This window comes from Oncorhynchus masou, chromosome 13, assembly GCF_036934945.1.
Source record: "Oncorhynchus masou masou isolate Uvic2021 chromosome 13, UVic_Omas_1.1, whole genome shotgun sequence".
NCBI lineage: Eukaryota > Metazoa > Chordata > Actinopteri > Salmoniformes > Salmonidae > Oncorhynchus > Oncorhynchus masou.
Window position 1 is genome coordinate 76,492,230 of NC_088224.1, and position 144,179 is coordinate 76,636,408.

The 144,179-nt window shown below is 45.6% G+C and overlaps 2 protein-coding genes across 2 annotated transcripts; both read right to left on the reverse strand.

The window, feature by feature from the left end:
- Positions 1–30,749: 30,749 nt before the first annotated feature.
- On the reverse strand, positions 30,750–88,395 carry LOC135553085 (solute carrier family 12 member 9-like). Its single transcript, XM_064985178.1, has 13 exons — positions 87,790–88,395; positions 76,615–76,749; positions 76,130–76,267; positions 75,236–75,553; positions 72,443–72,550; positions 72,248–72,359; positions 65,647–65,804; positions 63,751–63,833; positions 62,148–62,272; positions 44,418–44,610; positions 34,567–34,741; positions 33,601–33,747; positions 30,750–33,475 (listed from the first exon to the last, which is right to left on the reverse strand). Exons 1-13 carry the CDS (start codon positions 88,013–88,015, stop codon positions 32,541–32,543), a joined length of 2,853 nt encoding a protein of 950 aa, XP_064841250.1. The 5' UTR covers positions 88,016–88,395; the 3' UTR covers positions 30,750–32,540.
- Positions 88,396–96,553: 8,158 nt separating this feature from the next.
- Positions 96,554–104,928, reverse strand: LOC135551543 (cis-aconitate decarboxylase-like). The gene is made up of 6 exons (XM_064982748.1): positions 104,844–104,928; positions 104,248–104,305; positions 103,438–103,625; positions 102,548–102,640; positions 99,762–99,967; positions 96,554–98,908 (listed from the first exon to the last, which is right to left on the reverse strand). The coding sequence occupies exons 1-6, from the start codon at positions 104,859–104,861 to the stop codon at positions 97,963–97,965; spliced, it is 1,509 nt and encodes a 502-aa protein (XP_064838820.1). The 5' UTR covers positions 104,862–104,928; the 3' UTR covers positions 96,554–97,962.
- Positions 104,929–144,179: the final 39,251 nt, after the last annotated feature.

A 144,179-nucleotide genomic window follows, 5' to 3' on the forward strand; every position in this document is an offset into this window, starting at 1 on the left:
CACTCTCATCCTCACACACACACTGTCTCTCTACCACTCTCATCCTCACACACACACTGTCTCTCTACCACTCCCCATCCACACACACTGTCCACTCCCACACACTGTCTCTCCCACTCCCATACCACTCCTCCCATCCTCACACACACACTGTCTCCCATCTACCACTCCCATCCATCCCACACACACACTGTCTCTCTACCACTCCCATCCTCACACACACATCCTCTCCACACACACTGTCTACCACTCCCATCCTCCCACACACACTGTCTCTCTACCACTCCCATCCTCACACACACACTGTCTCTCTACCACTCCCATCCTCTCTACACACACACTGTCTCTCTACCACTCCCATCCTCCCACACACACTGTCTCTCTACCACTCCCATCCTCCCACACACACTGTCTCTCTACCACATCCCATCCTCTACCACACACACACACACTGTCTCTCTACCACTCCCATCCTCCCACACACACTGTCTCTCTACCACTCCCATCCTCCACACACACTGTCTCTCTACCACTCCCATCCTCCCACACACACTGTCTCTCTACCACTCCCATCCTACCACTCCCACACACACTGTCTCTCTACCACTCCCATCCTCACACTGTCTCTCTACCACTCCCATCCTCACACACACACTGTCCTCTACCACTCCCATCCTCCCCACACACACTGTCTCTCTACCACTCCCATCCTCCCACACACACTGTCTCTCTACCACTCCCATCCTCCACACACACTGTCTCTCTACCACCCCATCCTCCCATCCTCCACACACACACTGTCTCTCTACCACTCCCATCCTCCACACACACACTGTCTCTCTACCACTCCCATCCTCCACACACACTGTCTCTCTACCACTCCCATCCTCCTCTACCACACACACTGTCTCTCTACCACTCCCATCCTCCACACACACTGTCTCTCTACCACTCCCATCCTCCACACACACACTGTCTCTCTACCACTCCCATCCTCCACACACTGTCTCTCTACCACTCCCATCCTCCCACACACTGTCTCTCTACCACTCCCATCCTCCCACACACACTGTCTCTCTACCACTCCCATCCCCATCCTCACCACACACTGTCTCTCTACCACTCCCATCCTCCCCATCCACACACTGTCTCTCTACCACTCCCATCCTCCACACACACACTGTCTCTCTACCACTCCCACTGTCTCTCTATCACTCCCACACACACTGTCTCTCTACCACTCCCATCCTCCACACACACTGTCTCTCTACCACTCCCATCCTCCACACACACTGTCTCTCTACCACTCCCATCCTCCCACTGTCTCTCTACCACTCCCACACACTGTCTCCCATCTACACACTCCCATCCTCCCCACACACACTGTCTCTCTACCACTCCCATCCTCACACTGTCTCTCTACCACTCTCATCCTCACACACACACCGTCTCTCTACCACTCTCATCCTCACACACACACTGTCTCTCTACCACTCTCATCCTCACACACACACTGTCTCTCTACCACTCTCATCCTCACACACACACTGTCTCTCTACCACTCTCATCCTCACACACACACTGTCTCTCTACCACTCCCATCCTCACACACACTGTCTCTCTACCACTCCCATCCTCACACACACACCGTCTCTCTACCACTCCCATCCTCCACACACTGTCTCTCTACCACTCCCATCCTCCCACACACACTGTCTCTCTACCACTCCCATCCTCCCACACACACTGTCTCTCTACCACTCCCATCCTCCACACACACTGTCTCTCTACCACTCCCATCCTCACACACACATCTCCCATCCTCACACACACACTGTCTCTACCACTCCCATCTCCACACACACTGTCTCTCTACCACTCCCATCCTCCCCACACACTGTCTCTCTACCACATCCCATCACTCCCATCCTCCACACACTGTCTCTCTACCACTCCCATCCACACCACACACACTGTCTCTCTCTACCACTCCCATCCTCCACACACTGTCTCTCTACCACTCCCATCCTCACACACACTGTCTCTCTACCACTCCCATCCTCCTCTACACACACTGTCTCTCTACCACTCCCATCCTCCACACACACTGTCTCTCTACCACTCCCATCCCCATCCTCCCACACACACTGTCTCTCTACCACTCCCATCCCATCCTCCACACACACTGTCTCTCTACCACTCCCATCCTCCACACACACTGTCTCTCTACCACTCCCATCCTCACACACACACTGTCTCTCTCCCACCACTCCCATCCTCCCACACACACTGTCTCTCTACCACTCCCATCCTCACACACACTGTCTCTCTACCACTCCCATCCTCCACACACACTGTCTCTCTACCACTCCCATCCTCCCACACACTGTCTCTCTACCACTCCCATCCTCACACACACACTGTCTCTCTACCACTCCCATCCTCCACACACACTGTCTCTCTACCACTCCCATCCTCCCATCCTCACACACACTGTCTCTACCACTCCCATCATCCTCACACTGTCTCTCTACCACTCCCATCCTCTCTTCCACACACACTGTCTCTCTACCACTCTCATCCTCACACACACACCGTCTCTCTACCACTCTCATCCTCACACACACACTGTCTCTCTACCACTCTCATCCTCACACACACACTGTCTCTCTACCACTCCCATCCTCCACACACACTGTCTCTCTACCACTCCCATCCTCCCACACACTGTCTCTCTACCACTCCCACCACTCTACCACTCCCATCCCACACACACTGTCTCTCTACCACTCCCATCCTCCACACACACTGTCTCTCTACCACTCCCATCCTCACTGTGTCTCTCTACCACTCCCATCCTCACACATGTCTCTCTACCACTCCCATCCTCCCACACACACTGTCTCTCTACCACTCCCATCCTCCCACACACACTGTCTCTCTACCACTCCCATCCTCCACACACTGTCTCTCTACCACTCCCATCCTCCCACACACACTGTCTCTCTACCACTCCCATCCTCACACACACACTGTCTCTCTACCACTCCCATCCTCCCACACACACTGTCTCTCTACCACTCCCATCCTCCACACACACTGTCTCTCTACCACTCCCATCCTCCCACACACACTGTCTCTCTACCACTCCCATCCTCCACACACACTGTCTCTCTACCACTCCCATCCTCCCATCCTCCCACACACACTGTCTCTCTACCACTCCCATCCTCCACACACACACTGTCTCTCTACCACTCCCATCCTCACACACACACTGTCTCTCTACCACTCCCATCCTCCCACACACACTGTCTCTATCCCACTCCCATCCTCCCACACACACTGTCTCTCTACCACTCCCATCCTCACATCCTCACACTGTCTCTCTACCACTCCCATCCTCCCACACACACTGTCTCTCTACCACTCCCATCCTCCACACACACTGTCTCTCTACCACTCCTGTCTCTCTACCACTCCCATCCTCACACACACACTGTCTCTCTACCACTCCCATCCCTCACACACACACTGTCTCTCTACCACTCCCATCCTCCTGTCACACACACTGTCTCTCTACCACTCCCATCCTCCATCCTCCACACACACTGTCTCTCTACCACTCCCATCCTCCCACACACACTGTCTCTCTACCACTCCCATCCTCACACTGTCTCTCTACCACTCCCATCCTCCACACACACACTGTCTCTCTCTCCCACCACTCCCATCCCATCCTCACACACACTGTCTCTCTACCACTCCCATCCTCACACACACACTGTCTCTCTACCACTCCCATCCTCCACACACACTGTCTCTCTACCACTCCCATCCTCCATCCTCACACACTGTCTCTCTACCACTCCCATCCTCCCACACACACTGTCTCTCTACCACTCCCATCCTCACACACACACTGTCTCTCTACCACTCCCATCCTCCCACACACACTGTCTCTCTACCACTCCCATCCTCACACACACACTGTCTCTCACCACTCCCATCCCATCTCCACACACACTGTCTCTCTACCACTCCCATCCTCACACTGTCTCTCCTCCCATCCACACACTGTCTCTCTACCACTCCCATCCTCTACCACTCCCCACACACACTGTCTCTCTACCACTCCCATCCTCCACACACACTGTCTCTCTACCACTCCCATCCTCCACACACACACTGTCTCTCTCTACCACTCCCATCCTCCCCACACACACTGTCTCTACCACTCCCACCACTGTCCCATCCTCCCACACACACACTGTCTCTCTACCACTCCCATCCCCATCCTCTACCACTCCCACACACTGTCTCTCTACCACCACTCCCATCCTCCCACACACACTGTCTCTCTACCACTCCCATCCTCCCACACACACTGTCTCTCTACCACTCCCATCCTCACACACACATTGTCTCTCTAACACTCCCATCCTCCCACACACACTGTCTCTCTACCACTCCCATCCTCCCACACACACTGTCTCTCTACCACTCCCATCCTCCACACACACTGTCTCTCTACCACTCCCATCCTCCCACACACACTGTCTCTCTACCACTCATCCTCCCACACACACTGTCTCTCTACCACTCCCATCCTCCCACACCCACTGTCTCTCTACCACTCCCATCCTCCACACACACTGTCTCTCTACCACTCCCATCCTCCACACACACTGTCTCTCTACCACTCCCATCCTCCACACACACACTGTCTCTCTACCACTCCCATCCTCCCACACACACTGTCTCTCTACCACTCCCATCCTCCACACACACACTGTCTCTCTACCACTCCCATCCTCCCACACACACTGTCTCTCTACCACTCCCATCCTCCACACACACTGTCTCTCTACCACTCCCATCCTCCCACACACACACTGTCTCTCTACCACTCCCATCCTCCCACACACACTGTCTCTCTACCACTCCCATCCTCCACACACACTGTCTCTCTACCACTCCCATCCTCACACACTCCCACACTGTCTCTCTACCACTCCCATCCTCACACACACTGTCTCTCTACTCACTCCCATCCTCACACACTGTCTCTCTACCACTCCCCTCCACACACACTGTCTCTCTACCACTCCCATCCTCCACACACACTGTCTCTCTACCACTCCCATCCTCCACACACACACTGTCTCTCTACCACTCCCATCCTCCCCACACTGTCTCTACCACTCCCACACACTGTCTCTCTACCACTCCCATCCTCCCACACACACTGTCTCTCTACCACTCCCATCCTCACACACACACTGTCTCTACCACTCCCATCCTCCCACCACACACTGTCTCTCTACCACTCCCATCCTCCACACACACTGTCTCTCTACCACTCCCATCCTCCCACACACACTGTCTCTCTACCACTCCCATCCTCACACTGTCTCTCTACCACTCCCATCCTCACTGTCTCTCTACCACTCCCATCCTCCCACACACTGTCTCTCTACCACTCCCATCCTCCACACACACTGTCTCTCTACCACTCCCACTCCCATCCTCTACCACTCCCATCCTCCACACACACTGTCTCTCTACCACTCTCATCCTCACACACACACTGTCTCTCTACCACTCCCATCCTCACACACACTGTCTCTCTACCACTCCCATCCTCACACACACTGTCTCTCTACCACTCCCATCCTCCCACACACTGTCTCTCTACCACTCCCATCCTCCACACACACTGTCTCTCTACCACTCCCATCCTCACACACACTGTCTCTCTACCACTCCCATCCTCCACACACACTGTCTCTCTACCACTCCCATCCTCCCACACACACTGTCTCTCTACTGTCTCTCTACCACTCCCATCCTCCACACACTGTCTCTCTACCACTCCCATCCTCCCACACACACTGTCTCTCTACCACTCCCATCCTCCCACACACACTGTCTCTCTACCACTCCCATCCTCACACTGTCTCTCTACCACTCCCATCCTCCCACACACACTGTCTCTCTACCACTCCCATCCTCCCACACACACTGTCTCTCTACCACTCCCATCCTCACACTGTCTCTCTACCACTCCCATCCTCCCACACACACTGTCTCTCTACCACTCCCATCCTCCCACACACACTGTCTCTCTACCACTCCCATCCTCCCACACACACTGTCTCTCTACCACTCCCATCCTCACTGTCTCTTTTCCACTCCCATCCTCACTGTCTCTCTACCACTCCCATCCTCACACTGTCTCTCTACCACCCCCATCCTCCCACACACACTCTCTCTACCACTCCCATCCTCCCCCACACACTGTCTCTCTACCACTCCCATCTCTCCCACACACACTGTCTCTCTACCACTCCCATCCTCACACACACACTGTCTCTCTACCACTCCCATCCTCCCACACACACTGTCTCTCTACCACTCCCATCCTCCCACACACACTGTCTCTCTACCACTCCCATCCTCACACACACACTGTCTCTCTACCACTCCCATCCTCCACACACACTGTCTCTCTACCACTCCCATCCCACACACACACTGTCTCTCTACCACTCCCATCCTCCACACACACTGTCTCTCTACCACTCCCATCCTCCACACACACTGTCTCTACCACTCCCATCCTCACACACACTGTCTCTACCACTCCCATCCCATCCTCACACTGTCTCTCTACCACTCCCATCCTCACACACACACTGTCTCTCTACCACTCCCATCCTCACACACACACTGTCTCTCTACCACTCTCATCCTCACACACACACTGTCTCTCTACCACTCCCATCCTCACACACACTGTCTCTCTACCACTCCCATCCTCCACACACACTGTCTCTCTACCACTCCCATCCTCCACACACACTGTCTCTCTACCACTCCCCATACCACTCCCATCCTCCACACACTGTCTCTCTACCACTCCCATCCTCCCACACACACTGTCTCTCTACTCTCCCACCACACTGTCTCTCTACCACTCATCCCATCACCTCCCATCCTCACACACACACTGTCTCTCTACCACTCCCATCCTCACACACACTGTCTCTCTACCACTCCCATCCTCACACACACACTGTCTCTCTACCACTCCCATCCTCACACTGTCTCTCTACCACTCCCATCCTCACACTGTCTCTCTACCACTCCCATCCTCACACTGTCTCTCTACCACTCCCATCCTCACACTGTCTCTCTACCACTCCCATCCTCCCACACACACTGTCTCTCTACCACTCCCATCCTCCCACACACACTGTCTCTCTACCACTCCCATCCTCACACTGTCTCTCTACCACTCCCATCCTCACACTGTCTCTCTACCACTCCCATCCTCACACACACTGTCTCTCTACCACTCCCATCCTCACACTGTCTCTCTACCACTCCCATCCTCCACACACACACTGTCTCTCTACCACTCCCATCCTCCCACACACACACTGTCTCTCTACCACTCCCATCCTCCCACACACACTGTCTCTCTACCACTCCCATCCTCACACACACTGTCTCTCTACCACTCCCATCCTCACACTGTCTCTCTACCACTCCCATCCCATCTCTCTACCACTCCCATCCTCACACTGTCTCTCTCCCACACACTGTCCCATCCATCCTCCCACACACACACACTGTCTCTCTACCACTCCCATCCTCACACACACACTGTCTCTCTACCACTCCCATCCTCACACTGTCTCTCTACCACTCCCATACTCTCTCCCTTCTCCCTCCTGCCTCTCTCGCTCTGGCCTGTCTCCTATTCCCTCACACACACTCTCTCTCTTTTTCAAGTGTTCCACCATCACACTTTCAACCACACAGACACTCATACATGCACAAAGGATATAACATGATGCAATCCTTGGATCAGAGGTGGCGTACCATGCAGTTAACACAATGGGACCAGTCTGTGTCCTGCCTTTGACTCCCATGGGCTGTCCACACATCAACTCTACCACATCACAACTGACCTCACACTAGTCCTGCACTCTCAACCAATCCTGAAAGAGTAAGGAAGAGCTGAAAATCCCACTGACAGCTTTTTACAGTGGATGAAATGTGAAGTATGTTGTCTGAACACGTGAATTTGGAATAATAGTTTGTTGATAGTAAAGGTCTTCAAGAACAAGCAATCTCCTAAATCATCATCCCACTCCTTTCTTTTACAACTGTCATTTATCAGACTATTTTATCCAGAGCAACCAGGGTTAAGTGCCTTGCTCAAGGGCACAGACAGATTTTTCTCTAGGCCACTGGGGATTCAACCAGTGATCTTTCAGTTACCACTCCCAACGCTCGTAACCACAGGCTTTCTCTCCCTGCCACCATCACTCATCCATTGCTTACCTACTCCCTCTATCCATTTCTCCTTCTCCATCCTTTCTACCCATTCCACCTCTTCCCAAACCCCTATCTTGCATCATCTTGTCTCTCTTCCTGTAGCTTAATAGTTTCCTGGATCAGTCTCTCTCCCCCACTCTCTCTCCCATCTTTCAAAGTCTCAGAAAGATTACCTTTCACCATCTCCTTCTCCCCACTGTCTCTCCCCCCACTCCCTCCTCTCACTGTCTCTCTACCACTCCCTTCTCTCTCTCGTCCCCACTCTCTCTTTCCCACTCTCTCTCCCTCCCAAAGTCCCACAAACATGTCTCTCTCACCATCTCCCTCTCCCCCACTCTCTCTCCCCCACTCCCATCTCCACTGTCTTTCCACCACTCCCATTACCGGTCTCTACCACTCCTCTCCACATCCTCTCTCTCTCTACCACTCCCATCACACAGTTCAGAAAGATTCTCTCTACCACCATCTCCCATCTCCACACACACTGTCTCTCTCCCCCACTCTCCCATCCTCACACTGTCTCTCTACCACTCCCATCCCCACTCTGTCTCACCCACTGTCTCTCTCTACTGTTCATACTACCTTCCCATCTCCACACTGTCTCTCTACCACTCCCATCTCTCTCCCCTTCTCCCCTCTCCCTGTCTCCTATTCCCCTTTCTCTCTCTCTTGCCAAGTGTTCCACCATCACACTTTCCACCACACAGACACTCATACATGCACCTCCATAGAAAGATTATGCAGTTCTTTGGGACCAGTCTGTCTCTCTACCACTCCCATCCTTGATGTCAGTTGGGCTGTCCACTCCCATCATAGTTCACACACACATCACAACTGACCTCACCATCCTCACTGCTCTCTCCCCCACTCTCTAAGGAAGAGCTGAAAATCCCACTGGACAGTTCAGAAAGATTACCTCACCACTCCTTCTCTCTATGTCCACTCTCTCTCTCCACAAGGATATCTCCCAAATCAAGGCAATTTGGAAAGATTAGTTAACACAATAGTACCAGTCTCCAAGCTCTCTAAATCCCCCACTCCTCACCCCCCTTTCTCTTACAACTGTCATTTATCCCCACTATTTTCTCCCCCAGTAAGGGTCTCTCTCCCTCTTTCAAAGTTCAGAAAGATTACCTTTCACCACCTGGGGATCTCTCCCCCTTCTCTCTCCCCCACTCTCTCTCTTTCCCCACTTTCTCTTCCACCACTCTCATTCATTCTTATCCCCCCCCTCTATCCTTTCTCCTTCTCCCCCTCTCTTTCTCCCCCACTCTCTCCCAAACCTCTCCTCTTGCTTTCATAGTTCAGAAACCAACTCTTAGCTTCCATGTATCCATCTTCTCTCTTCTCCCCCACTCTCTCTCTCCCCCACTCTCTCTCCCCCACCTCTCTCCCTCTCTTTCAAAGTTCAGAAAGATTACCTTTCACCATCTCCTTTCCTCTCCCCACTCTCTCTCTCCCCCACTCTCTCTCTCTCTTCCCATCTCCCCCATTACCTTTCACCTCTCTCTTTCACTCCCTCCTCTCTCTCCATAAGTTCTCTCTCTCTCCTCCCTCTTTCAAGAGAAAGATTACCTTTCACCATCTCCTTCTCTCTCCCCCCCTCTCTCCCCCTCTCCCCCCACTCTCTCTCCCTCTTTCAAAGTTCAGAAAGATTACTCTTTCCCTTCTCTCCCTCTCTCTCCCCCCACTCTCTCTCCCCACTCTCTCTTCCTCCTCTCTTTCATCTCAGAAAGATTCCCCCTTCTCTCTCCCCCCACTCTCTCTCCCCACTCTCTCTCCCTCTTTCAAAGTTCAGAAAGATTACCTTTCACCATCTCCTTCTCTCTCTCCCCCCTCTCTCTCTCTCCTCTCTTTCATAGTTCTCACTCCCCCACTCTCTCTCCCCCACTCTCTCTCCCCCCACTCTCTCCTCTCTCTCTCCCTCTCTTTCATAGTTCAGAAAGATTACCTACCACCATCTTCTTCTCTCTCTCCCACTCTCTCTCCCCCACTCTCTCTCTCCCTCTTTCAAAGTTCAGAAAGATTACCTTTCACCATCTCCCCTTCTCTCTCCCCCACTCTCTCTCTCCCCCACTCTCTCTCTCTCTCCCTCTCTTTCATAGTTCAGAAAGATTACCTTTCACCATCTCCTTCTCTCTCCCCCACTCTCTCCCCTCACTCTCTCTCCACTCTTTCAAAGTTCAGAAAGATTACCTTTCACCATCTCCTTCTCTCCCACTCTCTCTCCCCCACTCTCTCTCCCTCTCTTTCATAGTTCAGAAAGATTACCTTTCACCATCTCCTTCTCTCTCCCCCACTCTCTCTCCCCCCCCACTCTCTCCCCCCCCACTCTCTCCCCCACTCTCTCTCCCTCTTTCAAAGTTCAGAAAGATTACCTTTCACCATCTCCTTCTCTCTCCCCCCACTCTCTCTCCCCCCACTCTCTCTCCCTCTCTTTCATAGTTCAGAAAGATTACCTTTCACCATCTCCTTCTCTCTCCCCCCACTCTCTCTCCCTCTCTTTCATAGTTCAGAAAGATTACCTTTCACCATCTCCTTCTCTCTCCCCCACTCCTCTCCCCCCACTCTCTCTCCCCCCACTCTCTCTCCCTCTCTTTCATAGTTCAGAAAGATTACCTTTCACCATCTCCTTCTCTCTCCCCCCACTCTCTCTCCCCCCACTCTCTCTTCTCTCCTCTCTCTCCCCCACACTCTCTCCCCCCCCACTCTCTCCCCACTCTCTCTCCCCCACTCTCTCTCCCTCTCTTTCATAGTTCAGAAAGATTACCTTTCACCATCTCCTTCTCTCTCCCCCCACTCTCTCTCCCTCCACTCTCTCTCATAGTTCAGATGGATCACAAAGTCTCTGCAGCCACCTATTAATGTTCACTGTGGAGTCTGAGGCCGATAAATCGTGTCCATAAAAGGGAGAGAACACACTCAGTCACTTAATCACAGAAAACTACGAAACACATGAGCCGAGTCTCACACACACACAAACAAAATGCCCTATTCATTAGATTCATTGTGTGTGTGTGTGTGTGTGTGTGTGTGTGTGTGTGTGTGTGTGTGTGTGTGTGTGTGTGTGTGTGTGTGTGTGTGTGTGTGTGTGTGTGTGTGTGTGTGTGTGTGTATGTGTGTGTGCCCATGGAAATTGAGATTTTAGTTTCCTCATGGCCATGTCTGCCCTCCTCTTATAAGAGAAATAAGGACTATTCGGCTAAACTGATGTTTTTACTCATCTATGAATGAACTAACAACATTAGGGACAATGATTCAGTACTCTATGAATGAACTAACAACATTAGGGACAATGATTCAGTACTCTATGAATGCCTCTTATCTAACTAGCTGTGATTCATTTCTCTAACATGGATGTCAGGCATCAGGCAACTCACACAGCATGAGACCAACTCTTCACCAGGAAACATGAGCACTGACAAACACAGCAACATCAACAAAGACATAATCTGTAACTGCAGTAATGCTCCGGTCGTTGGGTCTCTGACTGTGCTCCAATGTGTTTGTGTGTGGGTTGTGTTTTTGTGAGTGAGTGAGTGTGCACACGTGCACTTGTACGTGAGGTGCGTGCGTGTGTCTATGTGCAAGTGTTTGTACGTGCGCAGTGTTTGGTGTATGTACAGGGACTTTGGGGGGTAGGATAAGGGAATGTCTGGCAGAGGGCCAGGGTCCCTAAGAGGAGAACACTGGGCTTATCAGAACAGGCACATGGCCCCAGCTCTACTCCCCTCACTCACTGTCAAAGCTACCATGCCCATACACTATCCTCTGAAAGAGAGGGGGAGAAAGTATAGTGGAGGGTGGAGGATGAAAGGATATGGGGTCGGAGAGATAGAGGGGGAGAGTACGAATGAGAGGGTGGAGGGATATGGGGTCTGAGAGATAGAGGGGGAGAGTACGATGGAGAGGGTGGAGGGATATGGGGTCTGAGAGATAGAGGGGGAGAGTACGAAGGAGAGGGTGGAGGGATATGGGGTCTGAGAGATAGAGGGGGAGAGTACGATGGAGAGGGTGGAGGGATATGGGGTCTGAGAGATAGAGGGGGAGAGTACGATGGAGAGGGTGGAGGGATATGGGTCTGAGAGATAGAGGGGGAGAGTACGATGGAGAGGGTGGAGGGATATGGGGTCTGAGGGATAGAGGGGGAGAGTACGATGGAGAGGGTGGAGGGATATGGGGTCTGAGAGATAGAGGGGGAGAGTACGAAGGAGAGGGTGGAGGGATATGGGGTCTGAGAGATAGAGGGGGAGAGTACGATGGAGAGGGTGGAGGGATATGGGGTCTGAGAGATAGAGGGGGAGAGGGATATGGGGTCTGAGAGAAGGGGGAGAGAGATGGAGAGGGTGGAGGGATATGGGGCCTGAGAGATAGAGGGGGAGAGTACGAAGGAGAGGGTGGAGGGATATGGGGTCTGAGAGATAGAGGGGGAGAGTACGATGGAGAGGGTGGAGGGATATGGGGTCTGAGAGATAGAGGGGGAGAGTATGATGGAGAGGGTGGAGGGATATGGGGTCTGAGAGATAGAGGGGGAGAGTACGATGGAGAGGGTGGAGGGATATGGGGTCTGAGAGATAGAGGGGGAGAGTACGATGGAGAGGGTGGAGGGATATGGGGTCTGAGAGATAGAGGGGGAGAGTACGATGGAGAGGGTGGAGGGATATGGGGTCTGAGAGATAGAGGGGGAGAGTACGATGGAGAGGGTGGAGGGATATGGGGTCTGAGAGATAGAGGGGGAGAGTACGATGGAGAGGGTGGAGGGATATGGGGTCTGAGAGATAGAGGGGGAGAGTACGATGGAGAGGGTGGAGGGATATGGGGTCTGAGAGATAGAGGGGGAGAGTACGATGGAGAGGGTGGAGGGATATGGGGTCTGAGAAATAGAGGGGGAGAGTACGATGGAGAGGGTGGAGGGATATGGGGTCTGAGAGATAGAGGGGGAGAGTACGATGGAGAGGGTGGAGGGATATCCAGAGAAAGAGGGAGAAGGAAGAGGGATAGAGGACAGAGAAAGAGGAGAGGGAGAGGTATGATGGATAGAGAAAAAGAGGGGAAGGGGAGCAAAATGAAAGAAGTCAAGTTAGAGAAAATATTAACAGCAAAAGAGAGAAACACAGAAGGAGAGAAATTAAATAAAAAGTCCTTCAGTCTGTAAAAGAATGAGGTGACTACAAAGACCAAGAGCATCAAGGAGAGAAAGAGAGTGAGAGAGAGGGGGGAGAGAGAGAGAGAGAGAGAGAGAGAGAGAGAGAGAGAGAGAGAGAGAGAGAGAGAGAGAGAGAGAGAGAGAGAGAGAGAGAGAGAGAGAGAGAGAGAGAGAATAAGTGATGAGAGGTCAGGTTTGGTAATGTGTGGCGTAGGGAGTGTCAGCATGTTTCTGTATAATGAGAAGCCAGGTCAGTGGAGTGTGGAGGTCAGCATGAACTTCCCTAGAGGAGCTTGGACTCTGTGCTAAAGTCCCCCGATTACCTTACTATTCACTCTGTCTCCACCATAACTGTCAAGGAGCCAGGGAGGGAGGGAGTGTCTGTATGTGTCCTCGTAGAAGTGTGTTTGCGTGCGTACAACCTTGCGTGTCCTCTGAAGTGGTGTGTATGAATGAGTCGAACCTGTGTGTTTATGTGCGCTCAGCCATTGTAAATATTCTGTCTAGATGAGAACAGCTGTCCCAGTCTAACAGATGAAGTCTAGCCGGAGCCACAAACCCAATCTCCAATATTTATACCTGTTCATTTGCAAGTCCCAATGCAGGTAGCTGCTGTTACTATAGCGACAACGGAAGAGGAGAGTTTGGATTTCTAAAGTCAACTGTCAGCAGGATAAAGGTAGAAAGGTAGGCTGTTGGTGTCAATTTCTATAGCTGTAAAGATACACTGAACAACACCTCACTGGGCACAGAAGTCAGTTCAACGTGTACTTTTTATTATTGAATATTTAAAAAACATACAATATACTTGCAGTGAAGCCGCTCAACAACTACATCACAGTGCAGAGGGAACACCCCCCTATCCACATCGATGGAACAGTAGTGGAGAGAGTAGCAAGTTTTAAGTTCCTCGGCATACACATCTCAGACAAACTGAATTGGTCCACTCACACAGACACCATCGTGAACATTTACATTTAAGTCATTTAGCAGACGCTCTTATCCAGAGCGACTTAGAAGGCGCAGCAGCGCCTCTTCAACCTCAGGAGGCTGAAGAAATTCGGCTTGTCACCAAAAGCACTCACAAACTTCTACAGAGGCACAATCGAGAGCATCCTGGCGGGCTGTATCACCGCCTGGTAGGGCAACTGCTCCGCCCTCAACCGTAAGGCTCTCCAGAGGGTAGTGAGGTCTGCACAACGCATCACCGGGGGCAAACTACCTGCCCTCCAGGACACCTACACCACCCGATGTTACAGGAAGGCCATAAAGATCATCAAGGACATCAACCACCCGAGCCACTGCCTGTTCACCCCGCTATCATCCAGAAGGCGAGGTCAGTACAGGTGCATCAAAGCTGGGACCGAGAGACTGAAAAACAGCTTCTATCTCAAGGCCATCAGACTGTTAAACAGCCACCACTAACATTGAGTGGCTGCTGCCAACACTGACACTGACTCAACTCCAGCCACTTTAATAATGGGAATTGATGGGAAATGATGTAAATATATCACTAGCCACTTTAAACAATGCTACCTTATATAATGTTACTTACCCTACATTATTCATCTCATATGCATACGTATATACTGTACTCTATATCATCGACTGCATCCTTATGTAATACATGTATCACTAGCCACTTTAACTATGCCACTTTGTTTACATACTCATCTCATATGTATATACTGTACTCGATACCATCTACTGTATCTTGCCTATGCTGCTCTGTACCATCACTCATTCATATATCCTTATGTACATATTCTTTATCCCCTTACACTGTGTATAAGACAGTAGTTTAGGAATTGTTAGTTAGATTACTTGTTGGTTATTACTGCATTGTCGGAACTAGAAGCACAAGCATTTCGCTACACTCGCATTAAAATCTGCTAATCATGTGTATGTGACAAATAAAATTTGATTTGATTTGATTTGATTAGTCATCCAACAGCGTCCCATTCAGAGCGACACACAGAAGCAACCAGAGTCAACGCCCTGCTCAAGGGCACGTCAACAGATCTCCCACAAGGTACAACAAAAAAACGGGGAACTGAACCAGCAATCCATCAGCCACCTGCCCTAGTTCCCAACCACCAGGCCACCAGCCCTCCAAGATCCCCCCCCCCCCACAGTTCCCCAAGAGCTGCCCCTCGACCATCCAAGACCCCTCCCACAGCCCCCCCCCCAAGAAAATATATATATTTTTAAATCCATTCCCCACTCCCCAAATAACCAATAAAATGAACAAAAGAGGAAAACACAAAGACAAAGGAAAACAGAAAATAACAATATGCAAAAAAACAAAAGACATCATGGACAACAAAAATCATAACAGCAAGGCCAACGGAATATGTTTGAGTGCATTATTGGCACTTTTTACCTGTGTGTGTATTTGACTGAGAGTGTGTGTATATGCATGTGTATAAACACCTGCAAAGCATCAGCCACAGGCAACCTGGCATTAGCTGCAAAAACACTGCCCCTCAGTGTCATTCAAACTTACTCTTTGTTGTTTTATTTTGGCTTTATTTTTTATGCTTTTATCTCTGACTGTCTAGTTTTGATTTACATTTGGTTGAGTTGTCAACTAATTTGAATAAAATGTGAAATCAACATTCAACATTCAATATGTCAAATCAAATCACATTTTATTTATCACATATACATGTTTAGCAGATGTTATCGCAGGTGTAGCGAAATGCTTGTGTTTCTAGCTCTAACAGTGCAGTAATATCTAACAGTAATATCTAACATTTTCAAAACAATAAATACAAATCTAAAGTAAAGGAATGGAATAAAGAATAAATAAATATTTGGGCGGGCAGTCAGAGCGGCAAAGTCTAAGATACATTAGAATAGGATAGAAAACAGTATACATATGAGATGAATAATGCAAAATATGTAAATATTATTAAAGTGACTAGTGTTCCATTATTAAAGTGGCCAGTGATTCCAAGTCTATGTATATAGGGCAGCAGCCTATAATGTGCTAGTAATGCCTATTTATCAGTATTTAACAGTCTGAACGCCTAGAGATAGAAGCTGTTTTTCAGTCTCTCGGTCCCAGCTTTGATGCATCTGTACTGACTTCACGTTCTGGATGATAGCAGGGTGAACAGGCAGTGGCTCAGGTGATTGTTGTCCTTGATAATCTTTTTTGCCTTACTATGACATCGGGTGCAGTAGGTGTCCTGGAGGGCAGGTAGATTGCCCTTGGTGATGCGTTGGGCAGACCGCACCACCCTCTGGAGAGCCATGTGGTTGAGGGCAGTGCAGTTGCCCTACCAGGCGGTGATACAGCCAGACAGGATGCTCATAATTAGGCATCTGTAAAAATGTCTGAGGATTTTAGGTGCCAAAACAAATTTCCTCAGCCTCCTGAGGTTGAAGAGGTAACTTGAAGCTTTCCACCTTCGACACTGCTGTCCCGTCAACCTGGATGGGGGGTGTTCCCTCTGCCGTTTCCTGAAGTCAACGATCAGCTCCTTTGTTTTGTTGATGTTGGGTGAGAGGTTGTTTTCCTGGCACCACACTCCCAGGGCCCTCACATCCTCCCTGTAGGCTCTCTCGTTATTGTTGGCGGTAAGCAAATTTAAGTGGGTCTAGTGTGTCAGGTAAGGTAGAGGTGATATGATCCCTGACTAGTCATTTAGTTCAGTTACCTTTACTTTCTTGGGTACAGGAACAATGGTGGCCATCTTGAAGCATGTGGGGACAGCAGACTGGGATAGGGAGAGATTGAATATGTCCGTAAACCCTCCAGCCAGCTGGTCTGCGCCTGCTCTGCGGACGCGGTTAGAGATAACACCCGCAAGGCTGCCGGCCCAGATGGTAACACACGTACATGTCTTACTCACATCAGCCACGGAGAAGGAGAGCCCACAATACTTGGTAGCCAGCCGAGTCAGTGGCACTGTGTTATCCTCAAAGTGGGCAAAGGTGTTTAGCTTGTCCAGAAGCAAGATGTTGGTGTTCATGACGTGGCTGGTTTTCCTTTTGTAGTCCGTGATTGTCTGTAGTCCCTGCCACATGTCTCGTGTCTGAGCCGTTGAATTGTGATATACCCATTCACCTTGCCATGGTTAAATGTGGGGGTTCGCGCTTTCAGTTTTGCGTGAATGCTGCCATCTATCCATGGTTTCTGTTTAGGGAAGGTTTTAATAGACACAGTGGATACAACATCTCCTATACACTTCCTAAAGAATGCTGCCATCTATCCACGGTTTCTGTTTAGGGAAGGTTTTAATAGTCACAGTGGATACAACATCTCCTATACACCTAAAGAATTGCCATAGGTTTTAATAGTCACAGTGGATACAACATCTCCTATACACTTCCTAAAGAATGCTGCCATCTATCCATGGTTTCTGTTTAGGGAAGGTTTTAATAGTCACAGTGGATACAACATCTCCTATACACTTCTAAAGAATGCTGCCATCTATCCACGGTTTCTGTTTAGGGTAGGTTTTAATAGTCACAGTGGATACAACATCTCCTATACACTTCTAAAGAATATGCCATCTATCCATGGTTTCTGTTTAGGGAAGGTTTTAATAGACACAGTGGATACAACATCTCCTATACACTTCCTAAAGAATGCTGCCATCTATCCATGGTTTCTGTTTAGGGAAGGTTTTAATAGACACAGTGGATAAATCTCCTATACACTTCCTGATAAACTCAGTCACTGTATCAGTGTATTCGTCGATATTATTTCTGAGGCTACCCGGAACCTGTCCCAGTCCTCGTGCCATTGAATTTAGCTTAAAGTTGGGTGAAACAATTATCTAATGCCCTTACGGTGATGTCTTTTTGCAAAACCATCAGTTTTCCATGTTGATTCATCTTCATCACATTGATTTTTTGGGTTGAAATGACTTATAAACAACGTTGATACAACCAGTTTTTGCCCAAAGGGATCATGACCCAAAATTGTCAAAGCACAGGGAATGGTGTGGTAATGTTTTTTAGATGTTGTATGGATGTTTGGTTGGGGTTGAAGCAATGGGCTGGGATCCCTTGCAGACTTCAGTATTGTCTTTTAGTACAGAAAAACATTTCCCAGGCCTTTTATTTATCGCTACAGGGATATGCATTTTACCTAGAGAGTGGGAGAGATGGAGGAAGGAGGGGAAGAAGGGAAGAGGATGGCAGAGAGGAAAAACAGAGTGGAGAGGGGGAAGAGAAGGGTCCAGAGATGGCTGCTATAAACATAAGGGTTTCTTTCATCAAAATGAGTTGCAGCTTCATAAGGCTAGACCAACTTTAATCTTATTCACTCACACCACCCTCCTCTCGAACTTCCTGCTATGTAGAAAACATATTTTATTAACTCTTTACTCTCTCCCACCCACCCACCAACCAACCACCCACCCACCATCTTCCTCTCTTATTTTTGCCCCATCTCTCTCTTCCTGCTCCCTCCCTCCCTCCTGACCCACTCTCTCTACACTCTCCCTCCTGCCACACTCTCTCGCACCCCTTCTCCGTCTCTACCTCTCCCTCCCTCCTGCCCCAGTCTCTCCCTCCCCCTTCTCTCTCCCCAGTGTCTCTGGTTTTATGAGTCCTGGGGATATGAGGTGGGTTGATCCTTGATGGCTCCACCATGTGTGAATGGGCTATAAATCTATCATCCCAAGCCTTACCACTAGTTCATAAAAGCCCAGGCAACAACACCCTCACAGGTAACCACATATGCCCTGAAGGATACAGACAGAGGGAAAGAGGGATGAAAAGAGGAGGAGAGGGTTGGAAAGAGAGAGGAGGTATGTGTTGAGGAGTAGAGCTAAGGGAGTGTATGTTTTCCAGCCCCTCACACACAGCTCCATCCAGATCAGTCCCAGAGCAGTGATCCTGTGGTCAGTTAGGGACTGTGGATGGAGTATCACCTTTCACCAGCAGGGGGCCTTGGCTGTCACTCTGACAGGACCTTAGGGGACCCCAGTGGGGACAGGTGACCTGTGGAGCACAGCCAGGGGCCACACTGACCAGGGAGAGACATAACTGAACACACACTCCAGGGCCCGACCTGACCATGTAAAAGAGTACTGAGCATAGTGGTAGTGAACCCCCCCACCCCCACCCACACATTGAACATTGATGGGATGGAAAGCTCTTTTCATTTTGATCAGATTGGGCGCACGCATACACACACCTTTGTTTGTGATCTCTCAATGCCACGCCTCAACAGATTCAATCAAAGGGGAGATTTGTTTGTCTTCCTTTCTGCCATTTTATTTACCTTTCCTTTCTCGTTCCCCCACCGGATCCAAATCACTTCAGTCTGAAAGTTCAGAAGTGTGTCTGTGGAACAACACACAGAGACTCACGGCAACACCACACACACACTGCAAAAACAAATACCTAAAATCACTAAAACACACACATCCACGGGGGGAGGGTTGATTGAAACTACCAGACTATGGTTATATGTGTGTGAAACAAGTGTGTGTTTGTCCAGGAGGAAATGAGCGTGTGAGTTACAGTGTGTTGGTCCAGATGACAGAGTGAGTGACTTTCCAGCTGTGTCTTAGTGCTCAGATTGGACTGGCCCTGAGATGTATACACAACCTCCTTTTTCTCTGTCTTCAGTCGACACATACACACACACTGCTGAAGTCTGGATACCTTAACGATGCCTCAACTCAATGTCAGAAACACTTAGAACAAATGTCAGGAAGAATTTGTTTGTTACAATTTATGAGGTAACCCATACCCCGTAAGTTGTACTAACCGATACAAGGAGAGAGAAAAGTTGGCACACTCTACATTGGTATGCCATTCAAATGTAATTCAACCTGACATACATTTTTCCCCAGAATGGTTTTGAATGACAGAGCCAGAGACTCTTAACAGTGATACATTTGTATTGTTGGGATGTGCCTTACAATACATAGGTCTGTGTTCATGGAGTATAAACCTGTCTTTAGACATCTCCAAGGGGATGTTTACAGGCTTACCAACAGCTTTATTCCTAAAATCCCTAAAGTCTACCAAGGACCACTTCTGTCTTTTCTCTCTTTCATTCTCTAGACATAACTCAGTTTTCTCCCACCCTCTCTTCCATTCTCTCCCTTCCTCTGTCTCTCTACTTGCCGCCTAGACATTTTCTCTAGACTCTGCCTTTCTACCAGTCCCCTCCTAGACTAACCATACCAGTCCCTCTAACCCTCAGTCTCTCTCACATAAAGTTTAGCATACCAGTGCGACATAACCTGTCCCTCTGACATTTTATATGACATTGGACATTTTCTGCTGGGAATAACCAGTCCCTCTAAACAACACACAGAACTGTTAGTGTCAGCAGACATCTCTCCCTCTAACCTAGACATACTACCAGTCCCTCTAACCTAGACATAACCATACCAGTCCCTCTAACCTAGACATAACCATACCAGTCCCTCTAACCTAGACATAACCATACCAGTCCCTCTAACCTAGACATAACCATACCAGTCCCTCTAACCTAGACATAACCATACCAGTCCCTCTAACCTAGACATAACCATACCAGTAGACCCTCCACCTAGACATAACCATACCAGTCCCTCTCAGACATAACCATACCTCCCTCTAACCTAGACATAACCATACCAGTCCCTCTAACCTAGACATAACCATACCAGTCCCTCTAACCTAGACATAACCATACCAGTCCCTCTAACCTAGACATAACCATACCAGTCCCTCTAACCTAGACATAACCATACCAGTCCCTCTCAACCATACTCAACTGCACTCAATGACTCAGAACCATGTTGAAGAACACACTGATTGTCATTGAACCACTCTGGACCAGAAGTGGTCAAACATAGCTTGAGAGCATAGCAGGGGAGTGATGTCTCCCGGACTCACAGACATGGGCGTTTGTGCGTCAGTAAATGAGCGCTGTTGGCGGGTGGTAGGGAACAGTCTATTACCGTCCAGCCAGCCATTCCTTCTGCACCAGTTGGCTTGAACACTTACTCATACACTCTCACGATGCTCTAATTACCAACGCTCTAACCAACAACTGTGTCCTTCCCCATTTTTCTTTCTCTAAACCTGTGATCTCTTGTTCCCATAGAGGTTGAGAGGTAATCATTTGGTGCCTGTGTGTTTGTTCCCACAGCGATAAAAGATGAACAGACTCACCTGGGAGAAGAAAAGAGAAAAGACAATCCCATTAAACAGGAGTGGTCATGACAACTGGGCCACTTAAATATGGAGGGAGGAGAGGGGAAGAAAAAGAGAGGAAGAGGGAGGAGAAAGAACAATACACAGGGAAGAAACATAAGAAAATATTTGGAAAAATCAGAGATAGAGATAAGATGGAACTTAAGTGATGAAGAGGAGGAGGTAAAGAGAGGGAAATGAACAGAATAAGACAGAAGGTGGGAAAGAGGGAGAGAGAAAATAAATGAGGGAAATAGAGATGATAGTACATAGTCAGAAAGGGGAGGAGAGAGAGATTGGGGTGAAACAGGTTGAGAAGAGGGGATAGTTAGGGAAAGGAGGATAGTTAGGGAAAGAAGGAGTTTGGAAGGGACTTTTAGGGGCCCTAAACTTATGCAAGCGCAGACATGCATGTGCACACCCACACACAGGTTGGTAACATAACCACCCCATTGGGTGTAACCATACGTTTACACAAATGGGTCCAATTACAGTGAATGAATCTATGAAATCTGCCAACCTCATAACTACATTCATTTCCCTGCTTCCTTCCTCGTTTCTCTTCGCCAGGACAGACAGGGCTTTCAGACAGAGAGCCTGAACCCAATCAACAAGGAGAGCCTGCAATTACACACATCCTCTCACACAATCTCACACGCACTCTCTCTCACACACTCTCAGCTCAAACTATTTACACAGTTTGGGAGCAATTTGAGCAGAACATAGCAGAGAGCTGAGTCACCCAACATTGCACTTAACTGCTAGGTATGAAGGAGGATCTTATGTAGCAACACAGCATGAAACATCACACAGGAAAGGACTAGAGGAGTCACGCCCCACTGAATCTGAGACATCTGTGTGTAACATCTCATTGAAATGCCCTCAATTTCATCCACTTGTATGATGGGAATACATCAGATGTAGCATTTGTTCCGTCACATGGAATGAATAGCAGACAGCAGGACATTAGGCCACCAGGGATCCCTTAAAACACATGAAGCCTCTGATGCATGGGGTCATGATGGCATGGCACAGCTAGACAACTCACACCACAGCAGCTACACACAGCATATATTAACTCTACAGCACCTCTAAAACTCAGTGTGAGTTGTTGTTTAGTGGTGGTCAGGTGGTGAGGAGGCGGGCAGGAAGATGAGAGCGTGGCTCCTCTTTGTGGTAATAACACCCTGCAAGCTCGTGATCTCCCCAGATTAGGACACCTAAAAGCAGCCACCGCAACGAGCAAACAGCCCAATCAATATGCAGCATGTCTGTGTGTGCGCTTGAGAGACAGAGAGAGACAAAGAGAGACAAAGAGAGAGAGAGAGAGAGAGCAATAGAGATGAGATTGGATGGGATGGATAGATCGATCGATAGCACAGGAGGTTGGTGGCACCTTAATTGGGGAGGACGGGCTCGTGGCAATGGCTGGAGTAGAATGGTATCAAATACATCAAACACATGGTTTCCATAGATAGGTGTTGTGGGGATGAGTCCTTGAACCAGACAGAATAATCAACAATTTCCTGTCTCATAATAACTGCTGATGACAATTTGACATTGACCAGACATTCAATTATTTGTGTAGGTGTGTGTATTAACAGCAGGTCATCCTTTTCCCAGACTATAAAGTGACCCAGACACAAAAATGAGCCAGAGAACACAGGGGTGTGACACACTACCTGACCTGAGCACACACACAACTCACAGAGCTCCCACTAACCACAGACGACACACTCATACAGTGCTTTTAAGTCAGCCTACTGGGGGTCTTGAGATGGAATAGAGAAGAGTGAAGCCATGATGTCACAGGGAGGTAACTGATGTCATAGAGAAGACAATGGTGATGTCAACGGAGGAGCTATGAGTGATAATAGTGATGTCATAGAGGACCTATAAGTGATGTCACAGGGAAGATAAGCTAATACTTTATAGAGGAGTTAGTTGTGATGTCGTCACAGGCATGATTGCCATGTTGTCATAGAGGAGGTAGTAGTGATGTCACAGTGCAGATGTGCTCATAGGAGCCGATTCAGACATTGAAAATGTACGCCTTTCCAATTCAGATGTATGCAAGTGCATAACGGGCTATGCAGGAGCAGTTCCCATTAGTGTGAGCTGAATACATGTGATTTAACCGCTGAAAACCCTCCAACTTGCTGGCCAACATACCATTTTTTTTGTTTTCATTCAATGGGGGTTTCAGTACATTTAAATAGGGTGTACCAATTCGAATTTTGTCAATGGACTAAAATAGTTAGAGAGAACAGGTTCAGAATATAGAGATCAATCAAAAAAAGCCATCAAAATCTATGCATATTCATCTCCGTTTCAGTACGAACTGGTAGATTTAAAAATACTCTAATCTTGTAGAATATTTAGGGACATTTTGTGTTAAGAAAGTATGTATAAATATATATTTTTTAACTGATTTGGATAGCCTTTAGGCACAAAATATATTGATGAATAAAACATATTGGTTTGGTTCATCCTGAAAGTTGTCATATTCAAGTTCAATCCATTAAATATTGGAAGGTGGGGAAAAAAGTATAATAAGGGTTACAACAATAGTCCTATAAATCTAACCAAGTCATGGAACTGTTTAACAGTGGTTCAGTCGTCATGAACCGTGCGCCAGGCTGCAGGTTTAACCTGCTACGTGTGGCATGAGTTCCATAATGATTCAAAAGGCTACATGTCCCAAATGATGGCACAATGTTCGCCTAATATGATCCAGTTATGCTAGTGACTCTCACGAATCATTTCAAGGACATGACAGAGGAAAGAAAGGTACACGGAATGGAATTAAATGATGTAAAATGTAAGCTACAAATTGAGGAAAACGAACACTAAAGTGACCGTTATAAATGTATGTGGGTATTACTGATGGTGGCTAATAGTTAACATGATACAAATTGTAAAATAAAAAGGAGAAGAACCTGGGCATATAATCAAGACATTCTAAAGCGCATACATCAACTCTGCAGGTTCGGCCCTACAAAAGGCATTAGCTTGTGTATCCAAATTTCATCCATACAAATGATGAAGGAACACAATTCTGAATAACAGCACAACTATTTATAGCCTACTTTATTGTGGAAAAGGTGCCGCAATGACAGGTTTCACATTTGTCTCCAGGGATCATAGGGAAAGATAATCTAAAACAATTGCCATGTGTATTTACAATCCCCTTCTACAAACGGATTACTCATTTAACAAGCCCTTATCAATATATCAGCATATCGATTTATAATTTACAGTGCGTGGAAAAAAGAAAGTAGAGGTTTTTTCAACTTGGAACCGGCATCTTCGCTCGACCTTATTCGTGGTTTCCTCAGCATAAAGATGGTAGAATTGAGAGGGAATTTTGTCAAGGTCTGAAGACACACCTCCACCATATCTTCATTTCCTAGATCTCCACCCGAATGAATACCATGCTATTCTCATGTTTAAATTCAATGTCAAATTACGCATAGAGAAAAAAGTACATAGAAAGGGAATTACGTTCAATTTATGCGCGCTTAACTCAGGTCGGAATCAGCCCCATAGTGCTGCTTGCAGTTTCATCACTGGAGAGCCTGCCATGTCATTAAAGAGAACCCTACAGAGATGTTACAACTAGTAACCTGCTCAACTTGAAGCCTTGATTCAATTTTACTTCTGGTCTTTCTCATCAACCCAAGAATGTATCTTTGAGCCCGCATTTCTAAATGACATGGAGGTTCCCGAATTCTGATTAAATTGGAAAATGTAGTTGCATTGAAGGGTGAGATTATGGCAGATTGACTGTGTAAAGGGCACTAGAATATGAGACAAATGTAGCAGGATAGAGGAGGGCACACACAGTATGCCCCAACCCCAATCTAATATCCAGCATCTCTCTATATGGTACAAACTCACACATATACAACGATCTCCCAAAACAAATACAGTGCATTCAGAAAGTATTCAGACACCTTTACCTTTTCAACATTTTGTTGTTACATTAATAGTTTTCCCCCCTCATCAATCTACAATACCCCAAAATGACAGAAAAAAAGTAATTAGAAATGTTTGCAAATGTATATAATAAACAGCAACTTAAATATTACATTTACATAAGTATTCAGACCCTTAACTCAGTATTTTGTTGAAGCACCTTTGGCAGCGATTACATCCTCGAGTCTTCTTGGATATGACGCTACTGTCACGACTTCCGCCAAAGTCGGTCCCTCTCCTTGTTCGGGCGGCGTTCGGCATCGCCGGTCTTCTAGCTATCACCGCTCCCTTTCATTTTCCATTTGTTTTGTCTCGTTTTCCCACACACCTGGTTCACATTCCCTTATCAGACTAAATGTATATTACCGTTTTTCCCCCATGTCTGTGTGTGGAATTGTTCTTTGTGTAGGGTGTTACGCTACAGGCTGGCTTGCGCTAGGTTTTGTTTGTTTTGTTTAACCCGGTTCATGTTACCGTGGTTGTGCTTTTTGCTGCCTCGCCGGTGCCTTTGGGCCAGGGTGTATATTAAAGTTCTCCTGTTATCACCCATCTCTGCTCTCCTGCGCCTGACTTCCCTGCAACCAGTTACTCACCCCGTTACAGCTACAAGCTTGGCACAGCTGTATTTGGGGAGTTTCTCCCATTCTCCTCTGCAGATCCTCTCAAGCGCTGTTAGGTTGGATGGGGAGCGTTGCTGCACAGCTATTTTCAGGTATCTCCTGAGATGTTCGATCAGGTTCAAGTCCGTGCTCTGGCTGGGACATTCAGAGACTTGTCCAGAAGCCACTCCTGCGGTGTCTCGGCTGTGTGCTTAGGGTCGTTGTCCTGTTGGGAGGTGAACCTTTAACCTCAGTCTGAGGTCCTGAGTGCTCTGGAGCAGTTTTTCATCAAGGATCTCTCTATACTTTGCTCAGTTTATCTTTCCCTTGATCCTGACTAGTCTCCCAGTCACTACCTCTGAAAAACGTTCCCACAGCATGATGCTGCCGCCACCATGCTTTCACCATAGTGATGGTGCCAGGTTTCCTCCAGACATGATGCTTGGCATTCAGGCCAAATAGTTCAATCTTGGTTTTATCAGACCAGAGAATGTTTTTCATGGTCTGAGAGTCCTTTACGTGCCTTTTGGCAAGCTCCAAGCGGGCTGTCATGTGCCTTTTACTGAGGAATGGCTTCTGCCTGGCTACTCTACCATAAAGTCCTGGTTGGTGGAGTACTGCAGAGTTGGCTGTCCTTCTGGAAGGTTTTCCCATCTCCACAGAGAAACTCTGGAGCTCTGTCAGAGTGACCATCGGGTTCTTGGTCACCTCACTGACCAAGGCCCTTCTCCCCCGATTGATCAGTTTGGCTGGGCGGCCAGCTCTAGGTAGTCTTGGTGATTCCAAACTTCTTCCATTTAAGAAAGAAGGATGGAGGCCACTGTGTTTTGGGGGACCTTCAATGCTGCAGAAATGTTTGGGTACCCTTCCCCAGATCTGCGCCTCGACACAATCCTGTCTCGGAGCTCTACGGACGATTCCTTCGACCTCATGGATTTAGTTTTGCTTATATAGACAGGTGTGTGCCTTTCCAAATCATGTCCAATCAATTGAATTTACCACATGTGGACACCAATCAAGTTGTAATATCACAACGAGGATCAATGGAAACAGGATGCAACTGAGCTCAATTTCAAGTCTCATAGCAAAGGGTCTGAATACTTATGTAAATAAGGACTCTGTTTAATTTAAAACATTTGCAAAAAATGCTTTGTCATTACGGGGTTGTGTGTGAGTAGATTGATGAGGTAATTTAAAAAAATCTATTTTAGAATAAGGCTGTAACGTAACAAAATGTGGAGAAGTCAAGCGGTCTGAATACTTTCCAAATGCACTGTAAAAAAGTCCCTACTTTCTCAGAAACTGATATTTAATTTTCCACTGTACCTTAATCATCCATCCTGATATAGATTTGAGATGACAGTAGAATTGTTTCAGGCAGTTCAAGCCATTGAAGGTACAGCCTCCATTACTACCACAAGAAAACTGACTCAAGGGGCATCATGGGATGTTGGCTCTTTCTATTAGTGTACCATACCAGGGCTTTTCCATTCACTGCTTTGTTTGTGTATCATACTACAATTGTATCCCTCTCAAACACACCTCTCCTTCAATACTCATCCTGCCTAGCATCAGTGTGACCAAGTCCCAAGTCCCTTCTATCCTTCTGATGACTCTGACAATCTGCATCTCATGTAAAATTAACCAGATGAAACCATTGGTATTCTGATATAACTCATACCCTGAGATAGATAGAAAGAGAGACAGAAGAGAGGTAGAAGACATGGAGGAGAAAGAGAGAGTGAGAAGATAGGAGAGAGAGAGAGAGAGAGAGAGAGAGAGATTGGATCAGAGCAGAGTGCTAATTCAAAGTGATCAGTGGGTATGTATAAATTATGTGTCCCTGTGGTGTGCCCAGTGGTCAGTGGTCGGCAGTGTGAGTCTTGGTGAGTGTGACATGTTGCCCCTCTGAACAGGGTTTCAAGTCTGTTGTACACCAGGGGCACCACAACACCCCAACACATAGCCAGGACCCTAACAGTGAGACCCCCCTCACCAATCCGCTCTGACTGCACTCCCTATTTCCTACTATCCCAGAGCAATAAGAGTTCTCTTGTTAGAAAACTGTCAGAGGAAATTGAGGCTCTCTGATCATACAAACACATTACACACATCACACACTTTCTTTGACCTTTTCAGGGCAAATAGAGAAATCTTACACCAAATACCATGTCTTCTACAGCACTTTCAGTGTGGCTATTTATCTCAATCACTGTTCAGCTCCGTTTTCTGACCAGGTATTCATGGTTATGTTGAGTCATTTTTCATATCTCTCCCTTACCTTACCTCCATTTATTTTATAGTTGCCAGCTAGGGGACAGAGCAATTTGTCTGGGCTTGTCTGTCTGAACTGGAGCCTCCCCATCAAAGTCTAGTTTATTTGAGAAACACAGCACAGTTGGCACAAGGCCTATAGCTGCAAGACACATTAACTAATTAACCTCGACACACCCAAAGGTTACCATAGACAGGGCAACAACCAGGGTTTGAGATTAAATGATTCACACTTACACGTAGCATCAGTGACTGTTCAGTCAGTTATAATAATTAATTGCATAAAATTATCCACTCATCTCTCTTTTCTCAGTGTTCATCAGTGGAGGCTGGTGGGAGGTGCTATAGGAGAACGGGCTCATTGTAATGGCATAAATGGAATTGACTCCGTTACATTTATTTGATTCCAGCCATTAATGAGCCCATCCTCCTATAGCTCCTCCCCCCAGCCTTCACTGGCATTCATATTTGTATTGCAGGCATTGCGAATCAAGCACCACACAAAACACGAACAGACCAATAGAGCCCGCTGAAATATGCTTTTATCACATCCACATTATTCGAATATTTCTTATGATTCTGTTGATCAGTGATGTAGTCGTAAAAAGGGTGGGTAATGGGTACACTATACACTCCAGTGGGCGATAGAGAGATAACCAATATAAACAAAAATATGTTAAGAACTCTATTGTTTGATTTTTGATGTATGCTTAGGCCTATATTGAAACAAACATGGTTTTAAAATTGCCTTTTGTCCAGTATCTCGCACACACACTGTCAGCAGCGTCTCTACTTGAGCCGATTCGCTCACTTCAAGCTGGGTTAGTTCGTTTCACGTCTCAAGTCTTCGGCCTGTGCCACCAGAGTGCGGCGAATGTGCTGCTAAAAAGCCAAATCCGGGGGACGCATGCGAAAATATCGAACAAACTGTTCTTGATTCCACTCATTCGCAGAGGCAGGCACGTGTAGAATGCAGATCAAGAATATTAGCGTTCTGAGCTTTGATCAACGCTAGGAGCAATATTTATGTGTTGACCTTTTTTTCAAATTAGAAAACATTGCTGAGGTCCGGACCTCGGTGTCCTTATATGTACACTGAACAAAATATAAACGCAAAATGCAACAGTTCATACAAGGAAAAAGTCAATTTAAATTAATTCGGCCTTATTAAATAAATTAATTAGGCCCTAATCAATGAATGACTGGGAATACAGATATTAAAGGTATGGGCGTGGTTTAGAAAACCAGTCAGTATCTGGTGCTACCATCATTTGCCTCATGCAACGTGACACATCTCTGCATATAGTTGATCAGGCCACTGATTGTGGCTTGTGGAATGTTCCCCACTCCAATTCAATGGCTGTGCAAAGTTGCTGGATATTGGCGGGAACTGGAACACGCAGTCATACACTTCGATCCAGAGCATCACAAACCTGCTCAATGAGTGACATGTTTGGTATTTTCAACTTCTAGGAATCGAGTACAGATCTTTGCAGTATGGAGCTGTGCATTATCATGCTGAAACATGAGGTGATGGCGGTGGATGAATGGCACAATGGTCTTCAGGATCGTCAAGATATTGCTGTGTATTCAAATGGCCATCGATAAAATGCAATTGTGTTTGTTGTCCGTAGCTTATGCCTGCCCATAAGTGTTCATAAAGGTGACATCCGCAAATTATCCCGCAGGTGAAAAAAACTGATGTGGAGGCCTTGGGCTGGCATGGTTATATGTGGTCTGCAGCGATTGGACATAGAAATTCTTTAAAACCACATGAGGTGGCTTATGGTGGAGAAATTAACATTAAATTCTCTGGTGGACAATCCTGCAGTCAGCATGCCAATTTTACACTCCCTCAACTTGAGACATCTATGGCATTGTGTTGTGACAAAACTGCACATTTTAGAGTGGCCTTTTATTGTCCCCATCACAAGGTGCACCTGTGTAATGATAATGCTGTTTAATCAGCTTCTTGATATTGCTCACCTGTCAGGTGGATGGATTATCTTGGCAAAGGAGAAATGCTCACGAACAGGGATGTAAACAAATGTGCACAAAAATTGAGAGAAATGTGTGTGGAACATTTCTGGGATCTTTTATTTCAGCATTTTACATGTTGCGTTTATATTTTTCTTCAGTATAGTTATAGCCGTGAACATACACATCAATCAACAGTTTAGATACATTTCTGGCTTACTCAAAACTAATGCACAATGATGAGACAGTGAAATGAAAAATAAAAGACAGAACTGTTACAAAATAGCTTTATTTAATTACAATATAAACACTTTGAAACATGGTGATTTGGATGGTGCTTTTAAAATGTGCGTGTTCCAGCAAAACGTTACTGAGCAGTATAGTACCGGTCATACCCCAGCATTCTTTGCATAGGAGTGTAGTGTCCAATAGAAGGACTCCATGGAGATGAGATCGATCTATACAGAATAGATATCCCTTCAGTAAACATCCATGGGATTCCATGTAGAGGAGCGGACTAGAGTTCCATAAGTCCCATTAAACAGATTGCTGGATTTTCATATTTTAACTGTAAACTTAAGGTCACGTTTCTGATTTTGTATTAAAGACAAAAATGGGGATTTCAGAAAAGAAAACCTTTTACTGAGCTCCAATGACTTGGCAGTGTCAGACTTCTGTCCCCTTTAAGCATTATTATTTACTTTTTGGCAAGTGCAACCCTTCCATATTCATAAGGAGGATAGAGGAACGGAGGAAATACACTAGATCACCAAAAGTATGTGAACATCTGCTTGTTGAACATCTCATTCCAAAATCATGGGCATTAATATTAGAGTGGAGCCTGCTATAACAGCCCCCACTCTACTGGGAAGGCTTTCCACTAGATGTTGGAACATTGCTGCGGGAATTTCCTTCCATTCAGCCACAAGAGCATTAGTGATGTGGGGCACTGATGTTGGGCGATGAGGCCTGGCTCGCAGTCGGCGTTCCAATTCATCCTAAAGGTCGGGTTGAGGTCAGGGCTCTGTGCAGGCCAGTCAAGTTCTTCCACACCGATCTCAACAAACCATTTCTGTATGGACCTCACTTTGTGCACTGGGGCATTGTCATGCTGAAACAGGAAATAGCCTTTCCCAAACTGTTGCCACAAAGTTGGAAGCACAGAATCGTAAAGAATGTCATTGTATGCTGTAGTGTTAAGATTTCCTTGCCCGAACCATGAAAAACAGCCCCAGACCATTACTTCTCATCCACCAAACTTTACAGTTAGCACTCTGCATTTGGGGAGGTAGCGTTTTCCTGGCATCCGCAAAACCCAGATTAATCCGTCGGACTGCCAGATGGTGGAGCGTAATTCATTACTCCAGGGAACGCGTTTCCACTGCACCAGAGTCTAATGGCGGTGAGCTTTACACCACTCCAGCCGATGCTTGGCATTGTAATCTTAGGCTTGTGTGCGGCTGCTCGGCCATGGAAACCCATTTCATGAAGCTCCCAGTGAACAGTCATTGTGCTGACATTTCTTCCAGAGGCAGTTTGGAACTCGGTAGTGAGTGTTGCAACCGAGAACAAAGGATTTTTAGGTGCTAAGCGCTTCAGCACTCGGCGGTCCCGTTCTGTGAGCTTGTGTGGCCTACCACTTCACGGCTGAGCCGTTTTTGCTCCTAGATGTTGCCACTTCACAATAACAGCACTTACAGTTGACTGGGGCAATGCAGAAATATGACGAACTGACTTGGAGAGGTGGCATCCTATGACAGTGCCACGTTGAAAGTCACTGATCTCTTCAGTACGGACCATTCTACTGCCTGTTTGTGTATGGAGATTGCATGGCTGTGTGCTCGATTTTATACACGTCAACAACGATCATGGCTGAAATAGCCAAATCAAATTATTTGAAGGGGTGTCCACATACTTTTGTATATTAGTACAGCTTTGGGGAAGGTAAGTGGATCCTTGAGCTTTGTCTAAGTAGCACTTCTACCTGCAGCAATTTGGTAAAGAGGGTTTAATCAGGGGATGAGGGTTTAATCAGGGATCAGTTGGTGAGAGTTCAGGTGTTAGAGGTCAGTGGTGAGGACAGGTGTAACCCCATGTATGAGCAGGGTAGGACCCAGGTCCTTGGTGAGCAGGTCTAGCTGGCGGAGGTAGGCCGTGTAGTGCTGCGTGTCAGCCGGGGGGTGTGGCAAATACAGGAAACGCACGGCCGGAGGGGGGAAGGCCTGATCCAGGATCAACCTATTAACCGCCAACAGATACTCATCCGACAGCCTTGTAGCGTTGCTTGGGAAGCTATTCACATAGTCGCCGCCGTCGCCTCCTTCCTTCTCCTCAAACAACCCCCTCTTCCCCAGCCCCTCCTCCTCTCTCTGTGACTGGCAGGTGGGCCTCCTCTTTGCCGCCTCACCCTGCCTCTGCCAGTGTAGCGCCACCTGCTGGTCCCAGGGCACAGTGTACACATTGGCTTTGATCCTCAGTTCCTTCAGCAGCTGACCCAGCTTTTCCTCAGAGCCTCGCAGGCTCCGCCCTTCCTCCACACATAGAAAGAGGCGGAGTCTAGCATGGCGCCACGCGCGGACCATGTTGAGGACGCAGGCAAGCTGGAGCAGGAAGAGGGAGCAGGTGTCTACATAGCTGGAGCTGTCTGGTCTCAGCAGGTTGACGGGCCACACGTCCACGTACAGAGCACCCTTCCCTGGGGACGAGGAGATGGTTGAGGCCCGGTCGAACTGGTGAAAGTAGCGGGCTAGCGCTACATTCTTCATCATCTTCATGGCATCTGCGATCACCGCCACGTATTCTTGGGGTCCCATGACTTTTCCGTTTTCCCCCATACCATCATTGGATGGCCGCAGGGTGGGGAAGTGGTAGGGCGGGCGTTCGTCCTCAGGGTCCTGAGTGGGGACTGTGGCAGTGAGGGAGGGGTCAGAGAGTTTGTCTTTGGGAGTGCAGTCATCATAGAAACCCAGGACCAATGTGTTGGGCCTCATCCCACCTAGAGAGACAGAAAGGGAGAGATGAGTGAATGGGTGTGATCGTAAAAGAGGTGTATGAATGACAGTTGGGCCAGTTACAGCTAAGAGTGCATGGTATCAGAGAGTAGTGAATATAATCATTGACCTAGGCCAGAGATGAAGAGTAGATGTTGGACTCCGTGCCGTACTGAGTCAGCCAGGGTGAGGTTGACAAATGCCTTGATGTTGAGGTGGTCCACCAGAGACAACCATGAGTCATAACGGCACTGGAGAGGGTTGGACGGTAACGTGTCTGAGAGAAAGAGCGAGAAGGGGTGGTGGGAGTATCGATCGAGAGGGGGGGGTAGGATGGAGAAAGAGATTCGAGAGGGGGTGGGGTGAGGGTAGGATGGAGAGAGAGCGAGAGAAACAAAACATCAATAGCTGTGCAAACATTTTGGCCAGGGGCCATTATCTGCCAAGTCCTCAGAGAATAAGAGATGAAGTTATTTTTCTGCGTAGTGACCGGATTGTGCAGTGCCACAGAAAAACATAAGACATGAGAGAAAGAGCGATCGAGGGGCGCCCCGAGAGAGAGCGAGGGGCCACTGCTATACTGCACAGTTATCTGCCCATTTGTGGCCCACCTGTTAGCTTGCACAATTCTTGCCATTCTCCTTCGACCTCATCAACGAGCGGTTTTCGCCCACAGGACTGCCGCTGACCGGATGTTTTTGGTTTGTCGCACCCTTCTCAGTAAACCCTAGACACTGCGTGAAAAGCCCAGGAGGCCGACCGTTTCTGAGATACTGGCACCCCTGGTTTATTTAGCGAGCTACGACAATGTGACTGTCAGAGCGAACCATTTCCGTGAACAAATAAACTTCACACGAGTAAGCAGCCTGGCTTACCACACATATAGCTTTAGTTACTGTACTAGCCAAGTCAGAGACATACTTCTTCAAACATTGGTTTGACAGCAACTCAGTCGAACACAATCCCACTAGACATTCACCAACAAGGCTGAACTGTGATGATGACAGAGGTATTCAGCCACTGGGAGAATAACAGACGGGAAACGTGAAAGACTACTTTACTCTGGAAAAGCCAACGTCTCCGTGTGTCCTCTTACCCAGGTCTCCCAGCTGTACATGTCCCAGGACATAGAGACCGCTCTTCTTGATGTCGTTGATGAAGGTGATGAGACCTACACTGCTACGGGGGTTAGACACCATCAGCAACAGCTGGGGTCTCCAGAACTTCACATGGTCCTTCCGCACGTCCAACATCAACAGGTACTTACGCACCTGGAGGGAGAGACAGGTTACAACAGAGCTGTATACTGTATAGCAGTGGAGCCAAACCTTTTCTCAGTTTCTGTACCACTAACTGAATTTTGCTCTGCCCGGAGTACCCCCTCAAACATTTTACTAGTAGGCCTATGGTCTCATGAGCCTCCTCAAGTACCCCCTGTAGATAGAAAGGAGTACTTGGCCTATGGTTAGGAACCACTGATCTATAGTGCACACACAATAGTTATCAGGACTGGAATGCTAAATGGTTGCAACATAGATGTAGGATCATAATTTGACCAATATCGTCACAGCAAAATAATCCTGCCGCAACAGGACTGGCATTTTTGGCCATGATTGTTCTTAAATCGATGGTTAGGCTATTAGCCAGCTAAAAGTAGGCTACATGAAAAGTGCAATACTGTTAATATGACAGTGTTAGTGTGGGATTTAAGTTAATTTAAGTAAATCACTAAGCTCATCTGCGGTTCCTGCACTGCAGTAAAATTCTTAGCAACAAAAGCGTAATCAAATTAAGATCCTACATCTGTAGCTTAGTTGCCAAGGCATGTTGCTACTATTGTAGTTTAGTGGCCAGATTATTTGGCAAACTCCCCAGTTGTTCATTGTTATACCATACATGTTCATGTCATATAGTAGTGTCCAAAGGTTTTGAGAATGAAAATTAATATTTGTGTCTGTTGCCTCAGTTTGTATGATGGCAATTTTCATATACTCCAGAATGTTAGAGCGATTAGATGAATTGCAATTAATTGCAAAGTCCCTCTTTGCCATGCAAATGAACTGAATCCCCAAAAACATTTCCACTGCATTTCAGCCCTGCCACAAAAGGACCAGCTGACATGTTGGTGATTCTCTCATCAACACTCACACCTGTGTTAACGAGGACAAGGCTGGAGATCACTCATGCTGATTGAGTTCGAATAACAGACTGGAAGCTTCAAAAAGGAGGGTGGTAATTAGAATCATTGTTCTTCCTGTCAACTGTGGTTACCTGCAAGGAAACACGTGCCATCATCATTGCTTTGCACAAAAAGGGCTTCACAGGCAAGGATATTGCTGCCAGTAAGATTGCACCTAAATCAACCATTTATCGGAGCATCAAGAACTTCAAGGAGAGCGGTTCAATTGTTGTGAAGGCGGCTTCAGGGCGCCCAAGCAAGTCCAGCAAGCGCCAGGACCATCTCCTAACGTTGATTCAGCTGCGGAATCGGGACACCACCAGTACAGAGCTTGCTCAGGTATGGCAGCAGGCAGGTGTGAGTGCATCTGCACACACTGAGGCGAAGACGTTTGGAGGATGGCCTGGTGTCAAGAAGGGCAGCAAAGAAGCCACTTCTCTCCAGGAAAAACATCAGGGACAGACTGATATTCTGCAAAAGGTACAGTGATTGGACTGCTGAGGACTGGGGTAAAGTAATGTTCTCTGATGAATCCCCTTCCCGATTGTTTGGGGCATCCGGAAAAAAGCTTGTCCGGAGAAGACAAGGTGAGCGCTACCATCAGTCCTGTTTCATGCCAACAGTAAAGCATCCTGAGACCATTCATGTGTGGAACTGCTTCTCAGCCAAGGGAGTGGGCTCACTCGCAATTTTACCTAAGAACACAGCCATGAATAAAGAATGGTACCAACACATCCTCTGAGAGCAACTTCTCCCAACCATCCAGGAACAGTTTGGTGACAAAAAATGCCCTTTCCAGCATGGAGCACCTTGCCATAAGGCAAAGGTGATAACTAAGTTGCTCGGGGAACAAAACATCAATATTTTGGGTCCATGGCCAGGAAACTCCCCAGACCTGAATCCCATTGAGAACTTGTGGTCAATCCTCAAGTGGCGGGTAGACAAACAAAACCCCACAAATTCTGACAAACCCCAAGCATTGATTCTGCAAGAATTGGCTTCCATCAGTCAGGATGTGGCCCAGAAGTTAATTGACAGCATGCCAGGGCAGATTGGAGAAGTCTTGAAAAAGAAGGGTCAACACTGCAAATATTGACTCTTTGCATAAACTTCATGTAATTGTCAATAAAAGCCTTTGACACTTATGAAATGCTTGTAATTATACTATAGAATACTGAAGTATCTGACAAAAATATCTAAAGACACTGAAGCAGCAAACTTTGTGAAAATGAATATTTGTATTATTCTCAAAACTTTTGGCCACGACTGTACATTATGTATATGTATGGTATAACACCAAACCACAGAGGAGTTGGCTAAATCACAAACAAATCCGGTTACTACTGGCAACTAGAAACCATGGTGTACATGTTGGCCACTCTCGCTGCATAAAACCCTTCCTTTACTTTCTTCTTACATGTGTTCCTACACACATCCCACACAACGCCCCTTGCCTGCTGAGTGAGCGTGTGAGTCTGTCTGTGGTCTAATCAGAAGGATTCCACCACTGCAGAAACAAATTGGATCCAGAATCAGAATCCCATTAAGACATGAGACTGTGGCAGAGACTGCAGACCAGGGAGTGTGTAGGAGGGGTGTGTGGTGGTCATGAAGAGACAGTTTGCATTATGGAATGGCAGTACTGCGACCTCCCGTCATATTCTCATTACACAAAATCACAGAGCTGGAATTAGATCTACAAGACCAATGTTGAAACATTCCACGTCTGGAACAAACCTGCCTATCCTATATTAATTCCTGTTACATAGCCAACCATAGAAATAATTAGAAAATACTAGGTCCAAATGGCCACTAATCTACAGATATTCAAGACAGGCCTATTAAGAATCTCTGAAAACATTATGTTCCTTCCACGGCACGATCACTGATGGGGCATGTCTTCCATGGAGCGATCACTGAAGGGGCATGACTTCCATGGCGCGATCACTGAAGGGGCATGACTGCATATGTGTGAGACGTGTAGTCGATTCTAGGTTTCAGTTAGATCAGTAATTAGGGAGATCGGATACTAACAAAACTATTTAAAAAATAAAAACGCTATGATACACGGTTTACCGATTACCAAAACCCCATGTGAATAATTTGTGTGTGTTTGTGAGAGTACGTGTGTGTGTGTGTGTGTGTGTCTGTACATACGGCTAATGATGAGAATGCTAAACATCATTAAAGTTTTTGCCAAACCGAGAGAGTTCCTGGAGTCAACGTGCTTCTGCCTCCTCCACTCATCTACCGCTCCAGGTGTCCCTCTCCATCACCCTCTTGTGATCCATCTCCATCACAGTCTTCTGATAGATCACATATTTTCTTAATCCCTCCCCTCTCTCTCACCACCCTATCCCCGTGTCATTGCATTTGCATCTTTTCTTAACTTTGACATGAGTTTCTTGGTGGGCAGATAGAAAATAATGTCTTTTTCTTTCATGTCAATCACTCCTTCAATACTATCCCCATCCCTCAAGACTATCAGCTTATATCTCCTTGCCTGTATCACATGAATCCAATCTTCTGTCTTTCCTCAATGTCACCGATCCATACTGAGCACTGCCAAAACATGCACCCTCGTAATCCCTCCACACACACAAGTTAGTTTAAACTAAGTGTCTCCGCATTCCTCGTGTTTCCCGCTCTCCCTGGGGATGGGGAGAGGAAGCATTGGAGAAAGGCTCAATAAGTTAAGTGGCTGTAATAATGCTCCTGGAGCAGCCTAGCTTTTGACAGGCTCCTGGCACTTCACTGCCCAGGCAACCGTCCCCTTGGCAACAGTCCCTCCTGGCAACACTAGAGCAAAAGGCTTGTAGAATAGAGGACAAATATACAAATACTTCGGGATGATAGGCTCTGCGATATATTGTATATACCATATTCCCGGGGTATTTGGAAATAGCCACAGGATGGTTTTTCAATACTGCCAATACCATTGAAACTATTCGTTTGAAGTGTTTCCATACATTTTTATATTTGCAGCTACTTTAAGTAAATACCTGTAATACGTTAAGAGATGAAGCTGATTGTGTTTTATTTCACCCATCACGTTATTTTACGTTGTGAAGCTTAGCATAATTCCCCAGAACAGTTGAGCCAGAAAATAGCTTTATTTTCTTCAGTTGACAACCAAAGTTAAACGCTATTTTGCTGGCAAACACACAAGTAAATGAGCTTACAATGAAAAAGCAAGGTATTTTTTGCAAGAACAATGCATTGCCATATTTCTAATGTTTATCATATCAAATTTGATTTGTCACATACAGTTGAAGTCAGAAGTTTACATACACCTTAGCTAAATACATTTAAACTCCATTTTTCACAATTCCTGACATTTAAATCCTAGTAAAAATTATCATCTTAGGTCAGTTAGGATCACTACTTTATTTCAAGAATGTGAAATGTCAGAATAATAGAGAATGATATTTTTCAGCTTTAATTTCCTTCATCACATTCCCAGTGGGTCAGAAGTTTACATATACTCAATTAGTATTTGGTTGCATTGCCTTTAAATTGTTTAATTTGGGTCAAATACTTCAGGAAGCCTTCCACAAGCATCCCACAATAAGTTGGGGTGAATTTGGTCCAATTCCTCCTGACAGAGCTGGTGTAACTGAGTCAGGTTTGTAGGCCTCCTTGCTCCCACACGCCTTTTCAGTTCTGCCCACAAATGTTCGACAGGATTGAGGTCAGAGCTTTGTGATGGCCACTCCAATACATTGACTTTGTTGTCCTTAAGCCATTTTGCCACAACTTTGGAAGTATGCTTGGGGTCATTGTCCATTAGGAAGACCCATTTGCGAGCAAGCTTTAACTTCCTGACTGATGACTTGAGATGTTGCTTCAATATAACCACAATTTTCCATTCTCATGAAGCCATCTATTTTGTGAAGTGCACCAGTCCCTCCAGCAGCAAAGCACCCCCACAACATGATGCTGCCACCCCCGTGCTTCACGGTTGGGATGCTGTTCTTCGGCTTGCAAACTTCTGACCCACTGGAATATAAGTGAAATAATCTGTCTGTAAACAAATTGTTGGAAAAATGACTTGTGTCATGCAAAGTAGATGTCCTTAACGACTTGCCAAAACTATAGTTTGTTAACAAGAAATTTGTGGAGTGGTTGAAAAACGAGTTAATGACTCCAACCTAAGTGTATGTAAACTTCCGACTTCAACTGTACACATGGTTAGCAGATGTTAATGCAAGTGTAGTGAAATGCTTGTGCTTCTAGATCCGACAGCACAGTAATATCTAACAAGTAATCCAACAAGTCCCCAACTACCATCTAAAGGGGTGAATGAGAATATTTACATGTAAGTATATGGATGCGACATAGGCAAGGAGCAATAGATAGTATAAAATACAGTACATGTGATATGAGTAATGCAAGATATGCAAACATTATTAAAGCGGTATTATTTAGAGTGCATTGTTTAAAGTGACTAGTGATCCATTTATTAAAGTGTCCAGTGATTGGATTTCAATGTAGGCAGCATCGACTCGGAGTTGGTGATTGCTAAACATCAGTCTATTGGCCTTGAGAGCGCAATCAATATGCTGGAAGAATTTAGGTTTGTTAAAATCCCCAGTTACAACAAATGCAGTCTCAGGATGTATGGTTTCCAGTTTGCATTTAGTCTAGTGTAGTTCCTTGATGGCCATCTTGGTGTCTGCTTGAGGGGGAATGTACACAGCTGTTATAACTATAACTTAAGAATTCTCTTGGTAGGCAAAATGCCAGCACTTGATTGTAAGGAATTGTTGATCGGGTGAGCAGGACTTGAGTTCCTGTATGTTATGATTACGCCATGAGTTGTTAATCATGAAGAATACATCCCCGCCCTTCCTCTTCCCAGAGAGGTGTTTATCTCCGTTGGCGTGATGCATGGAGAAGCCCGGTGGCTGAACCGATTCCGACAACATATCCCGAGAGAGCCATGTTTCCATGAAACAGAGAATGATACAATCTCTGATGTCTCTGGAAGGCAACCCTTACTCGAATTTTGTCTACCTTGCTGTTAAGAGACTGGACATTGGCTAGTAGTATACTCAGGAGTGGTGTGCACGTCTACGGAGCTTGGCCAGGTGTCCGCTTCGTCGTCATTCTTTTGGATCGCCTACTGGAATTCGCTCCATTGTCCTGGGTGATGGTCCAAACAGAGGATCCGCTTTGGGAAAGTCGTATTCCTGGTCGTAATGTTGGGAAGTTGACGTTGCGCTTATATCCAATAGTTCTTCCCTGCTGTATGTAATAAGACTTAAGATTTCCTGGGGTAACAATGTAAGAAATAACACAAAAAAAAACACTTCATACTTTCCTAAGAACTCGAAGGGAACATCTGTCGGCGCCATACTGGAACCAGCTACAGCTACATTCCCTAATGTTTTAAAGTTAATATTGAATTTTACTGGAGAAAAGCAGGCTGGCTACACTGAGAAAAGTACCAGAGAAAAGTAGCTACACACCAGTCAGAGCGGAGTCTGCTGATAGAATGCCTGTTAGAGAATTCTCATCCGAATGGAGACGTGCAACTGAAGCACAAAATTTGTCTGATGCCGAACAGAAATTACAAACATTTAATATCTGCGTTTACAAAACGCAGCAAGATTAGTTTTTATTTATTGCGTGAAAAACAGAATTCTGCATTAATGCAACCCCTAAGTTGAACTAGCTACTTATTTTAGTAAAAGGCTGAATTAATAAGGTGACAGGGCATCATATTGTGCCCTTTGGATGAGTTCTGTACAGCTAACAATGCAAAAATTATTTGGTCCTTTGCACAATGTCTCTCGTTCACATTCGCTTGGAAATGTCCAAACTCAACAAAAATGACATCAATAGCTCCTACCTCCAGTGCATTCAGTAAGTATTCAGACATTCCCTTTTTCCACAGCCATATTCTAAAATGGATTAAATAAAACATCCTCAATCTGCACAATACCACATAATGACAAAGCAAAAACAGGTTTTTAGAAATGTTTGCAAATGTATTAAAAATAAACAGAAATACCTTAATTTACATAAAAAGTATGACACTTGCTATGAGACTCAAAATTGAGCTCAAGTGCACTCTGTTTCCATTGATCATCCTTGATGTCCACCTGTGGTAAATTCAATCAATTGGACATGATTTGGAAAGAGACACCGGTCTATATTTGGTCCCACAGTTGACAGTGCATGTCAGAGAAAAACCAAGCCATGAGGTTGAAGGAATTGTCTGTAGAGCTCTGAGACAGGCTTGTGTCGAGGCACAGATCTGGCGAAGGGTACCAAAACATTTCAGCAGGATTGAAGGTCCAAGAACACAGTGGCCTCCATCATTCTTAAATGGAAGAAGTTTGGAACCACCAAGACTCTTCCTAGAGCTGGCCGCCTGGCCAAACTGAGCAATTGGGGGAGAAGGGCCTTGATCAGAGTTGACCAAGAACCCGATGGTCACTGACAGAGTTCCTCTGTTGAGGGACGGCCATCTCTTCAGGCCTTTAAAGAAAGAGTGGCCAGACGGAAGCAACTCCTCAGTAAAAATGCACACGACAGCCAGCTTAGAGTTTGCTAAAAGGAACATAAAGGACTTGGACCATGAGAAACAAAATTCTCTGGTCTGATGAAACCAAGACTGAACTCTTTGGCCTGAATGACAAGTGTCACGTCTGGAGGAAACCTGGCACCATCCTTACGGTGACGCATGGTGGTGGCATTTTTAATGCTGTGGGGATGTTTTTCAGCGGCAGGGACTTGGAGACTAGTCAGGATCGAGGGAAAGATCAACAGAGCAAAGTACAGAGAGATCCTTGATGAAAACCTGCTCCAGAGTGCGCAGGACCTCAGACTGGGGTGAAGGTTCACCTTCCACAGGACAACAACCCTAATCACACAGCCAAGACAACGCAGGAGTGGCTTCTGTATAAGTCTCTGAATGTCTTTGAGTGGCCCAGCTAGGGCCCGGACTTGAACCCAATCAAACATCTCTGTAGAGACCTGAAAATAGATAAATCACTGCCAAAAGGTGCTTCAAAGTACTGAGTCTGTATACTTATGTAAATATATATCTATATAAAATACTTTTGCATACATTTCTAAAAACCTGTTTTTGATTTGGAGAAAAAAAACCAATTGAATCCATTTTTAGAATAAGGCTGTAACGTAACAGAATGTGGAAAAAGTCAAGGGGTCTGAATACTTTCCGAACGCACTGTATGTATAATTGTGAGCTAGAGTGCCTGTCTTTGCAATTCATTTATTTTCATTTGTGCTCGTTAACATACTTAGCTAGCAGCTTCCATGGAAATTAGTTATTATTTGTGCTAATTTTGTTAGCATTCTGGTAGACGCCCAATGGGATTTTTGCCCCCTTGTATACGAAACTGGTAATAGCATAAATTCCGAGATGAGAGAAGGACAGTATAACAATGTGAAATCCTGATACCGCCCAACCCTACCGGATGATGTCAATGTTCTGCAGACTGATGTAGCTGAGGTAGTGGATGTAGAACAGAAGTGTGTGTGTACCTGGTGGAAGATGAGAGCCTGGCTGATATAGCCCCAGCTGCTGGTAGGGCTGAGGTAGTGGATGTAGAACAGAAGTGTGTGTGTGTACCTGGTGGAAGATGAGCCTGGCTGATATAGCCCCAGCTGCTGGTAGGGCTGAGGTAGTGGATGTAGAACAGAAGTGTGTGTGTGTACCTGGTGGAAGATGAGAGCCTGGCTGATATAGCCCCAGCTGCTCGTAGGGCTGAGGTAGTGGATGTAGAACAGAAGTGTGTGTGTACCTGGTGGAAGATGAGAGCCTGGCTGATATAGCCCCAGCTGCTGGTAGGGCTGAGGTAGTGGATGTAGAACAGAAGTGGACCTGGTGGAAGATGAGCCTGGCTGATATAGCCCCAGCTGCTGGTAGGGCTGAGGTAGTGGATGTAGAACAGAAGTGTGTGTGTACCTGGTGGAAGATGAGAGCCTGGCTGATATAGCCCCAGCTGCTGGTAGGGCTGAGGTAGTGGATGTAGAACAGAAGTGTGTGTGTACCTGGTGGAAGATGAGAGCCTGGCTGATATAGCCCCAGCTGCTGGTAGGGCTGAGGTAGTGGATGTAGAACAGAAGTGTGTGTGTACCTGGTGGAAGATGAGCCTGGCTGATATAGCCCCAGCTGCTCGTAGGGCTGAGGTAGTGGATGTAGAACAGAAGTGTGTGTGTACCTGGTGGAAGAGAGATATAGCCCCAGCTGCTGGTAGGGCTGAGGTAGTGGATGTAGAACAGAAGTGTGTGTGTACCTGGTGGAAGATGAGAGCCTGGCTGATATAGCCCCAGCTGCTGGTAGGGCTGAGGTAGTGGATGTAGAACAGTAGTGGATGTGTGTGTGTACCTGGTGGAAGATGAGCCTGGCTGATATAGCCCCAGCTGCTCGTAGGGCTGAGGTAGTGGATGTAGAACAGAAGTGTGTGTGTACCTGGTGGAAGATGAGCCTGGCTGATATAGCCCCAGCTGCTCGTAGGGCTGAGGTAGTGGATGTAGAACAGAAGTGTGTGTGTGTGTGTGTACCTGGTGGAAGATGAGAGCCTGGCTGATATAGCCCCAGCTGCTCGTAGGGCTGAGGTAGTGGATGTGGAAGATGAGAGCCTGGCTGATATAGCCCCAGCTGCTGGTAGGGCTGAGGTAGTGGATGTAGAACAGAAGTGTGTGTGTACCTGGTGGAAGATGAGCCTGGCTGATATAGCCCCAGCTGCTCGTAGGGCTGAGGTAGTGGATGTAGAACAGAAGTGTGTGTGTACCTGGTGGAAGATGAGAGCCTGGCTGATATAGCCCCAGCTGCTCGTAGGGCTGAGGTAGTGGATGAGCAGCAGTAGAAGCAGCATGAAGGCGATGGAGGCTGAGGCGTAGATCGCGTTGATCAGGAACATCATGATAGCACAGCCTACGATGCCCAGCACACAGGTGTGCCAGGTGAAGTAACGGAAGGTGGGCCTGGAGGGAGAGGGGAGAGTTTACACACACACACACACCTTTGCAAATGCATGTGCTTTTAGAGAAGCAAATTATCTTTTTTTTCTCCTCTCGCTTTCCCCACTCTCTCTCACACACGAGCAATCTAAGTGAACGTAAAGCTCTAAGCATGATAAACAACTGGAGGTGAGTTAGTGTATAGAAAGTGATTGGGTTAATTATCCGTTGTGTTTTTGTGCACAAACTCATTCAGTCTTAGACTAACTGCATCTATAGAAAGGTGTACAGTTCAGTGTGTAGTGTACATGCATTGTGTGTGTTTGAGAGAGAGAGTAAATGAGTGTGTGTTAGTTAATGTGTTTGTGCATGTAATTAGAATACTTGAATGGACAGGAACCGACACACCACATATTTATATCCTGGATTCTTGACATAGCTCTCTAATAAAACACTGAGTGTATAAAACCTTAGCCACACCTGCCCTTTCCATGGCAAATTGACAAGGAGAATCCAAGTGAAAGCTATGATCCCTTATTGATGCCACTTGTTAAATCCACTTCAAATCAGTGTAGGTGAAGGGGAGGACACAAGTTAAATAAGGATTTTTAAGCCTTGAGACAATTGAGACATGGACTGTGTAGGTGTGCCATTCAGAAGGTGATTGGGCAAGTCAAAATATTGAAGTGCCTTTGATAGTAGGGGTATGATAGTCGATGCCAGGTGCACCGGTTTGAGTGTGTCAAGAACTGCACCGCTGCTGGGTTTTTCACACTCAGTTTCCCGTGTATCAAGAATGGTCCACCATCTAAAGGACATCCAGCCAACTTGACAACTGTGGGAAGCATTGGAGTTAACATGGTCCAGCATCCCAGTGGAATGCTTTCGACCATAGAGTCCATGCCCCAACGAATTGAGGCTGTTCTGAGGGCAAAAGGGTTTCAACTCAATATTAGGAAGGTGCTCATGTTTTCTACACTCAGAGTATCCACTGCTGTTCACATTCTTAGTTTAGCTTGTGTAAATATGTATCGATTTCATTAAAAAAAATATATTCTAGCTGTTTGACATTTGACTGCATTGTTAGGAGCTCATAACACTTGCTGAACTGTGTATGTGACCAATAAACTTTTAGTCAGGGACTTGGTCAACCATAGATTCAGTGGTGTGATATAATTAATTTGAAGAATTCATCTTTTGATACAATCTGCACTTTATGTTTGTTAGCCAGACAGTTTTAGAGGACTGCCAACATTCCATTAAAACAATGCAGTCAATCCACAGACAAACGGTTTCAAATCAGTTGATAAGGACTTAGACAAGTTGTAAATGCAACAACTACTGATATTGTATCATATAATAACACAAGCTTTCCAAGAAAACATTGAGGGCTCTAATTTAACAACCGGTAAGCAATGGTAAATCTAAGCGCAGGCCACAGTGCTATAGGTGCAAGGGTTTGGTAGGAATATTATTTTCCATTTTCACTATCCCAATTATCAGTGCACTTGCTGGCGGTGTAGTGAAAAGGCTGGGTTTTGATGAATAAACAAGTAGTGGGAGTGTTGAGGCGTGGCCCCTCACTTGCCAATCAGCACATGCTCCATTGTGAAACCTTTGGTTGCTTCAAGTTGTGTATTTATGGTCTTATGTATTGTCTTGGAATCAACTCAATTCCAAAGTTTGTCTGTTTATAGTTTGTTAAATAGCTTATAGAAATGAAATAAAATGTAGACCCATCTATGCTAAATGCATTAACTTGAAGCCATTTGCATTCCACATTGTTCTAATTGCATGGATTCAATAGCATTCACACGGACATAGGGACTAGACCTACTATAAATTGCATTACGGCTGAGCATGGACACGCCAAACATCAATGAGGAAAATTAATTTAATTATTGATAAGGTCTAAATACATAAATAATCAAAACAACTTGTTTTAAGTAGGCCATCACACTTACAGGCACCATAATTTCTCCCCGTGGTCATAGAATATTAAAACAACGCAGACTATGGAGGGTTTTACAGTAGCTGGACAAAGATCCAATATAAAGATAAAGGGAGAAAGTCCACACCGTTGTACTGCTCCCAAATAGGCCTGTGTTTTATGAACATAATCAGAACCATCTTACAGATCAGATCACATTCACACATCTCCAGAAGTTGCATTGCATGTACGCCACAGACGTAGTCACAATAAAATCCGGAAAACTAATCTAATAAGATTGCTTGTTTTCTTTTAATTATATTACAACAAATCCCCCTTTTTTTTACAACAATAAATGTAAAAATGTAATATCAAAATCGGCAGGATAAAACACACTGATGTTAAACCAGCATTTGTTATACAGTAGTAGGCCTAAGGGATGGCTTTGAAAAAACAATATTTTTATATACAAAAGTACGTGGACACCCCTCCCGAGTGGCACAGCTCAGTGCGTCACTACAGACCCTGGTTCGATTCCAGGCTGTATCACAACCGGTCGCGGCTGGGAGTCCCATAAGTCGGCGCACAATTGGCCCAGCGTCGTCCGGGTTAGGGTTTGGCCAGGGTAGGCTGTCATTGTAAATAAGAATGTTCTTAACCTTTATTTAACTAGGCAAGTCAGTTAAGTAAATAAATACGTGGACTCAGCTATTCCAGCCACACCAGTTGCTGACAGGTGTATAAAATCGAGCACACAGCCATGCAATCGCCATAGACAAACATTGGCAGAAGAATGGTCTTACTGAAGAGCTCAGTGACTTTCAATGTGTCACTGTCATAGGATGCCACCTTTCCAACAAGTCAGTTCGTTACATTTCTGCCCTGCTAGAGCTGCTCCGGTCAACTATAAGTGCTGTTATTGTGAAGTGGAAACATCTAGAAGCAACAACGGCTCAGCTGTGAAGTGGTAGGCCACACAAGCTCACAGAATGTGACCGCTGAGTGCTAAAGCATGTAAAAATCATCTGTCCTCGGTTGCAACACTCACTACTGAGTTCCAAACTGCCTCTGGAAGCAAGGTCAGCACAAGAACTGTTCATTGGGGGCTTCATGAAATGGGTTCCCATGTTTGAGCAGCCAAATGCAAGCCTAAGTTCACCATGCACAATGTCAAGCGTCGGCTGGAGCGGTGTAAAGCTTGCCACCATTGGACTCTGGAGCAGTGGAAACGCATTCTCTGTAGAGATGAACCACCCTTCACCATATGACAGTCCAACTGACAAATCGGGGCTTGGTGGATGCCAGGGGAACGCTACCTGCCCCAATGTATAGTGCCAACTGTAAAGTTTGGTGGAGGAGGAATACTGGTCTGGGGCTGTTTTTCATGGTTCGGGCCCCTTAGTTCCAGTGAAGGGAAATCTTAATGCTATAGCATACAACTTACATTCTAGACGACTCTGTGCTTCCAACTTTGTGGCAACAGTTTGGAGAAGGCCCTTTCCTGTTACAGCATGACAATGCTCCCGTGAACAAAGTGAAGTCCATACAGAAATTGTTTGTTGAGATTGGTGTGGAAGACCTTGACTGGCCTGCAGAGCCCAGACCTCAACCCAGAGAAGACCTTTGGGATGAATTGGAAGGCGACCGTGAGCCAGGTCTAAATCACCCAACATCAGTTCCGACCTCACTAATGCGCTTGTGGCTGAATGGAAGCAAGACCCTGCAGAAATGTTCCAACATCTAGAGGAAAGCCTTCCCAGAAGAGTGGAGGCTGTTATAGCAGCAAATAAGGGACCAACTCCATATTAATGCTCATGATTTTGGAATGAGACTTTGGAGGAGCAGTTATCCACATACACTGCATTACCAAAAGTATGAAACCAAACAAGCAATTGTTACAGGTTACAAATAAAATACGAGGTTCACCGGGATTCACATTTCTCGCTTCATGATGGGCATGTGCACGTACATCATGGACAGGGTTTTACACATGTCCAAAACAGGACCTGCATGGTCAAGATAATGTGGGCCTGCCTGCAATGCATTGGTAAAAAAGGGATTTCAGTTCACCGTTTTACTCCTCTCAAACTTTATATTTTAATAAAACGTTGGTGATTAAGATTTATTTCCAGGCGATCTCAGGAGCCAAACCCTTTAGACTACTTCGTGATTGCATTGGGCAGGACAAAAAAAGCCTTCATTGAGAGGGGAGGCTATGCCAAATCAAAAACAAAAATGGGAAAAAATTGTTTGTTTCTAAATACAAAAGAATCCAGGCACCAAAAGCACCTTAGGCTGGTCTTGCTCCATGCTCATATGGGCAGTGTGCGTCGTGGCTGGATAGGCTGCGTTTCCACGGTCAAAATTCATAACATAACCAACTGGGTTACCGCCAAAACCAGCTTTTGGTTCATCTTAAACATCCCTGTCAGCGCTGTCTGAAATTAGCACTTTGGATCATGTTAGACATACCTCAAATATTTCCACCCCTCCCATTTTTATTACATTTGCAAAAAAAAGTGTTTTTGATTTGTCATTATGGGGTATTGTGTGTAGATTGATGAAAAAAATATTCCATCCATTTTAGAATAAAGGCTGTAATGTAACACATCGTGGGAAAAGTCGATACTTTCCGTATGTGTGTGTGTCAATGAGTGTGAGCGTGTCTGATATATGCATTTGCGTGTGTTTGAAGCATGTGTGCCACACCTGAGCTCCCCATGGGGGCAGGTGCAAACAAAGGTAGGGTCATCGATCACATAGCGACCCCAAACTCCTGCAATAACATCTTCAGCAGATAAACAGCTATTAAGGCTAGCTACTATAATTACCATCCAAATGAACAGGCCTGGGCCCAGCTGGGAGAGCTAGGCTACGCTAAAAGACTTAGCTTCATTAACAGAGTGGAATGCACCCGAGTGCTAATTGATAAGTAGCTCCCGCTAAAACGTGATGGGAGAAAATATTAGAAAAGGAGAGGAGTGTAATGACTGTACCACTCTCTCAATCACCAGAGAAGAGTGAAGTACACTACATTATCAAAAGTATGTGGACACGTGCTTGTTGAAAATCTCATTCCAAAATCATGGGCATTCATACGGAGTTGGTCCCCCTTTACTGCTATACAAGCCTCCACTCTTCTGGGAAGGCTTTCCACTAGATGTTGGAATATTGCTGCAGGGACTTGCTTCAAGGTCAGCCACAAGAGCATTAGTGAGGTCGGAACTGATGTTGGGCGATTAGGCCTGGTTTGCAATCGGCGTTTCAATTATTACCAAAGGTGCTCTATGGGGCTGGAGTCTGGACTCTGCAGACCAGTCAAGTTCTTTCACACCGATCTCGACAAACCATTTCTGTATGGACTTCGCTTTGTGCATAGGTGCATTGATAAGATGTCCCTTCACTGGAACTAAGGGGCCTGACTCAAAGCATGGAAAACAGCCCCAAGATCATTATACCAAACTTTACAGTTGGGACTATACATTGGGGCAGGTAGCGTTCCCCAAACCTCTGTCAAACCCAGATTCATGCGTCGGACTGCCAGATGGTGAAGCGTGATTCATCACTCCAGAGAACACGATGAGCTTTACACCACTCCAGCCGATGCTTGGCATTGTGCATAGTGATCCTAGGCTTGTGTGCGGCTGCCATGGAAACCCATTTCATGAAGCTCCCGATGATCAGTTCTTGTGCTGACGTTGCTTCCAGAGGCAGTCTGGAACTCAGTAGCGAGTGTTACAACCGAGGACAGACGACATTAGTACTCAGCGTTTCCGTTCTGTGAGCTTGTGTGGCTTACCACTTCACAGCTGAGACATTGTTGCTCCTAGAAGTTTCCACTTTACAATAACAAAACTTTCAGTTGACCGGGGCAGCTCTAGCAGGGCAGAAATGTAACGAACTGACTTGTTGGAAAGGATGCATCCTATGACGGTGCCACGTTGAAAGTCAGAGCTCTTCAGTAAGGCCATTCTACTGACAATGTTTGTCTATGGAGATTGCATTGCGGTGTTCTTGATTTTATACACCGGTCAGCAACGGGTGTGGCTGAAATTGCCGAATCCTCTTGAAGGGGCATCCACACACACACACACACACACACACACGTATGTATGTGTAGCTCTTCTTTCCCCTACAGTTTGCTCAACTTTCTCTCCACACTTTCCATTTGTTTTAGCTCTAATTACACATAATTTGTCACCCCCAATGTCTTACTTTTCAATCTTACCCCCCCCCCCCTCAGTCCCTCTTACTCGCTATCCACTCCTCTCCCCCTCCCTGCTGGAGTCATTATGTTAAAAGCTCAACCTGCCTGCTCTCACTTTCTTTCGCTCTCTCCTTTGGTCTCTTTAATCCCTCTCTCATTAGTGGCAGTGCGTCGCTGGCACTCCCCATGTCTCTCCCCTCTCTCGCATACCAATCATTTCCCAATGACTGATGTCACTTTGCTGACATTAGCAAAAAAATAATGTCCACCATCAAGTATTGAGAGAGGGAGGGGACACGGCAGCCAGCCAAAAGACACTTCATGATTAGATGACATAACTGTGCAATGGCCGACCATCATCTTAAAACACCCTCGCTCTGCAAACACACTTGACTCAAGTGCACACAAAGCTGGCAGATCTATAAATACAATGTCAGTGAGTGCTCATTCACACATTACATGTAATTTGAGAAGTAATTAGAGTAACCTTCACAAAATGTACACTCAGAATGTCTGCATGTTAATAACAGAGCCTGGCCTTCAAGTCTTACTCAAAAATATAGCCTGTGTGTGTCTAGGCCACTCAGCCCTGTCCTCTAGTCTAAACCCAATAGTCAGTCCCATCAGTAGTAGAACATACTGACCCAGAGGAGCGCTCAGAAAAACTGGAGCCATTTACTGATAAAGCTGCAGCCAACAGCCCTTTCACTGCCCTTTAAACACACATTCAGAAAGATGAAGAGGAGTGTGTTGACACAGTGAACACACACACATTTTCACACATCCCTTTACACGCTTTTCTCACAGAGGACACACGCACACATTTAACAAGCGGACAGCTCTTCCGCTACATCATAATTCAGTATCCCGCTCCGTGTCAGCTAAAAACATCCGTCTGCCAAATTTAGGGGAAAGAGGAAATATTTCTGCTAAATGAGTTATGCTAATTACAGAGCAGTTCAGGGGAGAGACGCACTAAATGGCTTTAAATTATTTCCGGCTGGAAAGAGACGCAGGGAACACAACAAACAACACCCAATACCAGCCCTGCGACAACAGCAGCAACAGGCTAATAGAATTAAGGAAGTGCCCCACAGCACCCTGCCCGAATTACATCGGCCAATAGGGAGGGAGATACGGAGGGTGGGAAAAGAGATATATATAGTTAACCAAACTTTGTTCACTTAAAATACCCTTGACACATGAACAAGCACTGATATGGACAGAAGTACAGGGATGCAGGAACTTCTAGAGATAGTTTCCTCTCTATGAAAAATGAGTTGCGATACACAGATGTGTCCACATACCTACCCAGGCACACATTAGAGCTGCACAACATTATTATCTAGGTAATGCTCTAAGACTAACTGAACTGTGCGGTCTGCTGGAGTGAAAGGGGGTGGTTCTTTGTGTGTGCTGTGGATATTGCACATCAATATCGCACTTTAGATAAAAATTTGATTAATTGTGCAGCCCTAGCACACATCAACGTTAAGGATTCACCATATTCAACACACTTATCTGCATCTCTTCTGAGATGTGCAGCTGGGAGAAGTGGACAGTTTGTGTCTTAATTAGCAGGTGACCGACACCCAGTTGGCATACAGTGGAACACAACACCATCAGACGGGGGGGCAGCATGTGTGTGAAAGGAAGAGAGAACCAGAGCGAGACGGGGGGAGAGATATGGAGGCGATCGAGAGAAAGAGATGGAGGAAAGAGAGATGACAGAAAGAGATGGAGGAGAGAGAAATTAAAAATAACAATAATTGAGGGAGAGAAGTCATGCAGAAGAACAGCTCCTGACTTGTTATAACATTCTGGTTGTTAATCTCTCTGGGATATGTGGGACGGTAGCGTCCCCCCTCACCAACAGCCAGTGAAATTGCAGGGCGCCAAATTCAAAACAGAAATCCCATTATTAAAATTCCTCAAACATAAGTATTTTACACCATTTTAAAGATAAACCTGTCGTAAATCCAGCCACAGTGTCCGATTTCAAAAAGGCTTTACGACGTAAATACACCAAACGATTATGTTCGGTCAGTACCTAGTCACGGAAAGCGATAAAATGAATCGCTAACCTTTGATGATCTTCATCAGATGACACTAATAGGACTTCATGTTACACAATACATGGTTTTGTTTGATAAAGTTCATATTTAAATCCAAAAATCTGTTTACATTGGCACCATTACATTCAGTAGTTCCAAAACATCCAGTGATTTAGCAGAGAGCCACATCAATTTACAGAAATACTCATAAACATTGATAAAAGATACAACTGTTATGCATGGAATTTTAGATCCACTTCTCCTTAATGCAACCGCTGTGTCAGATTTCACTTCACTTTACGGAAAACGCAATAATTTGAGTACAGCGCTCAGACAACAAAACAAGCCAAACAGATACCCGCAATGTTGTGGAGTCAACAGAAGTCAGAAATAGCATCATAAATATTCACTTACCTTTGATGATCTTCATCAGAATCCACTCCCAGGAATCCCAGTTTCACAATAAATGTTTGTTTTGTTCGATAAAGTCCATCATTTATGTCCAAATACCTCGTTGTTTGCGCATTTAGTACACAATCCAAACTCACGAGGCGCGGGCAAGTCCAGGCGAAAGTTCAGACAAAGAGTCATATTACAGTTTGTAGAAACATGTCAAAACGAAGTATAGAATCAATCTTTAGGACATTTAACATAAATCTCTGTTTCAACCAGAGAATTTCTTTGTCTGCAGAAATGAGGGAAATGGAACGCAGCCAACTCACGTGAGCGTGATTGATCAGCTCATGGCACCCTGCCAGACCCATGACTCAATCAGCTCTCATTCGCCCCCTCCTTCACAGTAGAAGCCTCAAACAACGTGCTAAAGACTCTTGACATCTAGTGGAAGCCTTAGGAAGTGCAATATGACCCCATAGATACTGGATATTCGATAGGCGATGACTTGATAAACAAACCTCAGATTTCCCACTTCCTGGTTGGATTTTTTCTCAGGTTTTTGCCTGCCATATGAGTTCTGTTATATTCACAGATATCATTCAAGCAGTTTTAGAAACTTCTGAGTGGTGTCTATCCAAATGTATTTATACTATGCATATATTAGCAACTGGGCCTAAGTAGCAGGCAGTTTACTCTGGGCACCTTATTCATCCAAGCTACTCAATACTGTCCCCAAGTCCCAAAGAAGTTAAGAGCGAGACTGACACGATTAAATTAGCAAAAAGATGTATAATTTGATTACCTACACAACTGAAGATCAACACAGGAGGTAAATATTGGTCTTTTAACTCACTGTCAATCTTCATTGTGGTAGCTAGCCAAATTCAAATGTCAGCTAGCTTACCATCTAGCTCCAACTGTTTACTGGTGGTAACCATAGCAACATGGCCACCGAGGCAGCACCAGCAGAGAGAGACTTTCCCCCCTACGAGAGGGGAAGAATGAATTTTAAAACAGAATTCTGAGGGAGAACCCAGAAACTTTGTTTGCCAACTGCTCACAAAACAGGACTGTTACAAACCTGTTGTTTTACACAGACCACACTACTGCCTGGCATACAGCTGTAACCAGGCATTTCAGCTATACCACAAGGAAAGGCACCTGCAAAGGCAGGCAAATCCATATTTGAGGACAGCAATAAGGACCAGGAAAGCAGGTTTCTGATGGTAAACATGGACCATGACAGTGGTTCTGGTACAGGGCAGTGAGGCTGCACTCTGCTCTTTTGTGCAAGATTTCCCCACTCTAAGGAATATGGCGGAAAGCAAAAAAGACAAGGACAGCACCCTGACCTCTCCCCTCAGGCACCCCAACTGCAGGACTATCCTCCCCCTGCCTGCCTGCCTACAACCACCAGAGCCAAGACCACACTACCATCAGCCTGCTGAGAGACAGGCTGGCTCTGTTTATAGGTATGGGTTACTGAGCTGAAGGAGCAGCCCCCCAGCTATACCACCACCAGCCCAGACACAGAGCTTCCACATGACCAGATCAACCAGTGCATGACCCAGCTGAAGAACTCTGTTCAGGAGCTTAGAGAGAGCCTTACCACCACACTTGAGGTGGTAAAGGCCACCATGAGGAGAGAGCTGGTGCAGGTAAAGGAGGAGATGGCAAAGGAGTTGCCTGTCATCAAGAGGGTGCTACAGCACAGAGAGCAGACTGTAGAGACTCCTAGAGAGAATCTGCAGCCCCTCACCACCCCTAACAACCCCACCTTTATCCAACCCCCCCATACCGACGACCCTTTACCCACACCCCCAGTCAACAAAGTGGCTCACATGGGGACACCTACTACAGAGAGAAGCTCCCCCTTACACATCCCCCTCCCATGTACGCAGGCCCTGTGTACTCCAGCCCCAGACCGCAAACCCACTAATCTGGTAAAACCCACTGAGGTGGCCATCCTCATTGACTCAAATGGGAAATTCATCCAAGAGGATAAACTCTTCCCCCACCACAAGGTGTGCAACATATGGTGCCCAAAACACAGGATGCACTCCACATCCTGTCCCAGCCTGACTTTGGCACACCAGGCCACATTATTATTCAAACCGGCACCAACAACCTGCGAGAGGAGCAGGAGAGAGTAGGCAGCCTGGTCAACAGAGTAGCAGAGAGGGCCTCTGAGTGGTTCCTCAACTCCCACATCACCATCTCCACTCTGCTGCCCCGCAACGACTTTCATCCCCGTACCATACCTACCACCAGAGCTTCTCCACTTCCATCTGCTTAGCCAGACTGGACCGGGCCCAGCCTACTACACCGCACCAGACCACCACCTCTACCAGACCAGAGAGGAAGCCCCACGGCCCAGACCTGCCCCTCCCACCCACCCCCCACAGGGCCCAACAGCAGGATCAGCGCAGCTACTCGGAGGTCGTCATAGGACAGGAGAACCCTGTAGTATTGAGAGATTAAACAGCTCCTCCAATACATCTGCACTAAAACACACAGACGCATGTGCACACACACACACTGTACTAAAAGTTTACTTGTTCAATGAATAGGAATATATACAGTATATACACTGCTCAAAAAAATAAAGGGAACACTTAAACACAATGTAACTCCAAGTCAATCACACTTCTGTGAAATCAAACTGTCCACTTAGGAAGCAACACTGATTGACAATACATTTCACATGCTGTTGTGCAAATGGAATAGACAGGTGGAAATTAGGCATTTAGCAAGACACCCCCAATAAAGGAGTGGTTCTGCAGGTGGGGACCACAGACCACTTCAGTTCCTATGCTTCCTGGCTGATGTTTTGGTCACTTTTGAATGCTGGCGGTGCTTTCACTCTAGTGTTAGCATGAGACGGAGTCTACAACCCACACAAGTGGCTCAGGTAGTGCAGCTCATCCAGGATGGTACATCAATGCGAGATGTGGCAAGAAGGTTTGCTGTGTCTGTCAGCGTAGTGTCCAGAGCATGGAGGCGCTACCAGGAGACAGGCCAGTACATCAGGAGACGTGGAGGAGGCCGTAGGAGGGCAACAACCTAGCAGCAGGACCGCTACCTCCGCCTTCGTGCAAGGAGGAGCAGGAGGAGAACTGCCAGAGCCCTGCAAAATTACTTCCAGCAGGCCAAATGTGCATGTGTCTGCTCAAACGGTCAGAAACAGACTCCACGAGGGTGGTATGAGGGCCCGACATCCACAGGTGGGGGTTGTGCTTTACACCGTGCAGGACGTTTGGCATTTGCCAGAGAACACCAAGATTGGCAAATTCGACACTGGCGCCCTGTGCTCTTCACAGATGAAAGCAGGTTCACACTGAGCACATGTGACAGACGTGACAGTCTGGAGACACCGTGGAGAATGTTCTGCTGACTGCAACATCCTCCAACATGACCGGTTTGGCGGTGGGTCAGTCATAGTGTGGGGTGGCATTTCTTTGGGGGGGGGCCACACAGCCCTCCATGTGCTCGCCAGAGGTAGCCTGACTGCCATTAGGTACCGAGATGAGATCCTCAGACCCCTTGGGAGACCATATGCTGGTGCGGTTGGCCCTGGGTTTCTCCTAATGCAAGACAATGTTAGACCTCATGTGGCTGGAGTGTGTCAGCAGTTCCTGCAAGAGGAAGGCATTGATGCTATGGACTGGCCCGCCCGTTCCCCAGACCTGAATCCAATTGAGCACATCTGGGACATCATGTCTTGCTCCATCCACCAACGCCACGTTGCACCACAGACTGTCCAGGAGTTGGCAGATGCTTTAGTCCAGGTCTGGGAGGAGATCCCTCAGGAGACCATCCGCCACCTGATCAGGAGCATGCCCAGGCGTTGTAGGGAGTTAATACAGGCACGTGGAGGCCACACACACACACACACTACTGAGCCTCATTTTGACTTGTTTTAAGGACATTAAAGTTTCCACTTTAATTTTGAGTATGACTCCAAATCCAGACCTATGGGTTGCTAAATTTGATTTCCATTGATAATGTGTGATTTTGTTGTCAGCACATTCAACTATGTAAAGAAAAAAGTATTTAATAAGAATATTTCTTTCATTCAGATCTAGGATGTGTTATTTTAGTGTTACCTTTATTTTTTTGAGCAGTAATATATATATATATATAAAAAATGTTAGCTGTCATCCTGTTTCTCACACTTAACTTATTAGTTAATAGTTACTATATTTGACTGCTATTCTTTCTTTTTGCAAGTTAGCATGTGGAACATTGAGGGCCTAAACTCAACCTTTGGACTGAAGAGTTTAGCACTGGAGTTCAACAAAAATGGTGTACAGCTGACATTGTCACTCACTGTCCCCACAGGCTACAGAGAGGTAATTGTGCCATCACAGAAACACAGCTCTGTCAATAGAGGCAGAGACTCTGGAGGACTGATCATTTGGTACAAATCCAAACTACAAAATCCAATTGATCCCCTCAAAATTGATAAATATCACATTAGGTTAAAACTGAAAAATAACTAACTTGTACTGAGAGAAAAAGATGTGTTCCTTTGCACAATATATATCCCCCCTCAGAATCCCCATATTACTCAGAGGAGATCTTCCCCACACTTGAGGAAGAGACGTGCCATTTCCAGGCCCAGGGAAATGTGCTCATCTGTAGGGACACAAATGCGTGCACAGGAACACTACCTGATCTAATGACCACACGATGGGACAGCTTTATTACAGGCCATATCGTTTCTGTCTTCATCTCCCCCATAGTGACAGCACTGTCAACAACCAACAGTGACAGCACCGTCAACAAAAATGGAAGGGATCTATTGCAGCTCTGTAGAAGCCTGGATCTGCACTAAGGTCCTTTGCTGATGTTCTGTGATGGATTTGCACTTTCCGCACCAAAGTACGTTCATCCCATGGTGGTGTTTATACTGTGTACTATTGTTTGTACAAATGAGGTCTGAGGTCTTGGCTGATTTCTTTTGATTTTCCCATGATGTCAGGCAAAGGCACTGAGTTTGAAGGTAGGCTTTCAAATACATCCACAGGTACACCTCCAATTGACTCCAATGATGTCAATAAACAGCTTCTAAAGCCATGACATCATTTTCTGGAATTTTCCAAGCTGTTTAAAGGCACAGTAAATTTCGTGTATGTAAACTTCTGACCCACTGGAATTGAGATAATTATAAGTGAAATAATCTACTGTCTGTAAACAATTGTTGGAAAAATTACTTGTGTCATGTACAAAGTAGATGTCCTAAACGACTTGACAAAACTATAGTTTGTTAATAAAAATGTGTGGAGTGGTTGAAAAACAAGTTAATGACTCCAACCTAAGTGTATGTAAACTTGACTTCAACTGTACATATCTCAAATACATTATTAATCCTGATGCCTAGTCACTTTACCCTGCCTGTAAGTACATATCTACCTCATATACCCTATTCCTCGGCACAATGATCTGGTACTGGTACTCCCCATATATAGCTCCACATTGATCTGGTACTGGTACTCCCCGTATATCGCTCCACATTGACCTGGTACTGGTACTCCCCGTATATTGATCCACATTGACATGGTACTGGTGCTCCCTGTATATAGCTCCACATTGACATGGTACTCCCCGTATATCGCTTCACATTGATCTGGTACTGGTGCTCCCTGTATATAGCTCCACAGTGACATGGTACTCCCCGTATATCGCTCCACATTGACCTGGTACTGGTACTCCCCGTATATTGATCCACATTGACATGGTACTGGTGCTCCCTGTATATAGCTCCACAGTGACATGGTACTCCCCGTATATCGCTTCACATTGATCTGGTACTGGTACTCCCCGTATATCGCTACCACATTGACCTGGTACTGGTGCTCCCTGTATATAGCTCCACATTGACCTGGTACTGGTACTCCCCGTATATTGCTCCACATTGACATTGATCTGGTACTCCCCGTATATCATTCCATAGTGACATGGTACTCCCCGTATATCGCTCCACAGTGACATGGTACTCCCCGTATATAGCTCCACAGTGACATGGTACTCCCCGTATATCGCTTCACATTGATCTGGTACTGGTACTCCCCGTATATAGCTCCACATTGACCTGGTACTGGTACTCCCCGTATATTGCTCCACATTGACATTGATCTGGTACTCCCCGTATATCATTCCACAGTGACATGGTACTCCCGTATATCGCTCCACATTGACATGGTGCTCCCCGTACACCGCTCCACATTGATATGGTACTGGTGCTCCCTGTACACCGCTCCACATTGATATGGTACTGGTGCTCCCTGTACATCGCTCCATATTGATATGGTACTGGTGCTCCCTGTACACCGCTCCACATTGATATGGTACTGGTGCTCCCTGTACACCGCTCCACATTGATATGGTACTGGTGCTCCCTGTACACCGCTCCACATTGATATGGTACTGGTGCTCCCTGTACACCGCTCCACATTGATATGGTACTGGTGCTCCCTGTACACCGCTCCACATTGATATGGTACTGGTGCTCCCTGTACACCGCTCCACATTGATATGGTACTGGTGCTCCCTGTACACCGCTCCACATTGATATGGTACTGGTGCTCCCTGTACACCGCTCCACATTGATATGGTACTGGTGCTCCCTGTACACCGCTCCACATTGATATGGTACTGGTGCTCCCTGTATACCGCTCCACATTGATATGGTACTGGTGCTCCCTGTACATCGCTCCACATTGATATGGTACTGGTGCTCCCTGTACATCGCTCCATATTGATATGGTACTGGTGCTCCCTGTACACCGCTCCACATTGATATGGTACTGGTACTCCCTGTACACCGCTCCACATTGATATGGTACTGGTGCTCCCTGTATACCGCTCCACATTGATATGGTACTGGTGCTCCCTGTACATCGCTCCACATTGATATGGTACTGGTGCTCCCTGTACATCGCTCCATATTGATATGGTACTGGTGCTCCCTGTACACCGCTCCACATTGATATGGTACTGGTACTCCCTGTATACCGCTCCACATTGATATGGTACTGGTACTCCCTGTACAGTGGCATGCGAAAGTATTCACCACCTTGGTATTTTCCCCATTTTGTTGAGGAATTAAACCTGGAATTAAAATCGATTTTTTGGGGGGTTTGTATCATTTGCTTTACACAACATGCCTACCACTTTGAAGATGCAAAGATATTTGTGAAACAAGACGACAAAAGAAGAACTTGAACATGCATAACTATTCATCCCCCCCAAAATCAATACTTTGTAGAGACACCTTTTGCAAGAATTACAGCTGCAAGTCTCTTGGGGTATGTCTGTAAACCTGGTACATCTTGCCACTGGGATTGTTGCCCATTCTTCAAGGAAAAATTGCTCCAGCACCTTCAAGTTGGACGGATTCCGCTGGTGTACAGCAATCTTTAAATCATACCACAGATTCTCAATTGGATTGAGGTCTGGGCTTTGACTAGGCCATTCCAAGACAATTAACTGTTTCCCATTAAACCACTCGAGTGTTGCTTTAGCAGTATGCTTAGGGGCACTGTCCTGCTGGAAGGTGAACCTCCGTTCCAGTCTCAAATCTCTGGAAGTCAAACATGTTCCCGTCAAGAATTTCCCTGTATTTAGCGCCATCCATCATTCCTTCAAATCTGACCAGTTTCCCAGTCCCTGCCGATGAAAAACATCACCACAGCATGATGCTGCCACCACCATGTTCACTGTGGGGATGGTGCAGTCGGGGTGATGTGAGGTATTGGGTTTGCACCAGACATAGCATTATCCTTGATGGCCAAAAAGCTACATTTTAGCCTCATCTGACCAGAGTACCTTCTTCCATATATGTTTGGGGAGTCTCCCACATGCCTTCTCCAAACCTGTTTGCTTATTTTTTTCTTTAAGCAATGGCTTTCTGGCCACTCTTCCGTAAAGCCCGGCTCTGTGGAGTGTACGGCTTAGTGGTCCTATGGACAGATACTCCAATCTCTGTTGTGGAGCTTTGCAGCTCCTTCAGGGTTATCTTTGTTGCCTCTCCGATTAATGCCCTCCTTGCCTGGTCCGTGAGTTTTGGTGGGTGGCCCCCTCTTGGCAGGTATGTTGTGGTGCCAAATTCTTCTAATGGATTTAAATGGTGCTCTGTGCAATGTTCAAAGTTTCAGATATTTTTTTATAACCCAACCCTGATCTGTACTTCTCCACAACTCTGTGCCTGACCTGTTATGAGAGCTCCTTGGTCTTCATGGTGCGGATTGCTTAATGGTGTATATATACACACAGATCATGTGACAGATCATGTGACACTTAAAAGTCCACCTGTGTGTAATCTAACTAATTATGTGACTTCTGAAGGCAATTGGTTGCAGCAGATCTTATTTAGGGGCTTCATAGCTAAGGGGGTGAATACATATGTACGCACCACTTTTCAGTTTTTTTTATTTGAGATTTTTTTTTTAAACAAGTTACTTTTTTCAATTTACATCACCAATTTGGACCATTTTGTCCAAATAAAAATCCATTTAAATTACAGGTTGTAATGCAACAAATTAGGAAAAATGCCAAGGTGGATGAATACTTTTGCAAGGCACTTTATATAGCTCCACATTGATCTGGTACTGGTACTTCCTGTATATAGCTGCACATCGATCTGGTACTGGTACTCCCTGTATGTAGCTCCACATTGATCTGGTACTGGTACTCCCTGTATGTAGCTCCACATTGATCTGGTACTGGTACTTACTGTATATAGCTGCACATCGATCTGGTACTGGTACTCCCTGTATGTAGCTCCACATTGATCTGGTACTGGTACTTCCTGTATATAGCTCCAATCTTCTGCATTTAATTCCTTGTTAGTTACCATTTCATTTTGCATGATTATTCTCTAAACTCTGCATTGTTGGGAAGTTTCATAAGCAAGCATTTCATTTTTTTTTTTTGGCACGTGTGATAAACCCAATTTGATTTGATTTAGTACCTGAAGTTAGGAGCTGAGGCCCACTCCAGAGCCAGACAGGCCAGGTCCACAGCTGCGTACACAAGCAGGAAGAAGATGGTTACAATGCTGGCGATGGTGTTCAACTTCCCTGTAAACACCACCAACTACAGATGGAGAAAAGGAGAGAGAAGAAATAGATGAGGGAGAGGGAGATGGAGGGGAGAAAGTTTCTCCTCTGACATCCACAACAAAGTCAGTGAGAGTCAGCCTCCTCAGTTCTCCCCTTTAATAAGAGTATTAATTAGCTCTTAACTGAGCCCTCAGCCATAGGCCAGTATGGGCAACTTCTGGGCTTGCCACTGCATCATTGTCCTGTCTCTCTGTGTCTGAGTGAGATCAGGTCAGTTGTCTTCGTGTTGTATGTCCAGTCCATATAAACCCATGGTAATCACCAAGCTCTTCTGAGAGGCTGAGTTATCACTAACATCACACAGCCCTTTACAAAAGGTCAGACCACAAAGATAGAGGGGCTTCTAAATCAGTCCCAAGGTTTCCCTCTTCCTCAAATATCATCTGGATCACTTTGAATTGATGCATGACTTGTCTCTATAGCCATCCCCCTTTTGGCCCAACACCTTTCACCTTCCTTCCTGACCTCCCTCGCTCCCTTTCTCTCATCTGTGAGATTGTTTAACATGGAGTGAGATTTGAATCACACTTGTCATCAGTGAATCATTCAAATGGCAGAGAGAAAGAGCAAGCGGCAGAAGAGGGGGAGGACTAGTTAATGAGCTCTGATACAGGCTAATGATTTCACTCTAATTACTCCCCCACTCCAGTGTAGAAGCGGAGCGAGGGATGAGAGAAGACAAAGACCAGCCATTTAGACTTTAACACTAGCTTCTTGAAGAGTATCTGACTAGCCAGTCATTATCAGAGCTCTCCCCACCTCCATCTAGTTTTTCTGTCTTTGTATCTTTACCCTCCCATCTCATCTCCTTTTCTCATTATGTCTTGGCCAATTCTCAGTACTCTCAAAGTACTTCCCTTCTCCATCTATCTTTTCCCATTTACCCTTCTCTCTACTATATCAATCTACCTTTTCCTTCATCTGACCTGATCAGAGATTATTGATCAGGTGAAATCAGACCTATTCTCTGTGGCTTACCTGTACTAGTAACCAGGAGAGGACAGACACCCAGGGGTTCCCATTGTCTTAACTGTACTAGGAACCAGGAGAGGACAGACACCCAGGGCATCCCATTGTCTTACCTGTACTAGGAACCAGGAGAGGACAGACACCCAGGGCATCCCATTGTCTTACCTGTACTAGGAACCAGGAGAGGACAGACACCCAGGGGTTCCCATTGTCTTACCTGTACTAGGAACCAGGAGAGGACAGACACCCAGGGCATCCCATTGTCTTACCTGTACTAGGAACAAGGAGAGGAGGACAGACACCCAGGGGTTCCCATTGTCTTACCTGTACTAGGAACAAGGAGAGGACAGACACCCAGGGCATCCCATTGTCTTACCTGTACTAGGAACCAGGAGAGGACAGACACCCAGGGGTTCCCATTGTCTTACCTGTACTAGGAACAAGGAGAGGAGGACAGACACCCAGGGCATCCCATTGTCTTACCTGTACTAGGAACCAGGAGAGGAGGACAGACACCCAGGGGTTCCCATAGTGAGATGTCTTCTTAGCTGGAGACAACACCGTGCCTGCAGAAGGGGGAGAGGAGTGAGCGAATACAGTTGTTTACATACACTTAGGTTGAAGTCATTAAAACTCGTTTTTCAACCACTCCACAAATTTCTTGTGAACAAACTATAGTTTTGGCAAGTAGGTTAGGACATCTCCTTTGTGCATGACACAAGTAATTTTTCAAACAATTCTTTACAGAGAGATTATTTCACTTATAATTCACTGTATCACTATTCCAGTGGGTCAGAAGTTTACATACACTAAGTTGACTGTGCCTTTAAAAAGCTTAGAACATTCTAGAAAATGATGTCATGGCTTTAGAAGCTTCTGATTGACTCAAATGAATTCAATTAGCCTATTGGAGGTGTACCTGTGGATATATTTCAAGGCCTACCTTCAAACTCTGCCTTCTTTCTTGAAATTATGGAAATATCAAAATACATTTCCAACTGCCTGAAGGTACCACGTTCACCCATACAAATAATAGTACGCAAGTATAAACATCATGGGACCACGCAGCCGTGTCTCCTAGAGATGAACGTACTTTGGTTCAAAAAGTGAAAATCAATCCCAAAACGTCAGCAAAGGACCTTGTGAAGATGCTGGAGGAAACAGGTACAAAAGTATCTATTTCCACAGTAAAAACAAGTCCTATATCGACATAACCTGAAAGGCAGCTCCGCAAGGAAGAAGCCACTGCTCCAAAACCGCCATAAAAAAGCCAGACTACGGTTTGCAACTGCACATGGGGACAAAGATCATACTTTTTGGAGAAATGTCCTCTGGTCTGATGAAACAAAAATAGAACTGTTTGGCCATAATGACCATCGTTATGTTTGGAGGAAAAAGGGGGAGGCTTGCAAGCCGAACTACACCACCCTAAATGTAAAGCACGGGGTGGCAGCATCATGTTGTGGGGGTGCTTTGCTGCAGGAGGGACTGGTGCACATCACAAAATAGGTGGTATCATGAGGCAGGAAAATGATGTGGATATATTTCTATTATTCTGATAATAAAGAGGTGATCCTAACTGACCTAAGACAGGGAATTTTTACTAGGATTAAATGTCAGGAATTGTGAAAAACTGAGTTTAAATGTATTTGGTTAAGGTGTATGTAAACTTCCGACTTCAACTGTATGTGAGAGCAAGAGGGAGGAGGAGAAGGAGTAAGATGGAGGGAATTAACGTTTAGGACCAGATTTCAGTTGAGACTCAACTCAAATCTATGCAGCCAAGAAAAGGGGACGGAGAGAGGGAGGAAAATAAAAGAGAAGGGGAGAAAAAGGTAAGGTGAAGCACAGACAAAGCAGATATTTTAAAACTGGGTGAGATGAAGAGGTGTGTTACACTATATTAGGGGATCCATTACCCAGTGGGTGTAGGACAGTGGCAAGCAGGTTGCACCATGAATGACACACACGATGAGAACTTTAACTTAAACACCTTTAATCATACAGTCACAACAAGGTAAAAAACAAAACCCATAAGCTAAAATATATGTTTACCCCCTGAAAGGCATCGCTAGTGATCCTGAGCCACTGTCAGTTTGGTTCAGTCTAGTTCAGTCTAGTTCAGTCTAGTTCAGTCTAGTTCAGTCTAGTTCAGTCTAGTTCAGTCTAGTTCAGTCTAGTTCAGTCTAGTTCAGTCTAGTTCAGTCTAGTTCATCTGTTCTGCTCCAGTTGGCCACTCTACAGGGGAAACCTGCTTAATACTGCTATTCATCTCCCACATCCACACACAACGCCAGTGAGAAGGGAGAGAGAAGAAACTATAAAGAGAAATAATAAGGGTGAGGTGGATCGTGAGAAAGAGGACATAAGTGTACCCACCAAACAGGTCGTCCCGTGCCAGGGCGAAGAGGATGCGAGAGGCCCCTATCAGGTTACTCATGGCAGCAGACATGGTGGAGGAGTACACACCAACGGTCACCAACGGGTTCCACACATTAATGTCCCGCAGGAAACTGTAGTCCCTCTGGAGGAGAATACTGAGAGAGGATGAGAGAAAAATCAGATGATATACATTCATATGAAACCCTCCCCCACTCCACCCATCTGTCTGTTTGTCTGTTTCTGTCTGTCCCCTCTGAAAATTAGGAAATGCCAATGATATGATTTGTGTGTGTGCTAGTCTGCATTATTGTTTGTGTGCCGCAGTTAAACGTTTATGAACCATTGCTTTAAATCAGGCTCTGACATTCTTAATAATGATTCACTTTAAAATGTTACCATCCACCAGCAGCACACACATACAGAGTAGTGAAAACACAAGTCATTTGAGTATGCGCGTGTGTTGGTTGGACCATTGAAAGTTACTCTGGTGTGTGTGTGTGTATACGCGTGAGCTTGCGTAATGGAGCTGGTCAATGCTATAGCCTGGTTATTAATTCTTGTGACAAGTGCAGTATAAATCTGAACGAGCTTGACATTTTAAAACCTGCACTCCAAAACAAAGCCAGAGAGCAGAGGGCAGAACGTGAGCCAGGCAGAGGGGGAGAGCAGAGGACAGAACGTGAGCCAGGCAGAGGGGGAGAGCAGAGGACAGAACGTTAGCCAGGCAGAGAGGGAGAGCAGAGGACAGAACGTGAGCCAGGCAGAGAGGGAGAGCAGGGGACAGAACGTGAGCCAGGCAGAGAGGGAGAGCAGGGGACAGAACGTGAGCCAAGCAGAGAGGGAGAGCAGGGGACAGAACGTGAGCCAGGCAGAGAGGGAGAGCAGGGGACAGAACGTGAGCCAGGCAGAGAGGGAGAGCAGAGGACAGACCGTGAGCCATGCAGAGAGGGAGAGCAGAGGACAGAACGTGAGCCATGCAGAGAGGGAGAGCAGAGGACAGAACGTGTGCATGTGTTCATGCACATTTTGGTACTTTGTGATTTTTTTTATTAACATGTCTGTGAAAGCTATGCCTTTGTATAAACAGGCGTGTATACAGTTGTTTGAGTGTGCGTCCTGGTGTCCCCTCCATCCCATAACACAGATTATTGATCAGATCATGAAGCTGGAATGAGCTGTGCCATGGAAATAAACATAACGAAGTAAAGCACCTGACAGAAGAAAAACATTATTTTAGGAGGGGAGTGCAGCTAAATGAGAGCCTGGAGAGACTGGACGTTCATTCTCATTCTACACATCATTTGTTTATTCATACGTTAATATTATTTTGCCATTTCTTTTAAATAAGCTTCAAAACCAACTACAGGGGGGAGGGAGGCAGAGAGAGAGCAACAGAGAGACAGGCTGAGGAGTATTAAATGGGATCAACAGCTAACAAGGCTTGTAGATCTCCTCTCCACCCCTCCCTCCCTCCGCTGCTCTTTCCCATTCACTCTACCTCAGACTGTCTCTACTATACCCCTTTTCTCATATTACCTATTGTTTTGCTACAGTCTCATTCCTTCTATTTTTATGGTTGTTTTTTATTTCCTTATTAGATCCCCATTAGCTGTTGCTTATGTAGCAGCTACCTCTTCCAGAGGTCATGGGCAACATAACATGAACCTACTCATTGTCTTCTCCATCTCTATCCCTGTGTGTTGGCAGGGACAGAGGGGGGGAACGAGAAAGATACAGAGAGAGATCAGAGACGGACAGAGACCGACAATGAGAGAGATCTGTGGTGGAGAGATAGCAAGCAAATAAAGGATGGATGGACAGAGAGAGCCAAGGACAGGCACTCTGCAGTGGGGTGATTGCAAGGGAACAGAGGTATGAGATGAAAGCAGAGGAGGGCAGACAGACTGAGAATGTTGGACTTGTTGCCTCAATGTCTGGAAAAGAGACTAGCACTACGAGCCAGCGAGTGTGGGGGGGACATGAGAGAGAATTAAACAGCCCCAGGGGAAGCTAGGGAGGAGACAAGATGCTCAAGGGAGAACGGGAGGGAGTGAAAAACAGTACCACATTCTGTCACACAAATAAAAGCCATATGGGGGGGCTGAAAAACAGAAGAAAAAGCTAAGAGATGGAGCCTTGTGGGACTGCACAGCTTCCACACACACACCAGGCTGCATGTTGAAGATAGCAGAACAAAAGAGGGAGGCAGATTTAAATTAATATAATTATTCAGCCAGTAATAAATACATAAGCTTCTATAGCAGGATGGGATTAGCCAACAGGTCACTGATGCACAATACACAGAGGTGTACACACACACACAAAGTCACTCAACCAGAGACACACACATGCATATATACACACACTCCAATGTCACTCATCCATAGAGGGAAGATAAAGATACACACACAACCACACTCTGTAGTTAGTCATCCAGAGAAGGAATGAACACACACACACACCCCCCCCCCAAAGAAAGAGACAGACCGTAAAATACACACAGATCATTCAGGTCTCAGTCCCTAAATAAGATACAGACACACTCACTCTAAGCTTACTGTATGTTGGGGGATTGGGCTGGAAAGTTGGCAATGGGCTCTGTCACCACTCCCTACCCTGTCACACTGGGTTAATATACTTCCCATAGCTGGACAGGAAACCATCATCTTTTACATTGGGCTCCTATGCACCTTGCCAGAACCATCTAGAACACATACACACTATAACTGTACACCTGTAACCTATTCAGGTATGCATCAGATGTCATTCTCCCAAAAGGCAGCACTATTGTAGATCTGAACAGCCATTCTTAAATCTCCCTGACATTTATGTTAAGTGAACAGTGTTTGTTTTTTTACCAAGAATGCAGAGTAACTAGCTGAAGAGGGGAGCAATTTACTTTGGCTTTATTCAAAGGTTACACCATTTCTGTATCTGTAAGGTTGCATCCAAACAGGTATCCCAAATCTGATATTTTTAGACCAATCAGATCAGCTCTGAGAAAATCTAATTTGATGTGAAAACTAATGTGATTGGTCAAAATATCAATTAGTGGGGAAAAGATCAGTATTGCGCTGCCTGTGTAAACGCTACCTAAGAAACCCCTCAATGTCAGAGTGAAATACAAAGGGAGCTCCTCGTGTGAGATGGTGTGACCTCCACCTGTTGGATACTTCTGGGTACTGCTACCAAGTTACTTTTTGACCAAAGGGGGAATAACGGCCAACTCAAAAAGCTTCTATTTGTTCCCCCTCAGTGAAAATCACTTACCCAGACCATGATAGACATTCAACTGCTTTCCCTTCAACAAGGCTTTGTTGCTATAGCAATGCAGAGTGTCCGTGGTGGAGGGGGGGGGGGGGGTCCAGTGTTTGGCATTTAGTAATGTCACTTTGACGTGACGTTGACTGATGGCTTTAATGCACATTCTCCCTATTTAAATCAGAGTAATCCATTGAGTCTGTCTCTTAATGACACACTGGTGACACAGACTTTAAGTGCAGAAAGTTCTCTTTAGTTTGGTGACAGATGTAACAATCCGTGACTAGCGCCATGAGTTTCTGAATAGTGACTTGAAAAAAAAAACACTCTGGCCCCTTTTTCTGCAGACAGGGCCAAACAGGAAGGATATAACCCCACCCACTATGCCAAAGCACAGCCCCCACACCACTGGAGGGATATCTTCAACCACCAAGCCTTGAGTATAGCCCGCAAAGATCCAACCAATTGTAACTCTCAACTAAAGGAAATGTGGCCTATTGTTGAAAGACAACCTGTGACCTACCTTGTGACAAGGGTGTAACTGTTTCATAATGTAAATTGGCATTTATGAGAGTTTACCTCTAGTCAAGAATGTTATACAGCCCTTTTAAGTAAATTAGACTACAATCAATGTGGAATTCCATGGCCACAAATAACAAGTTTATGATTCCAGTAACATGCATGATGAAATGGTGACTTTACCCCTGGCCAAGTTATCATTATCACTTCCACAGGTCACTGTACTCTTCCACAGGTCACTGTACTCTTCCACAGGTCACTGTACTCTTCCACAGGTCACTGTACTCTTCCACAGGTCACTGTACTCTTCCACAGGTCACTGTACGCTATGTACAACTGGAGGAGCAGTCAATGTGTTTTCACATGTACAGTAACTACTAAGACAGTTCAGGATAAGGTTTAGATATGGTTGACACACCATCAAGTACCATAAAAGGACCTTGAGGCAGTATCATTCATAAACCCTGTACATTTCCTCCATTCAGTCCGACTATCTAAGACCAATAACGTCACACTCCACTGCATGCCGGGCCCTGTCCAACAGCAATAAAGCAACACTAAACCAACAGCAGATAAGGACACAGCTAGATAACAACCGGACTGAACACACTGAAGAAGGAAATGCATTCTTGTTATCCTTTGTTCATATCCTGAAGTATGGATTGAAATGGACTCAATTTCCTCAGTGTAAAAAATCATGTATGTGTGCATGCGAGAGAGGTACTGACCGGTCCTGAATGCCACTTCTCATGATCTAGATTGTGTAGAAATCAACCACCTATGACTTCATGATCCAGTGTGTCTGATCAACTACTACATTATCCATCAACGACCACATTTACATGCGCAAAGTATTCCACATAGTAGCTCATGTCCTGCTTAAGGTCTTATTCGGGATAAGACCTTACGAGTATCCTATATCCATGAATAAAGTTAATATTCCTAATTTAAGTTCATATGGGTTAAATGGAAAAGTAACAGAAATCTGGACACTGACTATAGACCTATGACCTCTCACATGTAGAGGAATATCATATGAACTCCTACAGAATTAACTATTTCTTGTAGTAGGCTTAAAATGAGAACATGGGTTACATTTGTGTCTCGGGAACAGGAGTGGAGAAAAAGGATTTTGGTCTTTCAGCATCTCCAGAAAATGCAAATGCACATGTAACTTCTATATTTTACACTAACGTAAGCAGACAGTATTTCTACCACATATAATATGCACCCAAAAGGCAAACTGAAGTTATCAGAAAGGTGTTATCATTTTCTCAGCTTTTCATTTCTTTAAACTGGCCAAACGGATGACATTTTGCACAGGGATAATCTTTTCACCATTGTGGAGTTTCCTCCACGGTCCCAAACCAAACAGAGAACTTTACCGGTGTTAACTACATTACTAATTCATTCATTCTATTGATGTAAGACATTCTGGTTAGCACTACTTTAGTGAGATGCTGCATGTATCTAATTATAGTTGATAAATGGCCTACCAAATGCTGGAAATCATCAAATTATAAGCAGAAATCTAAATTAGGGGTGGAAGTAGCCGAAGCCACTAGGCTATACAGTCCAGTAGGCTTCGGTGTATCAGCAAAATAATTCCATAATTTATGGTGGATGGAAATGCGCAGGTATAGCCTACTTAAAAACAACAACATTTTAAGTGATTTGTTTGATAATCAGATGAAAACATCAACACCCATGATATTCAATACTGACCCTGAGCAGACTGCAAAAACAGTAAACTGGATAAGATGTTTATATTTATGTTATTTATTTATCTGCTTTTTACCAGGTAAGTTGACTGAGAACACTTTCTCATTTACAGCCACGACCTGGGGAATAGTTACAGGGGAGAGGAGGGGGATGAATGAGCCAATTGTAAACTAGGGATTATTAGGTGACCGTGATGGTTTGAGGGCCAGATTGGGAATTTAGCCAGGACACCGGGGTTAACACCCCTACTCTTACGATAAGTGCCATGGGATCTTTAATGTACTCAGTCAGGACACCTGTTTAACGTCCCATCTGAAAAGACGGCACCCTACACAGGGAAGTGATTGGGGCATTGGGATATTTTTTAGACCAGAGGAAAGAGTGCCCCTTACTGGCCCTCCAACACCACTTCCAGCAGCATCTGTTCTCCCATCCAGGGACTGACCAGGACCAACCCTGCTTAGCTTCAATAGCAAGCCAGCAGTGGTATGCAGGGTGGTATGCTGCTGGCATACATGCCACAGTATCCCATCTAAGATCAGTATTTCCCAGGCATCCTATCCGGGTTTCTCATAACCGCGATACAAGCTTTTTCGGGTTATTATAAATGGGATATGATGTTAATATGCGTCAACTCAAAAACAATACTTGAGTATCCCGAATAATAAGGGGATTTTGGTGGGCATGTGAACACAGTCAATGAGTCAGCATATTTCACTTCCCTTTCTATCTGCCAATGTCTGATCTACTGAGGGGGAGAGGCGAAACAGGCAGATGGGAGGACAGGGAGGAATATAATTGATGGCTGTATTGATTTCCAATGCATCTTTAAAGGGCCTTTTATGTCACTTTAGCAACACTTGTGTTAGTGCCACATCAATACTGCACACTGGCACTGAGCTAGAGACGGGAGAGGGAGTGAGAAAAAGTGTGTTGGAGAGATAGAATTGTAAATGAGTGTATGTGTGTCTTTCATTGAGTGCAAATGTTTGTGCGTGTTTGTGTGTGCCTATATCTGCATGTGAACATACGTGTTACAGGTGTGTTTATCTACATAGATTACGCCCAAACTAGTGTGTGTGTGTGTGTGACTGACCGGTCACAGGAGCAGGCCACCATCAGACTGAGGAGGTTGTAGATGATGAAGGTGAAGATGACAGCTGTGATGGTTCCACGAGGGATAGAGTAGCTAGGGTTCTTTAGGTCACCTGGGACACAGCACAACACCAGGTTAGACACAGACAATCATACATTCCTGACCGACTACTTTGATCAAAAAACTATTTATTACCTGACATGTTGGATCCGGCCATGATGCCTGTGCAACCGTTAAACATGACCGCAAACACCGTGGCAAAGGTCATCATGGTTCCTGTTGTGTAGTCCACAGCATAGTCAGCTAGGGGAGGGTTAGATATAAATTCAATCAGCTTCATGTTCAAATCCTCCCCAAATTCAGATAATGAACAACAAAAATTGATTAACATGCATGCCTCTTGCCTTTAAGGACTTAGAATTCAAAAAGGACAGAAATGCTTCATCTTGCCATGTCAAGTTCAGATATAGCTTGTTACAGTTGATGTCAGAAGTTTACACACATTTAGGTTGGAGTCATTCAAACTAATTGTTCAACCACTCCACAAATTTCTTGTTAACAAACTATAGTTTTGGCAAGTCGGTTAGGACATCTACTTTGTGCATGACACAGGTCATTTTTCCAACAATTGTTTACAGACAGATTATTTAACTTATAATTCATTGTATCACAATTCCAGTGGGTCAGACGTTTACATACACTAAATAGACTGCCTCTAAACAGGTTGGAAAATTCCAGAAAATTATATCATGGCTTTAGAAGCTTCTGATAGGCTAATTGACATCATTTGAGTCAATTGGAGGTGTACCTGTGGATGTATTTCAAAGCCTACCTTCAAAATCAGTGCCTCTTTGCTTGACATCATGGGAAAATCAAAAGAAATCAGCACAGACCTCAGAAGAAAAAAAATGTAGACCTCCACAAGTCTGGTTCATCCTTCGGAACAATTTCCAAATGCCTGAAGGTACCACGTTAATCTGTACAAACAATAGCACGCAAGTATAAACACCATGGAACCACGCAGGCGTCATACCACTCAGGAAGGAGACGTGTTCTGTCTCCTAGAGATGAACGTACTTTGGTGCAAAAACTGAAAATCAATCCCAGAACAGCAGCAAAATACCTTGTGAAGATGCTGGAGGAAACAGGTACAAAAGTATCTATATCCACAGTAAAACGAGTCCTATATCGACATAACCTGAAAGGCAGCTCCGCAAGGAAGAAGCCACTGCTCCAAAACCGCCATTAAAAAAGCCAGACTACAGTTTGCAACTGCACATGGGGACAAAGATCATACTTTTTGGAGAAATATCCTCTGGTCTGATGAAACAAAAATCAACCTGTTTGGCCATAATGACCGTTGTTATGTTTGGAGGAAAAAGGGGGAGGCTTGCAAGCCGAAGAACACCATCCCAACCGTGAAGCACGGGGGTGGCAGCATCATGTGGGTGTGCTTTGCTCCAGGAGGGACTGGTGCACTTCACAAAATAGATGGCATCATCAAGAGGAGGAACATTATATTGATATATTGAAGCAACATCTCAAGACATCAGTCAGGAAGTTAAAGCTTGCTCGCAAATGGGTCTTCCAAATAGACAATGACCCCAAGCATACTTCCAAAGTTGTGGGAAAATGGCTCAAGGACAACAAAGTCAAGGTATTGGAGTGGCCATCAAAGCCCTGATCTCAATCCCATAGAAAATGTGTGGGCAGAACTGAAAAAGCTTGTGCGAGCAAGGAGGCCTACAAGCCTGACTCAGTTACACCAGCTCTGTCAGGAGGAATGGGCCAACATTCACCCAACTTATTGTGGGAAGCTTGTGGAAGGCTCCCCAAAACTTTGACCCAAGTTAAACAATTTAAAAATGCAATGCTACCAAATACTAATTGAGTGTATGTACACTTCTGGTCCACTGGGAATGTGATGAAAGAAATAAAAGCTGAAATTAATCATTCTAATATTCTGACATTTTACATTCTTAAAATAAAGTGGTGATCCTAACGGACCTAAGACAGGGTATTTTTACTAGGCTTAAATGTCAGGAATTGTGAAAAACTGAGTTAAGGTATTTGGCTAAGGTGTATATACATTTCTGACTTCAACTGTATGAAGCTATTGACTTCTAACCTACTTCCTTGTTATTGGAGGGAAAGCTTTACAGTGGCAAACAAAGTGTGAAGTGTGTCAATGTGTGATTTTGTTGACAACAAGGTCTTCGAAGGCGAAGGTTGATTTCCACCCTGAATATAAATCCTTCAGCTCAGTAGTCAGGTCGGTACGTTACGGTGGAAAATGGGGAGCCAAAGGATATTTACGAGTCCCACTAATTACAACTAAATAATCAATTACCTTTTTCACTGCTAGCAACCCTGGTAAACATTCAGTAAATCAAGAGGCTAAGGCTATAAATGGTGTGTGTGTGTGTGTGTGTGTGATAAACCAGTAAATTCTGCCACCATAAAGTATGTGCATAACTGACATGAGACGTCACTCACATATGCTCACCTTAATAATTATTTGCTATATTCATTCCTTAAAGATGCATTATGCACAAATTGCTCCACCATTTCCTGGTTGCTAAAATTGTAATAGTTAGCCTAATTTCAGTTTGAGAAAACAAGCAAGTATAGTGTAGAGAATTTTGTACAAATTTAAACAGCTGTGAAATAAATTCTCCATAACCAAAAATATTGTATTTTCAGCTGTTTGAAGCTGGTGTACAAAACCGAAAGTAAAAGATGCAAAAACTAAACTCAAGAACAGGAAGCATAGCGCACACAGATCAGATCTACTGCTTTTTAGATTTGCTTTCAATGAGGAAGAAATGTGTGTTAGAGCTTTCGATGTGAATTTGGTAGTGGCGCCCAAAAAGTGATATATTGCAGCCTTAAATCAAGTGAAATTCTATTTAGAATGACACATACAGTGCATTAAGCACACACACACACACGTGTATGTTGGTGAGTAGCACACACACCCTTACTCACCATCCAGGTTGCCCAGCAGTGTGTCCAGTTTAAAGCCGGTAAAGTTGGCCATGTTGGGTGGCTGTGGCCCTGTGTTGTTGTGGACGGGCTTGGCGGCAGGCAGGAGGATGGTACGCGGGCGCACGGCAAAGAAGCTGATAAAGATGCTGGCCAGCACAATCATGACCACCAGGAAGATGAGGAAGGAGGCCTTGGCATAGATCTCTGCCCCCACCAGACACACAAGCAGGCAGAGGAGGAGGATGCCGGTGGCATAGAGCAACGACCACCAATACCCAGCTGGCAACACCTGGAGGGAACCCACTGGGCTCACCCCATCTGGAGTGGGAAGGAAGGGATGGTGGTGAGTAGGTGTAGGGGGTTAATGAGAGAGTGAAGGAATGAGGGTGAAAGGGTGAAAGCTGAAACAGACCATGAAAGGTCAAAGGGTGGGAATCCAATTCAGTTTGATTTAAATGTATTCAGTTGAATTCAATGAGCATTAACATGGGCATGCAATGCATTAGTAGCCATTGTGAAATCAGATTAGTTTTATATCAAATACAAAAATACTAGAAAACTAGTCTGTCAATGTAAACATAGCGCAGGTTGGCATTTATTGGGATGGCTCATGTACTGGAGGCAGCTCTGCAGGGCAGTCACTAGCTGTCACAGCCAAAAATAAATAAACTCAGATTTTAAACCGCACCACACTTCCAACATTATGCCTAACCTTAAATTAAGACCAAAAAGTACATTTTTGTTTCATCAATTTTGACAATATATAGCCAATCTTGACTTTGCCGCTGGCCCATCTTGTGGAAATCGCACAGCTCTGCCTCCAGGACAAGATTTATCCTAAAGAACATTGACCTTCAAACAAAGCAGGAAAAAGGAGAGAGTATGGCTGTATACCTTCTGGAAGCCCGAAAGTTGCTACTATGGCCTCAACCAGACCCAGTATATAGAGGGCACTGCTACACACATTAGCCAGGAAGAACATAACACCTAGACTGCCCCCAAACTCTGGCCCCAACGCACGACTTATCATGTCTAGGGGAGGAGGGAGTTAAGGCTGGGTCAATGTGTGTGTTTGTATGTGCACACTAAAGTGTAGTGAAGGCACTGAAAGAATAGGCGCAGACATACACACACACCCCCACCTCTCACAATGTGTCTTACAGATAAAAATGAAAGCAATACCAGCCATTCACTGGCACACACACCAATGCCTGGACGAATGCAATGCTACATTAATGAAATAGAAAGAACACTGAGGTGGAGTGTGTGTAAAGTATATGGGGTGGTGTGAGAAAGGCATTCATACATCGCCTGAAATAATATGTCTATACATCTGACTATCATATTCAGCTGTGTGTGTGTATTGCTGAGGAGGATACAGTAGGCCCCTCCTGCGTCCAGGGCTCCATTGGTTGAGATGGCACACACAGACAGCACGGTCATACTGATGATGAAGTAGGCCACTAAGAGCATGGCTATGGCCTGATACAGCCCACACTGGCCCACCACAAAACCTGAGGAGGAGAGAACACAAGGGCCACACTATGGTTAAACACAACAAATTCAAATAATCTCAAAGTCCCTAACGGGAACTGGGATTGGTGATTTAACAAGTGATCGGAAAGTTGTTCTACAGGAAGTTGAAACTGGAATTTACAGTAATTGTCTATAAGAATGTGCAGTGGGGAATTCTCATTAGCTTTCATCTTACCTACACAGTTGAGACAGTAGTTTGACCCACCTCCCTCATACAGAGTCATGTCATTATTAAACAAAATCATCATGCCAAGGCATTCAGATTACAGGTCGACCAATTAATTCGAATGGCCGATTAATTAGGGCCATTTTCAAGTTTTCATAACAATCGGAAATTGGTATTTTTGGGAGCCAATTTGCCAATTGTTTAAAAAAAAATTACATTTATTTAACTAGGAAAGTCAGTTAAGAACTCTTATTTTCAATGGCGGCCTTGGAACGGTGGGTTAACTGCCGTGTTCAGGGGCAGAACCACAGACTTTCACCTTGTCAGTTCAGGGGGATCCAATCTTGCAAACTGGTAAACTAGTCGAACGCAATAACGACCTGCCTCGCTCTCGTTGCACTCCACAAGGAGACGGCCTGTTATGCGAATGCAGTAAGCCAAGGTAAGTTGCTAGCTAGCGTTAACTAGTGATTGTTTTTTATAAGATAAGTTTAACTACACATGGTTGATGATATTACTAGATATTATCTAGCGTGTCCTGCGTTGCATATAATCTGACTGAGCATACAAGAATCTAAGTATCTGACTTAGCGGTGGTAGGCAGAAGCAGTCGCGTACACATTCATTCAAACAGCACTTCCGTGCGTTTTGCCAGCAGCTCTTCGTTGTGCGTCAAGCATTGCGCTGTTTATGACTTCAAACCTATCAACTCCCGAGATGAGGCTGGTGTAACCGATGTGAAATGGTTAGCTAGTTAAACGCTATTAGCGCGCGCTCAAACGTCACTCGCTCTGAGCCTGTGGTTCTTTCCCTTGCTCTACATGGGTAACGCTGCTTCGAGGATGGCTGTTGTCGACGTGTTCCTGGTTTGAGCCCAGGTAGGAGTGAGGAAAGGGACGGAAGCTATAGTGTTACACTGGCAAAACTAAAGTGCCTATAAGATCATCCAATAGTCAAAAGGTTAATGAAATACAAATGGTAGAGGGAAATAGTCCTATAATAACGACAACCTAAAATTTCTTACCTGGGAATATTGAAGACTCATGTTAAAAGGAATCACCAGCTTTCATATGTTCTCATGTTCTGAGCGAGGAACTGAAACATTAGCTTTCTTACATAGCACATATTGCACTTTTACTTTCTTCTCCAACACTTTGTTTTTGCATTATTTAAACCAAATTGAACATGTTTCATTATTTACTTGAGGCTAAATTGATTTTATTGATGTATTACATTAAGTTAAAATAAGTGTTTTCAGTATTGTTGTAATTGTCATATACACACACATACACACATATATAAAAAAGGTATTTTATTTAAATAAATCGGCTGATTAAAATCGTATCGGCTTTTTTGGTCCTCCAATAAATCGGTATTGGCGGTGAAAAATCATAATCGGTCAACCTCTAATTCAGATACATTTAAGAAATGTTGTTGAATGTCACAAAATCAGTTTAGACTGACAATATTTTTTATATATAAGCCTATGGCAAAAATACTAAAGTTCTACAATGCTACTATTTCCTTGCAACATTCAACAATAGGTCAAAATGCATAAGTTATTTCATGCTTTTAACAAAAACAGAAATCTTCCAATTCACTGGGCAGCAGTCCTATTGCTCTCATGCATTGTTGAAACAGAAGCACTATATTGTTCCAGATAAGACACAATGCACTGCAGTGCTTATGTTATGTGGAATGGTATTATTGTCTCAAACTGGTGGCTGTTCAGCTTGTGCGTGTCTACACCACAGCAGCAGAGGTATGAGACAAGGGGCAAAACAGAGGGGGTAGCACATCAAGGCAGGAGAGAGAACACAGAGACCACTTTACTTACCGTGAGAACCCTGTGATAGAATCAAACACCTCTGAACAAAGAAAACAGATGAGATATTAATGAATGGGATTGTATTTGTAAACATATCTTCGGAATATTTGTGATTACATTAGAGATACGGTTGTCATTATTGCCATCAGATATTGGACTTCGAGCTCTGCATCATGTGAACGTAATTAATGGCTCGAGACTGAAGTTATGGTGAGAGGCAATAAAGCCATTTCTTCCAAGAGCTAGAACTACATTTTACTCCAAGGTAGTCCACTTCAAACTACTCTTCCTTCAATAAGAAAATGGTTCTTACATATTATGTCACATTTATGACCGCCATAACAGTCCATTTCCAATGTGTCCTGGGATGCACTCACTCCAGTAGGCCCTATCCGTGAACCTACTTTTTCTCCATACCTCTCAGGATTTCATACCCTTGTGCTGTAACACATCAAGGGACTTTCCAAGTGGTACAAGGGTCATTCCACCAAGTGTAACGTGGTAAAAAATGGTTTGATTTCAACTCATTTCAAGATTGAAAGTGCTCTTTATGACAACACGTTATTCCCATCAAGAGGTTAAAAACAAAAAAAAATGGCTATAGTAAGTACCAAGTTGAAGATTACAGGGTTGAAGATTTCACCATAAATCTCATTGTGACAGGGGTAATCAAAGCATGATGTGTGTATCAGGGAGTAGCAACTGAACGCAGAATTGCTAAAACATTTCAAGCTTGTCTATCTATGTCAGGGTTGAAGTGTTCTGCTCAACCTGCTTTGTTTTCCACCAGAAAATGTCCAATGAGAATAGAACCAGCTCACCTGCTTTTACACTGTTTAAAAAGGAATAGGTTCACCATAATAGAACGAGGGTTCAGTTCATGTAACAGGGTTGACCTTAAAATGAGGGCCAGATGTAAATTAATCACTACTGAATAAAACATACAAGTTAAATGGGTCTCCATTGCATTTTCAACTTTACTGATCTCATTTTTTATCCTTTACATTATATATAGTGAGTACGCCACCTCCCGAATTGGCATGTGTTCTAACCAGGGGCATCACTGGGGACATGACAACCCCCCCCCCCCCCCCCACATTCTGAATCAAATGATGAAACTGTAGATACTCAGACATTTAAGCGCAATGTTTTTATTAGTCAGTATAGCAATGTAACTTTATTGATCTGTCAGTTTCCCTAGCTAAATTGCTAATTCCTACCTATAAACAGCTCTACATGCTTCACTGTTATGGTGCAGTCAGTACACAAGACAATGCTCATCATGTCTTAGCAGGATCAGATGGTGACAGGTGTCCCTACAGGGTCATACAGCCAGGGAAGACCAGTTTTCGGAGCACAGGTGAATTTTGCAGTATATTATAACAAATCAGTGAATGGATACAAAGTTCCATCTTGTGTTGATGGATAGGCTACAGTCTGAGATCTGGGAATAATGGTCATTTAAATTGAGCCATTATCTAAGAATAGAATCAATGTATAAATGTACACCAAGGTAATTATTTGTAATGCTTCATCTGAGCAGGATCAGATGGTGACAGAGGTCTCAGTGTCAGGCAGCCAGGGAAGACCAGTCTGTGACGTCACTGAGGTGACCCTTTTTGCAGATGCAACACTTTCTCTTGTCCAGTGTTTAGTGCACAAGCCAGACGCTCTAAAATTGATATCCAAAATATATCAATGGTTGATAGAGGCTTTTCCAGATGACAAAACATGTCAAACAAAAATGTGAGGAAGACCTGGGAGATGGATGATGAATGGAAACAGATGTGTTTGAATGCTCTCATGTTCATATAATCTCAGACAAACTGCAGTTTAAGACCATCCATAGAACGTACTATATGCCAGCGAAACTGAATGTCATTCACTCAGAAATTGTGTTATTCTGTTGGAGGTGTAAAGCACGAAAGGGGACAAATTTGCATATGTTGTGGTCTTGTGAGGCGGGATAAATTCTGGCAAAGAGTATGTTCTTTTATCTCAGCATGTCGACAGATTCTCCCCGTTTCTGTTTGCTTGCAAACGTTGATACTGGAGATTGTTAGGATGGGGTGATTCCAGCTATATTGTGTGCAAGTAAAAATAGCTCTACAGTACTAAACTCAGCAAAAAAAGAAACATCCCTTTTTCAGGACCCTGTCATTCAAAGATAATCCCCCCCCAAAAAACATGTGCCTCATGCATGCTGCAAGCAGCCATGAGGACTGCAGATGTGGCCAGGGAAATAAATTGCAATGTCCGTACTGCGAGACGCCTAAGTGATAGGAGAATTATGTTCTCCAGGTACGTCACCCAATTTAATTATATTACTCTGTCTGCAAACCAGAATGTGTAAGATCCTGGTCGAATGAAAGACGGAGGCCCAGCTAAATAGTCAAAGGTTTATTCACGGAACGTTCTGAAGTCAAGAATACAAAATCAATTCATTTTATACTGATTTCTCACGCACACACGTACACAAACATGTCCTGCTATGCACACACTGTCTGTCTCACTACCCAGCCGACAGAGATACTGACTTTGTCCTTGAGACGTACTCCCCGTTCTCTCCCAAATCTATTGTCAGGTCGGCACCAAGCTCAGACTGTCTGTTTAAAATACCATAAAAGACATTGTTTTACCCTAATTCTGACTAGGACTACACATTTATTTGATTATGATTACATACATTCTAATCAATTATATGTTTCAGGGCAAAATATTCTAATCATTCAATTAAGAGACAATTTTCACCTATCAATAAGACAGGGCTTCAGGGAGCCAGGACAGACAACTGATCGTCCTCGCAGTGGCAGACCAAGTGTAACACCTGTACAGGATCAGTACATCCGAACATCACACCTGCGGGACAGATACAGGATGGCAACAACTGCCTGAGTTACACCAGGAACGCACAATCCCTCCATCAGTGCTCAGACTGTCCGCAATAGGCTGAGAGAGGCTGGACTGAGGTCTTGTAGGCCTGTTGTCTGATGAGGACCTGCCTTACATCACTGGCAACAACGTCACCTATGGGGACAAACCCACCGTCGCTGGAGCAGACAAAGCAAGGCAAGGCAAAAAGTGCTCTTTACTGACGAGTCGTGGTTGTGTCTCACCAGGGGTGATGATCAGATTTGAGTTTATCGTCAAAGGAATGAGCATTACACAGAGGCCTGTACTCTGGAGCGGGATCAATCACAGCATCATCGGACTGAGCTTGTCGTCATCTCAACTCTCCTATTCAGCATGTAAATTGCATGTTCAAAAGGATTCAGATCTGGTGATTGACTCGGCCAGTCAAGGATTTTCCACTTTTTGGCCATCAAAAACTCCTTCGTTGCTCCAGCAGTATGTTCAGGGTCATTGTCTTGTTGCATGATGAAGTGCCGTCGAATGAGTTGAGGCATTTGGTTTTATCTAAGCAGATAAAATATCTGTAGACTTCAGAATTCATTGGCCAGCAGCTCTTTGTTGTGCGTCAAGCATTGCGCTGTTTATGACTTCAAGCCTATCAACTCCCGAGATGAGGCTGGTGTAACCGAAGTGAAATGGCTAGCTAGTTAGCACGCACTAATAGCGTTTCAAACTTCACTTGCTCCGAGCCTTGGGGTGGTTGTTCCCCTTGCTCTGCATGGGTAACGCTGATTCGATGTGGTGGCTGTTGTCGTTGTGTTGCTGGTTCGAGCCCAGGGAGGAGCGAGGAGAGGGACGGAAGCTATACTGTTACAATGGTAATACTAAAGTGCCTATAAGAACATCCAATAGTCAAAGGTTAATGAAATACAAATGGTATAAAGGGAAATAGTCCTATAATAACTACAACCTAAAACTTCTTACCTGGAATATTGAAGACTCATGTTAAAAGGAATCACCAGCTTTCATCTGTTCTCATGTTCTGAGCAAGGAACTGAAACGTTAACTTTCTTACATAGCACATATTGCACTTTTACGTTCTTCACCAACACTTTGTTTTTGCATTATTTACAACAAATTTAACATGTTTCATTATCTACTTGAGGCTAAATTGATTTTATTGATGTATTATATTAAGTTAAAATAAGTGTTAATTAAATCGGTATCAGCTTTTTTGGTCCTCCAATAATCGGTATCTGTGTCGGCATCGAAAAATCATAATCGGTCAACCTCTAGTTTGCATCTTGTAGTGTACCCTCTAGTCCTGCTGGTGTGGTCTCCTACGTATGGTAGACTTTGACACATCTACACCTGCATCCAGGAGAGTGTTTCTGATCTGTTGGGCTGTTGTCAGGGGGGTTTTATTCACCATAGAGAGTATTCTCCGGTCATCCACTAGTGGTCTCCCTCAGTCTACTGGGTCTTTTGACATAATTGAGTTCACCGGTTGTTTTTTTCTTGTTAATGATGAGCCAAACTGTTGACTTGGGCATGCCCAGGGTTTTTGCAATGTTCCTGATTGATTTTCATTTCTGAGCCTTATGACAGCCAACTTAATTTGCATTGAGACTGCCATCTTCCTCATGTTGTCACACCCAAACAACAACCTCCAAAGGCAATAGCATAGTCTAGAATCAATACTTTTCATCAACAGCTCTCATGCATTCACTAACACACATCTGAAGCCAATTCAAAAACAACTTGTAGTACCTTAAAATGGGGGGGGGGGACCATGTACAAAAAGGTGCTATCATTTCTCAACGGTTCATCCGATATGTATGAAAATACCCTCAAATTAAAGCTGAGTCAGCACGTCACCCTCATTGTTATTGTTTCCTTTCAAAGTGCTAGAGTACAGAACCAAAATAACTAAAAAAGGGTCACTGTCCAATGAATTATGTAGATATTCCAATTATTATTTATCTGCGGTTTCCAGCTACAACAGTCATTTACAACATTAGCAATATCTACACTGTATTTATGATCAACATGATGATCTTATTTTAATGCAAAAAGTGATTTTCTTCCAAAAAAACAAGGACATTTCGAAGTGACCCCAAAATTTTGAACGTTAGCGTATGTGTGATTTTATTAAATGTATGTTTTCCAAACCTTTGCCCTGAGATATTAAAAAACATGGCAAGGAAGTTGTGTTGGGGAGAGATTTGAGTTATTAACTAGAGTGATAAGGGTTGGGCGTGCAGGTGGTTCAGGCTGGCTGAAATTTGATATAGATTATGTCTTGATAATTTTTTATTCTTTAAGTCTGTACTTTGTAAGAGTTGTTTATTTGTTAGGCTATTGGTTAAAGGTGCAACAATAATGATTATTTAATTATCATTGATCTAGTTCAGTCTTATCAATCACTCAGTGGCGATTTAAGCATGTACATCTTGGTGGGTAAAAAAATTTGTTAAAGTGAGATGAATGCCGGCAAAGCCACTACACAAAACTAAACAATACATTAACTGCAATATAACATTTACATTTAAGTCATTTAGCAGACGCTCTTATCCAGAGCGACTTACAAATTGGTGAATTCACCTTCTGACATCCAGTGGAACAGCCACTTTACAATAGTGCATCTAAATCATTTAAGGGGGGTGAGAAGGATTACTTATCCTAACGATGACAAACGGTGCCCACAAACTATTAGGGCCTACATAAGAGTCCCAACACCTTACCACTGCTACACCTACCTGGCTATCAGCGGAGCCTTGTCCGGCAGTGAAACAGTCTCATTTACAGACTTTAAAAAATATATAGTTGATATGGCTGACTTGCTTAAAACTTCTTTGGGCTGAGATCCCGCTAAAGGGATCGATATGACAACAGCCAGTGAAAGTGCAGGACGCCGAATTCAAAACAGAAATCCCATAATTAAAATTCCTCAAAAATAGTAGTATTTCACACCATTTTAAAAGATACACTTCTTGTTAATCCCACCACAGTGTCCGATTTCAAATAGGCTTTACGGCAAAAGCACCACAAACAATTATGTTAGGTCAGAGCCAAGTCACTTTTTTCCAGCCAAAGAGAGGAGTCACAAAAAAAAAAAATCAGAAAGAGATGAAGATCAAACGTCAGTGATTAATTTTATCAGATGACACTTATAGGACTTCATGTTACACAATACATATATGTTTTGTTCAATAATGTTCATATTTATATCAAAAAATCTCAGTATATATTGGCGCGTTGTGTTCAGTAGTTCCAAAAACATCCAGTGATTTTGCAGAGAGCCACATCAATTTACAGAAATACTCATAAATGTTGATGAAAATACAAGTGTTATGAATGGAACTTTAGATACACTTCTCCTTAACCTCTTACACTTATGGTGGCGCTATTTCATTTTTGGAAGAAAAACGTTCCCGTTTTAAACAAGATATTTTGTCACAAAAAGATGCTCGAAATATGCATATAATTGCTACTGTTCGAAAGAAAACACTCTAAACGTGTCCAGAAATACAAATATCTTCTCTGTGCGTGTCCCTATAACGTGAGCTTCACAGGCAAAACCAAGATGACTTGGCATCCAGGAAATGACAAGAATCAATTTTGATGGCTCTGTCTTTCATGATCTCCTTATATGGCTGTGAACGCAAGAGGAATGAGTCTGCCCTTTCTGTCGTTTCCCCAAGGTGTCTGCAGCATTGTAAAGACGTATTTGTAGGCAGATCGTTGGAAGATTGACCATAAGAGACCACATCCCACTTCCTGGTTGATTTTATCTCCGTTTTTGCCTGTCATATGAATTCCGGTGTCCTGCTCAAACAGTTTTGGAAACTTGAGTGTTCTATCCAAAAGTCACCTGCCAGTATTTTTCCATGGGGCACAGACAGAAGAAGCAAGCTTCCAAGAACTGCATGTCAATGAAGAGATATGTGAAAAAACACCTTAAGAGGGATTGATTCCAAACAACGTTTGCCATGTTAGTCGATATTATGTAGTTAATTGAAAAAAGTTTCACGTTGTAGGTGACTGCATTTTCAGGTTCTTTACACCAGTCAGAACCATAGGATAAATAAAGGGGCAATGCAGACAAAAAGCGGAACAATTTCTCATTTATCAAAAACAGATCATCGGCTTTCAGGAAACACTGCGCATTTGGTATGTGGCTGAGGAGTCTCCTCATTGAAAACATCAGAAGCTCTTCAAAGGTAAATGATTTTATTTATTTGGTTATCTGGCTTTTGTGAAAATGTTGTTGTGCTGTGCTCACTTGAAAAATGCTATGCGGTCCTTCTTGGGCATACTCTTACACAAATTAGTCAATTTCTATGGTTCAAAAAGCATATTTTGAAAATCTGAGATGACAGTGTTGTTAAGAAAAGGCTAATTTACTTGAGAGAAAGTCCAAAATTATTTTAATTTTATTTCCCCGAGGACCCAGATTTTCACTAAAATCAGATTTTAGTTCCTTTTGAAACTCCCCATCCCGGATCCGGGATTGTTTATCATTTTAAGCCTCAGGCTCATTAGCATAACGATCCATTTTTCATGTCTTGTTGTACACCTGGTTTCAATTCCCTAATAACATGTTGTATATTTTCCCTCTGTTTCCCCCCCATGTCCTTGTGGGGAATTGTTTATTTGTAAGTACTCATGCTATGTGTTACTGGTGCTCTACGTTTTTGTACCCATGTGTTTGTTGTTTTGTACTCCGTTTTTTATATTAAACTGCTCCGGCTATTCACCAAATTCTGCTCTCGTGCCTTTGACTTCCCTGCCACCAGTTACGCACCCGATAACTTTTATCTATAAATTGCTCTTTATTATTTATCTTCATATGAGAAGGATTAAAAAGGATTTGCCAGTAGTTTGTCGACTTGATTCATGATGACTGCTAGCTAAGATTTAGATCAGTACATTCAAAGCTACTGTAGATATAATGTGATTTGACGTCTTTATCTGTGGCCAATGACCTTGAGTCTTCTTGGATATGCACTTCTAATGTAGCTCTATGGCAGCACCCAAGAGCTTGAATTTGAGAGCTCTACCCTTAAGACTTGGAGGTGACTTAGTGTCCTCATGAGTGACAGAACACTGAGCCAATCACGGCGCAATGCTCCGTATTTTCTGTTGGCTTGCCCCACCACCACAGAAAGCACTGAGCTAGGCAGAAATACCTGCATTTTGGAGCTGCCTTACTCAAAACAAGAAAAGAGACCATGTTTGTATGCGGCTTTATTAACTCAAATATATATATTATTTTACATTGTTTGCAAACTGATATGTGACACGTATTAATGCCAAAATAACATGCAAGCCACCCCTAAAATGTTTTATTTTTGTTTTTATGTTAAAAATGTGGGGCTCAAAAGAGCCCTGAACGTCGGGTCGCCACTGCAATCATTTAAGCATATTTAATAATGATCTCTTACCTAGATGACTGTGGGCATTGTTGCTTACTTTTTGTTGTTCTAAATAGAGACGGCTAGGAGGGCCATATTAGATTGTGTAGAAATGCAAGGAAAATAGCTTCAGATGCCCCCCAAAATTGAAAGAACCCCCAAATTCCCAACCAAGTAAGGTTCCCCCACTTCTAAAACCAAAATTGGTATCTGCCCGCTTTTGGCTAGAGCGCACATATAGCCTACATAATGACAAAAGACCGAGATTATTTTGTTAAAAGACAGCCAAACATCGACGATCAAATCACCAGAATAAGACCCTCGATATTTATAGAAAAGTCGCATTAAACTCATTACCTTGCACTTTCACCACCCTGTGAACTTCATAACTTTCTTAATCTGTAATCTAATAATTTCATTCATTTTACCGACACAAGAAGATCCCACTTTGTCCAGCGTATTTTTTTAATCGACATTTGGAAAGTTTACCGAAAATGATTGTTCCCATCAGGCCTGTATTTTTATTCAAGAATGTTGAATAAAATTATATTTTAACGTTAACATTTCTTTTCCACATTCTGGCTTGTAGAGGTCGTGAGAATTAACTTTCCTGATTCCAATTTATGCCCCATGTAGAATTCGATGGAATTCAAAATCGGGTTTCCAGGCAACAACTGGCTCAAATTTACCAGCATGGGCCTAAAATAAAGCTATGCTGTGGACACTGTCATAAATAACCGTAGGCTATACTCACCAATTCGTAGGAAGACCACCACGCTGAACATCGACAGTAAGGTGGGTATCACCACCCCAAAGAATGTGGAGAGTTTTTTGGGACGACTCTGGTGCGCCGACTTCAGTCTGGAAAATGCCAGGGACTGCTCCACAGTCTCCCCGGACCGACATGTATGATGCTCCCCCGACTGCTCATTGACGCTTGTGGAGAGACGATAGTGCAGGAGCGGTGTCCTCTCCGACATGGCGAAGCTGTTGTTGGCTGCTAGGACTAGCCAGAACTTCAGAACACTCTGCCACCAATTGTTTCGGCTTTATCAACTAAGTTAGTTTCTAGAGTTCACTCCCAAACGTAGAAGCAAAAATCAGTTCGCGTGACTTTACTAAGACATGATTTTCTCAACAATGTAACCAGACGATGGACAACATTGTCACGGGCCAATCGTTGAAGTCTGAATGTTAATCAATATGGTGATATAGAATGCCTACCTCGACATTATAAATACATGTTCCCCAACTCCACTCGAAATCAGCGACAGCACTATCTTGTCGTGGGCCTACATTAAAAACCACACATTTTCGTAAAAGTTGTCTTTCGCGTTACCATTATAGCCACTGTGTTGTGAACCCAGCAACATCTAGGTCATGTAATCATACAGCACATTTTCAAAATAAAAGTTATTAAGCAACCTAATTTAGCAGGGGTAAAAGAAACGCCTGAGCGGAGTTCCCACGTTTGGTTTTCACGGGAAAGGGAACCTAGGTTGAAGGTATTGTGTCCCTGAAAATCAGATGCACCAGGTAGTTTCCAATGCCAGAAAACCAGATGCATCCAATGCCAATGACGCTAAGGGTGAATTTAAAATTGCTTCAACATACTTTTATCCAAAATACAAACAATATATTATTGAAATCAAATAACAAACTTTAAAAGTCCCAAGTATGTATGCTGCAATAGCCTATGTGCCAGGTTGTTATCTGGTGTACTGTGATCTTAGAAATGCTCTCTATGACCATGCCTCAGGACTACCTGGCCTGACGACTCCTGGCTGTCCCCTTCCCCAGTCCATCCAGTTGTGCTGCTGATCCAGTTGTACTGGTCTGCCTGCAACTGGGGACCCCTGACCTGATTCATCAGGTGTGCTACCTTGTCCCGGACCTGCTGTTTCGGCCCCTTCTGTCTCTCTCTCTCTTTCTTGACCTCTGAATACATAGCTATGAAAAGCCAACTGACATTGACTCCTGAAGTGTTGAACTGTTGCACCCTCTAAATAGTTTTTTTTTTCATTTTAGCTCTACACATCACATCACATCTACTGTACCATTTAAACTACAGAAGTTGTCAGCCCTGTACATATGCTTAGTATTGTACTTTTAAAACCATAAAAGTTGTTGTTTTGGAATGCTCAGACCCTCTACTAATGGGATCCTGTGTCATACCGTGAAGATTTGTGACATTGGGGTATTTTTTAGAGAGCTGTAAATAAGGCCTTGTGTCATTGAGGTATTATTCAAAGAGCTGTACATAAGGCCTTGTGTCATTGAGGTATTATTTAAAGAGCTGTAAATAAGGCCTTGTGTCATTGAGGTATTATTCAAAGAGCTGTAAATAAGGCCTTGTGACATTGAGGTATTATTTAAAGAGCTGTAAATAAGGCCTTGTGACATTGAGGTATTATTTAAAGAGCTGTAAATAAGGCCTTGTGTCATTGAGGTATTATTTAAAGAGCTGTAAATAAGGCCTTGTGACATTGAGGTATTATTTAAAGAGCTGTAAATAAGGCCTTGTGTCATTGAGGTATTATTTAAAGAGCTGTAAATAAGGCCTTGTGACATTGAGGTATTATTTAGAGAGATTTGTAAAAAAAAAAAAAAAAAAAAAAAGGCCTTGGGTTATTGGGGTATATTTTGGGGTCAGCGGTCACAGTAGCTTTCTGCTGAAAAATAGACACTTGCGGTAAACTTCATGGTATGAAACTGGATCTTATTAGTAGTCTGATGATTCTGAAATGCCCCCCTTTTATGCTGACGACGTCTATAGTTTATAATTAATGTTAGAGAATCAACAATCTGTTGATCAATCGATCAAATGTATTTCATAATGCCCTTTTTACCTCAGCAGTTGTTACAAAGTGCTTTACAGATACCGAGCCTAAACCCCCAAAGAGCAAGCAATGAAGATTCAGAAGCACAGTGGCTTGGAAAACAACCATAGAGGCAGGAACCTAGGAAGAAACCTAGACACCAGACTCTATGTTGTTTGTGTTTTCAATAAATGCATGGAACTTTAAACTACATGTTTTTTTAAATTGTTAAATCAGAAAAGCATTCTTTAACAGTCAAGTAACCTTTTTTTTCAGGGGGTATTTTTTTTTAGAAAATTGCCTTATGGTGATAGCGTGTGTGATGCTGGCCTTGTTCAAGAGAGTCAAATCACCATACATCCTGGGTAAATGCTGACTGACTGTTCTACAAAGTAGTTATTTATGATGCAAGGTGATTTGTATATCAGTCAATCGGCAATGTCGAACAAGCCATTGTGTTCAAGTAAATGGAGAACTTTTATTTTGAAGCTATTTGGGACACGTTGATGTCGCATATTGGTGCTGATTTCACGGAGCTCATTCCGTTGACTAGATTTATCATGTGACGCCAGTATTTTCTAGTTTGTCATCTGCTCGTATGAGCAAGTCCAATTGTCCAATCAACTCTCTCCAACTTGTCAAAGCAATTTGGTTTAAAAAATTACATTGTGACAATCTCCGTGTCTTACTTCCTTATTACTGGAAACTTTGCATCGAAACGAAAGTTGACACCTGTTTACACTCAACAAGTGACATTGTATCCTTGGAATAAATTAGCCTACAGTACTTATGTTGCTGTTGGCGTTACCATGGAATCGCAACCTAAAAACTGCTAAATAAATCACAGAGTCCAGCACTAATACCAAAAGTCCACACACTTTCATTAGATTTAATTTTATACGGATGTAGTCTATAAATAGAAACCATGGGTAGGCTACATAACGTCTATACATTTAATTATTTACATAGCCTACACCGTTTAATGGAATGCATTTAATGTTTTCAATTTGTTATAACATTCCATGTAACAGCCTACATCATGCATATTGAAAATACAGAAATAATAAGCAAATCATATTTCAATATAAAATGTGACATAGCCAAACATGTTTTTTCGACACTTGAATATCAATCATATAGAATACAACACACACACTCTTTCTCCCTCGCTTGACCTTTTTATTCAGTCTTTTGGCTCAACTTTTTCCAAACCAGCCATTCTTCAAAAGTATGCATTTGATAAATAGTCCTCTTCCATTCTTCCAACCAGTGCAGTAATCGATTTTAACCAACTATATTTCCACCATGGATGTTTTTTCCCTCATATCATGGCTGTGAAAAACCATACATAATAGGCTACCTTTACTCTGTGGATATTCCCATTTGAGAAAATAATGTAGCAAGTCTTCTTCCAAATTGGCACAGAGGCACTTTAAAGTGGGGCCAACAGTCTTTAGAATTGTCTCATCTAATTAAGAGCATAGGTCCAGTCTCTGTGGACTTTGCCTGCTTCTAACAGAGAGCCATTAATGGCGTCTTTTTGTGGATGTAACTCCGCCATGGCTCTCTGGCCAAAGCCTATGTGGAAATTAATGGGGGTTTTGGATTAACGCTGAAAATAAGGATTTTGATAAGCACAGGTTGGGGAGATTGTATGCATTTTGTTCTATGAGATCATCTTCATCAGCTAATGTTACTTTTTGTGAAATTTGAAGCATTTATGTAAGCAGCAAAGCAAGCACAGAAAGACATCATAATTCATAAAGGCAGTGTTAACTGATATTATCTTACAGAACAAAAAATATAAGATCTCCTAAAGCTGTCATAACCGCATTCTTTCAACATTCATTTCCCCTATAGGAATGGCTGAACCAACCAAAGGAAACTCATTTCCAGTTTTCAGGACTTCACGCTGGCGAGCTCTATAGAAGCCAGTTGTAGCCTAACCAGATCCCACCTACTCCTCAACGGGTACCACACCATGTCGTACTGTATATCACCAGCAGAGGACTCTGTAACTCCATCAATAAATCCAGGTGGTAGCAAAACACTGCCGTGTAGTAAAGAGATCTCCACCAGGGTGTGCCCTACATTCTTCATCCAGTTCAGCATTGATAAGGGAGAGAGAAGAAATCCCAGGTTATCATCTCTGTCCCAAGCAGCTGTCTCTGAGGTCCAGGGAGAGCCACTCCAGCTTCCCCCGGAGCACCCTGCCGTACAGCTGCAGCACCTGGTTCAGACTCTGGCTCTGCTGGCTGGGACAGCCTGGGTCTGGATCTGGGTCTGGATCTGGGTCTGTCACGTCATCCTGTGGACCAGCAGACACACAGTCAAGTATTTGTGGAGAAAGAAAGAAAGAATGAAAGAAAGAAAGAAAGAAAGAGAGAGAGAGAGAGAGATGTCATGAATGAAAGCTAGAGAGTGTGTGGATGTGTGTGTATGTCTCTGTCGGTATGTGCGTACGTGTGTGTGCGTCTTACCGTGATGTCCAGGTTGGTGACTATGTGCAGGTAGTTTGTTATTCCATGCTCCAGTCTCTCCAGCTGAGTTTGGTCTGTGTCCTCACTCTCCAACAACACCCCCAAACCCCTCTCACCTCAGCATGCTTCTCCTGCAGCTAGGGAGGCACACACACATGCACGCACAAACAATCGATTTGTAACTTTATGACTTTGTATTATATTAAAATTTAGATTTAAGTTGACATATTTCTGATGCCAGGATGAACCACTGTGAGCAACCCCTATTACTCTCTTCGGCCTGCACTGTCATCTGAGTCCCCTATTCCACCATGCTCTGACGAGTACCGAAGTGGACTCCCAACTGCGGTTATGGTTTTCGTTCTATGGAGTAGGGAGCAATATCAATTAATCAAATGAATTTATAAAACCCTTTTTACATCAGTCGATGTCACAAAGTGCTATATAGAAACCCAGCCTAAAACCCCAAGCAGCAAGCAATGCAGATGTAGAAGCGCGGTGGCTAGGAAAAACTTACCATAAAGGACCTCTTCTGGCTGTGCCGGATGGAGATTATAACAGTACATGGCCAAGATATTCAAATGTTCATAGATGACCAGCAGGGTCAAATAATAATAATCACAGTGGTTGTAGACGTCAGCACCTCAGGAGTAAATGTCAGTTGGCTTTTCATAGCGATCATTCTGAGTTAGAGACAACAGGTGCTGTAGAGAGAGAGAGAGAGTCGAAAACAGCAGGTCTGTTTAAACAACCCAGGGCTGCATTATCCACTTAGCCTGATGTGGCCCCGGGTTGTTTAAACACCCTCGTGCCTTGGTGCATCTTTCTCGAGTTGGTCTGCACAGAGGAATTCTCTCAGCAGATCTATGGAGTAGAGCAGGACTCTCCAGTTTATCAGCTTTACGAAGGCCTCCCTTCAGGTCCGAGATACTCCCATGACCCGCAATACTTGAATGTTACGAGTAGAGGCCCCTTGCCCCCGGGCCCCTACTGAGAAGCAAAAGAAGGTGGCCCTGTCGACTCCCGGCAGCTTGTTTATGATTGATGGAGCAACAGGGAGGTAGTGTGCAATCTTTTCAGATTTAGCCACCCCGAGGGTGTCAAAGGCGACTTCGTAACGCACCGTAATATCAACCACCAAATCTGCACAGCTTTTCACAAATATCAAGTCAGGTTTCCTAAGTCTCCCTTTCAGCATGGAGATATGCATCTCCTTGATAAAATTCCATCTGTTGCTTTCAGCTTCTGTTACTAATAGTTCACACACCTTGTTTTGCCTATTTATGTGGGCTCCTTGGATCAACAGCCATTGACCCAGGATGTGTGAGCAAGATTCATACGTGGCAGGACAGCACCTGCAAGAAGAATCCATCTCCGGCCTTCACCTTGCGAGCATCCGGGTGGGATAAACATTGGCCCTCAATTTAAGCCCATCAATGTACTGACCGTGCTTGAATTCACTGAAGAGGGATTAGCAAGTCAAGTTTTGTTGGTCTTGTCATTGCCAAAGGCCTGCATCCCCGTACTTTGAGTTACTAGGCTGATCCATTTCCGCATTTCCCCCTGCCTCCAATCACATGGATTGGGCACTGCAGCGTCACTAAACCAGTTGTGTTGTTGTCAAGGGAGGGAATCTTTGTGTTGCTCCCACACTGTGATTTATCCTCCGGGTGCACTCATCTGCTGAGTGCCACAGCCGGTGGATCTTTCTGGCCTGAATGGATGAAATCTGGCGGGCCACCTTCACGATGCCAGGCCTCCTGTCTCAGTGTTTCTCATACAGCAACCCGTTACAGGTGAGAAGTGTAGACATTCCTGCACCATAGTTCCTTTCCTTCTATCTGTAAGGGAGTGTGAAATTATTGATGGAGCACCACTTGCTCTAAGACAGCAAGAAAATATCAAAAAGTTACAATTATAACTACAGTTCATTTATTAGTTCTTAAACTTACAAGGCAATATAATCCTGGAGACAGTAGATGTTTTACAAAACAAATACGACTTATTTAGATATAACCAGGGTAAAGCAATTGAATGAACAGGATGATTGTGATTGCAAAATTATGTACTAATGTGGTAGGCTACAGAATCAGAGTCCCAAACAGGGAATGGAGATTACGGGGCCTAAAATCAAACAGTCGTTCTTGATATTTCAGAACGAAACAAGGCCAGGAGTAAAGAAATATACATGGTAATAAGAGAAGTAACAGATAACGGATTTAGAGCTAGATGGCGCCGACAGAGATGGTTGCCCCGCTTCAGGTCCTTTGTTTCTTTATGCATTACTTCTTACATTGTTAACCCAGAAAATCTCAAGTGTTATTACATTCAGCCTGGAAGAACTACTGGATATAAAAGCGATGTCAACTTACCAACATTATGACCAGGAATATGACTTCCTGAAGCAGATACTTTGTTCGGACCTCCACCCTGGACATGGGATCTTATCCCAGAGGCCGACCCAAAACAAAGCGGTCGCCGAAGGAAAGGCGGACGGAGCGGCCTACTGGTCAGACTGAGAATGCGAGCACACCATCCACCACTTCTGAGCATATTACTTGCCAATGTCAAATCTCTAGATAACAAGGTGAACGAAATTAGGGCACGAGTTGCCTTCCAGAGAGACATCAGAGATTGTAACATTATCTGTTTCACAGAAACATGGCTCACTCGGGATATGTTGTCAGAGTCGGTACAGCCACCTGGTTTCTTCATGCATTGCGCCGACAGAACCAAACATATCTCTGGTAAGAAGAAGAGTGAGGGTGTATGCCTTATGATTAACGACAAATGGTATAATCATAACAACATACAGGAACTCAAGTTCTTTTGTTCACCTGACCTAGAATTCCTTACAATCAAATGCCGACTGCATTATCATCCAAGAGAATTCTGTTTGATTATAGTCACAACCGTGTATTTCCCCCCAAGCAGAAACCTCGTCGGCCCTGAAAGAACTTCACCGGACTCTATGTAAACTGGAAACCATACATCCCGAGGATGCATTTATTGTAGCTGGGGATTTTAATAAAGCTAACCTGAGAACAAGACTTCTTAAATTCTATCAGCATATCGAATGCACGACACAAGCTGGTTGCATTCCGGATCATTGCTACTCTAACTTCCGCGATGCATACAAAGCCCTCCTCCGCCCTGCCTTTGGAATATCTGACCATGACACCATTTTGTTGCTCCAAGCCTATAGAATGAAACTAAAACAGGAAACTCCTGTGCTCAGGTACAGTGGGGCAAAAAAGTATTTAGTCAGCCACCAATTGTGCAAGTTCTCCCACTTAAAAAGATGAGAGAGGCCTGTAATTTTCATCATGGGTACATTTCAACTATGACAGACAAAATGAGAAAACAAATTCCTCCAGTCCTTTACGTGTCTTTTGACAAATTCCAAGCGGCCTGTCATGTACCTTTTACTGAGGAGTGCCTTCCAACTGGCCCTTCTAACATAAAGGCCTGATTGGTGGAGTGCTCCAGAGATGGTTGTCCTTCTGGAAGGTTCTCCCATCTCCACAGAGGAACTCTGGAGCTTTGTCAGAGTGACAATCAGGTTCTTGGTCATCTCCCTGACCAAGGCCCTTCTTCCACAATTGCTCAGTTTGGCCAGGCGGACAGCTCTAGGAAGAGTTTTGATGGTTCAAAACTTTTTCCATTAAGGGATTAAGGAATGATGGAGGCCAGTGTGTTCTCAGGGATCTTCAATGCAAATGGAATGCAATTTAATACCCATTTAGAGGTCAGCGCACGCCACGCACCTGCTAATATTCCTCCATAAATGAGCTAATTTTGGCAAAAGGTTGTATTTTTAGGACTGTCTCTTTCACCAAACGCTATAGTCTACATATTTTCAGGCAGGTGTGCTATTAGCAATGACAATTCTCTTGTAGCCTAACTGATGTAGGATAGTGTTACGATTTCTATGTGGAAACATTCCGATATGCACACCCAAAAAAGTGAACGGCAGTTTATGCTCTCACTAGAATACAATGTCCCAACCACAATAATATACTGACCATTAGGATCTGAAATCGAGGATGAGAAAATAACATGTATATTTTCCCTTAGAAACTACAACCAGGAAAATATGTGACACTGAGTTGGTGGTTCATGTTTTTACAATATCTTAAAAACAATATATTTGTTAGCAGAGTGAAAGTAGTGCTTCGGATACAGTGAGTTAAACAAAGAGGAGAAAACAGGTGAGATGCAGAGTTTTCAACCTTTTTATTTAGAGATGAAAGTATAGAATAAGAATAATACACAATTGATATAATATAAGACAATTTAACTCCTCTCAAAATACAGAATAAGAAAATGGAGTACATTAATTTGATGTACATATACATCTATAGCACAGCCATCCTTCAAATGAATTGTTTCCATTCTCCCAATCCACACAGAACGGTAGAGATACATTGTCAAGTAAACACAGTAAATCCATAACTGGATGCAGTAAAAGGTACAGTATGTTATAATAATTTAGCTTTGATTGTTTAGATAATTTAATGTACAGTTAAAGTTAATCACCTATAGTCTATCCCACCTCTCTCACATTGGAGGTAGATTCTTAATTTGAACTTAATTTAGCTTTAATTCTTTAAATCATTCAATGCAGTTAAATGTCTCTTCCCTCACATTGGAAGTAGATTCTTCATCATAACTTGTCTCACAGTAGAAAGTGTTAAAATGCTACAAGCAAAGTCCCTTCATGACACTATAGTAAACAGCAGTGGTGGAAAAAGTACCCAATTGCCATACTTGAGTAAAAGTAAAGATACCTTAACAGAAAATGACTCAAGTGAAAGTGAAAGTCACCCAGTAAAATACTTATTGAGCAGAAGTCTAAAAGTATTTGATTTGAAATATACTTAAGTATCAAAAGTAAATTTAATTAAAATATATACCTTAAGTATAAAAAGTAATATCACTTTACTTCTAAAAGTAGTATTTTGTAATTATTTACGGATAGTCAGGGGCACACTCCAACACTCAGACATCATTTACAAATGAAGCATTTGTGTTTAGTGAGTCCACCAAATCAGAGGCAGTAGGGATGAGCAGGGATGCTCCCTTGATAAGTGTGTGAATCGGACCATTTTTCTGTCCTGTTAAGCATTCAAAATGTATTTTACTACACAAGTCAGTATTAAGAACATATTCTTATTTTCAACAACAGCCTAGGAACAACTGCCTTGTTCAGGGGCAGAACAACAGATTTTGTACCCTGTCAGCTCGGGGATTCGATCTTGCAACCTTTCGGTACTAGTCCAACACTCTAACCACCAGGCTATGCTGCCATTCACTATGTTGTGGTGAATGTAGTGAAATAAAATGAAAAGTTGTTAAAAATATAAATAATAAAGTACATATACCCCCAAAAACTACTTAAGTAGTACTTTAAAGTATTTTTACTTAACTACTTTACACCACTGGCAAACAGAACATCCAAAACCAACGTAAGTCATGCACACCTGAAGATGCAAGCTCATGGCCTGTATATATCTATAGACACCTGATGTGAAATGCAGAAAGATCAGCTGGTCAGAAAAGAGTGATGTGATGAGGTGTATATTTGTGTGTGTATGTGTGTGTGCACGTCTGTGATGTGTGTGTGTTTCACTGCAGCTGTGCCAGTAGAGGTGAGCAGTCCTCCAGACTGTCCAGTCCCTCTACAGCCTCAATCAGCCCCTCCACCTTTTCCATGGGTAGGACCGCACCAGCATTGCTACAGAACTTCTTCTTCAGGCTCTCATTGGTTAGAGGGTTGCGCCAGTGACCATAGAAAGTATCACAGCGTCCCTTCAGCACATCTCCACCCACCAGCGTCACCTGCACCTCGCCATACATGTTGTCAAAGTTAGCCGGGTTGTCATGGGGATGCTCAACGCGGACACGCCCCAGCAAGGCCAGCAGGTCGGGTCGCTGTAGTGCCTCCTGGGAGAATGAGAACACGGTGACCTCCCCATCCAGCAGTGCAGAGCAGGCATTAAACTGGAAGGAGTGTCTGGCCTGATGCTCCGACTCCGGAAATGGACGGTTAATGTACTTGGAGTGGGGAACCCTCAGCAAGATGTCCTGCACCTGACCTACGACCTGTGACCCTCGCCCCATCCCCTGAGACCCCAGCTCCCCCAGCAGTAGCTTGTGCACTGAGGCAGCAGCGTCAGCCACCCAGTGCATCCCCAGGTGGGCCGGGAACCTCTTGAACCCCATGTCCTGGTCCTCCAGTAGGAACCGCAACCCCGCCTCCTCAGGAGAGGTCAAAGGCTGTGGGGCGTAGTCCTCGTAGAAGGCGCTGAACCCCGCGACCCCGGAAGTGTCATCCAGGACCCTGGGAGAGGCCTCCAGTCCTATTGAGGACAGCAGAGCCGCCTCCAGGCCCAGCCGCGCAGCGTTTCCGATGTGGAGGGGTTTAGACTGTGTGGCCGCATTCGCCATGGGGGCTCCAGATAGGCTGGCAGCTATGGCCAGGGCGTGGCTACACTGAGAGCGTTCCAGAGAGAGGAGGCGGGCGCAGGCTGCAGCACTACCCAGAGTACCCACGACGGTGGGGGGGTGGAATCTGGAAGGAGGTTAAGGGTGTAGAGGGGGGGACAGAGAGAGATCAGATGTTTTGGAAGCACAGGTTGATGACTAAACTAAAATAAACATGTCCATTTTAGTAGCAGCCTAATTGAGTAATCTTGAGTAAAGTGTCTGTCTCAGTCATTATTAAATGATTCCTGGGCCAGTGAGTACAAATGTCTGTCTTGCAGGTTGACGTTTACTGTCGTGGATCTTGTCCTGGAGGCAGAACTGAGCGCTTTCACCTTAGATAGGCCAGCTGCGAAATCAAAACTGGCTATATTCATGAAAACAAATATTAGCTTCTTGGTCTTAATTGAAGGATAGAGTTAGGCAATAGGGATAGCAGTGTGGTTAAGGTTAGGTTTCAAATCTGATTGTATGATTGTATGACTTTGTGCCTGTGCCAAATAGTGACCACTCTGCAGAGCTGCCTCCAGAACAAGATTCCTAATCAAAAACGCTAACCTGCATTTGTCTAAAGTGAGGACAGGTGTCTGCCTAGTGCAGAATGTAATACTACTGGACAGGACAGCCATCTGGTCGATACAGTTTAGGTCTGCGTAGGGAGGAGTGGCTGAGAGTCTGTTTTAGCGGTATTGAGGGATTTAACAAATGAGTCATTTCACCGCATTCTCACAGTGTAAACACAGTAGAACGGCTGTAATGGTGTTTAAACACCTATGTCCGAGAGAATCCACCGGTTAAACTAAACGAATTAGACTAGCCACTGAGCCTCTCCTGTCCCAGAGGCAGGCTGGTAGAATACCACACAAACACACCTGTAGGCATTGAGAATACTTTATTTTATACCCCCATAGAGAGCACCAGAGAAATGGTCCAGTCCTCACCTCTTGGGGATATTCTGAGCCTCGTTGGAGAACCTCATCAGGCGTCCCTGGACCTCTATCCCAACGTTGAAGGCCAATAGGAAGTCCCGCCCACTAGGCTTTCTGTTGTTGGGCAGCATATCGCTGACTGCCAGTAGGGCAGGAAGGACTGCCCCCGACGGGTGAGTAGCAGGGTGCCAGGTGTCGTCAAAGTCCATGGAGTGGGTCTGTACAGGACAACCGACACGCAACAGGCACACAATAGGCACAGTTAGCCCAGACACAACAGACAACAGATACAGTTATCTTGGACAACAGACAGACAATGGAGACAGACAATGGAAAGACCACAGTTATTATCAGACTCATTGATTTAATGATTCAAATGTTATTTGAATTACAAAAACAAGGAACGTGGGTGTACACAGTTGGTTTACCACATGAGACAATAAATAGTGACAAATACTGACAACTACAGTGCCTTGCGAAAGTATTCGGCCCCCTTGAACTTTGCGAACTTTTGCCACATTTCAGGCTTCAAACATAAAGATATAAAACTGTATTTTTTTGTGAAGAATCAACAACAAGTGGGACACAATCATGAAGTGGAACGACATTTATTGGATATTTCAAACTTTTTTTACAAATCAAAAACTGAAAAAATGGGCGTGCAAAATTATTCAGCCCCTTTACTTTCAGTGCAGCAAACTCTCTCCAGAAATTCAGTGAGGATCTCTGAATGATCCAATGTTGACCTAAATGACTAATGATGATAAATACAATCCACCTGTAGGTAATCAAGTCTCCGTATAAATGCACCTGCACTGTGATAGTCTCAGAGGTCCGTTAAAAGCGCAGAGAGCATCATGAAAAACAAGGAACACACCAGGCAGGTCCGAGATACTGTTGTGAAGAAGTTTAAAGCCGGATTTGGATACAAAAAGATTTTCCAAGCTTTAAACATCCCAAGGAGCACTGTGCAAGCGATAATATTGAAATGGAAGGAGTATCAGACCACTGCAAATCTACCAAGACCTGGCCGTCCCTCTAAACTTTCAGCTCATACAAGGAGAAGACTGATCAGAGATGCAGCCAAGAGGCCCATGATCACTCTGGATGAACTGCAGAGATCTACAGCTGAGGTGGGAGACTCTGTCCATAGGACAACAATCAGTCGTATATTGCACAAATCTGGCCTTTATGGAAGAGTGGCAAGAAGAAAGCCATTTCTTAAAGATATCCATAAAAAGTGTTGTTTAAAGTTTGCCACAAGCCACCTGGGAGACACACTAAACATGTGGAAGAAGGTGCTCTGGTCAGATGAAACCAAAATCGAACTTTTTGGCAACAATGCAAAACGTTATGTTTGGCGTAAAAGCAACACAGCGCATCACTCTGACCACACCATCCCCACTGTCAAACATGGTGGTGGCAGCATCTTGGTTTGGGCCTGCTTTTCTTCAGCAGGGACAGGGAAGATGGTTAAAATTGATGGGAAGATGGATGGAGCCAAATACAGGACCATTCTGGAGTCTGCAAAAGACCTGATGGAGTCTGCAAAAGACCTGAGACTGGGACGGAGATTTGTCTTCCAATAAGACAATAATCCAAAAACATAAAGCAAAATCTACAATGGAATGGTTCAAAAATAAACATATCCAGGTGTTAGAATGGCCAAGTCAAAGTCCAGACCTGAATCCAATCGAGAGTCTGTGGAAAGAACTGAAAACTGCTGTTCACAAATGCTCTCCATGCAACCTCACTGAGCTAGAGCTGTTTTGCAAGGAGGAATGGGAAAAAAATCCAGTCTCTCGATGTGCAAAACTGATAGAGACATACCCCAAGCGACTTACAGCTGTAATCGCAGCAAAAGGTGGCGCTACAAAGTATTAACTTAAGGGGGCTGAATAATTTTGCACGCCCAATTTTTCAGTTTTTGATTTGTAAAAAAAGTTTGAAATATCCAATAAATGTCGTTCCACTTCATGATTGTGTCCCACTTGTTGTTGATTCTTCACAAAAAAATACAGTTTTATATCTATAGGTTTGAAGCCTGAAATGTGACAAAAGGTTGCAAAGTTCAAGGGGGCCGAATACTTTCGCAAGGCACAGTATATGTGAGTTGCTGGATGTTTTTATGTTATGCTGGATACTCTGACTTTATGACCTGTCTGTCTGTCTGTCTGTCTGTCTGTCTGTCTGTCTGTCTGTCTGTCTGTCTGTCTGTCTGTCTGTCTGCCTGTCTGCCTGCCTGCCTGCCTGCCTGCCTGCCTGTTGTAGTAGGAGCCCTATAGTGTCCTCTGTCCTCTGCCTCTCCCTCTCTGTTAACAATAATGTACTAACCCTAGCCAGCAATGATATAGTGTAAAAACTGTAGCAGACATTATCCAGCATGCCTAGGCCTCTATCTGTGAACATGCTTGTATCTGCCCATCATCGCTTCATATTCATATTGAGACCTGTCTATCTGTCTGTTTAACTCTAACCCACAAACAGAAGGTGAAGGTTGAGGGTTTCCTTTTTCCAGGTTGTGTGGCTGAATGATTGTGGTGGTGGTGGTGATGTGGTATAAGACCAAGTCCATATTATGGCAAGAACAGCTCAAATAAGCAACAGGAACAACATTCCATCACTACTTTAAGACATGAAGGTATCTGTGGTACACGAGCAATGGACATTAGATCTGTACTTTGGTCTGATGAGTCAAAATGTAAGATTTTTGGTTCCGCTACAGTGTTTATGCTCTTCTACCTTACATATATCTACACTCATGTCTATACAGATCTACTGTAGATGTATCTACTCACGGCCACTCCGTTGACGAAGGCAGCAAGGGTTGGGGAGAGTCTGATTCCTTTGCGTCCGTAAACAGAACTGACGTCATCGGGAGCATACATGTGCTGCAGGACACAGGAGAGATAGTAGGGAGAGGTAGAGAGAAAGAACAGATGGACAACATAACTGTTAAAACAACCTGTTTTTCTCCTCTTCCTAACAACACTGTGTCCATATCACGCTGTGTTTCCACACAGCTACACATTAACTTAATCACCATGGGGACTGTGAGTGACCAATTTTTACAGAGTACATTCCTTCATTCCTGTCCTGACTAAGTGATGACAGAGTGTCTGCCTCTAACAGTTATGTAGTCTGTCAACTGTCTCTGTCTAACCTTAACCCTAGTTCCAGTGACTGTGTGTTGTCTGCAGGCTGTCTCTTACACATTGTTACAACACTGGGCTGGACTCATAGAGCTGTCAGTAAGGGTAGCCCTTGCCTCTTCACGTTGTGTCCTCTCCTTCATCTGCACTGGTGTGCCAACCTGGTAGACTGACATCACTACAAGCAATCTGCTTTCACATCAGTTAGGGGTATGGTGAAGGGTGAAGGGAAGGAAACGAGGAGAAACGGAAGCTGAAAGATGCTGGTTCAAGTCCCAGGCGACACAAAAATGGGAATGGAACTGAACTAGCAGCTGAGAAGCTGCTCGTCTCTGAGCCCATACACCATCGCCTGCCGTTGGGCCCTTGAGCAAGGCACTTAACCCCCCACAATTGCTCTGCATCCAGGGGCGCTCTGTGCGGCTGACCCTGTGCCTCTCAACGTGTGTGTGTGTGTATATTGGGTGTTGGGAAAGGCAGAAGACAAGTTTCTGTTGTAACCAGTGGGCAATAAAGTATCCACTCTATTATCTCACCTGACAGTGTTGTAGGGCCAGCTGGAAGACGTGTGTGGTGCTGCCCAGTAGTCCCACTCCGATGGAGTCCAGGACCATCCTCTTGCTACGGTGGATCAGGGTAGGGGTCAGGTGGTGGGGCTGGACACCCTGGATAAACTGTCCAAAACTGTCCGTCACACTGTCCTCTGAGGCTGGACGCTGTGTCACTGGAAGGAAGGAGGAGAGGAGGGGGATGGGAGGAAATGAAGAGGGATGAGGAGGATGACGAGGAGGGAAGGAGGAGGAGAGGGAGGAGAGGAGGAGGCGGAGGGGGAGTGAGGGGAGAGGGAGGAGAGGTGGAAAGGGGAAGGAAGAAAGGGGGAGAGGAGGAGGGAGGGAAAGGGGGAGAGGTGTTGACGAGGAGAGGGGAGAAGAAGGGAGACGAGGACAGGAGGAGACAGGAATGTTTAAAACCTCCCCAGTATGTTCTAAGCTCAGTTTATTCACGTCTGAACTGAGACGGAGAAACAGAGGAGAGTTAGAGAACCAACACAGACAGCCTATGTCAATGTAGGTCTATGTAGCCTAGGTCTATGTACAGTATAGACCTGACCAACACATCCTGTATGAATAGAACAGAACAGACCAATATTTACTACTGTCAAACATAAGCGTTCTCATATCCAAGCCAGAAAGAAACACTTCGCTAACGTGTTCCTGTATGTGTGTGTGTGTGTGTGTGTGAGTGTGTGTGTGTGTGTTTTGATATTGTGATAAAGGAAAATCCTAACACAGGATGGAGACAGCAGAGAGTACACAGTACAGAGTAGAGTGCTGAGCAGAGCTTACCTTCCAGGGCAGACTGGTGGAGTCCTCTCAGTGTAGCAGACATGGGTCTGAAGGATCTCTGACAAACACACAAACAGACAGCCGTATGTCAGTAATACAGTCCTGACAGACGGATAGAGAGAAAGATAGAGAGAGAGAATGAACATAAAACAGCTTGGGGAGCTGTGTGTAGCCAGGTGTGATGTGCGTCATTAAAACAGAATTCCCCATGACTACATCAAATTATTTAAAAAAACACCTGATCGTATAAGATGATAAAGCTTGAGTCTTGAAGTATTCACCATACAAATCACAGACAGACATACATACCACTTTATTCTCTCTCGGCTTCTAACCTCACACACTGACGGTCAGTGGAATAGAGAGAGAGACTAACATATATCAATGTATGATTAATCAGTTAATGCATGGTGTCCATATAGCTCATATTACAGCCACACACATCACCAACAGTCAACAACATCCTTTCTCGGTCTCTAACCAGACACACTGACAGGGAATGGGATAGAGAGAGACCCATACTATAAATATCAATCATTTCATATAATTCTCATATAGGTTATATGCATAGTGTGACAATAGTGACTGGTGCTTACCTGTACTTTGAAGAGCATGTTCTCTGTCTGTTGTCACTCGCTCTGTGGTTAAATTCTTCCCTCGTTGTTTGACTGTCTGTACTCTGTTTTGTCGTTTTGGGCTCTTCTCTCTGTTTTTCCTCCTTCTCTCAATTCTTATTTCTCTTCCTCATAGATCTGTTGGTGAGATGGAGGGATAGATGAATGGATGGAGGAGGAGTATATGTAGAAGAGGAGGCAGGTTGTCTCTCAGGTGAAGTCTGTCAGTCTTTTATAATCCAGAGGGACAAAGATCCCCGATACTGGGCAGGGAGGGGAGGGAGTGGGACGGAGGGGCAGGGAGGGGGCCTGAGAGGGGCAGGAGGGGGGGGGGGCAGATAAGGGTGGGAGGGGCATACAGGGGGACAGAGAGAGGCAGGGAATTCCACAAACAAGAACCTCTACTCCGATAACAAGCTGGGATTTTCCCTCACTATCATCAGCATCAGGAGGAAGGCATTTTCCTCTTAGGTAAGGTGTGATGTTATACTCCAGAGAGATAAAGATCCCTGATACAGGACAGAGAGGGGCAGGGGGGTCATTCCACCAATTCGGTGCCTTATGAGATGTGTGACTTGGTGGGGCAAAAAAATGATGTCATAAAGAGCATATGTTGAACCTAATAAAAACAAGTTAACTCATCTCAAGAGGTTAAATAAATAATGTGTAAAAAAAAGTATCAGGGTTGACGATTTCACCTTAAATCAGCCATAAATTCCCTTGTGACAATGGGATGGAAGCTTGTGTGCAACAGGGAGGGGCAATTCAATGCAAGTAAAAAATGCAAATAAAAGTGAATTGTTGAAACATGTCTAGCCTGTTTATCTATGGATAACAGGTTTGACATGTTCTGCTCCACCCACCCAATTTTTCACCACAAAATGGTTTTAAAAAAAGAGTAGAACCAGTCTACCTGCTTTTACACTGATTTGACTATTAGATGTTCAATGTCTCTTTTGAAAACATTGTTTAAAAGGAATAGTTTCACCATATTAAAACAAGAGTTCAGTTCAGATGACCGGTTGATCTTAAAATGAGGGCTAGGTTTATTTGCATTTTTTTAAACCCTTATTTCATTAATCTTCAGAACATACATTGTCAACGCAACGAAATAACTAGGGCTTTACAGATGAAAGATGGCGCCAAAAGATAGGGCAGCCGCGCTTCCAGCCCCTAAGCAACTTCTTTTTTTTAACAAAAATTTCACTACACTGACAATTTTTTATTTAACATTTATTTTTTATTTCACCTTTATTTAACCAGGTAAGCTAGTTGAAAACAAGATCTCATTTCCAACTGCAACCTGACATCTGCTAAACATGTGTATGTGTCACGTTCATTGAATGGAGGAGACCAAGGCGCAGCGTGATATGAATACATCTTCTATATTTAATGAAGAAAGAACACTACATCAAACTTACAAAGCAACAAATGAACGTGACGCTATATATAAACAGTGCAGACAGGCAACTAGACACAGACAATAACCCACAAATTACCCAAAGATGGCTGCCTAAATATGGTTCCCAATCAGAGACAAAGATACACACCTGCCTCTAATTGAGAACCAATCTAGGCAACCATAGACATGTATAACACCTAGATAGTCAACAACTCCAAAAACCTACAAAACCCCTAGACAGTACAAAAAACAAATACATCACCCATGTCACAACCTGACCTAACCAAAACAACAAAGAAAACAAAGAATACTCAGGTCTGGGTGTGACAGTATCCCCCCACAAATGTGTGGACTCCGGCCGCAAAACCTAATCTAAAGGGGAGGGTCTTTTTCACAGCGGCAGCTCGGGTGCAGACGTGGACCCCACTCTACCTCAGTCTTGGCCCACTTAGGTGGCGCCTCTGGAGCGGGGACCCTCGCAGCGGGCCCCAGACTGAAGATCATCGTAGAGGGCGTCACTGGACTGAGGAGCGGCTCTGACAGTTCTGGACAAGAGGGAGATTCCAGCATTGCCGGCGTGACTGGTGGTATCGGCAGCTCCTGGTTGGCTGACGGCTCTGGCGTCTCCTGGCTAGCTGGCTAATCCGGACTGGAGGGAGACTCTGGCGGATCCAGACTGGATGGAGACTCTGGCGGATCTGGACTGGAGGGAGACTCTGGCGGGTCCGGACTGGAGGGAGACTCTGGCGGATCCGGACTGGAGGGAGACTCTGGCGGGTCCGGACTGGAGGGAGACTCTGGCGGATCCGGACTGGAGGGAGACTCTGGCGAATCCGGACTGGAGGGAGACTCTGGCGGATCCGGACTGGAGAGAGACTCTGGCAGATCCGGACTGGAGGGAGACTCTGGCGGATCTGGACTGGAGGGAGACTCTGGCGGATCCAGACTGGAGGGAGACTCTGGTGGATCCGGACTGGAGGGAGACTCTGGCGGATCCGGACTGGAGGGAGACTCTGGCGGATCTGGACTGGAGGGAGACTCTGGCGGGTCCGGACTGGAGGGAGACTCTGGCGGATCCGGACTGGAGGGAGACTCTGGCGGGTCCGGACTGGAGGGAGACTCTGGCGGATCCGGACTGGAGGGAGACTCTGGCGGATCCGGACTGGAGGGAGACTCTGGCGGATCCGGACTGGAGAGAGACTCTGGCAGATCCGGACTGGAGGGAGACTGGGGCGGATCCGGACTGCGACCCGTCGTGGTAGGTTCCGGACTGCGGCCCGGAGTAGGAGGTTCCGGTATGTAACCCGTCGTAGGAGGTTCCGGTATGCGGCCCGACGTAGGAGGTTCCGGTATGCGGCCCGCCGTAAGAGGTTCCGGTCTGCGGCCCGTCGCAGAATGTTCCGGTCTGTAGACTGTTGCCGGACGCTCTGGGCTGGGTACTGTAGCCGGACGCTCTGGACTGGGTACTGTTGCCAGACGCTCTGGGCTGGGTACTGTAGCCGGACGCTCTGGGCTGGGTACTGTAGCCGGACGCTCTGGATTGACGAGGCGCACTGTAGGCCTGGTGCGTGGTGCCGGCACTGGTGGTACCGGGCTGGAGACACGCACCTCAGGGCGAGTGCGGGGAGAAGGAACAGGGCGTACTGGACTGCCGAGTTGCACTATAGGCATGGTGCGTGGTGCCGGCACTGGAGGTACCGGGGACACGCACCTCAGTGCAAGTGCGAGGAGCAGGAACAGGGAGTACTGGACCCTGGAGGCGCACTGGTGGCCTGGTGCCGGCACTGGTGGTACTGGGCCGAGGACACGCATCTCAGGGCGAGTGCGGGGAGGAGGAACAGGATGTACTGGGCTGTGGAGGCGTACTGGAGGTCTGGTGCGTGGTGTTGGCACTGGTGGTACTGGATAGACCGGACCGTGAAGACACACTGGAGGTCTCGAGCTAATGGCCTGCACAACCCGTTCTGGCTGGATGGTGACTCTAGCCCGGCATGTGCGGGGTGCAGGCACAGGACGCACTGGGCTGTGCAGACATACGGGAGACAGGATATCCTGGCCCGAGGAGACACACTGGCTGTTTGGAGAGCAGGGCTGGCACCATCTGCCCTGGCTGGATCCACACCCTAATTGATCCACAAGATCAGTGCAGTCAAAAACAGGATTTTCCTGTGTTTTATATACACTGAGAGTACAAAGCTCTTTCCATGGCATACACGAACCGGTTTGAGTGTGTCAAGAACTGCAGCACTGCTGTCACGCCCTGGCCTTAGTTATCTTTGATTTCTTTATTATTTTGGTTAGTCCAGGGTGTGATATGGGTGATTTATTTATGTTTTCCCTTGTCTAGGGGTTTTTGTAGATTTTTGGGGTTGTGTTCAGTTTAGGTGTCTAGGAAAGTCTGTTTATTGTTGTTTCTGATTGGGAACCATATTTAGGCGGCCATATTCTTTGGGTATTTTGTGGGTGATTGTTTCCTGTCATTGTGTTTTATGCACCAGTTAGGACTGTTACGGTTTTCATGTTTATTTTTTTGTAGTTTGTTCATGGTTTCTTATTAAAGAACGATGAACTATAACCACGCTGCGTTTTGGTCCACCTCTCTTTCGAAGGATGAAAGCCGTGACAGAATCACCCACCACAACAGGACCAAGCGGCGTGGTGACAGGCAGCGGCAGGAGGAGCAGCGATGTCAGGATTATTGGACTCTGGAGCAGAATCTGGACTATACGACTTGGGAAGAGATAGACAGGTGGGCGGTCGACCCAGGGAGAGTGCCGGAACCCGCCTGGGATTCGCTGGAGCAGTGTGAGGAGGGTTATAGGAGAATGGAGTTGGAGAAACGAGCACGGCGGCGTGGTAGGAAGCCCGAGAGTCAGCCCCTAAAATTTATTGGGGGGGATACACAGGAAGTATGGCGAAGCCAGGTAGGAGCCCTGCGCCAACTTCCTGTGCTTTACGGAGAGCGAGAGAGACCGGGCAGGCACCGTGTTATGCTGTTTAGCGCACGGTGTCCCCAGTGCGGGTGCATAGCCCGGTGCGGTATATACCAGCTTCTCGCATCGGCCGGGCTAGAGTGGGCATCGAGCCAAGTGCCATGAAGCCGGCTCTACGCATCTGGTCTCCAGTGCGTCTCCTTGGGCCGGTGTACATGGCACCAGCCTTACGCATGGTGTCCCCGGTTTGCCTGCATAGCCCAGTGCGGGCTATTCCACCTCACCGCACTGGCAGGGCAACCGGGAGCATTCAACCAGGTAAGGTTGGGCAGGCTCGGTGCTCAAGCGCTCCAGTGCGCCTGCACGGTTCAGTCTATCCAGTGCCACCTCCACGCACCAGCCCTAAGGTGGCAGCCCCCCGCACCAGGCTTCCTGTGCGTGTCCAGAGCCCAGTACTCCCTTTTCCTCCTCCCTGCACTCGCCCTGAGGTGTGTGTCCTCGGCCCAGTACCACCAGCGCCGGCACCACGCACCAGGCCTACAGTGCGCCTCGTCTGTCCAGAGCTGCTAGAGTCTCCCGCCTGTCCAGAGCTGCTAGAGTCTCCCGCCTGTCCAGAGCTGCTAGAGTCTCCCGCCTGTCCAGAGCTGCTAGAGTCTCCCACCTGTCCAGAGCTGCTAGAGTCTCCCGCCTGTCCAGAGCTGCTAGAGTCTCCCGCCTGTCCAGAGCTGCAAGGAGCCGCCATTCAGCCAGGATCCGCCAGAGCCAACAGTCAGCCAGGATCTGCCAGAGCCGTCAACCTGCCTGAGCCACCTCTTAGTCCTGAGCTACCCCTCGGTCCTGAGCTACCCATCGGTCCTGAGCTACCCCTCGGTCCTGAGCTACCCCTCGGTCCTGAGCTTCCTCAGTAATGAGGCACCCCTCAGTCCATGTGGGCCCTTTGTAAGGGTTACTAGGCCAAGGTCGGTGGCGAGGGTCGCCACTCAAAGGACGCTAAAAAAGCGGACTAAGACTATGGTGGAGTGGGGTCCACGTCCCGCGCCAGAGCCTCCACCGTCAGACGCCCACCCAAACCCTCCCCTATGGATTTAGGTGTGCGGCCGGGAGTACGCACCTTGGGGGGGGGGTTACTGTCACGCCCTGACCTTAGTTATCTTTGTTTTCTTTATTATTTTGGTTAGGCCAGGGTGTGATATGGGTGATTTATGTGTTTTGACTTGTCTAGGGGTTTTTGTAGATATATGGGGTTGTGTTCAGTTTAGGTGTCTAGGTAAGTCTATGGTTGCCTAGATTGGTTCTCAATCCGAGGCAGGTGTTTATTGTTGTCTCTGATTGGGAACCATATTTAGGCAGCCATATTCTTTGGGTATTTTGTAGGTGGTTGTTTCCTGTCTTTGTGTTTTATGCACCAGTTAGGACTGTTACGGTTTTCACATTTTATTTTTGTAGTTTGTTCATGTTTGAGTTTTCTTATAAAAGAACCATGAACTATAACCATGCTGCGTTTTGGTCTGCCTCGCCTTCCCAGGAAGAAAGCCGTGACAACTGCTGTGTATTTTACACTCAACAGCTTTCCGTGTGTATCAAGAATGGTCCACCACCCAAATGGCAACCAACCAATTTGATATGACTGTGGGAAGCATTGGACACCGTTTAGAGTCCATACCCGACTAATTGAGGGTGTTTTGAGGGCGAAAAAGGGGGTGCAACTGTTTGTAAATAAGAATTTGTTCTTAACTGACTTGCCGAGTTAAACAAAGGTGAAATAAAAATAACTCAATGTACCTAATGTTTTGTACACTCTGTATATTTTCACACTGAGGTCGGAATAATACTGTGAAGTTGTGAAAATTATGATAATATCCTTTTAGTGTAAGAACTGTTTGAAACCTGTTTTGGTGGGATGGAATTTGGCCTGTCTGTTGACAACACCAGGTGGTAAATTAGTTAATAGACCAGTTGCAAACATCCCTGCCAATAACACATTTTCAGTTTTCCCCTCCCCTCACCCATACAGTCCTAGCAACATGTTTGCTAAAGAAATTGCTCTTTACTAAGAAGCAATTAAAAAAAAAAAATTCACAATTTTAATTGAGAACAATCACATGAGAACGGCTGCATTGGCCCTTTAAAATATCAAAGGGACACAAAAGGCACTCATTTCATGGAACAACCCAGGAAAGGTGTGATGTCACCTCTCGAGGGGTGAAGGGGGTGAGGGCGTAAGAACTCCTCGAGCTTCTCCCACTCTCAGGATGGGATATTAATGTTGACAAACTTTCTTCCAGAACATCTGGCAAGCAACATCTTCTCTCTCTGTTCGATCAAACTCATCTGAGCATCATTATCATCAGCTAGTAGTGGCAGCAGCCTCCTATCTCTCGAGGCAGCAGCTTCCTATCTCTCTAGGCAGCAGCCTCCCATCTCTCTAGGCAGCAGCCTCCCATCTCTCTAGGCAGCAGCCTCCCATCTCTCTAGGCAGCAGCCTCCCATCTCTCTAGACAGCAGCCTCCCATCTCTCTAGGCAGCAGCCTCCCATCTCTCTAGGTAGCAGCCTCCTATCTCTCTAGGCAGCAGCCTCCTATCTCTCTAGGCAGCAGCCTCCTATCTCTCTAGGCAGGAGCCTCCTTCTCTCTAGGCAGCAGCTTCCTATCTCTCTAGGAAGCGGCCTCCCATTTCTATAGGAAGCAGCCTCCTATCTCTCTTGGCAGCAGCCTCCCAACTCTCTAGGCAGCCTCCTATATCTCTAGGCAGCAACCTCCCATCTCTCTAGGCAGCAGCAGCCTCTATAAGCAGCAACCCCCTCTCTCTCTAGGCAGCTGCCTCCTATCTCTCTAGGCAGCAGCCTCCTATCTTTCTAGGCAGGAGCCTCCTTCTCTCTAGGCAGGAGCATCCTATCGCTCTAGGCAGTAGCCTCCGTCTCTCTAGGCAGCCGGCTCCTATCGCTCTAGGCAGCAGCGTCCTATCTTTCTAGGCAGGAGCATCCTATCTCTCTAGGCAGGAGCATCCTCTCCTCTAGGCAGGAGCATCCTATCTCTCTAGGCAGGAGCATCCTATCTCTCTAGGCAGGAGCATCCTATCTCTCGAGGCAGGAGCCTCCTTCACTCTAGGCAGCAGCCTCCTATCGCTCTAGGCAGGAGCCTCCTATCTCTCTAGGCAGCATCCTCCCATCTCTCTTGGCAGCAGCCTCCTATCTCTCTAGGCAGCAGCCTCCTATCTCTCTAGGCAGCAGCCTCCCATCTCTATAGGCAGCAGCAGCCCCTCTAAGCAGCAACCTCCTCTCTCTCCCTCGGCAGAAGCCTGCAAACTCTATAGGCAGCAGCCTCCTATCTCTCTAGGTAGCGGCATCCCATCTCTCTAGGCAGCAGCATCCTATCTCTCTAGGCATTAGCCTCCTATCTCTCTAGGCATCTAGGCATTAGCCTCCCATCTCTCTAGGCAGCAGCCTCCCATCTCTCTAGGCAGCAGCCTCCCATCTCACTAGTCAGCAGCGTCCTATCTCTCTGGGCAGCAGCCTCCCAACTCTCTCGGCAGCAGTAACCTCTCTAAGCAGCAACATCCTATCTCTCTAGGAAGCAGACTCCTATTTCTCTAGGCAGCAGCCTCCTATCTCTCTAGGCAGCGGCCTCCCATCTCTATAGGGAGCAACCTCCTATCTCTCTAGGCAGCAGCCTCCCAGCTCTCTAGGCAACAGCCTCCTATATCTCTAGGCAGCAACCTCCTATATCTCTAGGCAGCAACCTGCTATATCTCTAGGCAGCAGAGTCCTATCTATCGAGGCAGCAACCTCCCATCTCTCTAGGCAGCAGCATCCTATCTCTCTAGGCATTAGCCTCCTATCTCTCTTGGCAGCTGCCTCTTATCTCTCTAGGCAGCAGCCTTCTATCTTTCTAGGCAGGAGCATCCTATCTCTCTAGGCAGGAGCATCCTATCTTTCTAGGCAGGAGCCTCCTTCTCTCTCGGCAGGAACATCCTCTATCTCTAGGCAGTAGCATCCTATATCTCTAGCCAGGAGCCTCCTTCACTCTTGGCAGCAGTCTCCTATCTCTCTGAGCAGCAGCCTCCCATCTCTCTAGGCAGCAGCCTCCTATCTCTCTAGACATTAGCCTCCTATCTCTCTAGGCAGCTGACTCATATCACTCTAGGCTGCAGCCTCCTATCTTTCTAGGCAGGAGCATCCTATCTCTCTAGGCAGGAGCATCCTCTCTCTCTAGGCAGGAGCATCCTCTCTCTCTAGGCAGGAGCATCCTCTCTCTCTAGGCAGGAGCATCCTCTCTCTCTAGGCAGGAGCATCCTCTCTCTCTAGGCAGGAGCATCCTATCTCTCTAGGCAGGAGCATCCTCTCTCTCTAGGCAGGAGCATCCTATCTCTCTAGGCAGGAGCATCCTATCTTTCTAGGCAGGAGCCTCCTTCTCTCTCAGCAGGAACATCCTCTCTCTCTAGACAGGAGCATCCTATATCTCTAGCCAGGAGCCTCCTTCTCTCTTGGCAGCAGTCTCCTATCTCTCTGAGCAGCAGCCTCCCATCTCTCTAGGCAGCAGCCTCCTATCTCTCTAGGCATTAGCCTCCTATCTCTCTAGGCAGCTGACTCATATCACTCTAGGCTGCAGCCTCCTATCTTTCTAGGCAGGAGCATCCTATCTCTCTAGGCAGCAGCCTCCTATCTTTCTAGGCAGGAGCATCCTATCTCTCTAGGCAGGAGCATCCTCTCTCTCTAAGCAGGAGCATCCTCTCTCTCTAGGCAGGAGCATCCTCTCTCTCTAGGCAGGAGCATCCTATCTCTCTAGGCAGGAGCATCCTCTCTCTCTAGGCAGGAGCATCCTATCTCTCTAGGCAGGAGCATCCTCTCTCTCTAGGCAGGAGCATCCTCTCTCTCTAGGCAGGAGCATCCTATCTCTCTAGGCAGGAGCATCCTCTCTCTCTAGGCAGGAGCCTCCTATCTCTCTAGGCAGGAGCATCCTCTCTCTCTAGGCAGGAGCATCCTATCTCTCTAGCCAGGAGCCTCCTTCTCTCCAGGCAGCAGCCTCCTATCTCTCTAGGCAGCAGCCTCCTCTCTCTAGGCAGCAGCCTCCCATCTCTCCAGGCAGCAGCGTCCTATCTCTCTGGGCAGCAGCCTCCTATCTCTCCAGGCAGCAGCCTCCTATCTCTCTAGGCAGCAGCCTCCTATCTCTCCAGGCAGCAGCCTCCTATCTCTCTAGGCAGCAGCCTCCTATCTCTCTAGGCAGCAGCCTCCCATCTCTCCAGGCAGCAGCGTCCTATCTCTCTGGGCAGCAGCCTCCTATCTCTCCAGGCAGCAGCCTCCTATCTCTCTAGGCAGCAGCCTCCCATCTCTCCAGGCAGCAGCATCCTATCTCTCTAGGCATTAGCCTCCTATCTCTCTAGGCATTAACCTCCTATCTCTCTAGGCAGCAACCTCATATCTCTCTAGGCAGCAGCCTCCCATCTCTCTAGGCAGGGGCCTCCTATCTCTCTAGGCAGCAGCCTCCTATCTCTCTAGGCAGTAGCCTCCCATCTCTCTAGGCAGTAGCCTCCCATCTCTCTAGGCAGCAGCAGCCTCTCTTAGCAGCAACCTCCCATCTCTCTAGGCAGCAGCAGCCTCTCTAAGTAGCAACCTCCCATTTCTCAAGGCAGCAGCCTCCTATATATCTAGGCAGCAGCATCCTATCTATCTAGGCAGCAACCTCCCATCTCTCTAGGCAGCAACCTCCCATCTTTCTAGGCAGCAGCCTCCCATCTCTTTAAGCAGCAGCCTCCCATCTCTCTTGCCAGCTGCCTCTTATCTCTCTAGGCAGCAGCCTCCTATCTTTCTAGGCAGCAGCATCCTATATCTCTAGGCAGCAGCCTCCTATCTCTCAAGGCAGCAGCCTCCTTCTCTCTAGGCAGCAGCCTCCAATCTCTCTAGGCAGCAGCCTCCTATCTCTCTAGGCAGCAGCCTCCTATCTTTCTAGGCAGCAGCATCCTATCTCTCTAGGCAGCAGCCTCCTATCTCTCTAGGCAGCAGCCTCCTATCTCTATAGGCAGCAGCCTCCTATCTCTCTAGGCAGCAGCCTCCTATCTCTCTAGGCAGCAGCCTCCTTCTCTCTAGGCAGCAGCCTCCTATCTTTCTAGGCAGCAGCCTCCTATCTCTCAAGGCAGCAGCCTCCTATCTCTCTAGGCAGCAGCCTCCTATCTCTCTAGGCAGCAGCCTCCTTCTCTCTAGGCAGCAGCCTCCTATCTCTCTAGGCAGCAGCCTCCTATCTCTCTAGGCAGCAGCCTCCTATCTCTCTAGGCAGCAGCCTCCTATCTTTCTAGTCAGCAGCATCCTATCTCTCTAGGCAGCAGCCTCCTATCTCTCTAGGCAGCAGCCTCCTATCTCTCTAGGCAGCAGCCTCCTTCTCTCTAGGCAGCAGCCTCCTATCTTTCTAGGCAGCAGCCTCCTATCTCTCAAGGCAGCAGCCTCCTATCTCTCTAGGCAGCAGCCTCCTATCTCTCTAGGCAGCAGCCTCCTTCTCTCTTGGCAGCAGTCTCCTATCTCTCTGAGCAGCAGCCTCCCATCTCTCTAGGCAGCAGCCTCCTATCTCTCTAGGCATTAGCCTCCTATCTCTCTAGGCAGCTGACTCATATCACTCTAGGCTGCAGCCTCCTATCTTTCTAGGCAGGAGCATCCTCTCTCTCTAGGCAGGAGCATCCTCTCTCTCTAGGCAGGAGCATCCTATCTCTCTAGGCAGGAGCATCCTCTCTCTCTAGGCAGGAGCATCCTCTCTCTTTAGGCAGGAGCATCCTCTCTCTCTAGGCAGGAGCATCCTATCTCTCTAGGCAGGAGCATCCTCTCTCTCTAGGCAGGAGCCTCCTATCTCTCTAGGCAGGAGCATCCTCTCTCTCTAGGCAGGAGCATCCTATCTCTCTAGGCAGCAGCCTCCTATCTCTCCAGGCAGCAGCCTCCTATATCTCTAGGCAGCAGCCTCCTATCTCTCTAGGCAGCAGCCTCCTATCTCTCTAGGCAGCAGCCTCCTATCTCTCTAGGCAGCAGCCTCCTATCTCTCTAGGCAGCAGCCTCCCATCTCTCCAGGCAGCAGCGTCCTATCTCTCTGGGCAGCAGCCTCCCATCTCTCTAGGCAGCAGGAGCCCCTCTAAGCAGCAACCTACTCTCTCTCTCGGCAGAAGCCTCCAATCTCTATAGGCAGCAGCCTCCTATCTCTCTAGGCAGCGGCATCCCATCTCTCTAGGCAGCAGCATCCTGTCTCTCTAGGCATTAGCCTCCTATCTCTCTAGGCATTAACCTCCTATCTCTCTAGGCAGCAACCTCATATCTCTCTAGGCAGCAGCCTCCCATCTCTCTAGGCAGGGGCCTCCTATCTCTCTAGGCAGCAGCCTCCTATCTCTCTAGGCAGTAGCCTCCCATCTCTCTAGGCAGTAGCATCCCATCTCTCTAGGCAGCAGCAGCCTCTCTTAGCAGCAACCTCCCATCTCTCTAGGCAGCAGCAGCCTCTCTAAGTAGCAACCTCCCATTTCTCAATGCAGCAGCCTCCTATATATCTAGGCAGCAGCATCCTATCTATCTAGGCAGGAGCATCCTCTCTCTCTAGGCAGGAGCATCCTCTCTCTCTAGGCAGGAGCATCCTATCTCTCTAGGCAGGAGCATCCTCTCTCTCTAGGCAGGAGCATCCTCTCTCTCTAGGCAGGAGCATCCTATCTCTCTAGGCAGGAGCATCCTATCTCTCTAGGCAGGAGCATCCTCTCTCTCTAGGCAGGAGCATCCTATCTTTCTAGGCAGGAGCCTCCTTCTCTCTCAGCAGGAACATCCTCTCTCTCTAGACAGGAGCATCCTATATCTCTAGCCAGGAGCCTCCTTCTCTCTTGGCAGCAGTCTCCTATCTCTCTGAGCAGCAGCCTCCCATCTCTCTAGGCAGCAGCCTCCTATCTCTCTAGGCATTAGCCTCCTATCTCTCTAGGCAGCTGACTCATATCACTCTAGGCTGCAGCCTCCTATCTTTCTAGGCAGGAGCATCCTATCTCTCTAGAAAGCAGCCTCCTATCTTTCTAGGCAGGAGCATCCTATCTCTCTAGGCAGGAGCATCCTCTCTCTCTAGGCAGGAGCATCCTCTCTCTCTAGGCAGGAGCATCCTATCTCTCTAGGCAGGAGCATCCTCTCTCTCTAGGCAGGAGCATCCTCTCTCTAGGCAGGAGCATCCTCTCTCTAGGCAGGAGCATCCTATCTCTCTAGGCAGGAGCATCCTCTCTCTCTAGGCAGGAGCATCCTATCTCTCTAGGCAGGAGCATCCTCTCTCTCTAGGCAGGAGCATCCTCTCTCTCTAGGCAGGAGCATCCTATCTCTCTAGGCAGGAGCATCCTCTCTCTCTAGGCAGGAGCATCCTCTCTCTCTAGGCAGGAGCATCCTATCTCTCTAGGCAGGAGCATCCTCTCTCTCTAGGCAGGAGCATCCTCTCTCTCTAGGCAGGAGCATCCTATCTCTCTAGGCAGGAGCATCCTATCTTTCTAGGCAGGAGCCTCCTTCTCTCTCAGCAGGAACATCCTCTCTCTCTAGACAGGAGCATCCTATATCTCTAGCCAGGAGCCTCCTTCTCTCTTGGCAGCAGTCTCCTATCTCTCTGAGCAGCAGCCTCCCATCTCTCTAGGCAGCAGCCTCCTATCTCTCTAGGCATTAGCCTCCTATCTCTCTAGGCAGCTGACTCATATCACTCTAGGCTGCAGCCTCCTATCTTTCTAGGCAGGAGCATCCTATCTCTCTAGGCAGCAGCCTCCTATCTTTCTAGGCAGGAGCATCCTATCTCTCTAGGCAGGAGCATCCTCTCTCTCTAGGCAGGAGCATCCTCTCTCTCTAGGCAGGAGCATCCTATCTCTCTAGGCAGGAGCATCCTCTCTCTCTAGGCAGGAGCATCCTCTCTCTCTAGGCAGGAGCATCCTCTCTCTCTAGGAAGGAGCATCCTATCTCTCTAGGCAGGAGCATCCTCTCTCTCTAGGCAGGAGCATCCTATCTCTCTAGGCAGGAGCATCCTCTCTCTCTAGGCAGGAGCATCCTCTCTCTCTAGGCAGGAGCATCCTATCTCTCTAGGCAGGAGCATCCTCTCTCTCTAGGCAGGAGCCTCCTATCTCTCTAGGCAGGAGCATCCTCTCTCTCTAGGCAGGAGCATCCTATCTCTCTAGCCAGGAGCCTCCTTCTCTCCAGGCAGCAGCCTCCTATCTCTCTAGGCAGCAGCCTCCTATCTCTCTAGGCAGCAGCCTCCCATCTCTCCAGGCAGCAGCGTCCTATCTCTCTGGGCAGCAGCCTCCTATCTCTCCAGGCAGCAGCCTCCTATCTCTCTAGGCAGCAGCCTCCTATCTCTCCAGGCAGCAGCCTCCTATCTCTCTAGGCAGCAGCCTCCTATCTCTCTAGGCAGCAGCCTCCCATCTCTCCAGGCAGCAGCGTCCTATCTCTCTGGGCAGCAGCCTCCTATCTCTCCAGGCAGCAGCCTCCTATCTCTCTAGGCAGCAGCCTCCCATCTCTCCAGGCAGCAGCCTCCTATCTCTCTAGGCAGCGGCATCCCATCTCTCTAGGCAGCAGCATCCCATCTCTCTAGGCATTAGCCTCCTATCTCTCTAGGCATTAACCTCCTATCTCTCTAGGCAGCAACCTCATATCTCTCTAGGCAGCAGCCTCCCATCTCTCTAGGCAGGGGCCTCCTATCTCTCTAGGCAGCAGCCTCCTATCTCTCTAGGCAGTAGCCTCCCTTCTCTCTAGGCAGTAGCCTCCCATCTCTCTAGGCAGCAGCAGCCTCTCTTAGCAGCAACCTCCCATCTCTCTAGGCAGCAGCAGCCTCTCTAAGTAGCAACCTCCCATTTCTCAAGGCAGCAGCCTCCTATATATCTAGGCAGCAGCCTCCCATCTCTCCAGGCAGCAGCCTCCTATCTCTCTAGGCAGCGGCATCCCATCTCTCTAGGCAGCAGCCTCCTATCTCTCTAGGCAGCGGCATCCCATCTCTCTAGGCAGCAGCCTCCTATCTCTCTAGGCAGCGGCATCCCTATCTTTCTAGGCAGCAGCCTCCTATCTCTCAAGGCAGCAGCCTCCTATCTCTCTAGGCAGCAGCCTCCTATCTCTCTAGGCAGCAGCCTCCTTCTCTCTTGGCAGCAGTCTCCTATCTCTCTGAGCAGCAGCCTCCCATCTCTCTAGGCAGCAGCCTCCTATTTCTCTAGGCATTAGCCTCCTATCTCTCTAGGCAGCTGACTCATATCACTCTAGGCTGCAGCCTCCTATCTTTCTAGGCAGGAGCATCCTCTCTCTCTAGGCAGGAGCATCCTCTCTCTCTAGGCAGGAGCATCCTATCTCTCTAGGCAGGAGCATCCTCTCTCTCTAGGCAGGAGCATCCTCTCTCTCTAGGCAGGAGCATCCTATCTCTCTAGGCAGCGGCATCCCATCTCTCTAGGCAGCAGCCTCCTATCTCTCTAGGCAGCGGCATCCCATCTCTCTAGGCAGCAGCCTCCTATCTCTCTAGGCAGCGGCATCCCATCTCTCTAGGCAGCAGCCTCTCTAAGTAGCAACCTCCTATCTCTCCAGGCAGCAGCCTCCTATCTCTCTAGGCAGCAGCCTCCCATCTCTCCAGGCAGCAGCCTCCTATCTCTCTAGGCAGCGGCATCCCATCTCTCTAGGCAGCAGCATCCTATCTCTCTAGGCATTAGCCTCCTATCTCTCTAGGCATTAACCTCCTATCTCTCTAGGCAGCAACCTCATATCTCTCTAGGCAGCAGCCTCCCATCTCTCTAGGCAGGGGCCTCCTATCTCTCTAGGCAGCAGCCTCCTATCTCTCTAGGCAGTAGCCTCCCATCTCTCTAGGCAGTAGCCTCCCATCTCTCTAGGCAGCAGCAGCCTCTCTAAGTAGCAACCTCCCATCTCTCTAGGCAGCAGCCTCCCATCTCTCTAGGCAGCAGCATCCTATCTATCTAGGCAGCAACCTCCCATCTCTCTAGGCAGCAACCTCCCATCTTTCTAGGCAGCAGCCTCCCATCTCTTTAAGCAGCAGCCTCCCATCTCTCTTGCCAGCTGCCTCTTATCTCTCTAGGCAGCAGCCTCCTATCTTTCTAGGCAGCAGCATCCTATATCTCTAGGCAGCAGCCTCCTATCTCTCAAGGCAGCAGCCTCCTTCTCTCTAGGCAGCAGCCTCCAATCTCTCTAGGCAGCAGCCTCCTATCTCTCTAGGCAGCAGCCTCCTATCTTTCTAGGCAGCAGCATCCTATCTCTCTAGGCAGCAGCCTCCTATTTCTCTAGGCAGCAGCCTCCTATCTCTCTAGGCAGCAGCCTCCTTCTCTCTAGGCAGCAGCCTCCTATCTTTCTAGGCAGCAGCCTCCTTCTCTCTAGGCAGCAGCCTCCTATCTTTCTAGGCAGCAGCCTCCTATCTCTCAAGGCAGCAGCCTCCTATCTCTCTAGGCAGCAGCCTCCTATCTCTCTAGGCAGCAGCCTCCTTCTCTCTTGGCAGCAGTCTCCTATCTCTCTGAGCAGCAGCCTCCCATCTCTCTAGGCAGCAGCCTCCTATCTCTCTAGGCATTAGCCTCCTATCTCTCTAGGCAGCTGACTCATATCACTCTAGGCTGCAGCCTCCTATCTTTCTAGGCAGGAGCATCCTCTCTCTCTAGGCAGGAGCATCCTCTCTCTCTAGGCAGGAGCATCCTATCTCTCTAGGCAGGAGCATCCTCTCTCTAGGCAGGAGCATCCTCTCTCTCTAGGCAGGAGCATCCTCTCTCTCTAGGCAGGAGCATCCTATCTCTCTAGGCAGGAGCATCCTCTCTCTCTAGGCAGGAGCCTCCTATCTCTCTAGGCAGGAGCATCCTCTCTCTCTAGGCAGGAGCATCCTATCTCTCTAGCCAGGAGCCTCCTTCTCTCCAGGCAGCAGCCTCCTATCTCTCTAGGCAGCAGCCTCCTATCTCTCTAGGCAGCAGCCTCCTATCTCTCTAGGCAGCAGCCTCCTATCTCTCTAGGCAGCAGCCTCCTATCTCTCTAGGCAGCAGCCTCCCATCTCTCCAGGCAGCAGCGTCCTATCTCTCTGGGCAGCAGCCTCCCATCTCTCTAGGCAGCAGGAGCCCCTCTAAGCAGCAACCTACTCTCTCTCTCGGCAGAAGCCTCCAATCTCTATAGGCAGCAGCCTCCTATCTCTCTAGGCAGCGGCATCCCATCTCTCTAGGCAGCAGCATCCTGTCTCTCTAGGCATTAGCCTCCTATCTCTCTAGGCATTAACCTCCTATCTCTCTAGGCAGCAACCTCATATCTCTCTAGGCAGCAGCCTCCCATCTCTCTAGGCAGGGGCCTCCTATCTCTCTAGGCAGCAGCCTCCTATCTCTCTAGGCAGTAGCCTCCCATCTCTCTAGGCAGTAGCCTCCCATCTCTCTAGGCAGCAGCAGCCTCTCTTAGCAGCAACCTCCCATCTCTCTAGGCAGCAGCAGCCTCTCTAAGTAGCAACCTCCCATTTCTCAATGCAGCAGCCTCCTATATATCTAGGCAGCAGCATCCTATCTATCTAGGCAGCAACCTCCCATCTCTCTAGGCAGCAACCTCCTATCTCTCCAGGCAGCAGCCTCCTATCTCTCTAGGCAGCAGCCTCCTATCTCTCTAGGCAGCAGCCTCCCATCTCTCCAGGCAGCAGCGTCCTATCTCTCTGGGCAGCAGCCTCCTATCTCTCCAGGCAGCAGCCTCCTATCTCTCTAGGCAGCAGCCTCCCATCTCTCCAGGCAGCAGCCTCCTATCTCTCTAGGCAGCGGCATCCCATCTCTCTAGGCAGCAGCATCCTATCTCTCTAGGCATTAGCCTCCTATCTCTCTAGGCAGCAACCTCATATCTCTCTAGGCAGCAGCCTCCCATCTCTCTAGGCAGGGGCCTCCTATCTCTCTAGGCAGCAGCCTCCTATCTCTCTAGGCAGTAGCCTCCCATCTCTCTAGGCAGCAGCAGCCTCTCTTAGCAGCAACCTCCCATCTCTCTAGGCAGCAGCAGCCTCTCTAAGTAGCAACCTCCCATTTCTCAAGGCAGCAGCCTCCTATATATCTAGGCAGCAGCATCCTATCTATCTAGGCAGCAACCTCCCATCTCTCTAGGCAGCAACCTCCCATCTTTCTAGGCAGCAGCCTCCCATCTCTTTAAGCAGCAGCCTCCCATCTCTCTTGCCAGCAGCCTCCTATCTTTCTAGGCAGCAGCATCCTATCTCTCTAGGCAGCAGCCTCCTATCTCTCTAGGCAGCAGCCTCCTATCTCTCTAGGCAGCAGCCTCCTTCTCTCTAGGCAGCAGCCTCCTATCTTTCTAGGCAGCAGCCTCCTATCTCTCAAGGCAGCAGCCTCCTATCTCTCTAGGCAGCAGCCTCCTATCTCTCTAGACAGCAGCCTCCTTCTCTCTAGGCAGCAGCCTCCTATCTCTCTAGGCAGCAGCCTCCTATCTCTCTAGGCAGCAGCCTCCTATCTCTCTAGGCAGCAGCCTCCTATCTCTCTAGACAGCAGCCTCCTTCTCTCTAGGCAGCAGCCTCCTTCTCTCTAGGCAGCAGCCTCCTATCTCTCTAGGCAGCAGCCTCCTATCTCTCTAGGCACAGGCACCGGCCGTACACTGGCTCCCTCCAGTCACCCTTACTGCACTATGACTCCTGTGTTTGTTATTGGGAGTGTGTGGATATGAGACTCAGCACCTATCTGACACTAGGTAGGACAGGGAGTAGAGAGGTACTGCTGGGCTCTTTGAGAGGGATTGCTGAGTAAGCACGGGGAGGAGGGAGAGTGAGGGAGGGGAAAAGTGAGTAAGAGAGAGAAAGGCAGGGAGGGATGTGGTAATTCACAAATGTGTTTTGATAAAAAGTAAAGTTTAGATTATTGTTTTTCATATAGACGGCGACGTGATCATTATGTTCAGTGATAAATAACACGAAGTATCGAGCTGAATCTTAACCTGAGCCCTTTCTAGACAGTCAGCTCCAATGATGCCTGGTTTTCTCTGTCTGGGAAGGACCTGTGTCAACTCATCTGTCCCAGTCAACATAATATTTATATCTCCATGACTGGGCCAGTGACATCATCAACTCTGCAAATATATCCTCTGGTTTTTTATTGTCCAAAACACATTTATACTAGAAACACATTTATAATTTATTTCCAATCCACAGATTAAAGAAACTGGCAGGACAGGAATGAGACAATGTTGGGTTTAAATTTAGAGCAAGAGGTAGACTTAGCCCTGGGTTCGAGGAGAGTGTTGACAGACAGAACAGCCTAACCACACCAGTCTAGGGTATCTGCATCCCAAATGGCACCCTATTCCCTATATAGTGAACTACTTTTGACCATGGCCCATAGGGAATAGGGTGCTATTTTGGACCCCGGCTTAGAGGCTTACAGTTAAACACTTCAACCCAGATTGATGCTGGAATAATAGGGTACTGAATAGCTTGTATGTTCATCATTCATCCGTCTCTCTTTTATTATTTTCTTCGCTGTCCTCTCTCTCATGTTCACATAATATTATTACTGTCTCTGTTGCTTTACAGCTGAAGCTAAAACAACAGACGCCATGGCAACCTCTGATGGTTTTCATGCCAGTTTCTATGGTGAGCTGGGGGTGTTGGGCATGTTATCCAATGGGATCAGTGCATTCCTGGTTCTACTGCAGAACTTCAACACCACTCAAACCGGAGTACAGGCGCACGGAAAACATCATGGCAGGTACACTAATCAATCCATCCATCATGATTACTATCACAATGACTAACTCTACTCTCTGTTTTTGCTGTTGTCTGTTTTAAGTGTTTGTTCAACATCACTAACAGTGTTGTGTGTTTGCAGGTGTTCACCTGATAATGATAGGTGGAATGTGTCAGCTGATTTCCAGCCTTCTAAGCAGCACTGCCTTCATCAACTATGCACCACTCTGGGGGAGCTACGGCACCACTCTGGGGGAGCTACGGCACCACTCTGGGGGAGCTACGGCACCACTCTGGGGGAGCTACGGCACCACTCTGGGGGAGCTAAGCACCACTCTGGGGGAGCTACGGCACCACTCTGGGGGAGCTACGGCACCACTCTGGGGGAGCTACGGCACCACTCTGGGGGAGCTAAGCACCACTCTGGGGGAGCTACGGCACCACTCTGGGGGAGCTACGGCACCACTCTTGGGGAGCTACGGCACCACTCTGGGGGAGCTACGCACCACTCTGGGGGAACTACGGCACCACTCTGGGGGAGCTACGGCACCACTCTGGGGGAGCTACGCACCACTCTGGGGGAACTACGGCACCACTCTGGAGCTACGGCACCACATGCACCTTCCAGGGTGTCTCCCAACCAATCACTACCAACTTTATCCTGTCACATGACCTAATGAGCAGCATGACAACGCCCACTTCTTTCATAACCAATCTATCCCTGTCAGCTGAACTCCCCTACATCCTCCTCTCCTTCCTGTTGGCCTTCTGCTCAGCCATGGTAAATGTCATTGTGTTTGGCGCCATCACGCTGACTCTGCTGTTCAGGGTTGCGGTATTGGGAGTGTCCTCCGCCTGGCCACTGATTGTCTCCGGTATTCTAGAACTCCTCATCCTCCCTCTCGCCGTGTACGGCAGCGCCGCCATGCTGGTGAAAGGCCTGGCACAGTGCTACATCCTGAAAGAGTTCGGCACCCCCCTATTTAACGTGCTCTTACTTGGGACCAATCAAATCCCTTTGGCCAGCGCTCAGAGCCTTTGACAGGAGAAGAAGAAGAACACGAAGTACACTGAACCCCAGGCGCTCAGTTTGTTTTTTGCGACACTGTGTCTCCTTTCATCCTGCTGTTCTACATCTTCGGCTATGTCACATCCTTCTCCCTGGGACCCGTGTGGGTGTCCATCCACTCTGCTGCTCAGCTCTTCTCCAGCTACTAAGCTCACCTGCGCCATGACGGCTACCTGGCCATCTAGGCTGGACTGCACGCCACCTACTGGCTGACCAAGGCATTGGAGGAGTTTGTGTTGACGCCCGTAATTGTGTCGAAAGGAGAGGTGGAAAGGAGACAGTCGATGGTTGGTGAATGGTTCTTCGTGACCGCGGTGCTGCTCCTCCTAGTGGTGAGTCTGAGTAACGAAGCCCTGGAAGTTACCCACAATGCATTGTTCCTGCTGCTGTCCTTCTCCACTGTCCCGCAGATCCCCATCCAGGGGCACTACATGTTCTTTGGGGTGTCCTCCTCCCTGTTTGCCCGCTCCTCGCTTTACGCGAAGTTCTGCCACCTCATCAACGCCATTTCTGAGAAGATTCTGATCCCCGTGGGTCCTCAGCTCGTCTCCTCCTACCGCCTCCGCTCCTTCCTGTGATGCTGATGTTCCCCAGGGAAACTCCAGGGGGCGCTGTCATCATCACCACCGACCATTCAGATCACTGACACTCTATTCTACCTGACCAATGGGTTGGTAGCTCTCTCGGCGCACCACTCAGCCTTGTCCAGTCAGCGGTTGGTGCTCCTGCGACTGAGCGTTCCGTGGGTGCTGGTGTTGGGAACAGTGGTACAGCGGTTGGTCAGCAGACTGCAGGTCAGGGGAGGACAGAGGTCTGGGTCCGTCATCCCATCTTCATCCCTTCTTGTCTGGGCAACATGTACATGGTATCACTTCGCAGGTACACGGTTGACTTGTGCTGCCTCCTAAATGACACCCAATTCCCTATATAGGGCTCTCGTCAAATTTAGTGAACTATATAGGGAATAGGGTACCATTTGGGATGTACCCTGAAAGATTAGAATACTTTATTATCCATTAGGTTTACCCAAAACGAAAATGTATCTTTGGCACTGACATGCACACACATTTCACACATTGACAGATCCTAACAGGAAGAATGTGCCTTTAAGTTTAGCCGAAATCATACAATAATTTCAAAATTAGTCCGTGTTGCTGTTTTTGTTGTCGTCTCCATGCTCTGTGACCTGTTTAGTAACCAGCACTCTCTTATCTATTTTCAGGCCTCATGCTACAGATCTCTCCAGCAGGGTCCATAGGGTTCACAGCTGGAGTCATCGCTTTTCTGGACTTGAACGCTTTCCTCATGCTCATGAAATGACCAAAATCTACCTCTTCACCTGCTTCAACAGATAAAAAGAGTGAAAACTGAGGTTGTGTTTGGCACCCTACTCCTTATACCCTTATAGGCCTTGGTAAAAAAAAAACGAATGCTTCACCATGTAGTGCAGGGACCATCAACTATATTCAGCCGAGGGTTGATTACAAATCATTTGTAGACTGCAAATTGACCGCAGGAAGCCCAAACAGATATAACATTTGACTAAAACATAGTCATTTCTATACGATCACAAATATCTCTCTATTATGTGTGGGAATACTTTGGAACAGATTTCCAAAACTAAAATCACTTGGAGCTGATTTGCTGGTGTTTTCCGGTCTTTTATGTCCAACAAATTATTTTGATCAGAAAATTTTAGGGGCCAAATAAAATTGCCTGTGGGCCGCCGTTGGGGAAGTCTGATATAGGGCATAGGGGGTCATTAGGGACACATGCAGTATATTCATCCTGTATTCCTAACTTTCTGCATGGCTCTGCTCCACTTCTCCATCTCTCCACCCCCCCAGCTATGTATGGGAACCTGGTCCTCTTCTCTCTGACCACGGTGGTGGTCCTGGTCTGTTTCCTCCTGTCCACCCTCCAACAGCTCCACTACCAGTTGGAGAGTAAGGAACCAGCTTCTCACCTCATTCCATTTACACAGCTCTTACAGCACTTGTCTCAGACCTCACAGTATCTCTGCCACAGTGACCATGTATGCTTTCTGTTCAAAACATTGCATCGTATACGCAGTGTTTTGATACCTAGACATCAGTTAAATGTTACTGTTCTAACATTGCCCTGGCGTTCTTCCTGCAGTTGCCATGCTAGCTGTCTTCTCTATCATCTGTGTGTATGGAGCCCTGGTATCGCTGGTCAACTGTACCTTCTCTCAGAGACTGCTGCCCCGCCACTTGTGAGGACAACACACTCCTTTTCCTTTTCTATTCCGTTGCATTCGGTTCTGTTCCATTCTGAGTCCCGAGTCCCTGACCGAGTCACCGGACGCCTGTGTGATGTCACCGGTCAACTCGCCATCACCTCTGCCAATCCCATCGGAGAACCCGACAGCATGCACCACAACATGGTCATCAGGTAACAGTCTATCAAAATACTCACCTGTATTTAAGACTGTTGGTGCTTACTTATTAAACCTTATAGTGGTAAATGATCACATTTATACAATGAAATAAATGGTGCACACTGTAGCACCAATGTAATTATTAGATACCAACGTTTTGACAGCTATGCTACCTCCATATGGGTTTCATCAAATGATGACTATTTAACCTGCAGAGCGCTATTTGATGTGATGCTGAGAGAAACGTCAGTATTGAAGTATTTCTGCATCCAGGAGGCTGGTTATAGAGCAGTTTGATCTTTCCTGCCATGCTGGTTTCATATCAGTCAGCCTGCTGTGTAAACACACAGTTTTGCTAATGTGTTAGTCCTCTACTGGTTACTAGGCCATAATGTAGATGTTATTTATTCTTTATGCAGTTCTGAACCAGAATCTGAATGGACTGTCTACCTCGTACTGATAGTGACACTGTCTCCTCTATCTGTGTGTGTTTCAGTCGTCTGGGCCATAATGTAGATGTTATTTATTCTTTATGCAGTTCTGAACCAGAATCTGAATTGACTGTCTCCCTCTTACTGATAGTGACACTGTCTCCTCTATCTGTGTGTGTTTCAGTCGTCTGGGCCATAATGTAGATGTTATTTATTCTTTATGCAGTTCTGAACCAGAATCTGAATTGACTGTCTCCCTCGTACTGATAGTGACACTGTCTCCTCTATCTCTGTGTGTTTCAGTCGTCTGGGCCATAATGTAGATGTTATTTATTCTTTATCAGAATCTGAATTGACTGTCTCCCTCGTACTGATAGTGACACTGTCTCCTCTATCTGTGTGTGTTTCTGTCGTCTGGGCCATAATGTAGATGTTATTTATTCTTTATGCAGTTCTGAACCAGAATCTGAATTGACTGTCTCCCTCGTACTGATAGTGACACTGTCTCCTCTATCTCTGTGTGTTTCAGTCATCTGGGCCATAATGTAGATGTTATTTATTCTTTATCAGAATCTGAATTGACTGTCTCCCTCGTACTGATAGTGACACTGTCTCCTCTATCTGTGTGTGTTTCTGTCGTCTGGGCCATAATGTAGATGTTATTTATTCTTTATCAGAATCTGAATTGACTGTCTCCCTCGTACTGATAGTGACACTGTCTCCTCTATCTGTGTGTGTTTCTGTCGTCTGGGCCATAATGTAGATGTTATTTATTCTTTATCTGAATCTGAACTTTCCCCAAATTTCAAGAAATCCCAGTTGGAAGATTCCTGGATTTCAGAAGGTTTTAAGTAGGAATTTTCGGAATTATCCAACCAGGAATTTAGTTAAAGTTACCAGGACTTGTGTGTCAATGATCACTTAGTCAGTCTTGTTTTCTCCTCCCCTAGGTACAAGTAGCATCATGAGGGAGGGCTGTGTCCCAGCTATCAAGATCCAACAGATCTTTGAGATGGTGAAGAGCAGTATGCTGTGAGGAGGACCTTCCCTCTCTCCTCCATTCTCAAATCCATCCACCATCCTCTGTTCACCAATGATGACACTCAGATCAGATACTGGACACACACATCTCAGGCCACCAGCCAATGAAGAGTGTTCTCTTTTTTTAATTTTTATTTATTTATTTAACCTTTATTTAATTAGGCAAGTCAGTTAAGAACAAATTATTATTTACAATGACAGCCTAGGAACAGTGGGATAATTGCCTTGTTCAGGGGCAGAACAACAGATTTGACCTTGTCAGCTTGGGGATTTGATCTAGCAACCTTTCAGTTACTGGCCCAATGCTCTAACCACCCCCTCTTGAATATAACTGTAGTGTAAAAACATGGCTGCCAGACCAACCCTTAGCATCCTTAGCATGAACTGCATACATTATTACGCTTATTATTAGTTCATTGTGGAAATATATATATATTCTAGATTTTTTTTATAGATTAAAAAAAACAACTGTATATAGTACAATCGAGGTGAGGGCGTTGGAAATTATTTTGGCGTTAATCTGCTTCTGTTCTGTGGGTGGCACTGCGTGCTCTTTTCAAAGGATATGTCCCAATCTCTCAAAGGCCCTAGGATCCAGGTAGTCAGGGGTGGTCTGCCAGTCACTGGGATGACAACACAACTTGGGATGGGGGGAGATTTTAGCCAGTGGAATAGTGGAGAACAGTTGGAGGTTTACTCAATAGCAGTGCAAACATCGTGGTACAGCTACAGTATATGGACACCCAATCATTATGTTACTTTCTAATGGTAAGTTTACAAACATATACAGTGGCAACCCGCCAGAGACCCACCTGCCCTGAGTTAATTGAGTTAATAAAGCCGCATACAAACATGGTCTCTTTTTTGCTTTCTTGATACGGAGCGTAGTGGTTGGTAATGTTCTCTAGTTGCGCCGTGATTGGCTCAGTGTCACTCATGGGGACACTACATCTGAAACAGCCCACTTGAGGGCGAGGAGCTCAAGTTTCATACTGCTGTAGTTCCTGTCATTCTTTTCAGCATTACGGAGCATCCTGCTGGCGTACGCTATTGCTCTCTTCCTATCTCCTTGCTGCTGGCAGAGAACAGCACCTAATCCTTGGCCACCTGCATCTGTCTCTGAAAAGGAAAGTCACGAGTAAAATCAGCATAACCTAACACATGACCAGGTGTAAGTTTCAATTTCAACAGCACAAAAGCAGCCTGGCACTCAGATGTCCATGAACCTTCAAAAAAAAATGTTTAGCTTTTGCAGGGCTATCTACTCTGAGGCCAGCCAGTTTGGAAAAACCCTCAGTGAACCTCCTGTAGTAACTACAGAAGCCAAGAAACGACCTCAGATCTTTGAGTGTACTAGGGACTTGCCACTGTTTTACGGAGGTGATCATCTCTGGGTCTGTCCCAACACCCTCTGCTGAAATCTGATCCCCAAGGAAACATACTTCTTCCTGAAGGAAATGGCACTTCTCAAAATTAACTTTCAACACTCTCTCAAGTCTCTCCTAGTGGTCCTGGAATGTCTGAGAGAACCCAAGTATGTCATCCAAGTATACTAATAGTATTAACTTGCATGAGTCATTGAAATGTCGTAGGGCCATTACAAAGCCCAAACCGGATTCTAAGATACTCCCATAGGCCAAAAGGAGTTGTAAAGGCAGTCTTGTGTCTGTCAGTTTCTTGTATTGCAACCATGATCACTCGCAAGATTAATAGTTGGAAATAACTTTGCACCGTGAAGTGCATCAAAACGTTTGTCGAGGCAAAGGAAAAGAATCACATCTGTTTTTTGCGTTCAGTCACCTATATTCAACACATAGACGAAGACTCCCATCACTCCTACGGATTAGGACCACAGGGGAAGCGTATGAGCTGGAGCTTGCCTTGATGACACCCTTCTTCAGTAGTTTGATGATGTGATCCCTAACCTCTGTACTGTGTAGGAGGAATGTGGCGGTAGGGCTGTGTTACTGGTGTGTCATCGAACAAATGAATCTCGTGCTTGACTTTATCAGTGTAACCCAGGTCCTCATCCTGGAATGCAAACATGTCTGAGTAACTGGCCAAACGAACAGCTAGCACGGCTTGTTCTTCCTGTTCCACCGATATGTACGCTGTCCAATATCAACTGAACGACACTGTCAGATGTTTGACCTTTTCTGTCAACAGTCACTTCTTCTGTCGGCAGAGACACGCTCGAACCGCACCTCACATTGATCACTGTCAACACACTCAACTTGAGTCAGAATGCCAAGTCGGGTCCTAGGGTTCTTCCACACATCCTCCTGAGAGAAATGTACAACTTGAACAGGAAACCAGTAACTCTTTGACTCCACAAGTGTGGGAAAGACCAGGAGAGCACCTGGCAATAGTGTGTTAGCTGGCTCCAAAGAGAATTTGATGTCCCCTTGCATAGACTGTGGCTACGGAAGACACAGGTACATGTATAGTATCCCTACCAGCCACACAGCAGCTGAAGACTTTTCAATGACTTCACATTTCTGTACTCGCTGAAAGGCTTCTCTCCAATCAGAATCCACCGCACAGCCTAGAGTTGTCTCAAACTCAGCATGGTCTAGTTGCCTGCATCTGCTGATGATGTTCATTCCAAGGAGTCCTGGTACTGTAGTCTGTGACTGCTTAGGATCTTTGACTACCAGGAAGCATCACCTGGATAAAGTTGTCCCCATGGTCTCTACGTCTAACTCAAGGTAACCTAGGTAAGGGATGTCCAACCCGTTAGCTGTAGTTATGTTAAGCCTTCCTACTGTAGAAAGCATGTCTTCATCTTCCCCGAATAAGTGTTCTCTGAAGAATGGCTCTGAAGAACGGCTCTGAAGAATGATGTTGTATGGTGGTATTATACATTTTGTATTGTAGACTTGTAGTGGTGTAAAAATGTTATATGATGTACTGTTTTATATTTTGTGTATGTAATGTAAGTGCCTTAATGTGTTTGACCCCAGGAAGAGTAGCTGCTGCCCTGGGGGTCACTAATAAACTCATCTTTAACACAAAAGCAATTTACGTCAAAATAGTTCATATTAAAAAAAGAACTAGAAGGACAAACAGTGCAAATAGATAGCAATAAAAACAGGACCATCGAGGCACAGAATAAGTTAGAGGTAAACAAAAAGAAATGAAGGATCTTTTTCAAGGAAGACAAAAGTTTATATATTTTAACAATAAAGTGAACTGGATGGACTATGGGAAAAATGCACCAAATGAATTTTTCATCGTCAACATAGAAATGTTACCAAAAAGGTTTTACTGAAACTTTTTACAACTGACAGAGTCACCCATGATTCACCAAACAACATTTTGAAAGAGGACGCAAAGTACTTTAAGCATCTGCCTTTGTCTCCTCCATCTCCACTAACCAAAGTTAATTCTATGTATTTGAATTTGAATAATGTAGAATTAACAGCTGTACAGAAAGACTAATGTGAAAGAGAAATTACAGAGGAGGAACTTCTTAATGCAGTTAAAGCCTTTAAGGCTGGGATGAATGGCATACCAGTTTTTGATGTACTTAGAGAACCGTTATTAGCATATTTTAACCAATCCTATAAAAATGGTAGATGATCAGATACTCAACAAGAAGGTCTGATTTCATTACTACTGAAACAGTACCAAAGTGATAAATAAACTCAGCAAAAAAAGAAACTTCCTCTTACTGTCAACTGTGTTAATTTTCAGCAAACTTAACATGTGTAAATATTTGTATGAACATAACAAGATTCAACAACTGAGATATAAACTAAACAAGTTCCACAGACATGTGACTAACAGAAATGGAATTATGTGTTCCTGAAGAAAGGGAGGGTCAAAATCTAAAGTAACAGTCAGTATGTGGCCACCAGCCGCATTAAGTACTGCATCTGCTCCTCATGGACTGCACCAGATTTGCCAGTTCTTGCTGTGAGATGTTACCCCACTCTTCCACAAAGGCACCTGCAAGTTACCGGACATTTCTGGGGGGAATGGCCCTAGCCCTCACCCTCCGATCCAACAGGTCCCAGACGTTCTCAATGGGATTGAGATCCGGGCTCTTCGCTGGCTATGGAAGAACACTGACATTCCTGTCTTGCAGGAAATCACCCACTGAACGAGCAGTATGGCTGGTGGCATTGTCATGCTGGAGGGTCATGTCAGGATGAGCCTGCAGGAGGGGTACCACATGAGGGAGAAGGATGTCTTCCCTGTAACTCACAGCGTTGAGATTGCCTGGAATGACAACAAGCTCAGTCCGAAGATGCTGTGACACACTGCCCCAGACCCTGACGGACCCTCCACCTCCAAATCGATCCCACTCCAGAGTACAGGCCTCGGTGTAACGCTCATTCCTTTGATGATAAACGCAAATCCAACCACCACCCCTGGTGAGACAAAACCGTGACTCGTCAGTGAAGAGCACTTTTTGCAATTCCTGTCTGGTCCAGCGACGGTGGGTTTGTGCCCATAGGCGACGTTGTTTCCGGTGATGTCTGGTGAGGACCTGCCTTACAAGCCCTCAGTCCAGCCTCTCTCAGCCTATTGTGGACAGTCTGAGCACTGATGGATGGATTGTGTGTTCCTGTCCCGCAGGTGTGATGTTCGGATGTACCGATCCTATGCAGGTGTTGTTTCACATGATCTGCCACTCGAGGACAATCAGCTGTCCGCCATGTCTCCCTGTAGCACTGTCTTAGGCGTCTCACAGTATGGACATTGCAATTTATTGCCCTGGACACATTTGCTGTCCTCATGTCTCCTTACAGCATGCCTAAGGCATGTTCATGCAAATGAGCAGGGACCCTGGGCATCTTTCCTTTTGTGTTTTTCGGAGTCAGTAGAAAGGCCTCTTTAGTGTCCTAAGTTTTCATAACTGTGACCTTAATTGCCTACCATCTATAAGCTGTTAGTGTCTTAACGACCATTCCACAGGTGCATGTTCATTAACCTCTAGCGTCGAGCAATCCGGTATCCGGGAGCGTAACCATAGCCTCAAGCTCAGTAGCATAACGCAACGTTAACTATTCATGAAAATCGCAAATGAAATTAAAGAAATATATTCACTCACAAGCTAAGCCTTTTGTTAACAACACTGTCATCTCAGAGTTTCAAAATATGCTTTTCAACCATCGCTACACAAGCATTTGTTTAAGAGGTATTGATAGCTAGAATAGCATTAGCCTAGCATTCAGCAGGCAACATTTTCACAAAAACAAGAAAAGCATTCAAATAAAATAATTTACCTTTGAAGAACTTCAGATGTTTTCAATGAGGAGACTCTCAGTTAGATAGCAAATGTTCAGTTTTTCCAAAAATATTATTTGTGTAGGAGAAATCGCTCCATTTTGTTCATCACGTTTGGCTAAGAAAAAACCCTGAAAATTCAGTCATTACAACGCCAAACTTTTTTCCAAATTAACTCCATAATTGTCAGGATTTGGCCAGGGTTGTTCCGGTTTTTGGTCACTAGATGCCCCCATTGTGCTTTTTGACCTTTTGCTTTCCCTTGATCCCCATTATTATTATCACCTGTGCCTCGTTTTTCCCTGATTGTATTTAAACCCTTAGTTTCCCTCAGTTCTTTGCTCTGTGTTTGTATGTTAGCACCCAGCCCTAGTATTCTGTGTACTCTTGTTGATCCCGGTGGACGCTCTTGTGGAATTCTGTTTCTTGTTCTTGTTTATTTATTTTTGAGTATCTTTTGAGGCTTTTTATGCTTTACCTACCACCTTGTGGATTTACCTTTTTGTCTTGGAGGATTACCTTGTGGATTACCTTGTTCTTGTGGAATTGCTTTTGAGCTTGTGGAGTTACATGTTTTCCTGAAGGACTTCACTTTTTACTTTATTAAATACACTGTCTCAAGTACTGCTGTGTCTGCCTCATCTTCTGGGTTCTGCTGACTATTCGTGGCTCAGTTGGTTAAGTGACTGTTTCTCACTCCGGAGACCCGGGTTCGTAACCGGGTCCTGACAATAATATCGACAGAAACATGGCAAACGTTGTTTAGAATCAATCCTCAAGGTGTTTTTCACATATCTATTTGATGATAAATCATTCGTGGCAGTTGCTTTTCTCCTCTGAACCAAATGGAAAAGTGCACGCAGCTGGAGATTGCGCAATAATTTCGACAGCGGACACCTGGTAAATGTAGTCTCTTATGGTCAATCTTCCAATGATATGCCTACAAATACGTCACAATGCTGCAGACACCTTGGGGAAACGACAGAAAGTGTAGGCTCATTCCTGGTGCATTCAGAGCCATATAAGGAGACATTGGAACACAGCGCATTCAAAATCTGGAGCACTTCCTGTATGAAATTTACTCTTGGTTTCGCCTGTAGTATTATTTCTGTGGCACTCACAGACAATATCTTTGCAGTTTTGGAAACTTCAGAGTGTTTTCTTTCCAAAGCTGTCAATTATATGCATAGTCGAGCATCTTTTCGTGACAAAATATCTTGTTTAAAACGGGAACGTTTTTTTATCCAAAAATTAAAAGAGCGCCCCCTATATCGAAGAAGTTAATTGTTTATAATTCATTGAACAAGCATGGGAAACAATATTCAAATGTGGACATAATCGGTATTCATACCCCGAAAGAAAGAAATTATCTCACTACATTACATTTTAATAGAAAGTTAGCAAAAAATAGATAAGATCTTGGTACCATGGAGAGGAAAATACCCATATATTTGTGGAAAAATCACCCTGATTAACTCCTTAGTCATATCCCAGTTTAGCTATTTGCTTATGGCCTTGCCTAAACCAAGGTATTTGTTTTTTAAATTAAATGAGCAAAAAATATTGAATTTTATTTGGAACGGCAAGTCAAACAAAATTAAACTGGCCTATTCAAATAATAAATCATTTCTGCTCTTTAATTGCTTCTTACTTTTATTTATTATTCTTATCCATATTTTTTACAACTGCATTGCTGGTTAGGGGCTTGTAAGTAAGCATTTCACTGTAAGGTCTACACCTGTTGTATTCGGCGCATGTGACTAATACAATTTGAGGGCAGAAATGATTAAATGTTAAGCATTAGACATTTAATACAAAAGTTATACTTATAGTTAAATCCAAACGGGTTCTCTAACAGATTATGAAGAGGTGTCTCACCCCTTGTTCAAGAATGGCCTTTTTCCCTTTATTCAGATTACCACCTCTCACTATGGTTAAGTAATGTACAAGCCATAGAATGTTGGTTGCAATTTCAGTTTAATCCACCAGAAAAGACAAAACAAATATTACAACAAATATTATAATTAAATTCATATATACTAATTGATAAAATAATGTTTTAAATTATAATATTTGTACATGATATCATAAATAGGACTGGTGGAGGAGTTATGTCACACATGCTGCTAACAGAAATGTATGGAAATGTCTGCTCTACCAAAATTACCACCAGCTAATTGCAGCATTTCCGCAAAAATGGAAAAGGCAAGTGGAATGGGAAAGTAAGGAACTTGTCTGTCTGATTTAAAGACCAAAATTGGTTAAAGAAAATTGTGATGAATAAAAAAGTATACCAGTTTCAATTTCATATAAGGACTAAGAAATTCACATCTGTACCATCTAGTTTGGGAAGAGATTTTCGATGTACCAATTCCATGGCACATGGTTTATAAGCTGATACACAAAATGAAGCCGGATTCAAAACTTTGAATTTTCCAATTTAAATGATTATACAAAATTCTTGCAACCAATGCAATGTTATATATATGGGGGATACAACCATCTCAGCACTGCAGATTTTTCTGCAAAGAGACAGAATCATTTGAGAATTTGTTTTGGTACTGTCCATATGTAGCATGTTTTTGGTCGCAGGTTCAGGTATGGCTGAAGAATTGCAACAGTTACCTGGAGCTAACTAGGAAATAGCACTGCAGGGTGATTTGAAAAGACATAGTCCATCAATCTGTAGTATAATAATAATTTTAGCAAAAAAGTTTCTTTCATTTAAAATCTGTAGAAACTATGAGAATAGAAAGGTTCAGAACTTTTGTGAAACTTCACAGTCGGCTTTCTATTCCACAACAAAGCCTCCTTCACTCACGCCGCCAAACTTACCCTAGTAAAACTGACTATCCTACCGATCCTCGACTTCGGCGACGTCATCTACAAAATAGCTTCCAACACTCTACTCAGCAAACTGGATGCAGTTTATCACAGTGCCATCCGTTTTGTCACTAAAGCACCTTATACCACCCACCATTGCGACCTGTATGCTCTAGTCGGCTGGCCCTCGCTACATATTCATCGCCAGACCCCCCTGGTTCCAGGTCATCTACAAGTCCATGCTAGGTAAAGCTCCGCCTTATCTCAGTTCACTGGTCACGATGGCAACACCCACCCGTAGCACACGCTCCAGCAGGAGTATCTCACTGATCATCCCTAAAGCCAACACCTCATTTGGCCGCCTTTCGTTCCAGTTCTCTGCTGCCTGTGACTGGAACGAATTGCAAAAATCGCTGAAGTTGGAGACTTTTATCTTCCTCACCAACTTCAAACATCTGCTATCTGAGCAACTAACCGATCGCTGCAGCTGTACATAGTCTTATCGGTAAATAGCCCACCCAATTTTACCTACCTCATCCCCATACTGTTTTTATTTGTTTACTTTTCTGCTCTTTTGCACACCAATATCTCTACCTGTACATGACCATCTGATCATTTATCACTCCAGTGTTAATCTGCAAAATTGTAATTATTTGCCTACCTCCTCATGCCTTTTGCACACAATGTATATAGACTCTCTTTTTTTTCTACTGTGTTATTGACTTGTTTATTGTTTACTCCATGTGTAACTCTGTGTTGTCTGTTCACACTGCTATGCTTTATCTTGGCCAGGTCGCAGTTGCAAATGAGAACTTGTTCTCAACTAGCCTACCTGGTTAAATAAAGGTGAAATAAAAATAAATAAAATGAAATAAATTAACAGCAAAGTTGAAATATATATGGCAAATAGGAATCAAAACTGGATGGTCTTTAGAGATAGATGGGAGGGGTTGAGGGTAGCTGAAGGCTGGGACTGGATGGTTTTCAGAGATAGATGGGAGGGGTTGAGGGTAGCTGAAGGCTGAGACTGGATGGTCTTTAGAGATAGATGGGAGGGGTTGAGGGTAGCTGAAGAAAGGGACTGGATGGCTTTCAGAGATAGATGGGAGGGGTTGAGGGTAGCTGAAGGCTGAAGGCTGGGACTGGATGGTCTTTAGAGATAGATGGGAGGGGTTGAGGGTAGCTGAAGGCTGGGACTGGATGGTCTTTAGAGATAGATGGGAGGGGTTGAGGGTAGCTGAAGGCTGGGACTGGATGGTTTTCAGAGATAGATGGGAGGGGTTGAGGGTAGCTGAAGGCTGGGACTGGATGGTTTTCAGAGATAGATGGGAGGGGTTGAGGGTAGCTGAAGGCTGGGACTGGATGGCTTTCAGAGATAGATGGGAGGGGTTGAGGGTAGCTGAAGGCTGGGACTGGATGGTTTTCAGAGATAGATGGGAGGGGTTGAGGGTAGCTGAAGGCTGAGACTGGATGGTCTTTAGAGATAGATGGGAGGGGTTGAGGGTAGCTGAAGGCTGGGACTGGATGGTCTTTAGAGATAGATGGGAGGGGTTGAGGGTAGCTGAAGGCTGGGACTGGATGGCTTTCAGAGATAGATGGGAGGGGTTGAGGGTAGCTGAAGGCTGGGACTGGATGGTATCCAGAGATAGATGGGAGGGGTTGAGGGTAGCTGAAGGCTGAGACTGGATGGTCTTTAGAGATAGATGGGAGGTGTTGAGGGTAGCTGAAGGCTGGGACTGGATGGTCTTTAGAGATAGATGGGAGGGGTTGAGGGTAGCTGAAGGCTGGGACTGGATGGTCTTTAGAGATAGATGGGAGGGGTTGAGGGTAGCTGAAGGCTGGGACTGGATGGTTTTCAGAGATAGATGGGAGGGGTTGAGGGTAGCTGAAGGCTGGGACTGGATGGTTTCCAGAGATAGATGGGAGGGGTTGAGGGTAGCTGAAGGCTGGGACTGGATGGCTTTCAGAGATAGATGGGAGGGGTTGAGGGTAGCTGAAGGATGGGACTAAAAACAAACAAAATATAACTAATGTAAAATATACTGTGTCCGTAAAATGTATATAGTATGTATAAGCTGGAAGTAGAAGCCTATAAGTGTTATACATTTACTCCAATTAGGGGAGGGGTAGTAGTGTTAGGGGAACATAATACAGGAAAATGTATATAAACGTTATTGTGCATGTGCAGCATCTCCTCTCCACGACTCCACACATGACTCAAGTTCACAGACAAAATAAAAACAATTTCAGACAAAATAAACATTTCTTGAAAGCATGGTTTACTAATGGGGAATGCAGTCAGAGGCTATAAAGGTGCTGCAGAAGACCATCTCCCTAGTTCTCTCTTTGCTGAAGCCATGAGTGCACGTTTCAGTGCCTAACAGGTCATAGATCTGATTTCTACAGATGTCCAGGAGGAACAAGAGAACAGTGATTTAGAAGAGGAGGAGGTATGATGAAGATGGGGAATAATACAACCCAGAGCACGATGCATCATCTCCAGATGAAGAAGAAATCCCCCAAGCTGAAAGATACATTTTTGTCAAACAACAGCAAAATAACATGGTCTTTGTCACCATATGACAACCAGGACAGGATGGCAGCACAACATGTCATAAGGATGACCCCAGGGCCCACAAGACATGCAGTTGTCCATGACCATGAGATCGCCTCTACATGTTCATCACACCAGCCATCGGAAAAATCATCCTGGAAATGACAAATTTGGACGGTTTCCGTAAATATGGAGACAACTGGAAAAGGATGGATGAGATTGACCTGCGTGTATACATAAAATTTATTTATATAGCCTTTCGTACATCAGCTGATATCTCAAAGTGCTGTACAGAAACCTAGCCTAAAACCCCAAACAGCAAGCAATGCAGGTGTAGAAGCACGGTGGCTAGGAAAAACTCCATAGAAAGGCCAAAACCTAGGAAGAAACCTAGAGAGGAACCAGGCTATGTGGGGTGGCCAGTCCTCTTCTGGCTGTGCCGGGTGGGAATTATAACAGAACATGGCCAAGATGTTCAAATGTTCATAAATGACCAGCATGGTCCAATAATAATAAGGCAGAACAGTTCTGGAGCAGCAGCATGGCCAGGTGGACTGGGGACAGCAAGGAGTCATCATGTCAGGTAGTCCTGAGGCTTGGTCCTAGGGCTCAGGTCCTCCGAGAGAGAGAAAGAAAGAGAGAAAGAGAGAATTAGAGAGAGCACACTTAAATTCACACAGGACACCGAATAGGACAGGAGAAGTACTCCAGATATAACAAACTGACCCTAGCCCCCCGACACATAAACTACTGCAGCATAAATACTGGAGGCTGTGTCGGGAGGGGACAGGAAACACTGTGGCCCCATCCGAGGACACCCCCGGACAGGGCCAAACAGAAAGGATATAACCCCACCCACTTTGCCAAAGCACAGCCCCTACACCACTAGAGGGATATCTTCAACCACCAACTTACCATCCTGAGACAAGGCCGAGTATAGCCCACAAAGATCTCCGCCACGGCACAACCCAAGGGGGGGGGCGCCAACCCAGACAGGAAGATCACATCAGTGACTCAACCCACTCAAGTGACGCAACCCTCCTAGGGACGGTATGAAAGAGCCCCAGTAAGCCAGCGACTCAGCCCCTGTCATAGGGTTAGAGGCATAATAATATAATCATCATCATAATAATAATAAATCTATACTTGTGTCCATTGATTAAATGCAGTCTTTATGCAGTGTGAAGAGAGAGAACCTGGATATTCACAAAGTTTGTGATGAATGACAGGTTGTTTCTTCATGCAAAATAGATTTTTGGTTTCAAATTCAATGAAGCTGCTTTATTTTAGGAGTTTAGTGAAGGCGCGTCATGTTTTACCCTTAGGACAAGGGCAGTATACAGAATGTTAAGACTACACAAGGGTTAATACATTTGGAAAATTTTCTAAAAACCTGTTTTCGCTTTGTCATTATGGGGTATTGTGTGTAGATTGCTGAAAAAATACATATTTAATCAATTTTAGAATAAGGCTGTAATGTAACAAAATGTGGAAAAAGTCAAGGGGTCTGAATACTTTCCGAGGGTACTGTCATCGTTTAAATCTATTTCACATTAAAACTTAACTACACCTAAATCCACAGTTTTGATCTGTTTTCAATACCGTAACCAATATTTATCATGTCTTAATAATGAATGAACAAGTCTCAATAATCAGCCTAAAATAAGTTGTATCCACCACAAGACCCAGCATCTGAAGAGATAAAAAACACATGAATAAATAGAACATTATTAAAGGATCTCCATGTATTAAACAATGTCAAGTTTGCAGAACTATGGAGTAGGGTATAATTTTAGAGGATGCTGTACATGCTGCTTCATACAACCTCCCTAGTTGGTCAACTGAAAACCAATTCTCATTTGCAGTTACTTCTGGACATGAGGAAGCACAGCTAAGATACATGAAACCTTCACATTCAAAATGGTCTCCAATAGAAATGGATCATTCCAGTAGAAATCTGAGGTGAATTTTGAAATTGGTTTACAAAAACATCAGTATATACATGTATAAATTCAAATAAATTGTAAAGGAAAATAATGTAAATCGTGTCATTACAATTTTGGAATTCAACTGTTTGGAATGTGTTGAGCTCCCATATCAATCCATGCATTCATTTCGAGGTACATGTAGGCTGTAGAACGCCACAATAATTATATTCCATAATAATCAATAAATAATCATTCATTTACATCCATCACCACTCAGAATGGTCTCCAACGAAGTTGGGACATTCCAATAGATCTCTGAGCTGGGGTTCTAGTAGCCTCTAGCCAGGACCAAACCGCCCTCCTTAAGCTTCTTACCAAGTTATGCCACCCAAAAGCTAGCTATTCGGCAGCACAAGTAGGGTCACTTCAGGCTGAGGAGTGAGTTTCACACACGCCCTTCTGCTACAGAAGCACTTCAAAAGAACTCTGACTTGCCAAAAGCTCTGAGGTGGGATTCTGAGTTGTGGCTGTACTGTCCTGTCTACATGAGTCACCCAGTCGACACAAAACACAAAACAAAACAGGATACTTACTCTTAGAATACTTGAGGGTTTTGGGGAAAATTGAGAATTCTATATATACCAACAGTCTCTCTCTCTCTGTTTTCATAAAAGCGTATTTGGTTGCAATGTTTTGATTTACAGGTTGTTTTATAGCAGCATGACGCCACAGTCGGGGTCAGGGTGGGGCATTGGAGCATGAACGCGGACACACACACTGTTCAACTCTCCAACAAAGCCTACTGTTCAACCTCTGAATGGAGAGGTGTTTTGAACTAAGCAGAGTAACTCGACCCTGTGAGAGCCCATAGATATGATATTTTTAATGTAGTATGGAGCTCACCTCTGGTCAGGTTTTTTTTTTGCAAAGAATTCCAGTTGCCTAAAACTGATATATCTGGTTCTACTTCTTTCTAAGTGAAAGAGAGACAATTTATGTCATTTATTGCAGTCGGGCATGTTGAGCCTGCTACATGTGTATGCTGTGTACATTGCCTATTGAAAGTCTACACAACTATTGCACAGGTTCTTCATGATGATACCATTACCAAGAACCTCTTTCACCCCTCAGAACATATCTCACCCTTTTATGACCCCTCAGAACCTCTCTCACCCCTTTCTGTCCCCTAAGAATCTCTCCCACCCCTCTCTCACCATAGGCTTACAAAGATTTGTAGTTAAACAAGGTGTTGAATGTATACCGTTTTTTTCTACTTGACTTGAAAACTTGTGACTCGACTTGCTCTTAGAATGCACAACTTGGACTTGACTCGAGTCTTGACCCTCTCCACTTGGGACTCAACTTGAGACTCTGACCTTGCAACTTGAGACTTACTTGTGACTCCAATAAGAGTGACTTGGTTCCACCTCTGCCTCCCTCACACCTCAGAGACTCTCTCACTCCTCTCACCCCTCTGATGAAGATTCCTTAACAGAGGCTGTGAAGGAATATAAGGACTGAGTAGAGCGGTAAGGAAACATTTAGGAGAGAATGAAAAGTGAATCTGAGGAAATGGCCATGTTCAACAAAGAACTCCTCTTCTGTGTGCTTAACCAGTCTTCACACGGGTAGAGTAGAACAGGTAGAGTAAAGCCAACAAAGGAGGTTGTTAAAGTTGTTTAACCAGCCTTCACTGATACCACAGTTTCATGATGAGTTTACCTGATAGATGTACTTCCTTATAGCATAAGTGATGTCACTGTTACACTCTACACTGGCATCTATCTTCTCCCTCCATTCTGAGCATCAAGATTGCCCATCAAAATGTTTTGCATATGTTTAACGTCACAATAGCCAACCATTCGACATGTTTCCTTGTCATCATTTCGCAGGTACCAATCTCCCTCTCATCACAATTCACCTACTTATCAAATGTTTTATATACGTTTTACGCGAAGATACTATTCCCCAGAGCCTCTCTCTCAGAGCCAACAATGTCAATCATGAAAAATGAATTATAGATGCATGAAAATATGACTCCAATTCCCTACCTCTTGATAGGCCCATCTCAGTTTACTGCTTTTGGACCTATCAGTTAGGTAATAACCAGTAAGTCAGTGGCCTGTTTGTTTCTAGATGTCATTATTTCAATAAAGCAAATCTAAAACACAGACAAACACAGACAATGTTCAACTACAGACATTCTGTTCATCTGGAGCCTAATGAACATGTCTGAGTATGAAGTCTTTGAGGCGATCAGTTCAGGTCAACACCACTGCTCACCTTTTAGAACGATCAAATACACAAAGGCATGAGTCACAAGCAATACAATGTAATAAAACACATGATCAAATAGACTCTAGGCCTGTTTAGATGATACCTTGAATCAGGTGCATTTACAAAGTTAGGACATTGAGTCTTCTACATTATTATACATTTATATTACATAACACTACAACATTTTATGACATCCATGTTAGCTCCCCATGAACATTACATGAAAATATGACTGCAATATTTAAACAATGCTATTGTACGTAACTCAATGTTTAGAAGTATAACAATATTCTAAATGCTAAAAGTTGTAGCAACATTCTAAAATATAAGCTCAACATGCAACAATTTCAAAGATTTTACTGAGTTAGAGTTCATAAAGGAAATCAGTCCAGGTAAATTAATTAATTAGGCCCTGATCTATGGATTTCACTTGTCTGAGAATACAGACATGTCACAGATACCTTTAAAAAAAGACAGGGGCGTGGATCTGAAAAACAGTCCGTATCTAGTGTGAACACCATTTGCCTCATGGACATCTCCTTCGCATGGAATGTTGTCCCACTCCTCTTAAATGGCTGTGTGATGTTGCTG

Bases quoted from the DNA above. Each gene is read 5' to 3' on its own strand.
- LOC135551543 (XM_064982748.1), bottom strand. The intron at 103,626-104,247 runs GTAAGCTCTGCT...CCTTCCTTCCAG, and splicing joins CCACCAGTCTGCCCTGGAAG to TGACACAGCGTCCAGCCTCA. The intron at 98,909-99,761 runs GTGAGGACTGGA...ACCTCCTTCCAG, and splicing joins GCTCAGAATATCCCCAAGAG to ATTCCACCCCCCCACCGTCG.
- LOC135553085 (XM_064985178.1), bottom strand. From the start codon at position 88,015: ATGTCGGAGAGGACACCGCTCCTGCACTATCGTCTCTCCACAAGCGTC. The intron at 76,268-76,614 runs GTATCCTCCTCA...CTCCTCCCCTAG, and splicing joins GGACGCAGGAGGGGCCTACT to ACATGATAAGTCGTGCGTTG. The intron at 63,834-65,646 runs GTGGGTACACTT...CCCCTTCTGCAG, and splicing joins GGCACGGGACGACCTGTTTG to GCACGGTGTTGTCTCCAGCT.